The following is a 131,924-nucleotide window of genomic DNA, read 5'->3' as shown; positions in this document are numbered from 1 at the left end:
CTTCCAAATTAGATCTCGGCTGGGAATGTTGGGAGAAATATTATCTTCTCACATCTGCTGGTCTTCTAGAAATGGAGTTAGAGGGGTGCCCGCTCCTCAAGCTGAAGACCTGGGTGGGTTCGATTCGCCACATGGGTACGATGTCTGGTCACTCACTCACTCACTCACTCACTAACTCACTAAAGACATTGTAAACAGGGGCTACAGTCAGCTTTTATTGAATAAAGCGTTTTTCTCTCAAATAATCCCAATAAATACTGTTGAGATAATTATTATTGTTGACGTTGTTGTTGTTGTTGTTGCTGCTGTTGTTGCTGCTGCTGCAGCCATGTTCACTTGTATTTGTGTAGTGCGTGATGGGCACACAAAATGCCTGTTTCGATCCCGACAAGGATCTTATATGTTTATACTCATTGTCGACGTCCTTTGCCTAAATCTGCATCAGTTGTTTTTATGTTATATTTTTCTACATGCTATATATATTTGTCAACCTCAAGCACATTTGTTTTGCTATGTTGCAGCCTCACGATCCCCATTTTGTTTGACAGTTTATGTTGGTACTCCCAAAAATGCAAAATCTGCACTACATGCATCACAAAATTCAGGAAACAAATTATGCAAGAAACATTTTGTGTGTTTGGGATAGTCCGCTAGAATCAAACTTAGATATTACAATCGCTTGTTAAAGTGACCCCTTTCATGTTTACTGAAAGAACTCGTTTTGGTGACACTACCCAACCCATTTCGTATGACGTAATCATAAGGACATAACTTATTCTAATGTTTTCACTTATTCATGCATGATGCCAAGGGTTCAAACTAAATACTGAAAGGTCACGCAAGTGTCAGCTCTCAATATATTGTAAACAGTGCCAACTTGAATATCTGGACACAATGTTTTTGAAAGACTAAAAAATAGCCTCCGTCTAAATATAAATCAAGCAATCCACATCTGTGACTGTTGATTACGATGGGAAGTCATCCAATACTATACTGAACATATTTTATGTGATACTATCGCCATTATCTACCATTTTGTTTAGAAATATTACACCCCAATGTGTTGTGATGACTAATATCTCGTTAACCACATTACCCGCATATGTGAAATTTTGCATATGGCTTTGCTTATGATTCCTTCAAAATATTATATAATCTTTTCAAAGATTGGACATCGAGAAAATAGTTAGGCCGACAACGTTTGACCGACCCTCGTATCTGATCAAGGAGAACCATCGGTCAAGATAGCTCGCAGACCCCCACCACATATAATGGCCTGTCAAAAAACTGATACCACAATCTGAGAGTATTACAGGCCTTTTCATGAGCCCAAGACATCATACTAACTGAAAGTAGTGTCAAACAAAATCAGTACTGGGGAGGCTACGATTTAAAAAAATTCAGCTGCCTCCCCCTGGACTATAGGGTGAGATAAGATATTTGCTTTAAACATATATAAACTCTGTCAAAAAAGAAACGCAACCCCTGTATTTTAGAGATTTTGATCTGAAGTTTTAGGACGACACGGCATTTTTATTATTTAAGACAGAAGTCTGAAATTTGGCAGAATAATAACCCAGATGGGCATGTTTAAAATTGTCATTTCAAAAGTCATCTCACAGACACCAGTTTGTCACCAGGGGGGCGTCTTTCTCAGTATCTCGTATGAGCACCACGCGCTGCAATCACTGCACGGCATCTCCTTGGACAAGAACGGATAAGACGCCGGATTCTTTCCTGGGAATGGCTCTCCACTCCTCCTGCAGTGCAACGGCGAGCTGTTGCAGCGTCTGTGGCGGCGGCTGACGTTGACGTACGCGTCGATCCAGAGTATCCACAGGTGTTCAATAGGGTTGAGGTCTGGTGATTTAGAGGGTCATGGCAAGACATTGACGTTGGAATTCTGCAGAAAGTTCATTGTTGCACGTGCAGTATGAGGCCGGGCGTTGTCCCGTTGAAAAATCTGTGTCTGTTGGTCAATAATCGGGAGAAGGTGAAGCTCTAACACGTGGTTGATGTAACGTTGGGCTGTCAGGTTCCCTGGAACGATCACCAAGTCTGATTTCTGGTTGTATGAGATGGTTCCCCAAACCATGACGCTTTCTCCGCCAAATCTGTCCACCTGTCCGGACGCAGATGGGCGCAAAACGTTTATGACGTCTCCTATACAGACGCTGTCTTCCGTCGTGACGTTGCAAAGAAAACGTGATTCATCAGAAAACCAGATTCGCCTCAAGTTTTGTAAAGTCCGTATCCTTACGTTGTTGCACCACCTGAGTCGTCGGCGTCGATGTAGGGGGCGTAGTACAGGTCCAACAACTTGTCTACAGGCACGTAAACCCGCTTCTTTCAGACGGTTCCTAATCGTTTGAGCTGACACTCTCCTCAAACCTGGTATTTGTGTGGCAGTCACGGTTGGTAGGGCATGCCGATTACGCAGGTGATGGACCCGGATGTACCGATCTTGAAGGGGGGTCGTGATTCTTGGCCTTCCACTTCTCGGGCGATCGTTGGTCAAATTGAAGTTGTTGTAGCGGCTCCAAAGTCGGGATATCGTTGTTTTGTGAACATTTAGGTGCCGTGCAACAGTTCCAAAACTTTCTCCGGCTTGAACACGACCAATGGCGATATTTCGGTCGGCAGCACTCAATCGTGGCATTTTTAACACAGCTTTTCGGCGACAAATGAATGAATATAATACGGAAGCACATGGGCTTTTATACACCCTACATTAACTGCCATTTTCATGATTTGCATGTGTGTTTTTTGTGCGAAGTCACCATGAGGGTCATTTCATGCGTTGTGACGGAATAAGCAATAAAATACACTTATGCGTACAAATGCAGTTGTTTGGATGGTAATCTTCATTAATTACGTGTATCATTTCAATACATTCGAATAAAATTTAGTTTGGAAGCAATAACTTCATTCAAACGAATTTTTCATATCTGAGGACAGGGGTTGCGTTTCTTTTTTGACAGAGTTTATTTTCAAAAATGGAAGCGGATTGGTAAACAAGCAGTATGTTGCTTATCTGAATACCGCTCCGTACAGGATATTATATTGCACAGCATTCCATGAGGGAATAGTGGCAATATTCTATAAACTACACATATTAACACAGTAGGTACAAGTATATTGAAATATTCAACATATAAGTGATATACATTGTAACAATTTCACTTGGAAAAGCACAATATAAGTCAACAGTGATGAACTTAAGAGAGCGGATCACTGAAAATCAGATGACACCTGGTGTGTGTGACACCAGGGTAAACAGGTCATGCTTTACCTGTAGTACACCTTGCATAAACAGGTGTGTCACCGTATCCCTTATGACTACGTAGATCGATGCTGAATATTCTGATACGCCTCTCAAACATGAACTTAACACTTGACGGTTTTAATTTCTGAAAATGTCTTGCTTTTGATGGAAAGGAACCCAGAGCATTCCATTGTTTACAGATGTTGACAAAAAATGTTATTTCAGATACTTGGCCTTCTACAAATCATTTGGCTGTTTCCGCAAACAACAGCACTATGTGCGACTTTCAAAAGAATCATTCCCAGAATTCAGATAGCAATACGTATATTGTATGTGCTCATCGTGATAAAAAAAAGGAACAAAACTGCGGTCTTCAGCAATCCATACGACTATCGGGATCGGGTGGTCAAGTTCGCTGATTTGGTTGACACATGTCATCGTATCCTAATTGTATAGACCGATCATGATGTGGATCATTTGATTGTCTGGTTCAAATTCGATTATTTACAGACCTCCGCCATATAGCTGGAATATTGCTGAGTGTAGCGTTAAACAACAAAGAAACGAAGAAGAAACGTTTATGTTGTTTTTACTTTCAATAACCAGATATAGTTTCTACAGTGACGGAGCTGTCTTGTTACCAAAGGGGGAAAGAACTCGTTTTACACGAAGTGCACACATTGTAATAAATGCTGGCCCGAAATCTCAATTTTATAAACATACAACTGCTTAGCCTCCATATCAAATAAGTTTCATCTATTGGAAATGCTTGATTTCAAACCAAAAGAACGAACGCCTATCCCGACTGTCGTCCATCAACAGGAAACCCAGTCAAGGCTCCAGGCACATGAGGTCACACGGCGATGTGCGCCTAGATCTGATGGCTGAAAGTTCAATGGCGAATGAGTACCTTTCTTGCCGAGAAAGGGTTGAGTTGCAAAATGTAAATGAAACCTGTGGTATTGGCAACTCTCTATCGTCGCTTCTATATTCTGTCATGTTCTCATTATAGTATTACAGTCGAAATCTATTCACTAACACACGTAATATGAAATTGTCCTTAGATCGGGAACACCCCAGACCTCTGAGCGCATGGCAAGCCGTTTACACATTATTAAGAAATTACTGATATCTACAATTATATTAAAGGCTTCCGTATTGTATTTAAATTTATCAATAATGTAATGATATATTAAGATATCGGAAATAAGTGAAGATATATTTATTATTTAATTAATTTCTGATATCTAAAAAAGAATTACCAATTGCGTAAAATGTCTATGGCAAACCTTGTTCACATTTATTAAGAAATTACTGATATCTTACATTGTTTTAAAGATGTCCGTGTCATATCTAAAGATATCAATAATGTATTTAAGATATCAGAAAATAATTGAAGATAATAATTAATTTCTGATATCCAAAGTAGAATTACTGATATCCTAAAATGCTACTGAGATATCAAGACAATATTTCGTGATACCTCTAATTGTGTTTAAGATATCAGTAAAATATCATATATGTAGTACATAACTAAATTCATATAGTGCATTTGTAAGTATTCATATCCGTATCTTTATCGTATCCTTAATTCATTTCGCGACATTATGAAATGTATTGCAGAGATCTATAATTATTTCTATTCGAGATTCTTTAATTCATGTCAATATATCTTCAGTTCAATTCACGATATCTCTATGTCCATTCAAGATTTCTTAAAAATCAGCAGATATCGGAAAATAATTTATTGCAAGACATCTATAATTATTTCTATTCGAGATATCTTCAATTCATTTCAAGATGTCTCTATTTTCATTCAAGATATCTTTAAAACAGTCTAAGATATCAATATTTCTTAATAAATGTGAAAACGGCTTGCAGTGTGAACGCATATGTGAAATGCAGACCCAGACCCATGCCCAGTCTGGCCAGGATGATAAAGAGGGAGAGACGATTATAGCTTTCTGGCGTTCCAAAGGGACGCAACCCTGCACAGCAAAACGTGGCACCTTGGACGACCTTAACACCTAAAGTACTGTCGGAAATGCTAGAAAAATGCTTTTTGACTTATATTTAAAATTCAGAGGTATTACAGTTACTTAAATAACAAATATCACTTCAAGAAACATCTACCTAATGTAGACCGAGGGAATAAATTTTGAGACATGCTCTAAAATGTGTTTTTACTGATGAAAATACCAAAAACTTAGAAAAATAAGGGGTAGTTGGACGTTATTTGAAACAAACATTAACTGCCTGTGTTACGTCATCAGCATGCACGGTATCGACAGGTGAAATTGACACCTGAGCACACGCTCGGGGCGAGGGGTCATCTCAATAGATGTTTTCTTCGAAATGTTGAATATGTGTACGTATAGTATACGTATCAGTTATGTAAGGGATCATTTGTGTATGTGTGTTTGTTTTGAAATAAACATACGAATAACTGTACTTTGGAAAGAATCCTATCACTTGTGTTATCTTATCGACTGATTTAATAAATGTTTTGCATGTCAACAGTATATTTCATTGAAAAAATATGGATGTAATTCGGTCAGTTTAATCTAGTTGTGAACATTGGCCAAAGTCACTGATGTAGCTTCTTTAGAATATATATATTTTTCTTCTCATAAAGTTTGTAGACCGCCCGTCTAAGCACTCCCTTGTCAAAGTTGTCAAGGATGGTTTCACGTCCCAGTTTTGCATTTGAGACGGTCCCTGTCTTGTCTGATTCGTTTACAATATTGTAAATTTGTTGGTAAGACATGCCAACAGCTCTACAAGTTCTGTAATAAACCCTTTCTAAACTAATGAAAGTTTTATCTCTGTCTTTTTTAAGCAGAAAAAACTATAAACCTTTGCAACAATCGACTGCAAATCGTTGGCCAAAGTGGACGCTGTGATAAAGATGTGCATGCTTGACGGGAAACTTATTTATCAAGACTTAACATTTATATCAATATTTCTTCAATAAAGAAAACTATACTTTAGTAAAGTAACATAAACATTCAACATTTATTTGTTTAGGAAAAACGCTAATTCATATTTTTACACCACCTGTATCATTAGCATAAATGTAAAGACTATTTCAGATTTCTGTTGTTGAACTCTGAAAAAATCTTAAGTTGCTGTTTTGGTACCAAATTCTCTCCTGTAAACTGCCCTTTAAATGCATGGGAATGTTAAATCGATTGAAATAAACATTAGATAGACAATAGGCGAGTTGATATATTGACAACATAGTACATTTATCACCTTTATAACGATATTAAGGCTAAAAAGCATTTTTCTAGCATTTCCGACAGTACTATAGTGCCCCAGTATCATACAGTTGGTGGATAATCTATTTATACCACACGTAGTTATATATCGCAATGTGTCGTGTCTATGGACAAAAAGCTACTACTATAAAGATAAACAATTTACAGGGCCGTCAACTTGAAATGAAGACAAATCTCATGTGGGATTTTGCACCTACAGTACACTTTATAGAGCAATAACATAGCAAAAGATGCCAGCTAATAGTTGGAGTTTTCCAAATTCGACTGAGTCAAACGATACAATCATGAGATAGATTAGAAAATGTTTGAATTGATGTTTATTTGTCAGTCTCGTTCAGCTGAGAGTTTAGAAAGGTACAAATATACAACAACAAATATCACAGCTAACCTTTGATAGAGATGAGGACTTCTAAGACGTAAGTTCATAAAATGTAAGAAGGAAAAGAAACTACACTGAAGCTATATTGGGTTGACCGCGAGTTATCCGAAGTTCGACACAACCAAAAAATAGTCTACCGCACGAATTTGCGATTTAGTTTTCCAGATGATTCATTCCAGTATTAGTCTAAATGCAGCACAGCCCTTGCCCTTACTTCATGTACAAGTGCTTTATTTAACAGTTGAAGCATTGTTGAATATGTGTACGTATAGTATACGTATCAGTTATGTAAGGGATCATTTGTGTATGTGTGTTTGTTTTGAAATAAACATACGAATAACTGTACTTTGGAAAGAATCCTATCACTTGTGTTATCTTATCGACTGATTTAATAAATGTTTTGCATGTCAACAGTATATTTCATTGAAAAAATATGGATGTAATTCGGTCAGTTTAATCTAGTTGTGAACATTGGCCAAAGTCACTGATGTAGCTTCTTTAGAATATATATATTTTTCTTCTCATAAAGTTTGTAGACCGCCCGTCTAAGCACTCCCTTGTCAAAGTTGTCAAGGATGGTTTCACGTCCCAGTTTTGCATTTGAGACGGTCCCTGTCTTGTCTGATTCGTTTACAATATTGTAAATTTGTTGGTAAGACATGCCAACAGCTCTACAAGTTCTGTAATAAACCTTTCTAAACTAATGAAAGTTTTATCTCTGTCTTTTTAAGCAGAAAAAACTATAAACCTTTTTGCAACAATCGACTGCAAATCGTTGGCCAAAGTGGACGCTGTGATAAAGATGTGCATGCTTGACGGAAACTTATTTATCAAGACTTAACATTTATATCAATATTTCTTCAATAAAGAAAAACTATACTTTAGTAAAGTAACATAAACATTCAACATTTATTTGTTTAGGAAAACGCTAATTCATATTTTTTTACACCACCTGTATCATTAGCATAAATGTAAAGACTATTTCAGATTTCTGTTGTTGAACTCTGAAAAAATCTTAAGTTGCTGTTTTGGTACCAAATTCTCTCCTGTAAACTGCCCTTTAAATGCATGGGAATGTTAAATCGATTGAAATAAACATTAGATAGACAATAGGCGAGTTGATATATTGACAACATAGTACATTTATCACCTTTATAACGATATTAAGGCTAAAAAGCATTTTTCTAGCATTTCCGACAGTACTATAGTGCCCCAGTATCATACAGTTGGTGGATAATCTATTTATACCACACGTAGTTATATATCGCAATGTGTCGTGTCTATGGACAAAAAGCTACTACTATAAAGATAAACAATTTACAGGGCCGTCAACTTGAAATGAAGACAAATCTCATGTGGGATTTTGCACCTACAGTACACTTTATAGAGCAATAACATAGCAAAAGATGCCAGCTAATAGTTGGAGTTTTCCAAATTCGACTGAGTCAAACGATACAATCATGAGATAGATTAGAAAATGTTTGAATTGATGTTTATTTGTCAGTCTCGTTCAGCTGAGAGTTTAGAAAGGTACAACATACAACAACAAATATCACAGCTAACCTTTGATAGAGATGAGGACTTCTAAGACGTAAGTTCATAAAATGTAAGAAGGAAAAGAAACTACACTGAAGCTTATATTGGGTTGACCGCGAGTTATCGAAGTTCGACACAACCAAAAATAGTCTACCGCACGAATTTGCGATTTAGTTTTCCAGATGATTCATTCCAGTATTAGTCTAAATGCAGCACAGCCCTTGCCCTTACTTCATGTACAAGTGCTTTATTTAACAGTTGAAGCATTGTTGAATATGTGTATGCAGTATACGTATCAGTTATGTAAGGGATCATTTGTGTATGTGTGTTTGTTTTGAAATAAAACATACGAATAACTGTACTTTGGAAAGAATCCTATCACTTGTGTTATCTTATCGACTGATTTAATAAATGTTTTGCATGTCAACAGTATATTTCATTGAAAAAATATGGATGTAATTCGGTCAGTTTAATCTAGTTGTGAACATTGGCCAAAGTCACTGATGTAGCTTCTTTAGAATATATATATTTTTCTTCTCATAAAGTTTGTAGACCGCCCGTCTAAGCACTCCCTTGTCAAAGTTGTCAAGGATGGTTTCACGTCCCAGTTTTGCATTTGAGACGGTCCCTGTCTTGTCTGATTCGTTTACAATATTGTAAATTTGTTGGTAAGACATGCCAACAGCTCTACAAGTTCTGTAATAAACCCTTTCTAAACTAATGAAAGTTTTATCTCTGTCTTTTTTAAGCAGAAAAAACTATAAACCTTTGCAACAATCGACTGCAAATCGTTGGCCAAAGTGGACGCTGTGATAAAGATGTGCATGCTTGACGGGAAACTTATTTATCAAGACTTAACATTTATATCAATATTTCTTCAATAAAGAAAACTATACTTCAGTAAAGTAACATAAACATTCAACATTTATTTGTTTAGGAAAAACGCTAATTCATATTTTTACACCACCTGTATCATTAGCATAAATGTAAAGACTATTTCAGATTTCTGTTGTTGAACTCTGAAAAAATCTTAAGTTGCTGTTTTGGTACCAAATTCTCTCCTGTAAACTGCCCTTTAAATGCATGGGAATGTTAAATCGATTGAAATAAACATTAGATAGACAATAGGCGAGTTGATATATTGACAACATAGTACATTTATCACCTTTATAACGATATTAAGGCTAAAAAGCATTTTTCTAGCATTTCCGACAGTACTATAGTGCCCCAGTATCATACAGTTGGTGGATAATCTATTTATACCACACGTAGTTATATATCGCAATGTGTCGTGTCTATGGACAAAAAGCTACTACTATAAAGATAAACAATTTACAGGGCCGTCAACTTGAAATGAAGACAAATCTCATGTGGGATTTTGCACCTACAGTACACTTTATAGAGCAATAACATAGCAAAAAGATGCCAGCTAATAGTTGAGTTTTTTCCAAATTCGACTGAGTCAAACGATACAATCATGAGATAGATTAGAAAATGTTTGAATTGATGTTTATTTGTCAGTCTCGTTCAGCTGAGAGTTTAGAAAGGTACAAATATACAACAACAAATATCACAGCTAACCTTTGATAGAGATGAGGACTTCTAAGACGTAAGTTCATAAAATGTAAGAAGGAAAAGAAACTACACTGAAGCTATATTGGGTTGACCGCGAGTTATCCGAAGTTCGACACAACCAAAAAATAGTCTACCGCACGAATTTGCGATTTAGTTTTCCAGATGATTCATTCCAGTATTAGTCTAAATGCAGCACAGCCCTTGCCCTTACTTCATGTACAAGTGCTTTATTTAACAGTTGAAGCATTGTTGCTCAACATATATTTAGATTCTAGTAGAAGATTTAATCCAGTAGGTATTACAAAGAAACCGACACCAGGCCTGCGCTGCATCTCAGGTGTTTTACAGAGTACAGGATGTTCTTCTCCATGTGCTTGTACATCCCACATTCTAAATACCAGAGACAGTAGTGTTTTGATGATGACATCCGTAAACAACATCATTCTACTGACGGTAGCTGACGGTAGCTGGTCTACTAGCTTCCTGTACATCTGTATATATACTGTACTGTTCACCATTACCATCATCCACTCGAAGAAGGGGCACGAACTAGCCCAGAAACGTTGTGAAAAATAAATCAAGAAGTTGTTATCCATAAGATTTGTCTTGTATTACTACACCAACTTCTAAATGCCTTTGAAGAATTTCGTATATGGGAGGATTGGGTTGGGGGTAGGTGGGGTTGGGTGTTAATCTGGCCTTATCATACGTTAATCACAGAGTTCTCCTTCGTTTGATATTAAATAAAGCGCACGTAAAATACATTGATTAAACGGAAGTCGGGTCAAACCGAAACGAGGATTACAGGTATCCGACAGGTGAAAGTTGCTCTCGCCGTCTCTGTTTTCAAACCATCTGTACCAGCTCAGGTAAGTTGTACACTGTACGTACATCTGTACATAACGATGATTTTTCTAGTGTACAGTGTGTGGTGGTATAGACTAGACAGATATGTGGATGTTGATGACACGACCACACCATAATGATATATACAACTGTAAGAGGACTCACTCCGTGGGGAGACACAGTAGCGGGATAGCTGTGTACGTCAGGAAGTGTGTATCTACACCGTGCCAGTCAAAGATACATAAGTCACATAGTTGTCCTTCGTTTGATAGTAAATAAAGCGCACGTACAGTACACTGATTAAACGGAAGTCGGGTCAAACCAAAACTAGGATTACATTTATCCAACAGGTGAAAGTTGCTCTTTCCCTCTCTGTGTTCAAACCATCTGTACCAGCTCAGGTAAGTTGTACACTGTACTTACATCTGTGCAGAACAAAAAGAAAATATAGAGTACACTGTACACAGTTTCGTACCGTTTCAACAAAATCAATTAGCGAAGCCTATGGCACAGAGAGACGTTTTTATTTGTTAAAGACTGGTGTTGACATTCCTATGCGCTTTATTTTAGCGCTGAAATACCAGGAAGTGAAATTGTAAGTTATCGTGACATGATGGATCATGGATGATTTCCGAACGCTAATAAAAAAAGGTAACGATTCCATTTCGGAACAAAAACAGATAAATGTAAATGTGCAATATTCATTGCAATGTGACTGTTTTTCTCTTTGTACTCGTACAGTACTATGGATGTATCAGGTGATGGCACAACGGTATTAACCTTTCATAGATATTGATATACCGCTATCTTACATGTGCAACATTCAATGCATTATGAATGCTTTCTCACGCTGTATTGGAGAAGCACTATAAAAGGACCAGGTAAATGCACTGCTGTATCAAAAAGCATTCCAGCCATGCGATTATAATTTGTTGTCACATCCCCTATGGCCTAAAAAGCCTCGGTTTTTGTGTATAGTTCTGACGACACAAACATGAAGTCCTCTTTCCTAGTACTACTACTGGTAATATTATCAAATATAACAATGCAACTTTGTAAATGAAATTGTTCTTTATTAAAACAAACAGCTGCCAATGAATATAGCCACCTTGTATCAACTGTAACCCTGGTATACTGAAATAAAAGATGAAAAAAAAAATGTTTACATATCAATGCACGAGTGTCACTATGGCAGCACAAAATAGAGTGACAGCATAAACTTCAGGTGATATAATACAAGAGCAGTGATGATAGAAACATAATAGTAGCTGACAGTAGCCCATCCTGGAAGTAGGGGCTCGATAGCGTATCAAGGGTTAATGATCAGCAGTAGTAGTAGGTGTCCCCATACCCGGAAAACGTCCAAGCGTTATTCATCTACATTCGGCAAAATCGAAACAGCTTTGATCTCTCGGGAGCGCGACCGCCCACACCCACAAAGTAAATAATCCCATCCCGGTAAGTAAATAAATACCCCGCGCCCGATGTAGCGGCTCGCCGGTAATACTCGCGCGCGCGCGAGGAGCAAACATACCCCACCACCCCGTTGCATATCCATTGTCCGCAAGGTTCTCCCTCGACCACAATCGGTCAACATCGTTTTCTTGACCACGACATCGAGTCGAGTCTCTCTCTCTCTCTCTCTTGACCATGCATATTGTCTAATTCCTCTTTGATTTTCCAAAACCGCTCAGCTTCGCGCATCCTTATCCATTTAAAGGTGAAATGAACACTAAATGTCCGTCACGTACTCTCTGCCTCGAGAAAATCTCTTTAAGTGAATGTTGTCGTATTCTATTGTCTTCAAAGCTGGAAGGGACTTTTCACTTCTTAATTTTACGTTCTATAACGTTTACCTATCCCGAGAAAATACGAGTTAAATACCCGTGAACATCGACTTTTTCGCCACATTGTCTGTTTTGCAGCAGACGCATCATGAATTCACACGACCAAGTGCTTTGGTTTATCACTTTCATCCTAGAAAATTGTTGTTCGGGATGGCTGCAACACCCGTTAATACGCGACGCGTACTTCGGGAACGAGGAAGTGCGAGGGGCGCTTCTTCGGTTTTATCCTGAAGTGGTAGGGTGGAATATTTCACCTTACGAAGTTTTCACCGAGTGAGTGTAAAAGTAACATTTTATGTAATGCGTGACTTAAAACACAACATCCCACCGCGCAGCATGGAAGAGTTATTGTCAATGTTTATTAGGTCTTCAGACGAAAGTCTGGAAGACCTACTGTTATCATCCGAATATTCTTATTATTATTTGTACAGATTTTGTACCCGCTCCCCTGACCTAACCGCTTGGTCGATCTTCATGAAACTTTCAGGGATGATAACCTGTATACTGCAATTGATACAATGTTGAGAAAATCCCGACTTCCGGCTTCCGGTAAGGGGGCAGAGAACCCAAAATGTTGAAATCTTTACACCTCAATAGCTCCACAACTATAAGAGATAAATGGACCAAATTTTCACTCAATGTAGACAACATCATTCCCCATCGATTAAATACATAGCAAATATTGGCCGGCAGGTCAAATTTTCCGCAATTTTGAAAAAACTGAATTTTTTGCCGATTCCCGCGTTTTGACGGTGCCTGTCTTTAAAATCTTCTTCTCCAGAACGGCATATAGTTCAATCGATACACCGTTGGAAAACCTATACTCTGGACACCTTAATTTGTTCAAGGCATGTTGATATCTTGAAGAGTTTGGGAGTTATAGCCCTTGGAAGTCGGTGAATTTTCTAAGCCGCATTTTCATACGGTTAAGAAGAAGGACTCAACTCTGCGAAAAATCAATGGATTCCATTTTTCTAAGTACCAACCTGTAGGTAATTGAATGGGAAACATTTCTGCTTCACATCATGGTTATGTAAAATCAATAATAACGTCAACATTACGACACAAACACAGTCTTCGCGATTTCGCCTGTGTTCTGCTCCTGAACGGCAAATAGTACAATAGTGTTCTATATATCGTTTTAAAGCCCACACTCCGGACTACTTAGGTTGTTCAATGCATGTCGATATCTTGAATAATGTCGGAGTTATTACCCTTGGAAGTTAGTCAATTTTTGGCCAAACGCATTTTTATAGGGTTCACAGCTCTGCGAAAATGGATTTCATGTTTGAAGGTACCAAACTGTAGACAATGAAATGTGGAACAATTTTGCTTCACATTATTATTATGTAAAAGTCAATAGTTACGCCACAATTAGGCCACAAACAGGGAGGGACATTAGGATTTCGCATTTTTTCAGTTGTGACAGTTGTGAGATAGCTGGAGGAAGTGTCGTAAAATCTAGCAACACTGCCGACGTCCTGGTTTCCAGTGCCCACAGAAATGGTTCCTTCTTTACAGGCCGTAGTCCCGCTGTTCTTAGGTTTACATTCAAAAGAATTAGTGTTCTGGAATTGCCAGGATACGATCTCTCCAGCAGTGTGTTTACCAGCCTCACAGTGAGAAGAATATGCTTGACTTTTTGACCACAACAAAGTCTGCAACATTTACCAGTAATGTATCTTATAGTATATGCTTCCTATAAGGGTTGAGTTGAGTTGGGCTTTACGTCACATCGGCATTATTCCAGCAAAAACACTACCACTGCAAAGCGTGGTCCACATGCAAATATGGGAGACGATGTGAATTTCACCGACAGATGTAATTGACAGTGACAAGGAGCTGTCAAATCTTTGCTGAAACGTCATTCAATGCCCAAAGAAATAGTTGCCCTTGAATTGGCCTTTACATTACATCGGCATTATCCTACCCGTACAGCGCCGAGAACAAGTTTGCATTAATAAACACGGCAAATACAGAGTAAGAAATGAGTTTTATTTCAAATTTTTGAATGGGTGTTTAACAAATCCACTCTATATACACACATAAATCTATGTTGTTTCACAAGTGCAGTATATGCATACACGTTTATGCGTCAGATACCTAGGATGGTGGCGATTCCAGAACACTAATCGTTTAAACAGTATACCCAAGGAGAGCGGAGCTACGGTCAGTTAAAGAGAGAACTATATCTTCTGTGGGAACTACTTGAAAGCTACATGACCCGGCTGCATTTCACCGATCCGCTCTCGTGTCAAAAACATGTTTAGCCTGCGTTTTGGACGCTTTCTAGCACTTCAATACACTTCAACACCCGTAACTCCGAGGGTTAAAATGGACGGTCCAGCTGACGTCAAAAGAAACGGTACAAGTAAAGGTAGCCACGGGGAGTGTATGAGGAGGTCTGAAGACCGTCAGTATTGCCCTGGAGGCAATCCTAGTTATTATTATTATTATATTATACATAATAATTATTATTATATATTATTATTCCACCGTATTTGTACCATTCCTACAAAAGAGTCTTGAAGTTGTTTCTGCGTCTCAAACCTCGTTGGAAGAACTTGTGGAAGAGTTCTCATTGTGGAGCACTAATCTTCGTTAAAAAACTCAAATGAGGGACTCGCTGCGCGCTCTACGCATATTATTGACTCGACAGACGACATGACTGACACTAAATAATATCCGCGTTGTACATGTTCAACCTCGGAATGGTTCATAGCGACATCATATAGGAATAAATAACTATATTACACTTCATCAATTATATAATGGACAGCATGTATCTATATAATGTATATATATGATCTCTGTGTGTGTGTGTATTATTCTGTTGGAATATGTATAACACCTTCACGGCCTTCAACGAGTGTGACTGAACCAATTGAATATTACAAGTTACTGACTGTGAAGAATGCGAATGGAGTGAACAAAATGGGTTTATAGCAATATTCCAGCTTTATCGCGCACGGAAGTCCCTTTAAGGACCTTATCTCGTGAATACAAAACGCTTCAAATCTAGCCGGATAACTTGTGTGAGGAGTTCACAACACGGATGACCCCAAATTTCGGTTACACCTCAGGTGCTCCGACCATATATAATACGACATAATCACCAAAGAGTAGAGTTGGTCTTTACGTCGCAACAGAATTCCAGAGGGACCCGTGACAATAAACATCAGAGCGGACGCCGTGTTGAATAGTTTCATTGCAAATTAACAATGAGGCGGCCTGTTATGTATTCATTCTTTCTACACAATGACCACTACGGATATAACTGATTGATGTGTACAATAAAAGCTAAGGTTAAATAATTGTTGTAAGTATACAAACTCATTGATTGTCTTATAAATGGTTTATTATCTTGATTATTTGGATATACACATTATTAACGACATGAACATTAACATGAACTAATGATGGACAACTTTGTAAAAATGTAAGTCATTATTATACCGGACGGATACTGTAGGAATGATGATGATGATGATGGATGATAGACATGATGAAAAGTAAAGAACGAAACATGTTGGAGAAAAGGCATTCTGTTTTTTATTTATCTATGCAATATTTATGACTGAACACCTGTTCTACTTTGTAAAATTTTTGCATATATATAAAGAAATAGCGAAGTCTGCTAACCGCGCGCTGGGATTGGTGATGGGTAAGTTTAAGTCCGTGAGAGGCATGGCTTATAACGTCTTTAATACGTTGTACAACAACTTAGTGCAACCTATTCTCTCTTACGGTGCAGCACTCTGGGAAACTAAGGATTTAATTGTATAAGTGCAGTACAGAACCGTGCTTGTAGATGTTTCATTGGCGTAAATAACAAAACCCCTAATTTGGCAGTAAGGGGTGATATGGGATGGACTAGTACTTTGTCAAAACAAAGAACAGAGTATTACGTTTTTGGGTTAAGTTGCACCGCATGGGACCTGACAGATTGTCTTCTGTTATTAGCAGCTGGTCACGACGTTTAGCCAAATCATGGGATAACACAGTGTAATCTTTATTACAATCGCTGCAACTCCCAATGCATAACATGCTACACATGCCTAGTAGCGAATTGACTTTGTCATGTCAACATATACAGTTGTTAGATCATCAGGAGTGGCTACGGGAATTGTGGAATGACCAGGGTAATCCCAACGGTAATAAGTTACGCACATATAGACAGTTTAAGTACACTGTTACTCCAGAACCGTACATAACTGCTATACTGCCCGGATGACACCGTAGCGTTCTAGGTAAACTTCGCTGTGGCACACTTCCATTAGAAACAGAACGTGGTAGATTTTCTCGTCCTGCGACGCCACTTGCAGACAGGCTTTGTCGACACTGTAGTAGTCCATTTCTTAGTTAGCTGTCCTTATTATTCTGATCTTCGGTATGATCTGTTTAGAAAAACTAGTATCTTGTACCCAAATTTTGCTCAGTTATCAAACACTGAACAAGCTACACTCCTCTTACAAACAGAAATTATTGTCGCTTTAGTTAGCCGTATGTACCGGCGTAAGCTATCATCCCTATAAATTTCTTTCTTTTTCCTTAGGTCTTTCATATGAGTGATACTCCTTAATGTTGTAATCTTATATTTTATACATTTTCATAGCACAAGAATTTATGGTTATAAATACTCTCCGTGGGTGGCAAGTCATAATAATTCTGTTTACTCATTTGCGACTCTGGAGAGGATAGTCCTCACTTAGTTGGTAAATACACCCCCGGTTCGCTTTTGTACCCATTATGAACCAAACACTACACTCACTGAGTATTTCGCACGACTAGCAAACAGACGCACATACGAACGGAGCCAGCTCGTAACTTCAAAAGCATACCAATGGTTTCTTGTGACTATATATATACATACGATAATCATCATAGTCATCCCTACAGACATGGCCGAGGAACGGGGACCTAAAACACCTGTTGCTAAGAAAGCGCCATTCCCATCGACTTCTACTAATGATGAAGATGATGCGGCGATTGAAGCGAAATCGTGTAACAATCGCAAACGCGGGGTGGGAGAAGATGAGAAGAAGCGTTCCATCAAACAAAGAAAAAAGGTAAAATGGATCAATCTCTCGGACGACGAAGAAAGAGATGACGCGCAGATGCTCGTGAGATGTTCAAGTTCCGATGCCGAAGAGACATTGTCATTGCCCGACATCACCGTCGATACAGATAGCGATTTATCCAGCGATGATTCCGATGTCGAGGATGACGAACAGGACTACGGTGATTATCACAAATTGAAAAACACCATCTCGAATACGATTTTGGTGAAAATCAAACGATCCACCAATATGATACACATCAAGAAGGAAACTGCCGATGGAAAAATCAGGAAACTTCGGTTTCCTGTGATTCTTTTCGACAAGGTAAGATAAAACTGTAAATATTATGTAAGTTTATGAAGTATCTGGTGACGGAGTTCGAATATAGCACATCCCGTAAGTGTTTTATATCGCTCATGGTTACAATGCAGATTGGTTATTTGGTCGCGGAATGAGAGCACGCTTTCAATTATTGTTAATATATTGTAGGTGTATTTAGCATATGCAAAACTCAGTAATTACATATCAGTAATCCACAAATGTTATGACTTGCGTGTTATTAAAGTAATGTCGTGGGTTGTTTGTTCACGAAATGATTGAGAAGTTCGACTCAATATTTATGACGTCTTATTTATTTATATTACCTTAACACCCTATAAATACATATTATCTATCTTATTACAGTTTTTCGCAAGAGTCGTCGCGATGAAAATGCTGTTCAGTCGCTACAAGAAGAAGTATAAGACCAAGTTCGAGGTGCAAGATATTCAACCTTATCCTCTCTCCAAACGTCCGTGGTATAAGGCTACGTTCGTTAAGCTGTCCAACTTCTGGTTCGTCGATATACGATGCTTTACCGGAAATCAGGGAGATCGTTCCGAAAAGAAGAACGGAATCTATTTCCCCGTGGAAGACTACTTTGACACTCTCACATTTCTGCGTAAACGACTAAACAAGAAACATGGCGGACAGAAATAAGCGAAAGAAGAAAGGACAGAAAACATACCGATGTCGAATTTGTAATCAGTTGGTGAAGGGACATATTGCATTTAATCTCCATTTTGTAGAATGTAGTTGCGTTGAAAGACGTTACTTCCAGTGTGTGTTGTGTCAATGTAAGTTCAATAAGCGGAAACAATTTATTCATCATATTAATCAGTGTATAGCATGTCTCAAGGCTAAAAAACACCAGATGTCGAGTAGCACGCAACGTAGACAACAACAACAACAACAACGACTTCTTCCTCAGCGATGCGGAGTGGAGGGACCCTACTTATGCGATGTATGCGGATTAATATTTGGCGACAGGGACGGTGAAGCGTTTCAGCAACACAGAGCACTGTGTAGTGACAGAATCATTGCTAAAGAGGATGAAGACGCGGACCACGTGTCCTATAGTTGTCCATTGTGTTACAAACATTTCCTAACACGAACTAAGTTTAATAGACACATTAGACTATGTGAAAAGGACATTTCTAAAAAATATCTATGTGAGCGATGCGGTGACCTTGGAGATACTATGACCTTCGTACAACATCATCAAGGAGGGTGTCAAAAGCAGGGTAACGACGCCAACAAATATCTATGTGAATGGTGCGGTGACCTTGGAGATACTAAGACCGCACAACATCATCAAGGAGGATGTCAAAAACAGGGGAACAACGCCTCCGATGAAATGAACAAAGTGAAAAACCGTCGCGTTAAGTGCCGCACGTGTCAACAAACGTTTCATAATCGCAAACTACTATGGCGTCACCAACGTCGGAAGCATCACGGGAGGGGTGGAGATCGACTTCACCCAGAGCCTTGGGACATGCATGACGAGAGAAGACCTTGGACAGATGAAGATGGAGTGGTTGTGGATGAACCACTCCAGGACACGTACAACACTCACAGAGACATCATATTACGTGTACACGACAATTTGGAGTCCGGTGGGAACAACATTGTTCACACTTATAATTTCCCATTAACGGGTAACGAGGACCACGAATCATTAGACTTTCGGGAGCAATTGACTTATATTTTTCAAAATGAAAATAATTCGTTTAAAGTGAATCTCTCTTTCGGAATTATTTTGAGGCACATTGAGAGCGGTGAGTACAGGTATTTTATACCTTATCGAAACACGTTTATGTTTGATACTCCTCCGCTTATTTCTAATTTCAAATCACTGCTCCGCATTGCTAGGAGAATGCAAATGAAAAGTATCAATGATCATATTCTTCAAGCAAGACCGAACACTAAATGGAGACCCGTGTTTGTCACCAACGTGACCTATTGGGTGTATAGAACGAATTACGTCTTAGGGAGTCAGCCGAAAGTTGCATTACCGAGATGGTTAAAATTGAAACGATCTGTTCTGTTCACTAAGAACTATCAGGTTGATTGTTTATGTGCTTTTAGATGTTTGAGTCATCACCGAACATTTCATTCTACGGGTCAACGTTTTGCTCCCAAAAAGAGTTCGATTCTAAAGTTGTTTGAGGTATGGGTGCGGGCTAACGAAAAAGAAGGACGGAAAATATCTCTGCAGTCCTTTCGGGGTTTGAAAGTTCCCGATGATGTGCCCCTTTTTGAAAAAACATTTAATGTTCGAGTCAATATATTTCGCCTGTGCAACGAGGGGAATTCATGCGTGGCGTTATACCTCTCAAAACGGAAACCCGCAACTCGAGTTTCCACTCTTAACATGGACTGCTACGAGAATCACCTCTCTTACATCACTAATTTGCAAGCTTATACCAAGAGATATAAATGTCGTCAATGCGATATATGTTTTCCACGAGCCCGATGCTGTAGGCGACACGAGAGGACTCATTGTTCTCAGAGGAGCAAAATTAAATACCCGGTGGTTATTATTCTCCTTCGAGAAATATTTTTGACGAACTTCAGGAAGAATGCAATATTCTTGTGCCGGAGAAAGACAGACTTTACGAATATCATGCCATGTTTGACGGTGAGGCTTTGCTGCTGCGACAACAGAATGAAGAGGGTGGAAGCACATCGCAGTTCTCCTCTACAGAATGGATGGCGAAACATCACCCTATATCAATTTCAATTTGTTCCAATGTACCGGGTTATGAAGACGCTAAATGCGTTATTTCTTCCGACACGAATTCTCTTTTACGGGAATCTATCGACTACCTGTCTCTCGTTGCTGACAAAGCGGAACAATTAACTCGTATTAAACTTGCTCCTGCACTGAGCGAATTACGTAATCATGTAGAGGAATTACGTCATCGCAGAGGATTGATTAACGCGTCTGGAAGAGTGACGCGGGTAGGGAGGAGGAGGGAGAAGAAGAAGAAGAAGAAGAAGAAGACATTTCTCCTGCAATGCGCATTCGATTATCTAAACCAAATGTTTACCGAGACTTGATACAGCGTTTAGAACAAACATCCAAAATTAGTGTCAACTACAATGAATGGGGAGATATCTCTGAAAATGATGTTATGTGCTCGATAACAGAACAGTCAAACTCCTCATGGTCGGATATTGATGAAAAACATTACAGGAGGATGAACCTCTTAAGCAGAAAGATGGATCAATATTGTGCTCAACTCCCGGTTTTAGGATTTAACAGCGAAGTACGATCTGAATTTGTGGAAAAGCAAACTGGCGAGGGCATTGAATATTGTTGACCAGAACCGAGGTAATTTTGTCATAAAAAGAAATAACCAATACGTGTGTATTGCTAACGAGAAGTTTAGAATATTGGACCTTTGCCAATATCTACCACCTGGAACGAGTTATGACAAATTTCTAAAAATCTTCAAGATTGGTCAATCCAAAGGATTTTTCTGTTATGAATATTTCGACAGCGAATCGAGGTTGCAGGAAACTGCGCTCCCTCCCATCCACGCGTTTTGGTCATCGCTAAAAAATGTAAACACCCTTGAAGACTCGAATAGCCGAAGATATGAGGAATACGTTAAAAAACATCCTGAGATGGGAGAAAAGGAGGTTTTGAGGGAATTAAAACTGGAAAAGGTGCCCGCGACAATGGAAGATAACTATAGCTATCTTCAAACCATTTGGAAAGCTAATAATATGAAAACGCTCAAAGATTTTTCTGATTTGGTACAACAATTTAGACGTCCAACCGGGAATTGAGGCTATTAATATGTTGAAACAGTTTTATTGGACAGAAACCAGAATAGACATTTTCAAGGAAGCCGTCTCCGTGCCTGGAATTGCTAGAAAATTGATATTTCGTTCGGCATTAGACATGAGCATAAACTTTGCGCTGTTCGGTGAAGGCGATAGCGATCTCTGTGAAACAGTGAAACAAGGCATCTGCGGAGGACCGTCGATTATATTTACTCGTCATCACTGTCGAGGGAAAACGTATATACGTGGTAACCCGGATAAGATGTGTCAAAAATGTATAGGACTTGATTGTAATGCATTGTATTTATACTGTTTGTCTTTGGATATGCCTACAGGGTATTTTGTGCGATGGTTACCAGAACACCAATCATGTAATCAGTTTCGTCACAGAAAATCTGACCGATACACTCTAAGTTATGATTGGTTAGATTGGGAGGCGCAAAAAAAGAGGACGACCCTTAATCCATAAAATGAACTCGGGACATGAAAAACGAATCGGTCCCTTCCTCGTCGACGCATTCGATCCAGTTACTCGAACATGTTTCGAATTTTTAGGTTGTGTATGGCACGGACACACTTGTGTTAAGCAGTCAGCTAAATCGCGAGAACGATACAAGAGAACCGAAGAGAGAGCGAACTATATTATGAATCTCGGATATGAACTGATTTGCATGTGGGAGTGTGATTTTAACGAATTGTGTAGAACGGACCCGAGTGTTCGCGAGTTCATGAGACACAGGCGTCTACCATTCTTAGCAAAACACTCGAGTGGCGAGGTGAGTGCGGATAAATTACTCAAGGGTGTTAAGGACGGAACATTTTTCGGACTAATGGAAGTGGATATCCGCGTTCCGGATACCCTCTACGAACGCTTTGCGGAAATGTCTCCTCTATTCGCCACTTGTAAAGTTCCCTTCAGCAAGATCGGAAAACATATGCAAGAATATGCGCGCAAGACAAAAATGAAGCCGCACGTTAAAACTTTACTCATAGGCGGCATGAAAGCTGAGAAACTATTACTAGCCACTCCTTTGTTACAGTGGTATTTGCGGCAAGGATTGATTGTTACTAAAATCCACCAGGCAGTTGAATATGGTAAACACAGATGTTTCAAAGAATTCGCGGAAAAAGTGACCAATTGCAGACGATTGGGTGACGAAGACCCTGATTTCGCCATCATGGGGCGAGGTCTTTAAATTGATTGGGAACAGTGCATACGGCTCGATTCTGCTGGATAAATCTCGACACACGAAATGTAAATATATCCATGGCGAAGACAAGGCTCTCTGTGCCGTAAACGAATCGGGGTTTAGATCCATATACGAACTGGATGACCACGACTTTGAGGTTTTATCAAGTAAAAAGATTACTTCTATGGATATTCCAATTGTTTTAGGCTATTATGTGTTACAATACGCCAAATTACGTATGTTGGAATTCTATTACGATTTCCTAGATCGTTTCATCGACCGACAGGACTTTGAACTTTTACAAACAGATACAGATTCTTTGTATTTCGCAATAGCAGGAGAGTGTTTGCACGATGTGATACGACCTAACAAGGAGCAAGAGTTTAATCGCATGCTTCACGGTTTTGCAATGTAAAGTGATATTGAAGCGGACAATATAACACATTTCCTTCCGAGGGAGTGTTGTTCTCACCACGAGAAATACGACAAAAGAACCCTGGATTGTTCAAACTAGAAGCAGAGGGATGTGAAATGGTTTCTCTTAGTTCCAAAACGTATGTTCTTCTTAAAGACGATGAACATCATAGTGTGAAAGTAAGTTCTAAAGGATTGAGTAAGAATAGCATGAGTGATCCCATGCAGAAGTATCGAGCGGTATTAAGAGACCACCAAACTCGCTCAGTTGTCAATAGAGGTTTCAGAGCCAGGCATAACACCGTATACACCTATCACCAGAGGCGACGGGGGCTCTCTTACTTTTATGTCAAACGACGAGTTTTGTCCAACGGAGTGTCCACACGTCCCTTGCGCTTGGTTTTAAAACCCGTAAGTCGCCATTGACTTATTCCGATATTATTTTATCGGTTATCTGATATATATATATATATAATGTGTGTATGTATTGCTAATGTGTATTTTATATATATATATTATTGTAATCAGTGTTTACCGGTGTAGGGAAATAAACGATAAACAAACTATCGGGTTTTTCATTTATTACTCGTCAAAGAAGGATAGTACTGTCTACAAGTTAAGCAAATGTTGCGCACAAATGCAGCAATGTTGTACATCATATATATATATATATATATATATATATATATATATATATATATATATCACGCTTTGCACGGCAAATTAATACAACAAGGAGTTGTTGACTACGGATTATACACAGCATTAACATTCATACACAGAGTTAAATGTGCTACATTCATACAGCGAATATTTGCTGTTTACATAGTTAAATTACAACACTATTTAGTGATACCACATCACGAGGAATATATATATATATATATATATATATATATATACACACACACACCTGTGTGTGTGTGTGTGTGTGTGTGTGTGTGTGTGTGTGTGTGTGTGTGTGTGTGTGTGTGTGTGTGTGTGTGTGTGTGTGTGTGTGTGTGTGTGTGTGTGTGTGTGTGTGTGTGTGCCTAGAGTATATACTCCGTGAGGAGCTTCTCTGTCCCAGGTCGCTGTGACCCACCAAACATGAATGTGAACCAAGAGTCTCTCCTTTAAGTGTTGTGAAGCTAGTAGGTCTCTCTGTGTGTGTGTGTGTGTGTGTGTGTGTGTGTGTGTGTGTGTGTGTGTGCTATGATGTAATCGTGTGTTTACCAGTGTAGGGAAATAAACGACAAACAAACTATTGGGTTTTTCATTTATTACTCGGATAGTAATGTCTACAGGTTAAGCAAATGTTTTTGCGCACAAACGCAGTAATGTTGTACATCGTTTATCATATAAACACACTTTGCACGTCAAATTAACACAACAAGGAGTTGTTGACTACGGATTATACACAGCGTTAAAAATACACATCATTTATGCACTTGAATACACATTATTTGTGCACGATATTGGACTATACATATTTGACTACGGATTATACACAGCGTTAAAATGTGCTACATTCATGCAACGATTACAACACTATTGGTGATACCACAACACAAGGAATACATATTTGACGATACGGATTATACACGCTGTTAAAATGTGCTACATTCATACAACGAATTACAACACTATTTAGTGATACAACAACAACAACACGAGGAATATGAATGTTAGTATCGTAGCCAAGTGAGATTATTCACCGGGGCAATACCCCATGTTTTCCATATCGAGTTATGTTGCTGTTGTTTCCCTTCTTTCCTCCTCCTTTTTTTCTTCTTACTTTTAGAACATGGACGCTCGGAACTAATGTTGCGTGGATCAAAAGCGATGTTGTCAGTTGTTTTTTTCACGTCTGGGTTAGAGGATGTATCCGGCACACACCCCACTGGTTCGAGGACAGTTTCACCCTGCTTCACCTCGTCCTCTTCTTTAATTTTTGAACTAACCAATCTCTCGTATTTCATGCAGGGTACTAATACCAATTCCCGAGTCCGCGATGGTAAAGGAGGGTGTTGGTAATCGTTATTCATCGTTGCTATTGTCGCTCTCACTGTCTTCTTCTTCTTCTTCTTCTTCCTGATATTTCAATAACCCGATAATCAACGGAAGTAAATGTCTAATCTGTATCAGCAATCTTTTGGTATTCGCCCTGCTAACGTTTTTGTCCGTGATCCGACGTATCAATGTCTTTTTCGCTTCCAGTTGCAGTTTTTGACTAGGGGATATAGGAACGTTGCCTTTTATAATGTTCAAACATATCTCTGCCAACATATCTGTCTGCTGATTGGTCATGGCACGGAGAACGACTTTCCTTTGACTATCAGATAACGTATCCCGAATAAAGCCTAGGAATGCGGCTTCAGTGGAAAGAGATGATCTATAGTGCGCAGTGTCCATCATTCCAGCGAATACACAATCAGAACTTCCCCGGGAAATACGTTCGTCCTAAACTGATAAAGGGGGTGTCCTCTCGGGGATAAATCTACCATGAGATATCCGTAGGGAGCACGAGTGGCTTTTTTCGTAGGCGTCTAGGAACAATTTACCTTTTGTGGGCACAATTTGTCGTCCAAAGGTCGCTACTTGGGACAGGTCCCTTCTGTTCTTTAACAGAACAATATAATGAGAATTCAGAGAGACGGTTCTCGCGTACTTTCCATAAGAAGTAGAAGGGAATAATGTCTGGCTGAGCAGACACACAGATATATTTAAATGATGACTCGTCATTGTAAATAGTTTGCAGATGGCGGGATCTCGCGACACTTCCTCTATCAAATCATCAATCACAAGCAGTTTGTGTTGCTTCGAAATACCATCCCCACCCCATTCCATTATAAACTCTTCATCGGGTAGACCCTTGTGGAATTCGATTGTGCCATCTTTTTTCTCTTTATTCATTTTATCATAGAGATCCTGCCACAAAGAGTAACACACTGCAATCTTCACCGGTTTCCGATCGAACATAACATCAGCATGATTTATCAAACGTTCCGTAAACCACGTCTTACCCGATTGCGTTGAACCACTAATGAATATGGTAGCAGGCGATGATATTTTAAGAACGGGATCTTCTCCAGCTTCTTCCTCTTCTTCTTCATGCATCATGGTATCGCGATCGTGTAGTCCTCGTTGTTTCATGTCAATAACCCACTGAGGCACAGCGAGTATCTCTTGTGTATATATTTCCAAACGTAACAGTCATTCAACACGTGATGACTAATTGAAAATTTGTTCACAATATTGTCCATGGAAAAACCCTCAAACGAAATAATAGAAAATAAATAACATAATAACCACACGTGTCCGCACCAGTTCCCTGAAGTCGGAGTTGATTAGTTATAATTTTCCTCTCTCCCCGGCTAGGGCACTCATGAAGCGCTCCACTTCATTCAGTCTGCCGCTAGTGGACGCTCCATTCAAGCTGTCAAACAGTTCTACACTATTATTCGAAGAACAAATAGCAAACCAGTGTCGTCCGGGTGATGTTCGGTCATCCGTATTTACCACAATTGCGCACGGTAGTGGTCTGTAACACCTCATGTGCTCGGCTAATTGTTCGGATAATTCATTCTTTGCGTAAATTCCCAAGACTTGTTTTCGTAGGACGGGATCACAATGCACAATACATTCAATCTGCGACGTGTTCATTATCTCTCTGACAAAATAATATTTCTCGATTTATCAATCTGAAATCCGTCTCCAAATTCTGCATACACTACACATGTGACTGTTTCGCTCAGCGCTTTTCCGAACTGTGCTTCCAGTCGAATGGATCCTCGTTTTTTAAGAGTTAAGTACGATTGTTCGTTCGCACGACCAAAGCTGGGTTCTATGGGGAAAACGTATAGGCTATATCCTCCGCCGAACTGTCGTCTGTTAAGATATACGCTACTAAGACCCCCCAACATCGCCCTCGTTTGAGAACCAAGTTCCGTTGTATCGAAATAAGTTAGCGAATGCGGGAATAATTGTTTCACCTTCTGTCCTGTCATAACTGATCTTCATTGGACCCGTCTCACCGACGCATTCACCATCGCAGTATAATGCTATTCCGGACAAATCGTAGTTTGCGAAATTAAAGGGATTTTTCGATAGGTCTCCAGCAACGGCTTTTGACGATACAAATCCTACAACCACTTTATTTGGTCGTGCTCCTTGAAAGATATTGTCATATGTAAACGCCACTTGACCCGATGGTATGGACATCATTTTTACTTCTGTTCGCTTGAACGGGTATTTTGCCGTTGTGGTTGATAAGGCCGTGTTATGACCCCATATAACCCCCCGGATTCACTTGCACCTTCATTACTTTCAAAACGATGTCTTCTACGTGTATGGCGTAACTTTCGTCTGTCTTGGTGGCCATAAGCGCGAAGTTGGGGTTCGAACGATAAAGTTTTACTTGAACGTCGACTTGATTTAGAATATATCGATCAATGTGGAACATGTCATGTAGCAATGAACCCGCCATGTCAAACCGCTTGCTGGTTGACGTGATTTTATTCCTCTGGAAAAGTCCGTTGTTATCTCCATTAGGATCAGCATCATCCATCACATATTCTGTATCCGGTACGTACAGCTGAGTAGTTAATTTCGATTTGGCATTGGTTTCATTGGTGTTCAGCAGGGTCTGAATGATGGCTTTGTACGGATAGTGATTGTTGGTTGATGTGATTAATTTTCCCTGTAACCATACGTCTACTTGGCTGAAAATGGAATGCATAAAGAGATTGACCGGTGAACAGTTGTCGGTTGCGGTCAAATGTTTACCATCTCCTTCGTAATTCTACAATTCATATATAACATTGAGCGTCGCAAGTCGATATATTCCAATCCGTTTTGACTGCTAATGTGAAATTCAATAGGGGCATTGCCGGAAAGAGGCGAAATTGGACGACAGTCTTGCAAATAAGTTCGTTCAACTCCGGTCTGAGTCGGCGGTAGTGTGAATAAGTCCAATTCCCGAGGTTGAGTTTCACTAAAGAATTTGGGATCGGCGATGAAAGCGGCCATTGATAACTAATTCTAATCAAAAATATCACCGAACAGAGCTCTTGCCTTTCTCTTATACAACTTCTTCTTCGACCTTCTTCTACTTCTGTTGGCGATGTTCTTTACTTTTCCGTGTTTAATAACCTTCCTTTTCTTTTTCTTCTTAGATTTAGACGAGTCTCCTACCGTGCGAGAGGTCGACGTTGCACTGACTCCTTTCACCTTGCGTCGTTGCCTTTTAACACCCATTCCTTTCTCTATCGCGATGCGGGAAACGGTTTCCGGGTTCCGTATGATTTCGGCTTTAGCTTGATCTACCGCCTGTTCACTGGGTGTTACCAATTTTATATCCCTTAAAGTCTCAGACTGCGTGACGGGCTTCATGTCACGTGGGGTTAGATTTATCATGGCGGATATATTGTGCAGAGTGGATATACTCTGAGCTCCCTCTGAGAACTGATGATCGCTCGTTTTGCCTTGCGCTAGGTTTGCATAATATTTGCGCCACAACGTCGGGTTTGGAATGTAGAGTTTATCATCCCCGTGTTCCGAATAGGTTTCATTTGACATGATTAAACAATGAAGGGGTATTGTCGTAGTTGTAAAGTCACGGACGAGACGTTCGATAAGAATGTGGCGGGTTTTCCAGAGGCATCTGTAATATAGACATCGAATTGTTGTACGGTGTCATTAACGATCCTTAATGGGATGTCGTAAGGATCTGAAATTAACACGTTCCACATACGTTCGGTAGTGGATAATACGCGTCGGAGAAGGGGGTTGGCGTTGACCTGAGACTATTATGGGTTCGCATATCGAACAATATACATACAAAAGGTCATCGGTAGCTTTCTTCTTCCGCCGTTTGCCACGGGTTACGGGAGGAGGTGATAACGCAGGTGATGCAGTTGCGTAAAACTCTCTCAAAGAAACGGACCACTGTCCTTCAAGATGGAGTGGTTGTTTTAAATAAACAGAAAACTGATGAGGTTTGTTACCTGGAAAGTAGTCCATACTGTCATCGCTACTAATAACAATCCACTCCATCACGTTAAATCTTTCACTTGATCCGCGTTAATCCAAGAGTTGAATTTCTTGGGAAACCCTCTCCATTTCACGAACACTTGTTTTATCTTCTCATTGTTCTGCCCACGCTTGGTTCGCCTCTTTAAAATGTTTTCTATGCTCCAGTCGACTTCATCCGGGTTTCTGTGATATTTCTGGAGCTCTTCCTCGTAAAATGTTCCCTGTAACGGATCCGATTGTAAATCCTCGAGCCAATAGATAGCGAGTTTATCCCTTATCCGACGTTTGGTAATTCGGAAAATCTCTTCAGACCACTTCTGCTCGTATTCCTTTTCAAAGGTACGCTTGATCAACGAAATGCGTACAAAGTCTCCGACTTTGAATTTATATCTTGGTTTTCTTATATAATGCAATGACGTTTTCGTTCTTGCTGCGTTTGGTTTAGGTTGGGTCTTGGAATCCGAATATATCCTTTGAGGTTGATAGTTTTCTAACCAGACCTCGGCTTCGTTGTTGGGCGTTATGGCAGCGGGAGACCTCCCTCTCAATCCTTTGTGAGGTCGATGATTATAGTTGAAAATAAGATCCGGTAAAACATCTAGATACTTGTAGGTATTTTTGTAAGTGAAATATCTGAACATGAGAGTCCTAAGCGTGCGAATAAACCGTTCTGCGTAGTTGGCTTTTACGTCAGAATTATGCGTAATGAAGTGTTTAACGTGAAAGTTCTTAAATACCTTGTTTACCGACTTGTTTCGAAATTCCGTTCCCTTGTCTGTGCGTAGAAGGAACGGTGGTTTGTCCATGGAGCTCAACACCCTGTCCATGGCCTTTGCTATCGTTTTCGACGATTTGTCTTTCACTGTAGCATACCATACATATCTGGAGAAACAATCGATTAGGATAAGAATGTATTTTATTCCGTCATTGAATTTCGACAGATTTCCAACGTCGCATAGATCCGCGTCCGCTTGAACATTGATTCCGCTGACAATGACCTTGTTTCTCTTAAAGTTCTTTGATGGCTGCTGATGAAGAGAATAGGCTTCTTGTTTCTGTAACCATTTTAAAACATCTCGCGATTTCACGTTTGGGTGATCGTTCGCGAGGGCTTGGGCGAATTTCTGTGCTCCGGCAAATGCTCCCGGTTGTCTTGGATCAAAATAGTTGCGTCGGTAAAGTTCTGGTCTGTTCATACTTACATTGACCGAGTTTGGGTGCGTAAAATAATTTTGATTACTCGCTCTATCCAGCGGTCCGTTTTCAATATTGTGTCACGATAATCTCGGCACTCGTATTTAAGTAAGTATAGAGGCGATACATTCCATAGGATCGGGGTTTCAGAAATGAGAATTTTCCAGCGGCGGGTGACTTCAACTTCATCGATAGAAGATAATAATAGTTCTTTGACGAATTTAGATATTTCATCCCGAGTTATTTGTATAGGGATATCGCTCTGACGGGCTGTATCTATGTAGGCACGAGTTAAAAGTTCCTCCAGACATAGATTGATGTTGTGCGATTCCACTTCGTCCACTATTAAATCCATGAATTTGTTGAACTATAACAAATCCGTAACCAATTTTCTGGAATAGATGAAAAAGTGAACGGAACCCCAGGAATCCGGTAAATCCGTGTCCAGAAGATTTCCTCTTCTATATCTAAGGTGATTTAAACACTCCCTCTTTGTGGGAAACCATTCGTCGCACGTGGATATAATTACTTCTTCACCAAAATGTTGCCTTTGAGTTCGAGGTGGAAATGCGATAATCACCCATTTATATTGTTTCATGATAGATTGCGATGCGACAGTAGTCCACGGGATGATTGAAAGCGATTGAGCGTTGCGGGCGCTTTTGTACCTGACACGTAGGCGCCACGCCACTTCGTTTTTACCTCTCTCGCGGAGTGTTGTTTGAACACGGCTTAATTTAGTGTCTTATGAAACTTCGAAAGACGCGCGCGCCGTTACATCGGGCGCGGGGTATTTATTTACTTACCGGGATGGGATTATTTACTTTGTGGGTGTGGGCGGTCGCGCTCCCGAGAGATCAAAGCTGTTTCGATTTTGCCGAATGTAGATGAATAACGCTTGGACGTTTTCCGGGTATGGGGACACCTACTACTACTAGAGGCAAGAGTTAACCTTTATCATACTGATACTAGATTCCATTGTCAGAAACACTTTAAATTTACAGAAGAGTCTCATAATGGTGTGACTAAGAAAGATCCAACATTTCATAGTGATATCACGTACGGTTCCGGAGATAAGGAATGTTCCCATATGAAAACATTGGATCATCGCGAAAAATGAAACAAAACTATATTTTTGTGACGCACCTTTTATTTCTTTGAAATTTAGTGAACAAAACTTTCTTTAACACATAAATCGATGATGCAGGAATGTTCCGGGAAGAGCTAGGTAATGAAATGTTTGTTCAATATCACATAAATTACGATGATGAGGTGGTATATAACTTACTGTAAATTGGTATTGATTGCTACCTCCACTAACGCAGCTGGAATGGGTTTTCTTCGCAAAAGCGACCAAAATCATGTGGCAAGTGTTCCTGAACATTAGTTCAGCCCTTATAAGTGCCCTTGAACCAGGTCATCTGGTTCGAATGGGGGATTTCAATATTTATACGGATTCCGCGTCTGACTCCTTTGCTTCATCTTTCTGTGACATGCTAGCATCTTTCGATCTCCTACAGCACGTGTCTGGGCCAACTCATCTATCAGGCCATACAATAGACCTAGTCATAACGAAGGATAGTTATGATATTCTGTATGTCGTTGACCTTAGTGACAAACTGATATGTGATCATTCACTTATTCAGTGATCTATCAAACTAAGCAAAGTGAACCTAAGCAGGTGAGAAAAGAAATTAGCTACAGGAAGACTTGAAATATAGACATTAGACAGTGTTCTTATGACATTGAATGTTCTAAGCTGCTACAGTCACTCTCTGATTCTTGCGGAGTTGATGAGGATAATAAATATTTGCTTATCACGAATATTCGATAAGCATGCTCCTCTGAAGTCTAGTCACCGCCTCTGCCTCCGTGGTGTCGTGGTTAGAGCGTCCGCCCGAGCAGAAGGTCGCGGATTCGATCCGCGGCCGCGTCATACCAAAAGACGTTAAAATATGGTACTTGTTGGTCCCTCCATGGCGCTCGGCATTAATGGGTACAACAAGGACTGGTCGGCTCGGAGTCAGTATAATGTGTCTGAGTGGGGTATTCATGCTCCACTGCGGCATGGTATCTCTGTGGGCTAGCTTAAGTCTGGGCTAGTGCAAGCAGACTCACATACACATACACACGCATGCACACGCATGCACGTCGTCATATGAGCGAAATATTCTCAAGCACGACGTAAACCTCACCTCTGAAGTCTAGTTCTGTTGTCATTCGTCCTCACTGTGGCTGGTATAACGATAACATCCGCAAGCAGAAACAGATATGCCATGAAGCTGAAAAACAATGGCGTCGTTCAAAATTGGTAATTTCATCGCCAGCTGTTCAAAACTGCCAGGAATAATGTCAATAAAGCTTTAGCAGCCAAACGAGCATTTGTTTGCACCTCGATAGAAACGCAGCAATTTCATTTTTCTTGAAGCGGAATACAAACTGTACTCTAGCCGACAGATTTGCAGATTTTTTTCCACGCCAAGACATGGGATCTACATCAAGAACTTGGCATTTGACATACTCTGCAGTGTCAGGCTTTCAATGAGCAATGTTTCAGTGGTACATATTTGTTTGAAGTCTCCTTTACCTATCCGGAAGAAATAAGACTTTTTTAAGCCATACCAACATGGCTCTTGAAAGCAAGCTTCGATTCTCTCACCAGTCCATTATCCATGGTCAACATCTCATTGAGAGATGCCATGGTTCCCAAAGTTTTCAAACAGGCAGTCGTCACTCCTCTCATTAAAAAGGCAAATTTAAATCCGGAGGAGCTAAGAAAAACTACCGGCCAGTATCTAATCTGTCTTTCATTTCAAAATGTTTGGAGAAAAATAATTCACGAAGGCTTGAAGAACACCTATTCAATAACGACTCAATAATGACCTGCCTCAACCCTTCCAGAGTGCTTGCAAATAAAAACAGCACAGACGCTGCGCTTGCTCGTGTCCATAACAACGTCATGAGGGCAATGGACTAACAGAATGTCACTCTGCTGGTCCTTCTTGATTTGTCATCACCCAAGACCACACGATACTGCTTTCTCGCTTGGAGGAACGACAGCAAAGACTCTTTCTTGGATCAAATCCTATCTGTCCGCCAGAACTCAGGTTGTCAAGATTGGCAACGTGACCTCACTCCCGATAACAGTTAACGTTGGTGTTCCACAGGGTTCAGTTCTGGGGCCTTTGCTTTTCAGCAAATTTATCCTTCCAACAGGTGATATAATCAGGAAACATGGCTTGATATTTCGTCTCTATGCTGACAACAATCAAATCTACAGATCTATAAAGCCATCTGAACCCGCTGCTGGAAGCCTGTGTGAGCGAAGTCATATCCTGGATGACTGTGATATTTTATCAAATGAAATGACAGTAAAACGGAATTTCGACTACTTGGTTCTAAACAGCAGCTTTTGAAAGTGTCTGCGGGTCTGTCACTTAACATTGGCAACAGCAATGTCGGAACCACTCCATCTGCTAAAACTTATGGAATCATATTTCAATCCAACATGTCAAGAACTTGAGCAAGAGCTTGCTTCTTCCACATTTGCAACATCAGTAAAATCCGACATCTTCTTGACTGTGAAACCACAAAACTTCACGACTGGATTATTGTAACTCTCTTTTCTTCCTTATTCCTCCATCTCTGTTCACAAAGTTACAGCGATTCCAGAATGCAGCAAGGGTTGTAACGCGCGAACTGAGCATTTAACACCTATCCTGAAGGCCCTCCACTGGTTCTCCGTGAATTTCAGGATTCAGAACAAGATACTTCTTCTAGCCCAAGACCGTGTCGATGATGAATCATCGGGTGACTATCTCAGAAGCTTCTCCCATGAAACGCTGCCTAGTCGAACCCACCAAGAACTTTCCGGAGAATATGACTCCCCAACACTGCAGTCCTCTGCATTATCCATAGTGTCAGAAGGGTTGTGCTCCCGGTGGAGAACCCGGGCACTCTCCTGATCTGCGCCAGGAAATCAGGAGGTACCAAACCAAACTTGGGATACAAGCGAGACATTTCAAAGGCGAGGTCTGCATATTTAGCATGCTTTCCTGAACCTTGCCAATCACATTTCTGTCAAAAGGGACAGAAAATTCAATAACATTAATAGATCCATTGGTTTTATCAAAAAGGACAAGGTATATCATTCCAAATAAAGAATTGAACAGATTATTCGTTGTTTTTCTTATCTATTAGTAGTTTATGTGAATATATTGATTTAATCGATGATCCTGCCAATGTCCCGTATGGGCACATTTTACTTCAATTCAAAATTTTGACGTTAATTCCTGCTACCATGATAAAATTTCTTTTGTCATCTAATACCTACATCATTTGTTTATAAGGACATGTGAAAACAGTTTTAAAATAATGCAGTCGCATTTGTCGTTTGAAAAGACGTTTTTTGGCATTTTGGGGCCCTCGGCAATTCTTTAAAAAGTGTTCAAAGTACTATGTTGAAATGTTAAAACATTAGCAATTATCTTAAGATCAACATGGTCCAAAAACATTAATTTATCTTCACGCAAAAAAAGTTTCAAAACCTTCTAAAATATGTTCACATATGAGAGTATTGAGTATTTAAATAAACAACGCGGATCTCCGAGTTTTCAATATAACACACACGGATTCCTGAAAATTGAAAGAGAACAATGAAATGTGAATTTCTATTCTTAATTCGAATTATGTTTACACTACTTGGTGCACTTATATATATTTGATGTGATATATATATTCTCGTTTTCTCTGTTCAGAACTACACGATGTCCGTTAAAAGACAAGAATCTGGGTATGTGGACAACTGGCAGGCAAGGAAGACACTTACACAGTGTAATCTGCGAATGCTCGAAACCGAAGACTTCAGTGACGTCACCTTCCGGGTGGGGTCACGGAAACAGGTGGTCCGAGCTCACCGCTATGTTCTTGTCAGTCGGAGCTGTGTGTTCTATGCCATGTTCTGTGGCCCCCTGGCGGAAAAAGGGGAGGTAACCATCCCGGATATTGAGGCTGACATCTTCAAGGAATTCTTAAGGTGTGTTTAATCTACCAATTTTACAATTCATGTTTTATCAAATATAAAATACCTTCCATAGTCGCTAGGCAGATATCATTGTCACAATCTCTGTCAGAAACTGCCAACGAAGTTGTTCAATCCTAAAGATCAAGCTACGACATGGCATGGACGTTATGGACGCCGTTATAATGACGTTTAGTTTTCAGTCTTAACTCTCCCCAAAAAAGAAACGCAGAGGTGATATTAGTACATGAAATATACCTTCATATCATACACAGAGAAATCTAACTTCGTGCGCCTTCAGTTCGGTACAGAGACGAAATCTTAAGAATTCACATCGTCCCGATCATTGACCTCCAGAGGGAGTTGATCCACCAAGATAATGACAGGCCTCACACAGCATTTGCCGCTGTCCACGCGTACGCGAACGTCAGCGCCCCAGACGTTAGGTCAACTTTAGCCGGCATTGCAAGAGGAATGGGCCAGATTTCCACAAGGTCGAATTCAAAGACTTATTCAGTCCAAGCCGAGACGGATCAGAAAAGTTTTGGGGGCTCATGGTGGTTACAATCAATATTGAAAACAACGCCCAACTGAGAACGGACGCCTTCACTTCGTTGACTTTTTATAAGCAATACAATTTCACAGACATTTTATCGTTTATACCGTGAAATTAATCCACAATTAGATGTGTTATCTAATTTGATGAAGTTAGCAGATACAATTCGTGAAAATACACCTAGGCGTTTCTTATTTAGGGAGAGCATAGTTTATAACTTAGTAGATATATATGTTCGTGTACCACAATCATGGGACAAAGTATGTACCAATATTACCCATAGCTAAGCTGGAAGTATTGAAGAATGTGTTGCTGAAAATACAGAAACATTCCATTACCCCTCCATCTTTATCACTCACATCCTCCCCGATATGACATGCAATATTCATGAGAAGTAATGTTAATGCGAGAACAAGTTTGTCTCCAAATGAACCATTATTATTTATTGTAGGTATATGTACACAGACGAGGCCCGAATCAACGCTGAAATAGTCACGGGCCTAATGTACACATCCAGGAAATATTCTCTTGATGCATTGTACGACATCTGTGTAACTTTCCTGGAGGAGTCCCTGTCAGAAGACAATGTCTGCCAGATCCTGGAGCAGTGTCATGGTTACGGGGAACTGGACTTGGAACAGAAGGCCCTTGTGATCCTGACTAAAGGAGGTGAGAGAGTCACCAAGTCTCCAGGATTTGTGGGTCTTTGCTCTGATTGTCTGGGGAAGTTCCTGAAATCGGAGACTCTGAACCTGAAAGAGAAAGATATATTTGAAGCAGTGCTGTCCTGGACAAAGGAAAGATGCCGGAAGGAAGGTGTGAGTGACACGCCTGAGAACAGACGAAGACTCCTGGGTGACATGAGGTATGAGATCCGGTTTACCAGCCTGTCCCTGGAGTATCTAGTGAAGGTTGTGGGCCCATCTGGATTACTGACAGCGGAGGAGAGAGTTAGAATTATGGACAGATCTATTGACTCTACTGTTGACATTTCCCCATTTGTAGGTTTAAACCGAAAGCAATTACAGGAACCTGACATTTGTAATTACGTCCAAAGATTTGCATCTGTGTCATGTGTCAATATGGCTTTAGTAGCTATCTCGTTTTCTGTCGATCACAGGATTCAACTGAAAGGTTTTCAGCTGTATGGTGGATATGATGACATGGAGGTTCCGTTGAGTATTACACTTTATGCGAAACATCGTCCACTGACACCTGTACCGCTACCTGACACTAAGGTGAAACGTCCCGGGCGTGGACAACTGACTAACATTGTGTTCTCTGAGTGGGTTCCACTGCAAAAAGGCACCACATACACTGTGTATGTGGACATACGTAACAATGACGGGGGTTACAGTGCTCACGGGAATCAGTTGGGTGACGGGAATCAGTTGGCTTACGGGAATCAGTTGGGTCCAGGGAATCAGTTGGCTTACAGGAATCAGTTGGGTGACGGGAATCAGTTGGGTGACTGGAATCAGTTGGGTCACAGGAATCAGTTGGGTCCCGGGAATCAGTTGGGTCCCGGGAATCAGTTGGGTCCCGGGAATCAGTTGTGTCCCGGGTATCGGTTGGGTCCCGGGAATCGGTTGGGTCCTGGGAATCAGTTGGGTCCCGGGAATCAGTTGGATGACGGGAATCGGTTGGGTCCTGGGAATCGGTTGGGTCACGGGAATCAGTTGGGTCCCGGGAATCAGTTGGGTCCCGGGAATCAGTTGGGTCCCGGGAATCGGTTGGGTCCTGGGAATCAGTTGGGTCACGGGAATCAGTTGGGTCCCGGGAATCAGTTGGGTCACGGGGGACAGTGGTGTACTAGCGTCATAGTGGCACGGGATCCTTGCGAGGTTGTGAATGTAAAGCAGACTGTAACCACTGATGGGATTCAGATAACCTTTCCAGACTCCCATCAGGGTAATTCAGGGACACCAGCCCTGAGTGGAAACATACCTGGCCTCATATTCAGTATCCAAACATAAACACAGAATGTTAGTGGGTGATGGAACTGTGAATACATCAACCGGAATAGGTCACACTGACCTCATGTGGTAGATACTACATTCTATTATCAACTGAATGTACATCGATGACAGCTGTTGTCACGCGACAAACAACCTAAGACTTGAAAGCGTTAATCAGGAAAAGTAACTAAATACAAAGTACCTGTCCATGTGCATTTCACCCTAGAGATGTACATACCAATTCAATATCAACGACCATGCTTATAATCAACAACTGAAATGCATGGGAATGTATGTCGCTTATATGGTCTAAGGGAAGTAACTGTGTGTACATCATGTAACTTTATGTTCTATAGTCTCATGTTTCTACTGAATGAGTGAAACCTGCTGTATATCGCTATTTGCATATCCTAATTATAAAATGTAGCTTGATTCATAACACATATTCTAGATGCAATTGTGTGTTATTCTATTGTACTGCTTTGAATGTGTGAAATAGTTTCTCGACGCTCTATAGAGTGATTCCACCTGCCTACCTAATGCCTGGTGATCACAACGAATGAGATCATCAATACAATGTGGAACCAACAATGTTTGTATAATTAACAATTGTACTCTAATATTAACAATGTTTAGAAGAACACAGAGGAAATAGCATAACAGTACAAAATAGAGGGGCGGAACAAATTCACTATCACGACCATCACATATGATTGAGGTGTAACATATTCTTGACACAAATGCTGACCTGCTTGTAATGGGAAATGACGGGGGATGAGACTTTTTATATACTCTGGAAGGTTCTGGGAGTTTCTGTTCTGGGACCTTCGCTAACTCGCCGGGTCGGTGAACGCTGATATATCCTCCGTGCTCCAGAAACTCCCAGCCTTAACTCCATGTCAAATATAGTAACTAGTGCACCATGTAACATGAACTTGTTAAAGACATTGTAAACAGGGGCTACAGTCAGCTTTTATTGAATAAAGCGTTTTTCTCTCAAATAAGCTCAATAAATACTGTTGAGATCATTGTTATTTTGACTTGTTGCTGCTGCTGCTGCTGCTGCTGTTGTTGTTGTTGCTCCTTAGGCCCTGTTCACTTGTATTTGTGTTTGTTTGGGTCATGTTCACTTGTATTTGCGTAGTGTGTGATGGGCACATAAAATACTTGTTTCGATCCCGACAAAGATCTCATGCGCTCATAATCATTGTCGACGTCCATTGCCTAAATCGGCACCATCAGAAAGGTTCCCTTGGGAGAACTGCATTAATGTATGCGGAAGACTTACTGAGATTTACGAAACCATCAAGACGATCGAATCATCAACGTCAGAGAAGTCTCAGTTATCTGATTAAGCAGAACCATTGGTCAAGATAGGGTGAGATAAAATATTTATTGTATAGAATTCCATGAAGGAACAGTGACAACATTCTATTAACTACACATATTAACACAGTAGGTACAAATATATAGAAATACGCAGATACATTCCACATTTAAATGATATACATTCTAACATTTTCACTTGGAAAAACAGTATAAGTCAAGAGGCAAAATAGTGATGAAACTTATGAGAGCGGATCACTGAAAATCAGTGATGACACCAGGGTAAACAGGTCATACCCTACCTGTAGTACACCTTGCATAAACAGCTCATGCCCTACCTGTAGAACACCTTGCATAAACAGCTCATGCCCTACCTGTAGAACACCTTGCATAAACAGCTCATGCCCTACCTGTAGAACACCTTGCATAAACAGGTGTGTCACAGTATCCAGGGTAAACACGCCATGTCCTACCTGTATTACAAACCTTGCATAAACAGGTGTGTCACCGTATCCAGTGTAAACACGCCAAGCCCTACCTGTAGTACACCTTGCATGAACAGGTGTGTCACAGTATCGAGGGTAAACACACCAAGCCCTACCTGTAGTACACCTTGCACAAAGAGATGTGTCACCGTATCCAGGGTAAACACGCCATGCCCTGCCTGTAGTACACCTTGCATAAACAGGTGTGTCACCGTATCCAGGGTAAACACGCCAAGCCCGACCTGTAGTACACCTTGTATAAACAGGTGTGTCACCGTATCAAGGGTAAACACGCCATGCCCTGCCTGTAGTACACCTTGTATAAACAGGTGTGTCACCGTATCAAGGGTAAACACGCCATGCCCTACCTGTAGTACACCTTGCATAAACAGGTGTGTCACCGTATCCTTAACGTGTACGGAGATCTATGTTGAATATTCTGATATAGCTTTTGAACATGAACTTAAGCACTTTAGCAGTTTAATATCTGAAACTGTGTTGTTTTTAAGGAAAGGAGCCCATAGCATTATATGCAATGTTGACAAAAAATGTAATTTCAGATGCTTGTTCTTTTACTAATCATTATTTAATCATTTCCGCAAACAATAGTACTGAATGCGACTCTCAAAAGAATCATTAGCAATATGTATATTGTGTGTGCTCGTCGCGATGAAGAAGAAACAAACCATGAAGATCCGGGTTAGAACTGGTCTTCAGCAATCCATGTGACTAACGGGATCGGGTGGTCAGGCTCGCTGACTTGGTTTACACTTGTCATCGTATCCTAATTGCGTAGATTGATGATAACGATGTTGATCACTGGATTGTCTGGTCCAGACTAGATTATTTACAGACCACCGCCATATAGCTGGAATGTTGCTGAGTGCGGCGTAAAACATCAAACAAACGACGAAGAAACATTAATGTTCTATTTACTCGCAATAACCAGACATAGCTTCTACAGGTTACTTGTTAGCAAAGGGGGAAAGAACTTGTTTTACACGAAGTGCGCACATTGTAATAAACGCTGGCCCAAAATCTTAATTTTATAAATATACAACTGCTTATCCTCCATACCAAAAAGGTGGGTACCTGGGTACCCGTTATAACGCTTATTGCGACTTATTCCAACTACTTACAGGTACAATACAATTGAAGGTATAAACAAAAAGTGTATACCATTATACTTACAAGTAATTAAACAATGTAATGTACAAACCGTACAGCACTGAAGAACTTACTATCAGTTTCAGGAACAATCGAAGAATTAAAAGCCATTTGTGTATCAGTGATGATGATGTGGAAATTGTAAATGATTTATAAGTGCCTTGGCACCATACGCACTCACTCATTCGTAGCAAGCCAGTTTTTCGTGTAAGCCGGATAGGTTGCAAAGCTTTATAATTTACATAGAATTGAGAGCGTGCCCAAATATAATAGCAAAAATCATGTTATAATGATAGCCTGCTTATCATTCGTCTTTTAACTGATCAGTAAACATACTGTATGTATGCCGAGTGCACTTGTTTTATGTGTTACCTTCGTTCGAGGTAATAAAGTATTTTTAATAATTATGTTTAACAGATTAAGATTAATCAAGCAGCAGAGAGGGTTCGGGTGATCCTGGCACAGTCAGGCTGGTAAGGGTCATCATCAACTCAGGGCCCTTGCCTCTTCTACACGCAGCACAGACAGCGAATGGGACTTTTCCCAGGAAACGCTGCCTAGTCGAACCCACCAAGAACTTTCCGGAGAATATGAACGCTCCCCAACACTGCAGCTTTCTGCATTACCCAGAGTGTCAGAAGGGCTGTACTCCCAGTGGAGAACCAGGGCACCCTCCTGATCTGCGCCAAGAGATCAGGATTTACCAAACCAAGGGCAACGATAACAATGGGGAGGCAAGCTAGACATTTCAAAGGTTGGGTCCGCACATTTAGCATGCTTTTCTGAATCTTGCCAGTCACGTTGCTGCCAAAAGGGACAGAAAATCCCAATGATGTACATTAATATTGGCTTTATCGAAAAGGACAAGATCAGGTTTGTTGGCAAGATTTCTTTGAAGAGGCCTATTCCAAAGAAGTTTAAAAGCATGATTCTCCATGACGTCCTGGATATGTTCAGGGTCGTACTATGGATAGACCTCGCAGTCAAAGCCACAGGCATTGCGAAGACGGTAGTATATAGAAGCGGCGAGCAATTCCATCATGTCTTTTAAGATATGCTGTTTGTGCCAAGAAAGGACATCCACTGACAAGGTGTTGGACAGTCTCTGTAAATTCATTTCATAATCGACATTTCATGTTAATATTTCCTATTAAAATCACATTTTGGCGATTGCGAGTGGAAAGTGACTGGTCCTGGGTGCCGTTCCACTAACCGATCTTAGCCCTACGCCAATCGTAAACCCCTAAAATCCCAATCTTAGCGTGACGTTACGATCGGCATACCGTTCCACTAACCAATCTTACCCAAGTCAATCGTAAAGTTAAGATTCAAAGTCTAAGTTGCTCATGACCAACTTAGGATAGCTAAAATCAATCGTAGAGAAACCAAAATGGTGGCTTTCCTATTCTGTGTGCAAAATAAGAGCGATCATTTCACCGTGAGCGTCCCCTAAAGTCCCCCATGAAATGGATTTGTATATTTCTGTGATGTAAACAAACACTGCACTGAAGCCTTACAAATGTCAGGCCAGTCTGACCACTGTCGTCATGGGAACACAACCGAGCGTGTCGGTATAACACATTTGTACAACAATATTGCAACGTCATGGTTAAGAATAGGGACAACCGTGAAGTGAACAATGTTCTGAAGCAAAAATGTACAAATATGTTTGATTTCACTGCGCATATTTGGTGGGGGATTCTAAAGGCAGGCCGCGTGTTATTCAAGACCACTGACAGATTATACATACGTTATAGCCTCGTCACGCCTTGTTTATTCTGATTGACAAGTTAAGACACATATTAAAAGCTCTGACACAATTGACATTTTTAAAGTCCAGACTTAGAACCTGTTCTCTGTATATTACTTATAATCTCGGCTGTAAATATTCTCGAGTAAATTATCTGTACATAGCGCTTTGAGCATACCCAAGGATATGGAATAGGCGCCCATATAAATATACATTTATTATGCTCATGTTAGTGAACGCTATGCATCTTAGCTAGATTATTTACAGACCGCCTCCATATAGCTGGACTATATAGCTGAGTGCGGCGTAAATCTAACTCACTTCGCAAACTACTTTCTATCATTTGCTAGACTATGCGAGATAACTCGTGCCTCGCATTCCTGTATCTCTCGCACGAAAGAGTCTCGATCTAAGCTTGGATCGGATCGTAAGATCGGGACCGGCTACGATCGGCCTAAGATCGGTTAGTGGAACGGGTGTAACTTTTAGCTAAGACGATTGTAAAATTGGCGTTACTTGCTAAGATTGATCTTAGATAAAATCGGTTAGTGGAACGGCACCAGGCAGCAAGTAGTAGTAGTATATAGTAGTAGTAGTAGTAGTAGTAGTAGTAGTAGTAGTAGTAGTAGTAGTAGTAGTAGTAGTAGTAGTAGTAGTAGTAGTAGTAAGAATAGTAGTAGTAAGAGTAGTAATAGTAAGTCGCCCATTGCCGTTAATGTTTGAAGCGCGTTTGTGACATTCGACGTGTCATCAGGTCATAGATTGTTTCGCTTAACTCAAAGTTACATTCGAGGCAACAATATCCACGCAAAATGGTTTAGTTTCGTTTTAAATCCTGTCATGTTGATAATGAATGAGTCTTTTTATATGGCATGTAGAATGTTATAGCTGGATAATATTGAATAAAGTATGTGCACACCTATTACAGGAGGATGTCTGCGTTCCTGATCCTTTTTCATGTAAAATATTACCTACTTGGCGCACATGCAACCTATGTTACACGTGACATGCTTAGTTGTCGACAGTTGATATCTTGTGAGTTTTCAGAGCAAGTTTTGGCCACAATCTCAAACATAAGACGACAATCTCTTAAATAAAATAATAACAAACACATTCAATTAATTTTACATTATAAGTCACGTGATCAAAGCGGTTCCGGGTAATGTGATGGGTACACGGATTCAACTCTTTACCCACCCGTCCCGGATATCCGGGTTACCCGTCCCAGCCCTAATTCTCACTGGAGCTGCAGCTTCAGGCAGCCTGGTTAACGGGGTCTGCTGCGCTGCGCTACGCTTCAACACTGACCCCGGCATTGACTATCGAATGGCGGCCAATGGCGGCCTTCTGTACTTGGCGATACGCCATCAATCAATCCTTTCCGGAATACAATCTTTCATTGAGCGTCAATCACTCCTACTCATGGGCAAGCTCTGCAGGGTGAGTAGTAAATACTACTTTAAACGTGTCTTCATTGGTCGATTTGGTCAGTATAAATGTGACCTTAACAACGATAAACGATGCTTCTGCTCACCCGCTTTCAGCATGTTCAGACTTGTACAAAAATACAGTCTTGAAACGAAGGCAAGGGACTACTTCTATGCCTGTAATCCTCTCAGCAAGTCTCAGTGGAACCGGCTGGTCACAGATAGAGTTAGAAGCTTCGACATATCTACTCGAATGCACGGAATAGCCAACAGATTAGATCTGCCCAGATACATGACTGTACGACTAATAGACTCTGGCTACTGTGCAAGAGACTTCCCCTGAAATTTAATGCTATATCTAAAATTGTCCAGATTGCATGTAGACCACTATAGTTTGGCATGAAATGCCTGTGGACCCGTTTTTTTGTAAATATCTCTTCATCCAATAACCCAATCGATCTCAAACTGTGCAAGTGGATGTTTTGTCAGACAACCTAATCACATTGTAAATCACCGATTTTATGCATTTCTATTAAAGAATCTGTCTATGTAACTGTCAACAAAATAAACAGCAGAACGCAGACTACTTGCAGAGGGAGGGAACCAATGACATGTAACAACGGCAGTGTTGGGTCATAAAGGTCAACGTTCGTCAATGTAGGTCAGCTATGCACGTGACAGGTATGAAGAGGTGTCACAGGTCGTGAATAGGGTAAGGTGGGTGCCAACTGGTAACCATCATACGGAGTTTGTTGCTCTGAGTTGTTCAACATTAACCACAAAACCCATTAGTGAGAATTATTCTGTAGGTTAAAATCTTTAAATTTGTAATGTTAATGTCATATTTTGTTTATGCAGTACCTAAGTGGAAATGCATTTAAAGAACACAGAAAGTATATTACACTAAATCATTAATCGGACCACCTATGGTTAGAACTCAACAACTGTTAAAGCCCCGTTCCCTCGGACACAAGCACACACAATCATGCACACTCAGTGAAGAAAAGATAGAATGAAGACAAAAGTGTTATGTTTTGATGTCGTTCACATTCCAAATTGAGTGTTTCATGTTACACTATAAGTCGTTGGAATTAGTCAGTGCTGTCATTGTTAAAAGAAGTTATATTTCTTTGAGCATATCTGGCTGGATACTATTATTATATGTAACTATAATAACAGAATTAAACTTCATCAAGTTCACTATATTCTTCCACAGAGGAGTCATCAGTGTCAAGACGAATGACAACTGGATTAACTGTTTGCTCCTTCAAGCCATCTTTGAGCCAGTACTCTTTCTCAACCTTCTTTACATGTTCAACACATGCATGCCAGCTTGCAATGTCAATGTCACATATAGCAGTGTTGACAATGTGCTTGACATCATTCAACTTGAATGATTGATTTTTCCGGGCCACTGTACTTTTAAGGCCTCCCCAGATAAGTTCGATTGTGTTGAGATCACAGTGGTACGGTGGTTATCTCAAGACCTTATGGCCGTGTTGGCGTAGCATGTTGTCAATGTTATATGTGGGTGGAGGTTTGTTAGGTTTAATCAAAGAGTACAACTGTGGTTTAGTGGCCTTAATTGAAAATTGTATATTGTTATGTGTTAGCCATTGCTGCATATCTGACTTCTTTGCATTGGAAGTTGGGCACCTATTGTTTGGATCTCGAACACTGTGATAGGGAGCATTGTCCATGACAACAAGAATTTTGTAAGGCAGAGCTGGCAACAATTGTTCCTCAACATACTGTGTGAAAACAGTTGAGTTCATTTCTGTATGATAGTCCCTACCATCTGTGCTCTTTGAAATACCAGATCACACCCAGGTAGGAATCCACGGTGGGAACCAGGATGAAGAACGATTAAACGTTCACCTTTGCCTGTTAGTATTTTCCTACCATCACTGGGATCAGTGGGTAGCCACCGTCTGGCAGCAGTATGGTTTGCATTGACCCTGGTCTCATCCAGATATATAGGTTCGAACCCATCCTCTCTTGCCTGCTTAATTTCTCTCAGATAGTTACACCTAATTTTCACAATATCAGATCTCTCACACATTACAAGTTTCTGGTTTGCTACCTTCTTGTACTTGTATCCAAATTTGAGCAGTAGTTTGCTTAGCATAAACCTAGAAACATTATTGTCGTGATCCTCTGCAAGGATGTGTTTTAACTTTCTTGTGGGCAGGTGTTCATTTCTAGCAAATAGCCGGCGAATGACATCTCTGATGACCCTGATGTCAAAAGAATCTAACTTTGGATGCCTACCTTTTTGTACACGGTTTTGTTTATTGGTTGTTGGTTTATTTTTCACAATTTTTAGCACGATGTTCTCTTTCATGCCAAGAGCCAAACTTGTACGTTTCATGTAATCCGACACCTTATAAATCGGTTTGCTACGTTTGCTCTCTTTTTTTTAAAAATTCAACACATTTCTAATTAAACGTTTAGCATCATCTGAATAAGCATTCATGATGACAGCTAGAAGTAGTCAATGTGAATGATTCAAACGGTCTCTCACTGTGCAGTACACAGCTAACTATCATGAACTGCACGTGCATTTACCCTTATGACCCAACACTGCCGTTGTTACAGGTCATTGGTTCCCTCCCTCTGCAAGTAGTCTGCGTTCTGCTGTTTATTTTATTGAAAGTTACATAGACAGATTCTTTAATTCAAATGCATAAAATCGGTGATTTACAATGTGATTAGGTTGTCTGACAAAACATCCACTTGCACAGTTTGAGATCGATTGGGTCACTAGATGAAGAGTTATTTACAAAAAAACGGGTCCACAGGCATTTCATGCCAAATTATAGAATGTGCATGTGGTACAGTTGTTTATGACTTTGTGAACCATGTTTTCATATCATGTTCCAAGAACATGTCAGAGAGAGACGAACTGTTTGACAAAGTATTTGACCTGATGGATGTCAAATGCTTTGCTGACATATGGTCAAAAAGATGACGACTTCATCATCTCATTCTTCCTTGGTGGATTCCCAGACTGTACAGAAGAGATTCACTTTGATACCTGGTGCCAAATAATGTTAATTGTGGCTGATTTTGTCAGTAAATGCAATTTCCTGTTTCATTAACTTTCTGATGTATTCATATATTTACTTGTCTGTAAATATCATGTGATGTTTAAATGCTTGTAATCTTCATATCTGGAGGAAATAAAGCCAATCTATCTATCTCGTGACATGCTTAGTTGTCGACAGTTGATATCCTTTGAGTTTTAAGAGCAAGTTTTGGCCACAATCTCAAACATAAGACGACAATCTAAAATAATAACAAACACATTCAATTAATTTTCATTATTAGTCACGTGATCAAAGCGGTTCCGGGTAATGTGATGGGTACACGGGTTCAACTCTTTACCCACCCGTCCCGGATATCCGGGTTACCCGTCCCAGCCCTAATTCTCACTGGAACTGCAGCTTCAGGCAGCCTGGTTAACGGGGTCTGCTGCGCTGCGCTACGCTTCAACACTGACCCCGGCATTGACTACCGAATGGCGGCCAATGGCGGCCTTCTCTACTGGGCAATACGCCATCAATCTACCATAGAAACACATACTTAGCTGGTTCCATAGTACATTGGTTCCACTATATCAAATAGACAGCAGCAAAGTCTTAGACACACAGGCTTAGCCGGTTCCACTGTATTGGTTCCACTATATCAGATAGACAGGAACCTAGTCTTAGATGCACAGGCTTAGCTGATTCCGTGAAATTACTGATATCTTCAATTGTTTTAAAGATGTCCATATTATACCTAAAGATATCAGTAATGTATTTAAGATGTCGGAAAATAACTGAAGATGATAATTAATTTCTGATGTCCAAAATAGAACTACTGATATCGTAAAATCCTGCTGAGATATCAAGACAATATTTCCTGATATCTCTAAAGATATCCACAAAACATTTACTATCATATTGTACAAAAGTCTATTAGAAATATTTATCGTATCCTTAATTCATTATCATGAATTGTATTGCAGAGATCTATAATTATTTCTATTCCAGATTATTTAATTCATATTTAGATATCTTCAATTTAATTCACGATATCTCTGTCTACATCAAAGACGTCTTTAAAATCGGAAGATATCGGAAAATAATTGAAAATATCTTTGATTCAGATTCCAGATAGTCCAAAACAGAATTCAAGTCAAAACATTGATTACACAACTGTCTCGTTTCCTGCTGACTGGGATCCGCCCTATTGCGCTTAGTACAATAACCAGTCCAGAATTTTGACACCAACTCATTCAACTGGATATATAGAAATTAATCAGTATTATTTGATACATCTAAGCACTTGTATATTACAACACTACGCTCCTTCTTATCCTTGCAAACACGTCGTGCAGCGTGCTCTGTCATGCTGCGTGCTCTGACAAACGGAAATCTTGAAATCTCAAAACGAGGCTCGGCCACTCGAAACGTTTGGCGGTCTTTTACGCCCTTGATATTATATCAACCACATTGTACACTACAAAAATACAACACACTTAATAAGCGCAAAGCACGCATAGGAGGTGTAACCAGTGAGCCAGATGAATTGTGAATCATAAACTCTGTCAAAAAAGAAACGCAACCCCTGTCCTCAGATATGAAAAATTCGTTTGAATGAAGTTATTGCTTCCAAACTAAATTTTATTCGAATGTATTGAAATGATACACGTAATTAATGAAGATTACCATCCAAACAACTGCATTTGTACCCATAAGTGTATTTTATTGCTTATTCCGTCACAACGCATGAAATGACCCTCATGGTGACTTCGCACAAAAAAAACACATGCAAATCATGAAAATGGCAGTTAATGTAGGGGTGTATAAAAGCCCATGTGCTTCCGTATTATATTCATTCATTTGTCGCCGAAAAGCTGTGTTAAAAAATGCCACGATTGAGTGCTGCCGACCGAAATATCGCCATTGGTCGTGTTCAAGCCGGAGAAAGTTTTGGAACTGTTGCACGGCACCTAAATGTTCACAAAACAACGATATCCCGACTTTGGAGCCGCTACAACAACTTCAATTTGACCAACGATCGCCCGAGAAGTGGAAGGCCAAGAATCACGACCCCCCTTCAAGATCGGTACATCCGGGTCCATCACCTGCGTAATCGGCATGCCCTACCAACCGTGACTGCCACACAAATACCAGGTTTGAGGAGAGTGTCAGCTCAAACGATTAGGAACCGTCTGAAAGAAGCGGGTTTACGTGCCTGTAGACCAGTTGTTGGACCTGTACTACGCCCCCTACATCTCCGCCGACGACTCAGGTGGTGCAACAACGTAAGGATACGGACTTTACAAAACTGGAGGCGAATCTGGTTTTCTGATGAATCACGTTTTCTTTTTGCAACGTCACGACGGAAGACAGCGTCTGTATAGGAGACGTCATAAACGTTTTGCGCCCATCTGCGTCCGACAGGTGGACAGATTTGGCGGAGAAAGCGTCATGGTTTGGAGAACCATCTCATACAACCAGAAATCAGAACGTTACATCAACCACGTGTTAGAGCTTCACCTTCTCCCGATTATTGACCAACAGACACAGATTTTTCAACGGGACAACGCCCGGCCTCATACTGCACGTGCAACAATGAACTTTCTGCAGAATTCCAACGTCAATGTCTTGCCATGACCCTCTAAATCACCAGACCTCAACCCTATTGAACACCTGTGGGATACTCTGGATCGACGCGTACGTCAACGTCAGCCGCCGCCACAGACGCTGCAACAGCTCGCCGTTGCACTGCAGGAGGAGTGGAGAGCCATTCCCCAGGAAAGAATCCGGCGTCTTATCCGTTCTTGTCCAAGGAGATGCCGTGCAGTGATTGCAGCGCGTGGTGCTCATACGAGATACTGAGAAAGACGCCCCCCTGGTGACAAACTGGTGTCTGTGAGATGACTTTTGAAATGACAATTTTAAACATGCCCATCTGGGTTATTATTCTGCCAAATTTCAGACTTCTGTCTTAAATAATAAAAATGCCGTGTCGTCCTAAAACTTCAGATCAAAATCTCTAAAATACAGGGGTTGCGTTTCTTTTTTGACAGAGTTTATTACATTTCAATATCAAATGTTCTCGTCACGATATGGCTGAAATATTGCCGATGTGACGTTAAATAATAACTCACTCACTCACTCAAGCATCTCCTGCTTGACTGTGTTGAATTCTCCAGAAATGGGCCTTAACATATTGTACCATGTGGGGAATAGAACCCGGGTCTTCAGCGTGACGAGCGATGCATATACTTGTACATTTGGGATTACCCTTTCTTATTGAAGTACAAATTCTAGTACTTTTGGGGGTTGAGTCCCATGCGACGATTGCTGAAAGTTTCTTTTTATTCAGATTTGTATATATAAGAGACTTTTTTACAGAGGAACACATTTATCTAGATTTATCAAGATAGGCTTCTATTGAATACAACGTTGATAACATGTAGGTTTAAATACTGTTACTTGATGATGACAACGCTCTACTGACGTTAAACTGTATGAGGGAGGGGATGAGGGTGGTGTTATTCTGGTCTTATTATACGTTAGTAACTTATTAATCGTCGCCTGCATGAACGTTCCTTTCATACGTTAATCACAGAGTTATCCTTTGTTTGATATTAAATAAAGCGCACGTAAAATACACTGATTAAACGGAAGTCGAGTCAAACCGAAACTAGGATTACAGGTATCCAACAGGTGAAAGTTGCTCTTGTCCTCTCTGTGTTCAAACCATCTGTACCAGCTCAGGTAAGGTGTACACTGTACGTACATCTGTACGGAACGATGATTTGTCTACTGTACAGTGTGTGGTGGTATAGACTAGCCAGAGGTAGTTGTTTGTGGATGTTGATAACATGACCACACCCTAATGGTATAACTGTAATATACATATTGTAACAACCACTTGTACCCCTAGATTCCGTGACACGTATACAACTGTAATATACACATTGTAACAACCACTTGTACCCCTAGATTCCGCAACACGTATACAACTGTAATATACACATTGTAACAATCAGGTGTACCCATAGATTCCGTGACACGTATACAACTGTAATTTACACATTGTAACAACCACTTGTACCCATAGATTCCGTGACACGTATACAACTGTAATATACATATTGTAACAACCACTTGTACCCATAGATTCCGCAACACGTATACAACTGTAATATACACATTGTAAGAACCACTTGTACCCATAGATTCCGTGACACGTATACAACTGTAATATACATATTGTAACAACCACTTGTACCCCTAGATTCCGTGAGTCGTATACAACTGTAATATACATATTGTAACAACCACTTGTACCCATAGATTCCGTGACACGTATACAACTGTAATATACATATTGTAACAACCACTTGTACCCATAGATTCCGTGACACGTATACAACTGTAATATACACATTGTAACAACCACTTGTACCCATAGATTCCGAGACACGTATACAACTGTAATACACATTGTAACAACCACTTCTACCCATAGATTCCGTGACACGTATACAACTGTAATATACATATTGTAACAACCACTTGTACCCATAGATTCCGTGACACGTATACAACTGTAATATACACATTCTAACAACCACTTGTACCCATAGATTCCGTGACACGTATACAACTGTAATATACATATTGTAACAACCACTTGTACCCCTAGATTCCGTGACACGTATACAACTGTAATATACATATTGTAACAACCACTTGTACCCATAGATTCAGCGACACGTATACAACTGTAATATACATATTGTAACAACCACTTGTACCCATAGATTCCACGACACGTAAACAACTATAATATACATATTGTAACAACCGCTTGTACCCATAGATTCCGTGACACGTATACAACTGTATTATACTTATTGTAACAACCAATTGTACCCTTAGATTCCACGACACGTAAACAACTGTAATATACTTATTGTAACAACCACTTGTACCCATAGATTCAGCGACACATATACAACTGTAATATACACATTGTAACAACCACTTGTACCCATAGATTCCACGACACGTAAACAACTGTAATATACATATTGTAACAATCAGTTGTACCCATAGATTGCGTGACACGTAAACAACTGTAATATACACATTGTAACAACCACTTGTACCCCTAACTTCCGTGACACGTATACAACTGTAATATACATATTGTAACAATCACTTGTACCCATAGATTCCGGACACGTATACAACTGTAATATACAAATTGTAACAATCACTTGTACCCATAGATTCAGTGACACGTATACAACTGTAATATACAAATTGTAACAATCACTTGTACCCATAGATTCAGTGACACGTATACAACTGTAATATACAAATTGTAACAATCAGTTGTACCCATAGAAATTCCGTGACACGTAACACACCATGCGGCTATCACAGTATGACGTGTGTGTACGATAACGTTGATACCTTGAAGGTCACATGCAACCCAAAAAATCAAACATAATTGAAACACAATTATCACTTATTCATGACATATAATATACATTGCTGGTTAAAAACTAAATTATAAGCGTACAATCGCAAATCAAAAGTGCAATATTTTGAACTTGGGTTTACTTCCCAAGAAACGAAGCAGCCGGGATACCTAACCCAGTCAGAGCGGGTGGGTGTGCACTCAAGTGTAACGGCTGGTTCATCAGCAGATGCCTCCCACACGGCTCATTGTGTGTGTATATATAGAGATGTTGGTTTTGTGAATACATGCTCATTTTTTGTGTATAACATTTTGCAATCAACAGACATCATAACATGTCATGTGTACAAGTATCACACAAGTGCTATGAGCACAGACCAGCTCTTGAAACCTCTTCAATTCCCCCAAGCGCTGGAAAGTTAGTGAATCGTTTAAACGACGATTTCGCGCGGTTTTTTCCATCGCGTTATTTTGCAACTTTATAAGTTGAATTTGCATTTTTGATGATTTGTTTCGGTAAGTCCATACCGAAAGGTATCAGAATCTGCAAAGTTGTGTTTTACGTTGCATGTGACCTTTAACTGAACTATGTGCATAATTCACACGTCAGCCTTTTGGAAGAGCTTTTACAGAGTTGTGTCCCTTTAACAATCTTGCTCAAGTTACAACACTGTTTGTAGTGTCTCATAGTCCCTTTGTGTGCTTTTTCGAAGCTGAACAGGAAGTTAGGGACGCTGGAAAATTGTGATGACATGTAAATAATGACATATTTACGTTTCAATTTCTGACCAGCAAACAAACAACAAACTTATATGATGTGATAAACAACTGTAATATTGACTAAGTTCACAACTGTAATATTGACTAAGTTCACAACTGTAATATTGACTAAGTTCACAACTGTAATATGAACTAGGTTCACAACTGTAATATTAACTAAGTGCACAACTGTAATATGAACTAAGTTCACAACTGTAATATGAACTAAGTTCACAACTGTAATATTAACTAAGTTCACAACTGTAATATTGACTAAGTTCACAACTGTAATATTAAGCAAGTTCACAACTGTAATATTGACTAAGTTCACAACTGTAATATTAAGCAAGTTCACAACTGTAATATTGACTAAGTTCACAACTGTAATATTAAGCAAGTTCACAACTGTAATATTGACTAAGTTCACAACTGTAATATTAAGCAAGTTCACAACTGTAATATTGACTAAGTTCACAACTGTAATATTAAGCAAGTTCACAACTGTAATATTGACTAAGTTCACAACTGTAATATTAAGCAAGTTCACAACTGTAATATTGACTAAGTTCACAACTGTAATATTAAGCAAGTTCACAACTGTAATATTGACTAAGTTCACAACTGTAATATTAAGCAAGTTCACAACTGTAATATTGACTAAGTTCACAACTGTAATATTAAGCAAGTTCACAACTGTAATATTGACTAAGTTCACAACTGTAATATTAAGCAAGTTCACAACTGTAGTATTGACTAAGTTCACAACTGTAATATTAAGCAAGTTCACAACTGTAATATTGACTAAGTTCACAACTGTAATATTAAGCAAGTTCACAACTGTAATATCGACTAAGTTCACAACTGTAATATTAAGCAAGTTCACAACTGTAATATTGACTAAGTTCACAACTGTAATATTAAGCAAGTTCACAACTGTAATATTGACTAAGTTCACAACTGTAATATTAAGCAAGTTCACAACTGTAATATTGACTAAGTTCACAACTGTAATATTAAGCAAGTTCACAACTGTAATATTGACTAAGTTCACAACTGTAATATTAAGCAAGTTCACAACTGTAATATTGACTAAGTTCACAACTGTAATATTAAGCAAGTTCACAACTGTAATATTGACTAAGTTCACAACTGTAATATTCAGCAAGTTCACAACTGTAATATCGACTAAGTTCTCAACTGTAATATTAAGCAAGTTCACAACTGTAATATTGACTAAGTTCACAACTGTAATATTAAGCAAGTTCACAACTGTAATATTGACTAAGTTCACAACTGTAATATTCAGCAAGTTCACAACTGTAATATCGACTAAGTTCTCAACTGTAATACATGCAGGAAGATATGACAGGAGTAACCTCTGGGGGAAGAGAATGCAGCTGATGAAGAAGATCAAGAATATCAGTTATATCTGGAAATAACAGCTGAATTATAGATGTCTTGACTTGAATTATAGATGTCTTGAAATGAATTTTGGATGTCTTGAAATGAATTATAGATATCTTGAAATGAATTATAGATATCTAGATGTCTTAAAATGAATTATAGATGTCTTGAAATGAATTATAGATATCTTGAAATGAATTATAGAATTCTCAAATAGAGGTAATGAATTTAATTTTTATTCAAATGTATCTTGAATTGAATTTAAGATATCTTGAATAGAGATATTCTAAACGATTTCCATGTATCTTTAAACCAAATACTTCCGTCTCTCTCTCTCTCTCTCTCTCTCTCTCTCTCTCTCTCTCTCTCTCTCTCTCTCTCTCTCTCTCTCTCTCTCTCTCTCTCTCTCTCTCTCTCTCTCTCTCTCTCTCTCTCTCTCTCTCTCTCTCTCTCTCCAATCATCTAGGAAAGGCACCAACCAATGATTTCAATCAAAACACTGGATTGTCTGGTCCAGACTCGATTATACACAGACCGCCGTCATATAGCTGGAATATTGCTGGGTGTGGCTTTAAACAACATTCTAAGATGCCTAGCGGTTAGAACAATCGAAAAAAAATACATTATCAGACAATAAAGGTATAGTTTTTTGATGACGTAACAATTGAATGACGTTATCCCGTCATTGCGCCATTCTAGTGTGCCCCCTCGTAATCGAACCATTTAACATTACGTCACAATGTAAGCGACGTGACGATGCATGTCAGTTGTCATCGCCTCGTACGGCCTCCTACAGTAAACTGCACCGTTGCATCCAGTTTCTTGGTTTGCTGTTGCTTCACGCAGCAAACATCACTGGTGGAAACATTACGTTTATGTTTTACGACGGTTAAAATGTGTCATTTCGACTCACAGATTTTCAGCGACACGGTAACGTTCGTAATGTTTACATTCCCACAATGCAATTGTGGAATGTCGCTTGACTACTCAACTTCCTCTGGGGCGGTATTCATAAAGAAACTAAGATTTTTCCTAAGTCCAAACTTAAGTTTTTTAAAACTGACTTAGCTAAGTCTGAGACTTAAGATGCTATTCATAAAGCTACTTAGTCAGAAACTTAGCTAAGTTTCCAAAGAAAAAATCATTTTTTTTCGTAGTGCATACCCGCGTGATCACTAGGGTGAATCCGAGTTATTTTTAGACTTCCGGCGGAACCTTTTATAAAAAGGTGTGAAAATGGCTTTCGTTGGGATCTCCCTTTTGCTATTTACGGCAGACGACACGTTGAGATACCGTAATACATTGTGAAAAATATGTCGGAGTCTGAGATAAAAAAGAGAAAATCTAATTGGACTAAAGACGAGGTCCTGCGTTTGACAGAACTCGTGAAAACAAACGCCAGAGTGTTGGAAGGGAAGTTTGGTCCGGGCGCGTCCTCGTGCTTTAACTGTAATAGTTCAGGGCAAAAGTGTGTTTTATTACACTATACATGGTGGTAGAGCGAAGTGTATTTCTTAAACCAAACCAAACTCTCTCTTTCTCTCTCGCACGTAAAATACACTGATTAAGCGTAACGAAGTACGTAACCATTAGCGTTGGGAATTGGTTAAAATCTCATAATTGATGATTGGTTCATTACCACCGATCAATCATCGAAAATAATTGGTTAGCCGCATTTATGAAATTTGTTAATGCACAAAAAAATAAGAAAAACAACATGTAGTTATTTTCGGGGGTTTGGTAAAATTTCACATCTTTAAAGGATGACTAGTATGTTAGGAACATAAATTTCTTGGTGTCTTTAAGATAAATTCAATCATGACTTGGAATGAGCTTATAGTGCTTATGAAATGTAACAGACAAAACCAACCTCGTGAAAAATATTGTTGATGAAAACAAGTGTACCAGAATTCTTTGTGTTCGATTATGAGAAAACATGATCGATTGCTTGGTTGTTTAGTCACTGGGGACCAATCTTCGATTATTTCAGTTAATGGGATCACCACTAGTAACCATGTACTTCTGTCATCAATTCTGACAGATTTTTGATAATGTTTCTTTACAAACTCGCCCTTGAATCTCTATTCAAGATATCTTCATTTCAGTTCAATATAAATTCAAAATAATTGAAGATGTTAGTAATTTCTCAATACATCATCTGTTAAGGATTGCTGGAACAATGAAATGTGGTGAGGTGAATTTCTGTTCTTAGTTGTAATCGAATCATGTTTACACTACTTGGTTTACTTATATATATTCAGTGTTTCACCAACCACTCAGTGATATATATATATTCTCGTTTTATCTGTTCAGAACTACACGATGTCCGTTAAAAGACAAGAATCTGGGTATGTGGACAACTGGCAGGCAAGGAAGACTCTTAAACAGTGTAATCTGCGCATGCTCGAAACCGAAGACTTCAGTGACGTCACCTTCCGGATGGGGTCACAGCAACAGGTGGTCCGAGCTCACCGTTATGTTCTTGTCAGTCGCAGCTGTGTGTTCCATGCCATGTTCTGTGGCCCCCTGGCGGAAAAAGGGACGGTAACCATTCCGGATATTGAGGCAGACATCTTCAAGGAATTCTTAAGGTGTGTTTAATCTACCAATTTTACAATTCATTTATTACCAAATAAAAATACCTTCCATAGTCGCAAGGCAGATATCATTGTCAAAATCTATGTAAGAAACTGCCAACTAAGATGTTTAATCATAAATGTCAAACTACGACATGGCATTGTGGACACCGTTTTATAATGATGCTTAGTTTTAAGTCAGTCTTTACATATAAACATACACACACACAAAAAAAAAAAATGAAACGCAGAAGTGACAGTAGTACATGAAATTTCATATATTTTTCAAAATTAGTGTTTCATTGTTATAATGTCGCCATTTAAATGTTGGTTTGTATACATGGAACGAATGACGGTGCAAAGACCGCATCTTCGGAAAATGTAATGCACGTTTACTTTCGAAATTAAAGTGCCAACTTGCATGAAAATGTCATGGAGGAAACGTGGTTCGAAAATATGCAAGTGCAATTCTGAGGAATCGTGAGCAGGGACATTGCCTGTATAAGGAGGTTTTGCTTTTAGACGGTCATTCGCATTTTTTAAGCTCAATGAAAGAATATAGTTATGCCGCGAATCACTGCTGTCAATAGAGACTCGAGGCTGGAGAGTCTCAAAATGCCGTTGCATGTGACCTCTATGTTCACCAGAGTACCATCAGTCGTTTATGGGACCGATAACAACAAACCGATTCTACGAAAGATCAGTCTCGAAGTGGTAGACCTCGGATTACCAATGCAGCGAAGGGTAGGTACATCCCGGTACATCATTTGCGGAATCGGTTTAGGATAGCGTCGGCGCAAACCATTCGTAATCGTTTACGACAAGCTGGATTTCGAGTCAGAAGACCCTATTTTGACTCTGTAGTGCGACGACGACATCGACGGGTCCAGAGGTTCAATAGTGTTTGATGCTGAAATCTACAAACTGGCGACGTGTATGGTTACGAATCACGCTTTCTGCTTCAGTGCCGTGACGGAAGAGTACGTGCCTATCGACGTCGAAATGAACATTCTGAACAGAATTGTGTTTGCAAGGTTGTCCGATATGGTGGTGATAGCTTTATGATGTGAGGACCCATTTCCTGCACACAGAAATCTAACTTCGTGCGCCTACAATTCGGTACAGAGACCGGAATCTTAAGAAATCATATGGTCCCGATCATTGACCGACAGAAGGAGTTGAGCCAGCAAAATAATGACAGGCCTCGCACAGCACATGCCGCTGTTCACGTTAATCTTGAACGTCAGCGTTCCAGACGTTAGATTAACTTTTGCTGGCATTGCAAGGGGAATGGACCAGAATTCCACAAGGTCGGATTCAAAGATTTATTCAGTCCATGTCGAGACGGTGCAGAAACGTTTTTGGGACTCATGGTAGCTACAATCGATATTGAAGGCAACGCCCAAGTGGGAACGGACACCTTCACTTAGTGAAAATTTTACAAGCTATACATTAGCGCTGGGACGGGTAACCCGGATATCCTGGACGGATGGGTAATCAGTTGGACCCGGGTACCCGTCTCAATACCCGGACCTGTTATGATCATGTGCCTAATTCATTAAACAATAAAATATGTTATTCTTTCATGATTAATAGGTTGTGCTGTCTTTGAAGATTTAGACATAATTTACTGTTTCCTGTTTTGAATATAATGCATGATTTAGATATTGAAAAACTCGAAATTTAAACTTCCGAATTGCAGAATATATTGCCATTTCTTACAACTTCGATGTCAGGAATTAACATAGCGGGTATCCGGGTAGGGTAGGGTAATAAGAGGTGGGGTACCCGGGTAGAAAATATGGACCTGTCCCAGCCCTACTATACATGTGAACAGACATTGTAGCATTTATACTGTGAAAAGTGGCTGCAACGGATCCAGAATTACATGCGTTATCTCACTTATTACTTAGCAGGTTAAATTCGTGAGTATAGGTTATAGCGCACTGCAATAATAAGTGCAAACTTTTATGTTTGTTAGCAAAACTGTTGAATATCAAGTTGAAGTTCAGTTTAGCAAAACTCAAGGAACAAAGTATGTACCAATATCATCTATGGCTAAGCTGCAAGTATTGAAGAAGTGTTGCTGAAAATACAGAAACATTTCATTACCCCTCTATCTTCAACACCCACATTTCCCGATGTGACTTCTAATATTTATGGGAAGTAATGTTTAAAAGAGCGGTGATTCACAAGAACAATTGTGTCTCCAACTGAACCATTATGATTTATTGTAGGTATATGTACACAGACAAGGCCCGAATCAACGCTGAAACAGTCACGGGACTTATGTACACATCCAGGAAATATTCTCTCGATGCACTGTACGATCTATGTGTAACTTTCCTGGAGGAGTCCCTGTCACAGGACAATGTCTGCCAGATCCTGGAGGAGTGTCATGGTTACGGGGAGCTGGACTTGGAACAGAAGGCCCTGAAGATCCTGACAGAAGGAGGGGAGAGAGTCACCAAGTCTCCAGGATTTGTGGGTCTTTGTTCTGATTGTCTAGGAAACTTCTTAAGAATTGACACGCTGAACCTGAAAGAGGAAGATATATTTGAAGCAGTGCTGTCCTGGACAAAGGAAAGATGCCGGAAGGAAGGGGTTAGTGACACGCCTGAGAACAGACGAATACTCTTGGGTGAAATGAGGTATGAGATCCGGTTTACCAGCCTACCTCAGGAGTATCTGGTGAAGGTTGTGGGCCCATCTGGATTACTGACAGCGGAGGAGAGAGTTAAAATTATGGACAGATCTATTGACTCTACTGTTGACATTTCACCATTTGCAGGTTTAAACCGAAAGCAAATACAGGAACCTGATATTTGTAAATACGTCAAAAGATTTGCAACTGAACCAAATGTCAAATTTGTTGTGACAGGAAGTCATGCTCTCTCGTTTTCTGTCGATCACAGGATTAAACTGAAAGGTTGTCAGCTGTATGGTGGATATGATGACATGGAGGTTCCGTTGAGTATTTCACTGTATGACCAAGATGAATCAAAGATAATTGAACTGGACACCGAGCAGCGGCTTCTCGGGTGTGGGCAGATGACTGACATCCTGTTCTCCGAGTCGGTACCGCTGCAGCCATTCACCACATACACTCTCTCTGTGCAAATGGACAGGCTTGACTGGTGTTACAATGGGTACGATGGAAAGCACACTGTAACCACTGATGGAGTTCAGTTCACGTTTTCAGGCGCCCAGAATTACAATACGGAGACAACAGCTCTGAAAGGAAACATACCTGGCTTCATATTCAGTATCCCAACATAAACATAGAATGTTAGTGGGTGATTGGACTGTGAATACATCAACCCAAATAGGTCACACTGACCACATCATCCCTCTAATTTGCATTCTATTATCAACTGAATGTACATCCATTACAGCTGTCGTCACACGACAAAACAACCTAATACCTGACGGTGTTAATCAGGAAACGTAATGATATGCAAAGTACCTGTCCCTATAGATGTACATATCAATTCTGTAGGAACGACCATGCTTAAAATCAACAACTGAAATGCACGTGTATGTGTATGTCGCTTGTATGGTCTAAGGGAAGTAACTCTATGTACATCATGTAACTTCACGCTCTTTTGTCTCATGCATCTATTGAATGAGTCAAACCTGCGTTTAACACGTCCGAACATATCTGCTTGCATGTCCTATTTATAAAATGTAGCTTTATTCACATCACATCTTCTAGCAGCAATTGACTGTTATTTTATGGTACTGTTTTGAATGTGTGAAATAGTACTTCCTCCTGCCTACCTTATGCCTGGTGATCAGGACGAATGTGATCATCAATACAATGTGAAGCCATCAATGGTTGTATAATTAACAATTGTACTAAAAAAATTAACACACTTCGGAAATATTTAAAAAACACTACAAAGGAAATAAACTGACAAATTAGAGGGGACGTACAAATTCATTAGCAACACAAATATGCTCATACCAATAACGGTTTTCACCCCCTTCAATTTTTTTTATTGGAGAGGGTGTTGGTGGTTAGGGTGGGAAGAGGGGTGACAAGCATTATTGGCATGAGTATACAATTATACATATGATATGAAAAGGTGAAAGATATTCTTTGCACAACCGTTGGCCTGATTGTAATTTGAAATGACGGAGACGCGACTTTTTATATAAAATACTCTTCATAAAAAAGAAACTTGACATGTTGTTTTGGAGTTTACTTAATGAGTTCTTATAACTGATTCAAACTTGACATTATTGCTCAGTTACAGTATAATCATCACTTTACAAATTTCCAAAACATGATTATCCAGAAAATGTTTGGAAAAAGCACAGAGGGCTATTAAAGCCACTTGGTCAGAGTAAAATGTTTCTTATCTGGTGTGACCACCATCAGCATCAATAACGGCTTGGCAGCGGTGACCCATAGAAGAACGGAGATGCCGAATGCTGTCTTGAGGAATATTGTGATACACTTGCTGTGTGCGATTCTTGTAGTGTCTGAGGTGGCGCAATCATCGATTAAGAGTATCCCATAGATGTTCAATGGGGGACAAATCTGGTGATCGAGAAGGCCAAGGTAACAACTGAACATTGTTTTGCTGGAAGAAGACCTGTCAAACACGTGCAACATGACGTCGAGCATTGTCATCCTCCAAAGATCACGTTGAAGTAGGGAACGACGTGACGTTGAACTGGTCTTCTGGCAAAAAGTCTGGCTTTCCATAGCCTATTGCGCACTGTCTGGTCGGAGATTCGGAGCAGTCCAGGGATTTGGGTTGTTGTTGATGATGAGGCCGTGGTGCTTAAATGAAAATGTCTTAACCGGGTGTAGCGATCCTGGGCGGCTGTGTTAACTCCAGGTCGACCTGACCTGGGTCTATCATTAACACTCCCAGTATTTTTGTATCGGGTCCATAGGTTTGAGATGGTCTGTCTGGTCACGCTGAAGTGCCTTGCCACATCATGTTGCGAAGTCCGTCCTTGTAAACGGCCGATGGCGTTGTGTCGTTGAGCTTCTGTCAGTCTTTTCATTCTTTTGTCTATAGTGGCTTAAAGCAATGCATGTGGAGTACCATTGATGTTGCTTTTTAAAACCCAGAGTCACAGGCTACAGCTCAGGATGATACACAATTTCATGATGAGGGTACATTTCATGTAGGATGCGTTTTAGCAGTCATCTACAGACGAGTGTAACGTTACGTTTTTGTTAAACGTTTCTTTTCTCAAACGTTTTTTCGTCGGCAACCATTTCTCCACATGCTGGGATTCAGCATGAATTGGTGTTTAAGATACTGTCAACCGTGACTACAATCAGTCTTTATTGACAAATGCGTTTGTTCTCAAATACTCTCAATAAATACTGTTGAAATAATTATTACTGTTGACTTGTTGTTGCTGCTGTTCTTGCTGCTGTTGCTGCTGCTGTTGTTGTTGCTGCTGCTGCTGCTACTGCTGCTTAGGCCATATTCATTTATATAATTTGTGATTATTTGGGTCATGTTCACTTGTATTTGTGTAGTGTGTGATGAACATTCCCCTTGGGTGAACTGCATTAATGTATACGGAAGATTTAGTGACATTTAGTGAGAAACGATCAACACGATCAACATGATGATATCAATCATCATGGCTAGAGAAGTCTCAGTTATCTGATCAACTGAGTGAGTGATTGAGTTATTATTTAACGTCACATCGGCAATATTTCAGCCATATCGTGACGAAAACTATTAATACATTAAAAAGTTAAATGAGAACATTTGACATTGAAATGGAATATATGTACGTTATAAAAACCTGTCGACGAAGGACAGTAAATCAACTAGAATATCAAAATTACAACCAAACCTAGTGTGGAGAGTTAAAACTAATAGCACTATTTGGACAATACAATATAAAAACATGCTATAGATCGCCAACACCAGAAGGTAGATCACCATACCAGGGACCATGGGGACTTACAGTACCTTGGCTACCTGCATGGACCCTAGTTGGATTTACACCATCCCTTCAGCTGCTAGCGATTGTTAGAAATGTTAGCCAAAATTAAAAATCCTGACAAGCTTAAATTGACCTTGAACATTTTGGGACTTACGTACCTTCTCAGGAGGACAATAAATTTACACTACTTCAACCCCTTTTGAGGGTACAGCCACTAACAATCTCAGTTACCAATAATAAAATATGTATTATTTACATGCTTGACCGTGATTCTTTCATCACAAGGGATACAAAACGGAGGAGCCTTACCTCATGAAGTAGTAGATATAATGGGGGTTCTGGACCACTTTCAACAAAAGCCTCTGCAAAGCCTTATTTGTGAAATAAGGCTTTGGTCGGGCCCTTAGCTCTTGCTACCATTACCCCTACTATGAAAAAGTTTGGGACGAACTCGCCACCGGGGACATGGTTGAAGTAACGGATATTGCCGCTATGCCGTGTTGACTGGAGGTAACACTGTGCCGTACGGTACGATCAATAATTCCGCTCTTACAAACCCCCTACCTGGCCCATCCCTCAAGTAGTACAAGTTAGGCTCGTCTGCTTTGATGTCCACTTTATCTATGTTGTAAGTTTTGACTGACCATATAGGATCGGTGGCTCGCTTACGACTATCACCCTCGTGTTCCCCTGGCTGGTATAGATACCTCACTAGGCCCTATCTGGTATCTGTTTCTCTTTGCCACGCAATGGAGCAGCCGATTCTGCCACTATTGATTTTAGTTTGATAGCGTCTGCCGGTTTCTTGCCGGTGAGACGGGTGACTTCATGGTTGATTGCCGACACCACCTTAGGCAACCTCGCGACCCATTCCGTCGATCGTTTTCCCGGGGTGGCCATCTCCCTCGCATACTGATGCCCGAATAAGCGCTCAGCCAAAGTCCTATTAAATCTCTCAACTATGGCTTGGCTGCGATGGGCTCCGGCCGTGCCACGCCTGACCTTTGTCTCGTGTTTGGCTAGCAGTTGTGACACGGCACCCATGAACTCCCGCTCGGGGTCAACTTGCAGCTCTGTTGGCCACGTCAGCGGACTGCGTTTGTATTTGCGTTCGAATCCGCGGGCTACCTGGGCCGAATCTTTCGTGGTCAAGGGTTCAGCTTCCTTGTAACGACTAGCCACATCCACGACAGTTAAGGCATACTTGTACCTATTGTCGTGGGGGTAGGAACAGTAGGTCTGCCTGGTGAAAGCTATTAGGTATGTTAATACCGAACCTCCTTCTAGGCACGTAGCGTGGTGCCGGCAAATAGATCTGCCACAGGGCTTGTTTTTCAAGCCACGCTTTGGCCTCCTCCGGGGGTACTCGCGCCATTTTAGCTAGCTTATCTACAGCGCTAGCTCCTTTCCAGTACCCACGCGGGCTATAGTAAATAGCCTCAAACTTTTTCTGGTTCCGTGACATGTTCAATTTTCTCATGCCCATACGCTGCGACGCGTGTTTATCCCATCAATAGCTATCCAACGTTTAGTGTCCATAGGCGACAGGGACGTCTTGTTTATAGTCAGTCCGTATATCTTATGCCCATCACTTCTAAGCGTGTTCATTTTATGCCTAAAGGTACGGGTCTTGAACAGGGCTTCCTTGAATCTGGCGTGTTTGATGTGTTGTTTCACCACATACTTCTTAACACCCTTAGCCTTCCGGATCTCACCATTGTCGGCCTTCAGTATGGAATACATCTTAGGCCTCAAACCTATGTACTCGGCTATGGGCGTGCCAGCACACTTGTCCTTCATCTTGCCTAGGACCTTTTTATTTACCGTGCTGTGTATGGCATGGTCCTTAGGGTAGTCGCTGGTGTCGTACAAATCGAGGTGTTTTTTCATGTCCTCGTACACGTCCTCGGTTCGAATCTCCATTAGCAGGGAATCCGTGTCAGTGTACAGAACTTCACACCTGTCGTCGTACTGTTTCTTAAGCTCGTTGTAGTAAAAGTCGTACATCAGGTGTTTGGATAAATCGAGGATGCTCATCCCAACGTAAACAGGCCGGTTGAATTTTATGTGGCTTTTCTTCATGTGTAGGGCAACTAGGTCATCAGTGAATATCTTGCTACGGTTGAATGCCGGACTGGCTATCAGTCTCCTGAGCTTGTCTTCCTCATTCGAACGAACCAGCTTCACGGTCACGCGTTTCCTCAGGTTCTCCATAGTCTTACCAAACACCGAGTTGTTCATGAGCTTATAGAGATTTTTCTCAAAGTCACTGGTGGCAAGCTTTCGGAGGTCTGTGTTCATTCTGATGTAGGGCTCCATCCATGGGCTCTGGTTGAACACGAGCACCCTGTGTATTTTGGTCAGCCTCATACCCAACGACAGGTACAGCTGTAGGTTGCGATAGTGAACGATGTACTTGGTCTTATTCATTAAGTTGGGCACAAGTTTTTCAACGTCCATCACCCGCCCACCTAACAAGTTATGTTGGTACTCAGACATCCAGTCCGGGTTAACCCTCATACGTTCGGGGGCCAGGGGGTAGCTGTTGTGTGATGTGTGTAATGCATTGGGGTATTCCAAGTCAACCTCGAGGATATAACCTTTATTCGAATCTGGTGCGATGCGCATAACATCGACCTCCTGTGACGCCCATTCGAATGCCCCTGTGGGTAGATACTGGCTCATAGCCCAGCCGTACAGGTTGTTGGCGTCGAGGTAGAGAATGTGATTGGTTGGCTTGCTAGGGTCGTAGCCCTTCACGTATTGATTATTTGCTTTCGCGTATCGTTTGGTCGCCATGGAGATTCCACCTCGCAAGCCTTTCTCAATGAATAGGTGCATGTCATAATCTGTAAGCAATTCCAACTTAACACCAGTCTTTTTAAGCAAGGCATCCCACGACAGACCTGGGCTGGTGTAATACCATGCGGGGTCGAGTTTATACTGCTTGAAACATGTCCACCTAAACGTCTCAAACACGTCAGCTAACAGCAGTACATCTGTCCTCAAGTACAGGTCGTGATAGTCACCCAGATTCTCACAACCTAGTTTATTCCATACATTCATAGCGTGGGAGTAATCATCTTGGGATATTTCTGAGTCTGTCAGATTGCTGTAAAATTCTCTGATGGGGGGTAGTCTGGTCTCGGTGAACTTGGCCCAACTATCCATGTACTCATAGGGGTACACACCCTTCCTCATAAGCAGGGGTCTAGTCTCGGCGTCTGTGTATCGATCGGTAATAGGGAAGGTATCGTTGGCCTTGACCAGACTGTCTAATGTAGACAATAGAAATTGTACTGAATCTATGAACCTAAGGCTGTTTAAGCTGAAGGAGATGTATATCTCTATCCCTTCATGATCAAGTGAGAGTCGTACCCTCTCAAGTTGTGAAAGACAACGGGAATGTTTATTGTCTTAGGGTTGATTCTAAGCTTAAAGTTACACGCGCTGTGAGCCGCGCCTCTATACTTACCGGTTACGTGGCAGTGATCTCTCACCGAATCACCGTTCAGGGGTGAGTCACACACGTGACAATTAGTGCTACAGGCGTGAGCTAGCCGGTCGGCTTGGGCCATACGCATGGGAGCGACTCTATACAGTGCGTTCCTAATAATTTTTTCTTCCTCCTGCAAACACTTTAGAAACCTTTCAGCCGCGTCAGGACCCCTATACACTACGGGAGCTTTTGTTTCCCCGTCACAACGGACGACAATGAATCCAAACCCACAGGCTTCATGCTCTTGTGTTTTGAGTGTGGTTGGGGTACCCCCAACAACCCAACCTGTGGGAGTATCCCCAACAGCGGCAGCCTCAACAGGTTTGACCAAGGCTTCAAAGTCGGCGTATATGATATAAGGCACAGACATTTGGTTCTTGTGGTTACCGAATTTTAGGATATTGGCACCTTCCTTAGGCATGTCGACCCGTATAGCCGTCTGCCCCACACCTTGGCAATCCTCCCGATGGGATTCTAATAAATCAGCTCGTGTGAAGCCATGTAGGCACCGTTCGCAGAAGTGGGTCTTTTCTCTGTGTGCTGATTGGTCATACAACAGCCTGCTAAAGTGTTTTATCCATGTGTAGTGATACTTGTCACCTCGCTGAATCATGAATATATTGATAACGCGAAGGGGGTTCCCCCCCTTCCCCAACGATGGGCTGACCCTGTGCACTATTGTTGTGTTACCTTCGTGCCCAAAGACATTTATAGCTAGATTATTCTGTTTTTCTATTTTAGTTATCTGGGATATGGGGGTGGGTTCATCTATACCATCCCAGTTGAGCCCATCATCCTGGGGATAGCTAGAAAGCCTGTCTGAATGAGTGTCAGCTGGAAACAAGGCTGACCTGATAGCTACCCTCAGGCAATCGTCTCCTCTATTCTTGACATTGACTATGGCATGTTTTTTCCTATAGTAGGGAGGCAAGTCTAGGTATGACCCGCCTCTGAACGGCACGTAGTTAGCTATGTCTAGATAGACATTATCGATTTTATCTACAGTCCACCCAGACCCCAAGTGTGTGTAGCGTTCTAGGTATTCTCGTATCTGCTGAAAACTGGTATCGATTGATGCGCCAATGGTCTCTGTATGCGTGACAACCTCTTGTTTACCTCGGAAGTAAGGCTGAACGTACTCAGTGACACCTCCCCCTACCTGCTTATCGAGCGACATTTTCACTGTGATCTGAAATTTGATACTTCCTAGACTGTTTAGTTCCTGGTTGACCTTATCAGCTATCAGAGGCTTGATATCTGTGATATCTATGTTCCTATCAACATGCATGCGCCAGCCTCTCAAATAGTTGCCTACAGCGCGCTCAGTGCGCACGAACTGTAGGTCAATAGCTCTATTCTGCCGTAATAGTTCTACAAGCTGTGGTTTCCTCAAACGGGAATACCTACCTAACCCCAAATCACGTGCCTCGGCTTTTAATTGTTTTACAGTGGGAGGTTTTGCTGCGGGGGCATGTGATAACAATGTGTTTAACCCGGCTCTCCCCAGGTTTGAATAACCCGTGAACCCAAGCTGTTTTGCTTGAGCTTTTAATTGTTTTACCGTAGGAGGGGCTTCTAAACCTAGTAATCTCAACAAGGCTGGCTTCCGCATTCGAGAATACCCGATCACGCCTCTCTGTCTTGCGATTTGTTTGAGCTCGCGTATAGTGGTCATAGTTGCGTACACACCTAAGAGAACCAATGTCTAATTGGGTCACAGTAAAGGTAAAAAATCAAGATACACCTTATCAACCCATCCGGAATATGCGCGTGTTTTGTATAACTTGCAACAAGTATATCTATATCCCCATGCACATCTACTCGCCCCCCATCAAAGTAATTCCAAGTGTGCCCAGCCCATGGCACATCAAACCCTACTTGGGGTCTATCTTGAGAAATCGCCTACGTTCTTTTATGTAGGCCTTTTTATTCTCGTAGATGAGGTGATGTCTGACTACGTTCGCCCCGTGAGCTTTACATAGACAGTAGTGCCCTTTAACCCCGATACCACACACAGAACACGCGTAGTTAGGGCTTCCCATGTGGAAACAACAGTACCCCTGAGTCCTGCATTTCCTACCACAGGTCTCGGTCTTCCCCATAAGTATGTATTCGCATCGGTATGGAGCAGGTCTCATGTTTAGCATACTTATATGAGTACTTAGTCTAATTGTTTTGCAACCAATGCAGTCGCTGCTATACCCAGCGCTATGAAGACCAGTTCACGGTCCATTTGCCCCTTGGATGGTGTGTAGTACTGAGCGAGTGTGGGTTGATTGAGTGGTTGCAAATGTTTACCAGTTAATAAGTAGTATTCTTTCGCTGCATCGTCGACATCGTGGAATGTTTGAACGGCATGGTTTTCACGCCTGAGTTGTTCGTTAATGTAATCGATCCTCTGGAGGCGTTTTTTAGCGTACTCGGCCTGTGCTGTTTGTAATTTCTCAATAGCGAGATCGTGCCGCTTCCTTTCTTCCTGTATTTCAGCCGCGTGTGACTCTCGTAGTTTCGAGAAGAGGAAATTACTCCCGGAAAATGCTAGGGCATTTACTAACGCCCCACCGACCATCATAGCTATCGTGGCCATCCTATATTTATTTCATAATATTTTCAGGTATTATCCCTTGTTTTACTAGGATGTCTTTTGTGGCCATCGCCATACCAAGGTTCATTATAAGCATACCCATATCCTGCAGGTTGAAATCTAGCTTGATAGTTGGTTGTTTAAGCACCATTTTGGTCAACCGAGCGTACCCTACGGCTAGAATGGCGACCACGGTGGCGTGGTATGCGTCGTTGACGAACGTTTTCCCCTCAGACATTATGTATATGATATAAAAATATTAAATTATAACATGATATGCGGGTCGACCTCTAATTGTGGGTGACGGGTTCCCTCAGCGGAATCCCTGGGATTGTGAGGATTTCCCTCCCCGGAATCCCTGGGATTCCTGTGTCGTGTATATAACCATGAGATAACCACGGCAGCAGTTACACCTACAGCCAACAAGAGTCGCCCCGGGTGAGTCACCGTGATAATTTTATGTTGGTTACACCACCGTTTTTACCAGCAGCTACTCTCTTAGGATTCTTCTGCCGGGTGACTGTAGGGGGTTGGGGTTCCCCCAACTTTGGGGTCTCCACCGTCACCTCTGAAGGGGTCTCCTCCCTGGAGGTTTCCTCCAGTTGGGGTTTCCCCAACGTGGGGGTTTCCTCCAGTAGTTGCGGTACCCCCAACTTTGGTGTCTCCTGTGCAGTATCCATCTATACTATTATTATTATTTTTCCTCTCAAATTGACAATGCTTTGCCGTGATAATCGCCGCCGTCACCGGGGCTAACAACATACCATATTTGTGGTACAGCTCGCAGCTAATAGAGCTCAAGGCGTGTTCGATAAAAGGGTCTTTCTCGAGGTCTTCCCACATTCGGCGTTCCTGGGGAATGGGAAGGAAGTATGCCGCAATACTAGTGTATATCTGGGTCATAGCCGATCCTATTGTCTTTGTCATTTCTGCTCCGAGCCGGGACTCGTATCTAGCGTACAGCTTATCGATTTCTTCAGCTGACATTTTGTGAATTTTATCTGGAGTGTACTCCCCAAAGTAATGTTTGGCTTTGCCACCAACAGCCAACGCCACCAGTTTCTCTCGCTTATCATCATCCACCTGGGGTGATTGGGGGACCAACAGTTGCTCTAGCAATTCCTCACACTCCATCTTATAATGTAACAAGTAAGATTTAGTTTTAACTATATATAATACGATATAGGTGAAACAGAGAGAAATGAAGGTTAAGTTGCACACGACGAACACTTCAAATATCATAGCTATAACTAAATGCTAAGCATTATACTAAGCATTGCTAAGCTTTGCTTAGCTTTGCTAAGAATTGCTAAGCTAAAACACCCTATAGGCCACGGGTTGGTCGGTCTTGAGCACGAGCTTAGCGTGTTTAGTTTCAGCGAGCTGTTTCTTCACACGTTCCCTATCATGTTTGCTCATCACATCGTTCTCTCTCAAACACTCCTCGAACGAATCCCTGTCCTTGCAGTGAAATAAGGCCACCCATCGCGTCTGCTCCCTGAGGTCTTTCAACACCGAATTGAACTTCTGCGTTAGCACCCAGACGCTGTGATTTGCGTGTCGGCCAGAGAAGGCCAGGTACGATAGCATGTCTCTCTTTTTTGTTATCTCGCGATTAGCGCTGCAGTCATCCAGTATGAACAGTGTAGACTCCCCTTTAAATTTCTCGTGAAGAGCTTTCAACCAGTCCTGCAGGCGTGTTCCCGGGTCGACTTTGTGTACGTCCGGGTCCGTCATCACACAAGGTCTTTCCGTGTACGTTCTATTCATACTCAGAGTAGGGCACATGATAACGATGTTATCAAACACATCCTTGTAGTAACCCTCCAACATATCCAGCACGAAAACGGTCTTCCCACAGCCAGTCTGCCCGCACACTATAGCGCAGTGTGGGTCGCGGGGCAGCAATAGCTTGCTGGCAGGCAGTGGCTTGCCGCCAGACAAATCAGTAGATGGCTTGCACGAATCTCCCATTGTCTATATTAAGTTGCGCCTCCATAATAACGTATAGATATAATTTCAACTTACCAGCGGGTTGAGCCTTCTTGGTAATCTGGATAGTAATCCCCTCACTGCCATTGTCTATGCGACGACCGCTACCGTGTAGTTTATCGTCATCTATGGATCGCATGTCCAACCACAGCGCGTACTTGGTGGTCAGGTATTCACCGATCTTCACAGAGGATAGGTCCAGGTCCTTGGTTATGTAATGTTGTTTGCTCGGTAGCTTTTTTATCTCATCCCACTGCTGGTACGGTCTCATACCATGACTGAACAGCTGGTTGGGCACGCCCTCAATGGTCACTTCCACCTTTTCAATCTCGGGGTTGAAAAACTTCTCGCTGTCCCTCCGGAACGGCTCGTAATCCTCCACGGGGACGACCAGGATGCCTTTCATTGATCGTGCTGGCACGTTCAGGTTGATATTCCACAGAGTGTCGCTCTTATCTCGCACGATAGATCTATGCCTCAGCACGCGGTCGTACAGGATAGCCATCTTCCCCGAGTACTGGCTTCGAACCTGCCTGGCCAGCTCCGGGCTAGTGACCATGTCGAACTCCAGAGAGATGTTGTCTATGGCGTAACTGGCCTCATCACCATTCGGCGTACGCACTACTTTGCTATAGTCGTTAAACGTGAGCTCGTATTCAAGCCTATCACCCAGCGCGGCCTGGTAAAACGGCGCGTGTCCCATGAGCAACTCGAAGTCGAGGGGAACGCAGAACCGGTTCCCGTACGCTAGAGCGATGGCCTTTTCCCCGTCCATTATCTTATCTAACTGATCTTGCGTGAAGCCATACCCTATGCGCGACCGGGTCGATTTGCTGATACCCTGGTACACGTCATTGACGCGTTCTCCCTCGCTTTTCCAGAGGTCCCCCGTAGCAGTGAAACACGTCGCTGTCGTCGATGCTCAGCACCTCGTTACCACTGATCTTGATGGTGGTTTTCTTGATAATGGCCCGACCTACGTTCCTCACTAGCTCGCGTTTGTCGTTGGTGGAGGTCAGCGTGAGGTTGAACGCCAGTCGAACCGTGCCTGGTACAATGAGGTCATTCTCGCCAAGGTTTGGGAATCTAACCAGCAGAGTTTGATTCTGGTCTATCTTGCTGGGATTGTTGGTGATGGTCACCGACTGGCGCACGGCTCTGGCCCCTAGAGGCTCTCTTGATCTTCTGAAAGGATCTAGTTTTCTACCGTACATTGTTATATAAATGAAATATATTTTAATACTAAATAATGGCCGAGTACATACCTATGGATGATATGTGGGATGATAGTGCCCAGGCTTTCGACGAGCAGGAGACCTCATTAAGTACTGAACTTATACAGCCGGCTGTCGACGATTATTACAACGCAGTTGAAAATAGAGACAACATCAAGCCATTGGGGAGGGACTATTCCAAGTTTACTGTTGATAAGAAGGGCACGCTGCGATTGAAGGCTCACCCGGGGTCGATATCATAAAAAAAAGATGGGAAGCCATATGCTTTATCAACACTCACCAGTCGATCTGGTGGGAGTCAACTGATCCGCGATGAACTAGGCTTCGTAGATTATGGTGGCGCGCGATCTAAGCTTCTCCCGAAGGTCGTCCAAGATCTGCAAGCAGCCAGGGCCAATACTGGGGATGCTAAAGAAACATCGGACAGTATCGAAAAAATATTGGCTACGTACCATGACAAACCATTGCCAGGTCTCGAATTTCCTCTGAGGGAACTGCGAGGCCTAGACGAAGCCTTGAAACATGTACGCGGAGAACTCGTGAACAACATGGGGAAACTTAACGAAATCGATGAGCACATCGCTCGCGAGAAATTAAAACTCACCGAAGCGGATGGTGATATGAAACGTCGTATCGAGGAGAGAATAAAAAACTTGGAAGACGAGAGACGGACTCGGTTGGAATCCACTTCCTCTAACCGGGAAGCCCTCCGATCCCAGATCAGTCGTGTACGGGAAACCATCGATCGAGTCCTAAATGAAGACACCACGCTAGCTGACAGGATTCGGATACTGTTCCGGGAGCAAGGCATCACCATTGCCAGCATTCTGACTGCATTGGGCTTCATCATATCAACCCTGGTGGTGTCACTGAGTGGGGGTCCCCCCACGCCTGCCGGCGGCCCATCACCCACAGGTGGTGTCAGAGACTGGATAAAAAAACTCGGGGAGGCCCTAGCTAAACTGGCTGGTAAGGCTGCCGAAGCCCTACCCGGCATCCTGGGTAGCATAGTCTCGTGGTTGCTGAGCGCTCTGGCTAAAACTGCCACGTGGCTCAGTCAAAACCTGTGGGCAGCCATCGTCGCCATGGCAGGTTTGGTGTACGTTGCGGCTAAGGAATTTTTAACCAAATAAGGCCCAAAGCTACCCCACCAACCACCATGGCTGTTTTACTATCGATGTGCTGCTCCTGAACGTGTGGGGGCTGTGGCTGTGGGGGTGTTGGTTGAACCCTAGGCTCCGGGGGTGGTGCCACTATACCCGTTTCACCGGTCGTTGGTGGTGGGATGTGGGGGATGTTGACATCGGGGTTGACGCCCAACTTTTGGTCCGCCGTGGCTACAACTATTTTGTTGTTGTAGCCCACCACTTTTTTTACCCTCAGTTGCATATCACTCGGAGCCATGTACAGTCCCACGTCGAAGACGTAGTCGACTTTCGACCTGGCGTATTCCAACACGTCTTGGTAGCGTTTGATGGCACTCGGGAGATCAACTGGAGCATTGATAGCATCCTCAACGTTAACAATGAACTGTTTCTGAGCGTCGTAAGCAGTCCCCTTACCGATAATACTGGAACGCGTTTGCGTCTGCACACCCAAAACCGCCCACACGTACGTTCGAATCGAGTTGTTTAATCTGATTACCCCGGCACGAGTAAACCCTTTCGACGTGCCCAACATAAACTTTTCCAGTCATCCGCTGCCCCCTGCTCGAACCTCCAGACTCGGTAATCCTTGCTGTTGTCGAAAGCCATGTAACGGTCATCCCACTCGTTGGTTGTGAAGAGATGATACGACTTGTAACCCCAATCTTTCACCAGCTGTTTGCTGGCATCCACGAGGTGCATGTTGTGAATGATGGGGATACCCAACCCGTGGTTCGGCCCCGGCAAACGCCAATCCGTCTTCGGGTTTAGTTCGAATTCGTTGCAAATACGTTCGTAGGCCCGTCTATCGTACTGGTTGTTTACTGAGTCCCACGCCTTGTCCTGTGGGAGCGGGGCGCTGATCTCTTTGAGGATACGCCTGACCTGGTAGTACACGTGAAACGTGAACACAGACTGACTCAGCGGTCCACGCCGAGTATCGGTCAATGTCACACCACACCCCATTGTAGCGCACCACACGGCGAAGTTGAGTTGATTCTGCCAGAACTGCATCGGATTGTTGAACCAAGCGTGAACTACCTTAACGTTAGTCACCGAAAACTTATACAAACCGAACACATCTATGAACTGGGCGTCGAAATACAAACCATCAGCGACCACGATCTTCATGGGTGAGAAATCTACGTCCAGTTTAGGGTAAAACACTCCAGGGGAGTACATTTTAAAACTATTATATAATGAGCATATATACTCTAACATGTACATAACACTTCCAGGAATAACGAGCGGTGAGGCTGTTCAGTTGATGCACACGATCGATAACACGTCGGGTCAACTCGAAGTTGCACTCTGAGATATCACCTACCTACCGCAATGGACTAACATCAACGCCAGCAACAACAAGCTGTTCGTCAGTGGAGCTCGCAGCCAGATAACTGACGGCTACTACAGCGTGTGCTCTCTAAGCGATAAGGTCTTCAAACCTCTGGGAGCCGAACTCAAGATGAACGACTCAAACGGGACAGTGGTGTTAATCAATAACGGAAGAAACTCCTTGAGACTTGGCCGGCAATTGGCGAGGACACTCGGTATGTCACCTGACGAGATAAAACCAACAACTACCGTCACAGGCACGAAGTTACCGGACCTTGTACCGTACCGAGAGCTGTACAGTCATCTCAGTCAGGTGAGCACAACGTACAACATTCAAGGGGGTCACCCTTCCACTATACTGAGAGCAGTGCCGGTTGAAACGGAGAAATCCAACGATGGTAGAACCGAGTCGTTTTCACCGCGGCAGTATAAGAGGTTGACTCAGGGCAACATACCTGAGCTGATAATATCGGTGTTAGATATAAATCATAATCCCGTCAATATAGGATACCTCAGCTTAACGCTTCACATAAAATGACCAGCGCACAAGGGCCCGGGGTGAAAAAATGCATCAATGTGGGGATCTCCGACCTCGGGGACACACGCGGATTCGACGCTCCAGGAGTAGATGGTAAATTGTACGCCTTGCAACTGAAAAACAACATTTACAAACGCATCGAAGTCCCCTCCGGTGGAGCCCTAGGTGATATAATAGATACCTCAAGAGCGGTCGTCAACACTAAGTACACCCTAGTCAACACCGGTGATGATAAATGGGTAATATACCCATCGTTCGGGGGCAAACTGTTCGACTTAGCCGATGTTGAGAGCACTACCGTCGCCCGAAACAAACCATATACGCTCGTCTTCACCGATGAAGACAAGTGGGTGTTGTTACCCGATAAAGACGACTGGTTTCTCAATATTAGGCTCGGCTCCCCATACGTGTTCACGGATAACAAAGACAACCACCTAAACAAAGTCGTGAACACCGGAACCCTGCTCGTGGCTTACGTCCCGACTCAGAGACGTAGCGTAGCCATCAGCCCAGTCGCCAGTATGGCAGCCCATATGCTATCGAGTAAACCAGGCATGCAAAACGCGACATTGCAGTTGGTGTCTGAATTCGAAGGCGTGGTCAGGATACTGGAGAGTCTACCGGCGAACTCAACACTGATCATCAAAGTCTACCTAGGGGAACCATCGGGGAATGACGTCGAGATCGTGAAGGGGATCAAACTCGGGTGGGTGAACCGACACCAGTATCACGTTTGCACAGTTTACGTACGGGTGGGTGTCGACTCCAAAACCAGTCTTCAGGGAGTCACAGTGGTCGTGGAAAACACGATATCACTAACCAAGATATTCCTACCCGACAACATACACTTCATGGGGATGAAGTGCACCCCTGACCTATTATCAGAAAACCAGTTGGAAATTATCTCGTAATAGTATTATAGCAATGACTAGTCATCGTCCCAACACTACACTTAACGACCTAGGGGACATGGAGGGATTCGATCAGCCTGGCGAGGAAGACACCTTATACATCCTGCACTTCAAAGACAACGTGTACAGGCGGGTGTCGTTATCAGATTTTAAAGAGCCTGATTGGTTACTCAACTTAACCCTCACCGCACCTTATATCACATTGAGACAAGATGGTACTGTCTCCGAGATTAAGAACAATGGCATAATTATAGGAGCGTTCGTTCCGGGCCCCAAAGGCATAGGAGGGGTCGTTCCGCTCTCTACTGTATATATCGCACCAATACCAAACCACTCGGGCAACATGTTAACTTCCAGGGAGAAGGTGAAGACAGAGATCAAATTACTTGATCACCAAGAGGTCTTTAGAAATGTCGCGGAAAACTTCACATTCCTCATAGACGTCTATCTCGGAGATTCCCCGTTTCCTAGGCATCTTAACATTAGGATGATATGATAATACAGTGGGAAGACAGGTGTAATAACCAACGTTGCCGTATTATTAAGGTATCGGGAAACGACCCTGTACCAAGTCTTGAGGGGGTTCGTCTCTTTAATGGACGTAGAGCTAAGACCCCGCTTTTTTACACGTACGCTAATCTAAGTATTATCGGGTTTAAGTACATTAATCGAAGGTTAAATAAAACCCAATTAAAATACATTATGGGATTGAACTATATCCCTGAACTAGTACCAGAACACTAGTTGGAAACTAGATACCCAATTAAAAAAATATTTTATCAGATATATTATAGGCACACAGAATGGGGCTATACCCAGTCGTAGAGGAAGTAGTGAAGACCCTGGAAACCGTAGATGGGTTCCGCTTGAGGCAGTTATGTGATGTGAAACGCCAACTAGAACAAGACCGCGACACGCGGAAAGCACTGTGTAAAAAGTACCACAGAGCTTTCAATATCGTGGACAGGGCTGACACTGCCCTTATGGTAACCAGCATGGGAGTAGGGGCGGCAGGTGTTGGGTTGTTAGCTACCATCGTGGCTGCACCTATAGTACTAGGTATCGAAATAACAGCTGGGGTGGCAGGGGTGTTAGGGTTGGCGCTTAAGTTGGCATCACGCAGACTGCATCGTAAGGCATTGAAACACGACGAGATCAGGGTTCTGGCTGAAGCAAAGCTGAACACAGTAAGTGAGCGTATTTCCACTGCACTCACTGACAGTAAGATCTCAGAGGAGGAGTTTAGTTCAATCCTCTCTGAACTCACAAAATATAATAAAATGAAACAAGAGATTCGATCCAAGTCTCGTAAGTCTGCTATCAGTGAGGATGAGAAAAAAAAGTACATAGAACAGGGAGTACAAAAAGCCCGGCAAGCCTTTATTACAAACACCAAAGAGATCATAGGCGATTCACATTAAACTGTTTCATTGAGGTAAACATGGTATAGTGCCATAGCACCACATTAGATGCAGCCCAGTATCGGATGATACAATCACCCATGTCCCCGGTGGCGCGTTCGTCCCAAACTTTTTCATAGTAGGGGTAATGGTAGCAAGAGCTAAGGGCCCGACCAAAGCCTTATTTGTGAAATAAGGCTTTGCAGAGGCTTTTGTTGGAACTGGTCCAGAACCCCCATTATATCTACTACTCATGAGTATATTTTGTGTGGCCAATACGACATCGTCGTATGATGACCTCTTCAAATCTGGACTGACAACCCAAGTAGGTGTTACAGATAGTTGGTTTTATTGCATGTAATTTATTGATACCTACTTTGCTGTCCCACTTCTTTTGCATCAGATCACGGATATAAGATCTGATAGCAGCTTTGTATGGGATCAGAAGTGGTGTCACAGATTCGTTGAGTGCTGCCTTAGCAGCAAGATCGGCCATTGTATTCCCAGAAATGCCAAGGTGGCTGGGTAACCAACAAAAAACGATGTCGCATTGGCCAGTAGCAAGCTCATTATACCATTCAATAATTTCTAATAAAAGTGGATGTTTACAAGAAATATTTTTAATAGCCTGAAGAGATGAAAGGGAATTGGAAAATATTATGTATTGTTTATATTTACGGTGTTTACTAATATATTTAAGAGCTGTTAATATGGCGTTAGCTTCTTGTTTACATTGTAATTCATTAGTTACAGATTTCTGAAACTTTGTCAGAGTTAGGTCAACTTCAGGCCTCACCAGTTGCCAAGGAGGAGAAGAAAGAAGACGGGACGGGAAGCTCAATGCTGGCAGCAGAAATGAATTGTTTAATTCTCAAACCAAGAGGCGGAACAAGAGAAGGCTTTATGTTGTAGATATCCTCATAAAAAGGATTGAAGACACAGTTAAATGCAGGGTTAGACGCGTTAGAATATAGTTTGGTAAATAATTTGTAAAGATAATTTAATACGGCATTGGGAAAGAGAAGGCTCATCTGCCTCGATATAGAGACTATCAACTGGAGAAGTTCTAAATGATCCAAGACAAAGTCTGAGACCTTGGTTGTGAACAGAATCAAGTATTCAAGCCATATACGATCGAGCCATAATCAAGTTCAGATCGCACCAATGATCTGTATAAGTGAAGGAGGGTAGTTTGATCCCCTCCCCACTTTGAATTGGAGACAATCTTTAACAAATCGAGTGCCTTCAGGCATTTAGCTTTAAGGGATTTAATATGTGGCAGGAATGTTAAATTGGAATCGAAAATTAGGCCGAAGAATTTGGCCTCCTTTACAACTTTGATGGGAGTGCCATTTAAAGATAGTTCTGGGTCCATATGAGGCTTATATTTTCAACAAAAATGTATACAATCAGTTTTTGATTTAGAAAATTTAAAGCCGTTTTCAAGACACCATTTATATATTTTGTTTAAACATAACTGCAGTTGCCGTTCAATAGTATGCATATTTTTACCACGACAAGAAATATTAAAATCATCCACAAATAATGAGCCATCAATGGAATCAATTAAAACATTTAATAAACTATTGATCTTGATGCTAAACAGTGTGACAGATAAAATACTGCCTTGAGGGACACCCTGATCCTGATTGTAATGATCAGGGTTGAACCCACTCGGACTTGAAATTGCCTGTCTTTTGAAAAACTGTGATACAAAAAGAGGCAAACGGCCTCTCAAACCAAAATCATGTAAATCCTTCAACATGCCATGCTTCCAGGTCGTATCATAAGCTTTCTCAAGATCAAAGAAAATTGATACAGCATGTTGTTTATTTACTATAGCATTTTTAACAAAGGATTCTAAACGGACCAAATGATCAATGGTACTGCGATTTTTCCTGAAACCACATTGAATATTTTTTATAAGGTTATTGGTTTCTAGATACCAAGTTAATCTATTATTCACCATACGTCCCATGGTTTTACAGACACAGCTAGTTAGAGATATCGGTCTGTAATTCGACGGATCTGTAAGATCCCTGCCAGGTTTTGGTATTGGGACTACAATGGCATTACGCCACGAAGGAGGAAATTTTCCAGACGTCCGTATTTGATCAAATATATCTAAACGTGTCATCAAACATGGTTCAGGTAAGTGGTTCAATAGCTGGTAATGTATATTATCATCACCCGCTGCAGTGTCATGAGCTTACTCAAGAGCAGTATGTAGCTCATGTAATGAAAACACTTCATTATAATTTTCACCGTTATGTGATTCGAAATTAAGTTTTGTCTTTTCCTGTTGTTTCTGATATCTCTGAAACTCAGGGACATAATTTGCCGATGATGAATGTTTGGTAAGAGTTTCGCCAATTTTATTTAGACTTGTCAGTAATTAAATTATCACAATCTTTAAGATGGTGAACAGCAGATTTTGAACCTTTGCCTTTAATTCTTTGGACCATGTTCCATACCTTAGACATGGGCGTGCGTGAATTAATTTTGGAGACATAATTTCTCCAAGATTGTCGTTTGTTTTGTTTAAAGGTACGACGCGCCTTTGCATTGAGTATTTTAAATTTATTTAAGTTATGGACAGTTGGATGATGGCGGAAATAACGCTCTGCCTTTTCCCTCGCTTTTCTGGCTTGTCTACAATCTGTATTAAACCATGGTTTTCGTACATGTGGAGTTGTAGAGGACTTTGGTATACACTCATCAGCTATTTCATTTAGAACGTCAGCAAAGGTTTGAATGGGATCAGTTAAACCACTGAAACATTCAGGTCGCAATTTCGATTGACAAATAGTTTGATATAAAGACCAGTTAGACTTCAAAAACTTCCATCTTGTATACGATGGAAAATCAGATGGAGTTAGTTCTGAAAGCATAGTTGGGAAGTGGCCACTTCCACAAAGGTCATTATGAAAAGACCAATCAAATTCATTCAGGAGGTTAGAATCTGCAAGAGACAAATCCAGAGAACAATAAGTGCCAGTTGCAGGATGCAGATAGTGCTTGAATCATCATTAAATATGCACAGGTCACTATTGGAAATGAAATCTTCCAGTATTTTGCCTTTAGTATTAGTGTTAGTACTGCACCAGAGTGGGTTGTGACCGTTTAGGTCACCCATAATAACACATGGCTTTGGGAGTTGATCATAGAGTGATTGAAGATCAGTCAGCTGAAGGTTCGATGAAGGCGGAATATACAGAGAGCATAACGAAAATGCTACACCCAGAGTAAGTCGCACTGCAACAGCTTGGAGATTAGTAGTAAGTGCAACAGGGCTGTGAATAACATAGGTGGATTAATGGGGGATATACCCCGCACCGTTTTCAATGGCGACAAGCTATGTGCCCTAGAATGGACGATTTCGGACACGTCCATGTCCTCAAGTGATCCGTATTTGTTAAATAATTTGATTTTATTATCTGACCCTTTTGGGGCTCTGCCACTTTGTTTTTTCCAAGAATCTGGCTTCGGTTTGTTTTTGCTTTTGATGATTTGCTGAACGTTTCTGGTAGATTGAGTTATGCCTGAGAAGATGTAGCACGTTCAGATGATGGTTCTGATTGGGTTTGGGCCGTGCCAGGAAGACTTAGTGGTTCCACAGTTTGTGTAGACATTGCAGGTGAGAAGATCTCATGAGACTCCGTTTTGAGCCATGTCAAGTTCGTCTGACAGCTTGCAGAGGACTTGGTTACTTTAGGAGTTATTTCAGACGGTGATTTTGCTATGGAAGCATAAGTGTCCTTGATCTCAGATCTTAAGACAAACTTTTTTGCATCAGAGAAACTAATGTTTTGAGTAAATTTGATCTTACTGATTTCCATATGCTGTTTCCAGATTGGACCATCTTTGGAAAAGGATGAGTGTGAGTGCCTGCGCAGTTGCGCAGTCTCACAATCTTCTGTTGTATGTCTCTTCTCACCACAGTGAGCACACACAACAGACAATGTGCAAGTACGAACACCATGACCAAACTTCTGGCATTTAAAACACCTCAGAGGATGTGGTATGTAGGTGTCAACAGTAATGTTACAGTATCCTGCCTTTATTGATCTGGGAGCATTGGGAGAAGAAAATGAAAACAGGTAAGTGTTCGTCTGAATGGTTTCCTGTTTTTTTCATGTTGTAAAACGCTTAACGTAAGTGACCCTTTGATCTTTCATTTCTGAAACAATGTCAAGTTCGGACATGTCAGTGAACAATCGATCTCGGTCTCTAACGATTCCTTTGCTGGTGTTAAGGGATCTATGAGGAGAGACTGATACCGGAATGCCGACGAATGTTTCAGTAGACATCAGGATAGCTGCTTGTTGCCTTTTACTGCACTCGATGAGCAATGACCCTGAACGCAAAAGTTTAATGCTTTTCACATCACCGGCTATGCCTTGTATGCCTTTTGGGGATTTAACTTTAGTCTGGTGTTATCTTGAGTTTCCATCACTAAGAAACGTGGCCAGTAGTCAGTTGATTTGGGCTGTCTATGGTCATCATCTTCAGGATCAGTATCAAGAGGACGTCTTCGTGTTTTTATGGGAGTTTCGAAAGCCATGGTTAGTATTTTAAAGATTCATCATCTGAGCTCCCCACCCACCACGGAGTATCATGAAGACAATGCTGAAATCAAGTGGGTCTCCAACTTGCAGCACCAAGAATACTCGGATGATATACTAAAGCAGAAAAACTAAAATAATAATTTTTTCCACCAGATTGGCCGATGAGCCACCGCCTTCTGCGCATAAGACTTTAGGCAAATTACAAAATTGAAGTGACTCATTTCGAATTTAAATATATAAGCATGCAGCCAAGACATATGATACATTTTAAACAGTTTCCGAACTTTGTGCATCACAATATACATACACAGGGCTTGGCATGTCTAGCCGATTGGTTGAACCGGGCCCATTCAACCACCCGTCTAGGTGAAGTCAGGGCCGAAGTGGTGTGTTGGGCAAAGGAACACTGTTCCTGGAACCAGTGCCCTCAACCACCAGAATCCCTTCCTCCACCGACACAGGGGCGCAACCCACGGCAAACGGGTTGGTGGACCAAATATACCCCCGGGTCCACAAGAGCGCTTAGCATTACCCAGCACCCACCACGAGGAGGTGGCTCTTCACGGGTGCCTATCTGATCAACCAGAACCATTGGTCCGTATAGGGTGAGATAAGATATTTTTATATAGAATTCAATGAAGGAAGAGTCCAAACATTCTATAAATTTCATATATTAGCACAGTAGGTACAAATACGTGTATATAGAAATACACAGATACATTCCACATATAAATGATGTACATTGTAACAATTTCACTTGGAAAAACATTCGTATAAGTCAAGAGGCAAAATAGAGATCAAACTTATGAGAGCGGATAACTGAAAGTCGGTGATGACACCAGGTGTTTGTGACATCAGGGTAAACAGGTCATGTCCTACCTGTAGTACACCTTGCATTATATGCAGATGTTGACAAAAAATGTAAGTTCAGATACTTGTTCTTTTACTAATCATTACTTAATCATTTCCGCAAACAAAAGTACTGAATGCGGCTCTCAAAAAAATCATTCGCAATAGGTATGTTGTGTGTGCTCATCGCGATGAAGAAGAAACATACCATGAAGATCTGGGTTAGACTTTGTGGTCCAACGGGTGCACATGGTAAGGTTCGCTGACTTTGTTGACACCTGTCATCGTATCCTAATTGTGTAGGTCGATGGTCATGATGTTGATCATTGGATTGTCTGGTTCAGACTCGACTAGTTAAAGATCGACGCCATATAGGTAGAATGTTGCTGAGTGAGGCTCAAAACAACAAACAACCGAAGAAGAAACATTAATGTTGTTTTTACTTGCAACAGCCAGATATATACACATGGAATTTTATTAAGCACACACACACACACACACACACACACACACACACACACACACACGATATTTTCATATTACCATGAAACTGAGCAACTATTACCATTAGTATGTGTCGGAAAGCTTAAACTCCATTGGTTCCTGAAAGTTGACATTTTGGACTAAACAATAACAACAAAATCATGGAAATTTGCAGTGTATTTAAATATACAAAATAACATGAAAACGTCAACGCTGTTTTGTCAACAAAATGTATCCCTGTACAACTATGGGGCTGCAGAGTTCCAAAATGGGAGAGGCGAGTGTCTCTCAGTCTGAAAATGTTCTCTGTCATCTTCAGACAACAAATCACATGAAAAATGTTAATAGCGTGCATATCCACCTTGTGCACTGATTACTGCTTTGGCACTCTTGCTTGTCATGAGTCTCCGGATTTGTTCCAGAGGCAGCTGCTGCCACTCCCGGCGCAAAACTGCTTCCAAACATACCAGATCTTGTACAGGCGGATCCAAAGTTTGGATTCGGCGTCCAAAAATGCCCCCGACAGGCTCCAATGGGTTCAAATCCGGGGTCATAACGGCCATGGAAGTTTAGTTACAGCGTTGTTGGAGAAATATTGTCACCAGTCGGGGACGATGTGGTCGGGCGTTGTCATCCATAAATACAGGGCGAGTGGCTAATGGGTGGTTATCAAAATGTGGCACAAGAACAAGATACAGAATGTCCCGGATGTCGTGGGGATTGAGATTTCCACGAACTGTTACCAAGTCTAGTTTACAATCATGGGAGAGACAACCCCAGGCCATGACAGATCCACCACCAGGAACTGATGCTCTGATGTTCTTAGGCTCATAGGCACTGTTCTTGGTCCTCCAGACTCGCTAGCGCTCGTCTGTGACGTGCAATAAAAAGTGACTCTAATCACACCAATGCACCTTCCTCCATGACGTCGAATTCCAATGACGTCGGGACGAACACCACCCTTGTGAAGATTGGTTAAGGCTGGACGCTTGATCACCCTTCTTGTCCTCTTGCGGTTCCTCACAGTCCTATGGCACAGAGTCTACCTGGGAGGCATTGGTCCTTCAAGACGCCATTTGGAGTGAAAGGCTGACGCCTCACAAGGCTTGCTAAATCTCGATCCTCAACTTGAGACGTCTTTCGGGGTTGACCTGGCCTTAGTCAGTCCTTCACCTTGTTGGTTTGACGGTGTTTTTGAACAAGTAGACTTATGACTGTGTAGTGAATGTCAAGCTGTCGCCCAAAAGCCCTGCATGACATCCCGGTGTCGTGCATTCCAATGATTTGCCATCTTCTTGCTTCTTGTAGTTTCCTTCATGCCATTTTAACAGATACTGGAAAAATCATTTAAAGGTTTCATACAGTTCTGTACAGTCATACTGCATGGCGTTTCATACAGTTAGCCGCATTGAGTTAATTGTGCTTTTTTAGACAATCGTGGGTAGTGTGCTTTAAATGCATCTTGGGATGTGTTTTGACGATTGATTTAGCAAAACCCTTAAAGGTCACATGCAACCAAAAAATCAAACATAATTAAAACACAATTATCACTTATTCATGACATATAATATACATTGCTGGTAATGAAAAAAACAATATAAACAAAATTATAAGCGTACAATCGCAAATCAAAAGTGCAAAATTGTGTACTTGGGTTTACTTCCCGAGAAACGAAGCAGCCGGGATACCGAACCCAGTCAGAGCGGGTGGGTGTGCACTCAAGTGTAACGGCTGGTTCATTTGCAGATGCTGCCCTCACGGCTAATTCGTTGGTTTCACATTAATTTTCGACTCGCTGTACGCATGCGTAGAGCGTGTAAAAATATCCTCCGGCCATATCCGGTTTGGTCGTATTAGCGATATTGTAAACACGCTCTAAATAAATGCTGTATAAAAATTATTTACGCGTGACAACTGTTCATAGTTGAGTACATACATCAATTTGCCTATGCTTTTCAATATTTGATGTCCTATTTTGGTGGCATTGCATCAGAGATGTGTTTTTTTACTTGTAAAGAAGGGGTAGCCGGCGGCTCTCGGCTGGAGAAGGGGATGTGCAGGAAGGACGGTGGACGGGTGGTGGTGAGATGTGTTTATACAAGAGCTTGTTAAGCTATTTATTAAACTGATTCCGGTCCCTTCCATTCATAAATGAATTGAGATTAGTTAGATTCGACATAAAACCATATATTTGTTTTGATTTTCGCTTCCTTTAGAGTGCGTTTACACTATCGGTAAAGCTTACGACCAAACCGGATATGGCCTGAGGATATTTTTACACGCTCTGCGCATGCGCACAGCGAGTCTAAAATTAATGTGAAACCAACGAATGGTGTGTGTATATATAGAGATGTTGGGTTTTGTAAATACATGCTCATTTTTTGTGTATAACATTTTGCAATCAACAGACATCATAACATGTCATGTGTTCAAGTATCACACTTGCCTGTCTGTGTAATTACATAATGTGACAGAGACCGAACTCGGGCCATAAATCAATGCATTTTGTTTATGGTGTATAGCCTGATTGGTGTTAAGTTCAAATTGCATGTGGTCAGTGATAGCAGCTGTGTATTGAATATTGTCAGACAGGCAGGCAGACACACAGGTGTAAATAAAACAAGACATTGAGTTTTGTCTGTGACAACGCCATATCTATATCACAGTGAGAAATTCTGTACAACGCTGAATAATGACATTGCTTTTAAGTATCGAACTGAGAAAGTGACTGGGTAAGAAGAACGTGTGGTGAAATAGACAAATGAAATTATATAAACAGTTAATTTACTGTCATAACATATAAAAGGCTCGCGCCTGTGAGATATCAACAAAACATAAGAAAATTAGCTCACACCAAAGCCTTCACCGAGTATTCACCCGACAACCCGCTTCCAAGTTGCGCGAACCTATTTCACTGCGCACGTGCTATGAGCGCAGCCCAGCTGTTGAAACCCGTTTTCCCCAGAAAAGTCGGGGGGAAATTAGTGAAACGTTTGAACTCCGATTTGGCGCGTTTTATTTCATCGCGTTATTTTTTAACTTTATAAGTTGAATTTGCATTTTTGACGATTTGTTTCGGTAAGTCCATACCGAAAGGTATCAGAATCTGCAAAGTTGTGTTTGACGTTGCATGTGACCTTTAAACAATATTGAAAGGGAATACAGTTCAAATAAAAGTAATCGTTACAATTCACGATTTATCATTAGGTAAGTCAGTAACTTAAAATATGTTAGGAATTTCTTAATTAAGTTCCATGTTTCTGCAATAACGAAGCTTTATTGTCTGCAAAGGGGGAAAGGGCTCGTTTTACACGAAGTGCACACATTGTAATAAACGCTGGCCCCAAATCTCAATTTTATAAATGTACAACGGCTTAGCCGCCATATCAAATATGTAACAGCTGTCGGAAATGGTTAATGCATATCTACGAACGGCCGGTCCTGTCTGCCGTCCTTCAACAGGTGTGAGTGAGTTTAGTTTTACGCCGCAGTCAGCAATATTCCGGCTATATGGCGGCGGTCTGTAAATAATCCAATCTGGACCAGACAATCCAGTGATCTACAGCATGAGCATCGATCGGGGCGATTGGGAACCGATGACATGTATCAACCAAATCACCTTCAACAGGAAGGGTATTGCCGCTAATAAACAGTCGTAGAGAATAATGTAAACATTATATGAATCAGGACAACACGACATTCACACTAGGGCAGCAGCTTCAGCGACCTCTGTCCGGGCTCAGTGCCAGCACCCAGTGTTTGTGTTCACACTTCGTGTAATACCATCACTTGCCCCTACCCCCATGTGCAGCAACAGACACTTACTCTCAGTGTTATACCATCACTTGCCTCTACCCCCATGTGCAGCAACAGACACTTACTCTCAGTGTTATACCATCACTTGCCTCTACCCCCATGTGCAGCAACAGACACTTACTCTCAGTGTTATACCATCACTTGCCTCTACCCCCATGTGCAGCAACAGACACTTACTCTCAGTGTTATGCCACACTTGCCTGTCCCCCAACCCACCCCGATGTGCGACAACAGACCTGATCGTATCCGGGCCAAGACGCGCCGAACGCTGGTAATGTAGAAAACATGTTCAAGTTATTGCCGGGCACCCTACACTCCGACCCGTCTGGTTCTTTCAAATATTATCCGATAGCTGCCAAAATTGATATTTAGGTAGAAAACATTGCAGTCTATAGTTACAAACAAAATTTGTACACAAAATGAGGTATTCAAGTGGTTTCCACCCTGATCATATCCCGGGCCAAGACCTGCCGAACGCTGGTAATGTAGACAGCATGTTCAAGTTATTGAAAGAACCAGACGGCTCGAAGTGTAGGGTGCCCGACAATAATTTCAACATGCTTTCTACATTACCAGCGTTAGGCAGGTCTTGGCCCGGGATACGCTGCATCCAGAACGAGTAGTCGGAAACCCAGTCAAGGCTCCAGGCACACAAACACATGGCGTCACACGGGAATGTGTGATCTGATCTGTCGGCTGAAAGTTGAAGTTCAATGGCGCATGAGTAGCTTTCTTGCCGAGAAAGGTTTTGTCGCTAAAAGAAATATGAAACTTGTGGTATTGGCAACTCTCTATCGTCGCTTCTACATTGTGTCCTGTTCTCATTATAGTATTACGGTTGAAATCTATTCACTAACACCCGGTAATATGAAACCGCATTGTCCTAACAGTTGTCCGGGTACACCCCAGTCCACTGGGAGTAGGACAAGCCGTTTTCACTTTTATTAAGAAATTACTGATTTCTCCAATTGTATCAAAGGTATCCGTATTAAAATAATTAAAGTTATCAGAAATCAGTTATTAGAAATCTATATAATATCCTCATTATGAGTAAGGAATATAGTTTTGCCCTCTGCGTGCCCCCCAACTGCAATATTTTGTTTCCCACACAGAAGGAGTGGTTCAGTGAGTGTTTTCAGTAGTGAACGGTCTCTAGCAACAGTTGCTTTGTGGCTGCTTGACCGTTGTGTACAAATATCATCTTGAACGTGAGAAGCAACCTTTCTGTAGTTACTGCATTTTTCTCAGCAATTTTGGTGAGATTCAAGATTAGTGTGCCGTTGTACCAATATTTGACCAGTCATTTACACGTCCCTCTGTGACGAAAAGGACACATGGAAGACATATTACACCATCGTTGAGAGGAGAACAGCTGCCACGGATATACATCTAAAATTCTTGCGTTATACCTTCCATTTCTGCCATGATATATCTATAAGTATGACCTATATATATAAGATATAAGCTTATATATATATAGGTCATACTTATATATATATCAGAGTCGGGCGCCTATGGTGTGTTGATGTAGGGACGCGTCTGTTGAATACATGTACAAGGGGAGCAGGGTGTACGAGCACATCTTCTGGCAAACCCAACAGGGACCCTACGGGCACCAGCCAGAATGCCAGGGAATCGGACGATTTTTTCAGGTACAAATGTATATGTGACCTAGGCATAATGTTTCGTGTGATAGATTTTATGTCATGGCTGATGTATGTAGGTGTATTAACAGATTGCATTGTAAAAAATTGACACGTCTCACCTGTATACTGATCAAAACACAAATTAAAGCCCAGGCTAAATTGCCCAGTGATAAAACAATGTTATATAAAAAATATCCGTTACTGCCTCCACCATACCGAGAGTCCACAGTACCATTCCCAGCCTTTCGTGATGACCTGCATCACAAAGGTCAGTTTGCCGCGTGGTGTTCTGAGTTAAGGGGCGGTGGGGTAGCCTAGTAGTTAAAGCGTTCGCTCGTCACGTCGAAGACCCGGGTTCGATAATGTAAATATGTGGTAACTAATTGTGATCAGTGTAAATACTGAGACCACATGCCATGTGGGGAAATTACGGAAGAAGAAATTAGAAAATTTGTTAATAATTTGCAAAAAGGTAAATCCCCTTGGGGCAGATGGTATCTCGACGGAGGTAATCAAAGCTTCATTTCAGGTTTTGTCACCTTTCTATAAACGTCTTTTTAATGAAATTCTTATTACGGGGAAACTGCCAGAAGTTTGGCACATAGGCCTTATTCTCCCGCTGCACAAGACAGGGTATGGAAATGATCCCAATAATTATTGGGGAATGGCCCTTCTCGACATTATCAGTGAAATGTTTACATCAATACTTGACACACGTTTAAAATTCTGGATATCAACTCAAGAACTAATATATAAATTGCACACTATATGTTATAAATACTATTGTAAATTCAGACGTACTGCAACAATTAACGTGAAGACAGCAACTATTATTAGGCTGTAGGTGAATTCGTAGACCAGACTAGTTCGTAGACGTGGAAATCAGGTGGATTCGTAGACGGATTGAGCGGTGGATTCGTAGACGTTATTAAAATGGGAAAAGTTCAACCTCAATGATGAAGAAAATCGACGAAAAGTGTTTGCATTTTGTGAAATAAATAAAATATATCAGGTAAGTATGATCGGCGGTGAAAATGTGCTTAAAATAATAAAATATGCTTCACAGTGGTCCATGTCCGACAAATTCCGACAAATCATAGGCCGCTAATATATTAAATTCAGTTGTGTAAAATTATTTTAGTTCTATCGCTGACCCGGACCATGCCCGACGACCATCAGCCATAAGTCGAGTGGACTATTCTCCCGAATATAATATAATACAACACAAACCCTACATATACAAATACAAATACATGTAAAACAAGTCTAGACAAGATACGGGAAAATATTCGTTCACTCTTCAATCACACTGTATTGTCCTTAGGTGCCCTTAGTTTCGTATCACTGAAAACAAAGCATAACAACTTCGTTATACACATTCTAAGTAAAAATCAAACTTATTATATACTATTATTCAATTATTAATACACGTCTACGAAATCACCGTCTACGAACCAGTCTGGGTTACGAATCCACCGCGTCTACGAACTGGTTCAGTCTACGAAATCACCGTATCCCTATTATTACTAGACATGACATATAAATGTCTTGGTATATAACAAAGTATGAACTAAAATGTTATCTCATGCTTGATAAGTAACTTACATAATAGCATTCAAAAACTATCCATAAAATCAGACATAGCTGTGAAAATTACAAACAGCAACACGTGTTTTTATTTCTATAGAAGTCATAATATTATTTTCCGTAGTATGTATGCAAGCTAATAAGCGACAACGGAACGTCGGTTATTCTTCTCATTACGATTAACTACCAGTGCAATTTCGTTTTCCACTATGTGTTGATATATGTTTTGCAATGGTGGTTATCTCCATTATAAAATGTAGCTCTTTTACTCGTTTGTGACTGATACAAATCATTCAGAAACTATATACAAAATAGCTGTGAAAACTACAAACAACACCACGTGCTTTTCTATTTATAGATGTAATACTACTATGCAGACTTCCGTAGTATGCGCGGTTGTGAGTTTACAACCGCGAACGGAACATTATATCCTTTCTGTAGAGATTAACTATTTGATGAGTAACTTAGTTCTCCAATATATGCTGACATTATATTATGTAATAGTGGATATTTTCATCATGAAACGTAATTTGTTCGTGCAGAGTCAAAATGCACATTTCTAGTTTTAGACACTGCAAGGAGTTTGTATATTTTTGGCGCAGTGAGGAGTTTATAGCCGGATGTTTTCAGATTGATAGAAACGTGGTCCCAAATGGAAGAAGGTCAGAAACTATTTTATTTATATTCACTACGTGTTACTTTTTCTCTCCTTTTCAGATAAGATTCCTATAGAATTGTGATTTCTTAGCGATACTGACGCTACAATGTTTACAGTATTACATCTATGGTAAACGTACTCTTCTAGTTCTAGTAGCTAAGATACATAGGGGGCGGTGGGGTAGCCTAGTGGTTAAAGCGTTGGCTCGTCACGCCGAAGACCCGGGTTCGAATCCCCACATGGGTACTATGTGTGAAGCCCATTTCTGGTGTCCCCCGCCGTGATGTTGCTGGAATATTGCTAAAAGCGTAAAACCAAACTCAGTCAGTAAGATACATGGTGAACGCTATGAACCTCCATAGGCCGCCTTTTGTCGCACTTTCGCGCACTCGTTACGATTTTTGCGCCCAAAAACTTTTATGAATTACTTCTTTGTACTTATACCTACACGTGCGCCCTATTTTCGTTATCAAAATATCCAAAAATATATATTTACAAGCCATCAAACATCTCAGTCGATCGCTCACATATGAGCGGGGCCATTTTGAATCACGTGACCTGTGACGCGAAGGGGATATCCCTCCCAAAAATAGTAACACACGTGTACCATACCTCGTTGCTTGTTGACAACACATTTTCATACATTTTAGGCAATTAAAACGATTGTATGGAGATTTTCGTTTCCAATCTAGACTGACTGACCACCCCTGCTTTTTCAACAGCTGTTTTCAAAGGATTTGCTGGTGAGTTTTCAATGCTTCATATATAATATAAGATTATTGCTGTCACCTTCACAGTTCCATGGGTGTCTCTGTACTACTCATGAATATTTGCCTACAAAACAAAGTTTACCAATAAGACTTATTAGAATTTAGGAATTAAATAATTAACGAGTTCACGAATCAATTATCTATAAATTTCATTTGTACCATATAACCTTAAATATTTCTCATTTCACATTTCTCCTATCTTCATCATCATATTTATTTCCTCCTTGGATAGGAGATTAGATGTTGATTACATGAAGGGACAGTGTTTTTAATCATGAATTATTAACAAATACTAAAACAAGGGGATACATCTTGAAAGCAATTGTTAAAAGGGGAAGGATCATTCAAATTACAGCACAAAGCCAAATGCAAATTATTAAAAATCGTCCATCCGTGCACATTCGTCTTTTCGAGAGCAGAACTTCAAAACCGTTCACTATTTCTTCACCAAACTTGGCACATAGATAGATCTGGTGGTGTACTGGTGCCTTTTGGTAGTTTGGGATTTCTGTATAAAATATTTTTTGTGTGTTTCCATGGCAACAATTTTCGACTTTGACTGAAATTGGTGGTAGTGTTCTTTTCAGGAGCAGAACTGTAAAAGCGTTCAATATTTTTCACCACAAATTGGTATATATATATATCAATCAGAACCTTAAGTGGTGCCTTGGCTATTTGCAGATTTTGACATTTTATTTTTCTCGGTTCCATGGAAACAATTTGGACTTAGTCTCAAAAAGTAGGGGTGGGCTTCTTTTCCGGAGCAAAAATCGAAAACCTTTCATTATCTTTCAACAAATGTAGCAGATATATGAGACAGATCTTGAAGTGGTGCCTTTTGTTATTTCAAAGTTTTAGTATTTATATTTTTCATGATTTCCATGGAACAATTTGGACTAAGTAAAGAAAATCAAGTTGGACTATCAGTAACTGTCAGATGACTTGTTCTTTCAAATTTCTGGAGCCCGTGGGGATTTGTCATCTTTTGATGACTCTTGTTTTGATAAGTTATAGCAGTGAGTTTCACAAAAAATAGACATGTCGTCAAATACTAAGCTGCAACTATATCTCTTCCATCCCTTTGTTTTGTCTTGAACTTGCCCTTGCAATGGGCACAGACAGTGTCATCCATGGTTTCTTCTCTCAACTTTCAACCTTGAATACCAGTAAATAAAGTGCATATCAATGTTAATTATTAATTATCACTTTAATTTAACATGAGTTTAAACTTATACCTTCAAAAGAATAAACTTCATGCACAATTTCATATCCTTATCATTGTTAATGTTCTCAATAAACATCTAATTGCACCTTGAAAAGCAAACTTTCAAAACTAACACTTCATTGATAATTTGGAAAGCCTGCTATTTTTGCTGTCAAAAGATAAGAGGTACTGTAATGTTTGCAAATGAATTTTCTTCATTTGACCTAACAAATAAAAGCCTTCTGTCCAATGGTGTATGCACAAGAGTTTAAGTATGATATGTGGCATTGTGATGTAATTTGAATGATCCCCTCATTCAACAATTGATTTATTGATGTATCCCCTTATTTTAGTATTTGTTTATAATTCATGATGACAAATAACACTTTTTGGCCACTTGGTTGCTAATATGGAAATGAAAAGATGATTTTGGCAAGGTTTGTAGCTGGTGCTTGAGACCTAATACAACATGGAAATATTTAAAATATTATTCAAGGTAGGAGAGTTGTAAACTGAGAAATATTTAAGGTTTTGGGGTATACATGAAATTTATAGATAATTAATTCGTGAACTCATTAATTATTTAAGTCCTAAATTCAATTAGTAAACTGTGTTTTGTAGGCAAATATTCATGAGTAGTACAGAGACACCCATGGAACTGTGAAGGTGACAGCAATAATCTTATATTATATATGGAGCATTGAAAACTCACCAGCAAATTCCTTTGAAAACAGCTGTTGAAAAAGCAGGGGTGGTCAGTCAGTCTAGATTGGAAACGAAAATCTCCATACAATCGTTTTAATTGCCTAAAATGTATGAAAATGTGTTGTCAACAAGGTATGGTACACGTGTGTTACTATTTTTGGGAGGGATATCCCCTTCGCGTCACAGGTCACGTGATTCAAAATGGCCCCGCTCATATGTGAGCGATCGACTGAGATGTTTGATGGCTTGTAAATATATATTTTTGGATATTTTGATAACGAAAATAGGGCGCACGTGTAGGTATAAGTACAAAGAAGTAATTCATATAAGTTTTTTGTGTGCGCAAAAATCGTAACGAGTGCGCGAAAGTGCGACAAAGGATTTCCACCATTGCGGCCTATGGAGGTGCTGCATAGCGTTCATGTCAGTGAACGCTATGTATCTTAGCTAGTTGCATAGTGACTTGAATATTACATTGATGGTAACTTACTGTTTAATTGTCAGATTGTATAACAGTATCGATAATACAATATCTGAGTTAATAGAGCTACGCTAAACATAGCCTCGTAGTTGCACTATAATTAAGTCCCACATGTCAATCGTCTTAAAAAATAAAGAGTGTATCAAAGAAACCATAAATTCATCTTGGTTTTCAAATGCTGGAAGTACTTTTTACATCCATATTTTTGAAATGTTTGAAATTTTGTTTCCATATACAGAATAATGAAAACTCCACAAAGCGTGTTACTGATATATACACTTTCACAAATCCCATTCTATACTATTGTTATGACTACAAAGCATTTCTGAATTCAGTGATAATCCGCATCTTTGAAAATGGTTGAAAAGGAAAAAAAATAAGATTGTCTCTAACTTAGTCTAAGTCTAAACTGTAGGGGTGTAAATAATGTGTTTAAAAGAAATAGGGTGTTCCGCTTCTTACGGAAACAAAAAGCCCACATATACTGTTTACAAGATGTTCATTTTACTAAAGATCAAGAAGAGATCATTAAACAACAATGGAGCTACAATCAATGCTGTATGACATCGTTTAAAAGTAATGCTAGAGGAACAGCTGTTCTATTTATTAACTTTGAATTCAAAGTTGAAGATGTAGTTGCCGATAATGATTCAGGAAATTATGTAATATTAAACATAAAAATATGTGAAAAAGTTTACACAATAGCAAGCATATATGGCCCAAACCAAGATACACTAGAAATTTATGACACAATTAAAGATCATGTGGAATGTTTAGGAGGGGCACAAACTATTTTATACGGAGATTGGAATGAAAGATACTTTCAATTATAAAAATTTCAACAACCCAAAAGCTAGAGAAAAAATTATAGATTTGATACATGTTTTAGATATAAAAGATCCATGGAGTGAAACAAACCCCTTCGAAAAAGGATTTACCTGGCATCAACCTACTCCAATTAAACAAGCTCAACTAGATTATTTTTTGACCTCTCATAATTTACTACGAAATGTTATCAAGTGTGACATAAGTCCAAGTATAGATTCAGACCATTCACTTATTCACTATCTCTATCTGAAACACAAAGAGGAAAAGGTTTTTCGAAATTCAACAAGTCTTTATTACAAGATCCAAAGTATGTACAATTAGTTAAGGAAACTATTAAAAACACTTTGAACTAATATAACTCTAAAACAGAAGACCAAAATTCAAAATACCAAATTAATGATCAACGTTCTGTGGGAAATGATTCTTATGGAAATTAGAGGTTTAACAATCAATCCTCAACAAAGAAGACAAAAGATAAGAGCAGAATTAATGACCTAGAAACATTATTGCATGATTTATAGATAGAACTGGATAATAACGACAGTTTACAGATCAAAGAAGAAATTTTAAAAAGAATAAATGATATAAAAATTGAACTTAATGATTTTGAAACAAATTAAACAAAGGGATCCTTTATTAGATCCAAAGCAAAAGGGGCCCAACAGGGAGAAAAAACAAGTAGATACTTTTTAAATTTGGAATTTAGAAATTTTGTAAACATGTCTATATCACAAATTAAAAACCCCGATGGATTAACCATTAAGGATCAGAAAGAAATACTAAAGGAAACCCAAACCTTCTATAAAATTTTTTTATAAAAATTAAAACTGCACACAAATTAATCTTGATTCTTTGTTAAACAAATACGATATACCAAAACTAAATGAAGACAGTGCCACAACTTTAGAGGGAGAACTAACATATGAGGAAGCCCTAGAAGCATTGAAAAAAGTCCTGGACCAGATGGTTTTACAGCAGAAGTTCTAAAATTCTTTTGCATAGACTTAAACAAATTCTTGATAAATTCTATAATTTATGCCTATCAAAACCAAAATCTATCAGTTACCCAGAAACAAGGATTAATTACATGCCTACCAAAAGAAAACAAACCAAAACTATTTTTTTAAAAATGGCAGACAATTTCTCTCCTTAACACATCATATAAAATTGTATCAGCGGTTATAGCCAATAGAATGAAAATGATACTACCACTAAAGTACTGTCGGAAATGCTAGAAAAATGCTTTTTAGCCTTAATATCTTTATAAAGGTGATAAATATACTATGTTGTCAATATATCAACTCGCCTATTGTCTACCTAATTTCTATTTCAATCGATTTAACATTCTCATGCATTTAAAGGGCAGTTTACAGGAGAGAATTTGGTACCAAAACAGCAACTTAAGATTTTTTCAGAGTTCAACAACAGAAATCTGAAATATGTGGTGTAAAACTATGAATTAACGTTTTTCCTAAGCAAATAAATGTTGAATGTTTGTGTTTCTTTACTAAATTATCCTCTTTTTTTTATTGAAGAAATATTAATATAAATGTTTAGTCTTGATAAATATGTTTCCCGTCATGCATGCACGTCTTTAACACAGCGTCCACTATGGCCAACCATTTGCAGTCGATTGTTGCAAAGGTTCATAGTTTTTTTCTGCATAAAAAAAACATAGGTAAACCTTTCATTAGTTTAGAAAGGGTTAATTACAGAACTTGTAAAGCTGTTGGCATGTCTTACCAACAAGTTTACAATATTGTAAACAAATCAGACAAGACAGGGACCGTCTCAAATGCAAAACCGGGACGTAGAACCATACCTGACAACTTTGACAAGGGAGTGCTGAGACGGGCGGTCTACAAACTTTATGAGAAGAAAACTATATATTCTAAAGAAGCTACACCAGTGACTTCGTTAAATCTTTGGCCAATGTTCACAACTAGATTAAACTGACCAAATTACATCCATATTTTTTCATTAAAATATACTGTTGACATGCAAAACATTTATTAAAACGTTGCACATTTCTACAATCAATCAATAAGATAACACAAGTGATAGGATTCTTTCCAATGTACAGTAATTCGTATGTTTATCTCAAAACAAACACACATACACAAATGATCCCTTACATAACTGATACATATACTATACGTACACATATTCAACATTTTGCAGAAAACATCTATTGAGATGACCCCCGCCCGAGCGTGTGCTCAGGTGTCAATTTCACCTGTCGATAGCATGCATGCTGATGACGTAACCCAGCCAGTTAATGTTTGTTTCAAATAACGTCCAACTATCCCTTATTTTTCTAAGTTTTTGGTATTTTCATCAGTAAAAACATGTCTCAAAATATATTCCCTCGGTCTACATTAGGTAGATGTTTCTTGAAGTGATATTTGTTACTTAAGTAACTGTAATACCTCTGAATTTTAAATATAAGTCAAAAAGCATTTTTCTAGCATTTCCGACAGTACTTTAATTATAATTGATAATCAAAAAGGCTTTGTACCAGGAAGATATATTGGTGAGGTCACAAGGCTGATATACGATCTAATGGAGTATAGAGAATCTTATCAAATATCAGGACTATTAGTTCTAATTGATTTTGAAAAGGCCTTTGATTTAATTGACAGAAATTTTAGACTAGATGTGTTAAGATTCTTTAATTTCGGACATAGTTTTCAGAAGCGGATCAGAACTTTTTTTAAAGATATGAAATCAAGTGTACTTGTAAATGGATTTGCTAGCACCCTTTTTCCTACAGCCATAAGTTGTCGTCAAGGAGATTCGGTATCGCCATATATTTTATGTAAGGCTGCAACGATTCACGCACATATTCGGTACATATTGAACCGTAGCCCTTCATGAATTCAATTCGTTATTCATGGTCACCAGAACCGAATATTAACGAATATTTACAACTTTTTTAAGGGAGCATGTTTTACTTGAACCCTTATGTCCTTTCCAAAGTGAAATATGCAAGAATGGAACATGTACTAGCATTGCAGTAGTGCAAGTCATGTTAGTTTGCCAAGACTGCACATGGTACTGTCGATTATTACTATTACCGGGTACATTCCAAATTTGAGTGCCATGAGATGTCTGGTTATTGCTGTGACAAATCAAAACTGTCCACATGGGCGTTCCATATTGTACATCAATCACTTAACTACAACATTGTATTTGTGAATAATTATTCGTATTCGTTACCCAATATTCATGATACGTATCATATTCGCCACATAGTGTATTTGTTTGTTTTTATCTTATGCAGAAATTTTGGCTATACTTTTCAGAAATAATAAAAATATAAATGGCATTAAAAAAGGAAGTATTGAATATGTTCTTGCACAATTTGCTGACGATACCTACCTTTAGATGTCACTGAGAGTAGTCTATATGCCTTGCTGAACACTATTTCTTTCTTTGCAAGGTTTTCTGGCTTGAAAATTAATGCTGACAAGACAAGACTGATCTGGATAGGCTCTAAAAAAGATGTAGATATAAACTCTGTAAAGACTGGAACTTAGATTGGACTCAAAGTAACTTCAAGCTACTGGGTATATGGTTTGTTGTTGACCTTGACAAAATGGTGAAACTGAATTATGATAATAAATATATAAAGATAGAGAATGAAAAGAAGTTATGGAAAATAAGAACAGTTACTCCAATCAGTAGAAATGTTACTAGTATTTTGAAATCAGTATTACTTGCAAAATTTATACATTTATTTTCCTTAATTCCATCACCCCCAGATGAAATAATAAATACATTTCAACAAGCCTGTTTCAAATTTGTATGGAAAGACGGTGGGCAGACAATAGGCCCACAAGGACATAACACCCTTGGACAAAACACCCCTAGGCTAAATGCCCCCAGGACAAAAAGCCCTTGCAAATTTCAGCCCATAGGATAAAACACCCTCAGTGTATATTTTGAGTTGACAGGTGATAACATGATGTTTTCTAAGCGATTCCTCCCACTGCTGCTAGTTGTTACAGGCTCCTCAGTGACGATGTTGTTATTTTAACAATTGAATGTGGTCTCCTAAATGTTGTTTCAGAGAACTGGCTTAAATTGGTCACTTCCTCTTATGTTTGATTTTGTTGGGCAGGTACTCATTGTGGCATGTCAATGAACATGGTGTCTATTAAGATGGTCTATTAAGATGGTCTATCAAGATGGTCACTTCCTCTTATGTTTGATTTTGTTGGGCAGGTACTCATTGTGGCATGTCAGTGAACATGGTGTCTATTAAGATGGTCTATTAAGATGGTCTATCAAGATGGTCACTTCCTCTTATGTTTGATTGTGTTGGGCAGGTACTCATTGTGGCATGTCAATGGACATGGTGTATATTAAGATGGTCTATTAAGATGGTCTATTAAGATGGTCTATCAAGATGGTCACTTCCTCTTATGTTTGATTGTGTTGGGCAGGTACTCATTGTGGCATGTCAATGAACATGGTGTCTATTAAGATGATCTATTAAGATGGTCACTTCCTCTTATGTTTGATTTTGTTGGGCAGGTACTCATTGTGGCATGTCAGTGAACATGGTGTCTATTAAGATGGTCTATTAAGATGGTCTATCAAGATGGTCACTTCCTCTTATGTTTGATTTTGTTGGGCAGGTACTCATTGTGGCATGTCAATGAACATGGTGTCTATTAAGATGGTCTATCAAGATGGTCACTTCCTCTTATGTTTGATTTTGTTGGGCAGGTACTCATTGTGGCATGTCAATGAACATGGTGTTTATTAAGATGGTCTATTAAGATGGTCTATCAAGATGGTCACTTCCTCTTATGTTTGATTGTGTTGGGCAGGTACTCATTGTGGCATGTCAATGGACATGGTGTATATTAAGATGGTCTATTAAGATGGTCTATTAAGATGGTCTATCAAGATGGTCACTTCCTCTTATGTTTGATTGTGTTGGGCAGGTACTCATTGTGGCATGTCAATGAACATGGTGTTTATTAAGATGGTCTATTAAGATGGTCTATCAAGATGGTCACTTCCTCTTATGTTTGATTGTGTTGGGCAGGTACTCATTGTGGCATGTCAATGGACATGGTGTATATTAAGATGGTCTATTAAGATGGTCTATCAAGATGGTCACTTCCTCTTATGTTTGATTGTGTTGGGCAGGTACTCATTGTGGCATGTCAATGGACATGGTGTATATTAAGATGGTCTATTAAGATGGTCTATCAAGATGGTCACTTCCTCTTATGTTTGATTGTGTTGGGCAGGTACTCATTGTGGCATGTCAATGAACATGGTGTCTATTAAGATGATCTATTAAGATGGTCACTTCCTCTTATGTTTGATTTTGTTGGGCAGGTACTCATTGTGGCATGTCAATGAACATGGTGTCTATTAAGATGGTCTATTAAGATGATCTATTAAGATGGTCACTTCCTCTTATGTTTGATTTTGTTGGGCAGGTACTCATTGTGGCATGTCAATGAACATGGTGTCTATTAAGATGGTCTATTAAGATGGTCTATCAAGATGGTCACTTCCTCTTATGTTTGATTGTGTTGGGCAGGTACTCATTGTGGCATGTCAATGGACATGGTGTATATTAAGATGGTCTATTAAGATGGTCTATCAAGATGGTCACTTCCTCTTATGTTTGATTGTGTTGGGCAGGTACTCATTGTGGCATGTCAATGAACATGGTGTCTATTAAGATGATCTATTAAGATGGTCACTTCCTCTTATGTTTGATTTTGTTGGGCAGGTACTCATTGTGGCATGTCAATGAACATGGTGTCTATTAAGATGGTCTATTAAGATGATCTATTAAGATGGTCACTTCCTCTTATGTTTGATTTTGTTGGGCAGGTACTCATTGTGGCATGTCAATGAACATGGTGTCTATTAAGATGGTCTATTAAGATGGTCTATCAAGATGGTCACTTCCTCTTATGTTTGATTGTGTTGGGCAGGTACTCATTGTGGCATGTCAATGGACATGGTGTATATTAAGATGGTCTATTAAGATGGTCTATTAAGATGGTCTATCAAGATGGTCACTTCCTCTTATGTTTGATTGTGTTGGGCAGGTACTCATTGTGGCATGTCAATGAACATGGTGTCTATTAAGATGATCTATTAAGATGGTCACTTCCTCTTATGTTTGATTTTGTTGGGCAGGTACTCATTGTGGCATGTCAATGAACATGGTGTCTATTAAGATGGTCTATTAAGATGATCTATTAAGATGGTCACTTCCTCTTATGTTTGATTTTGTTGGGCAGGTACTCATTGTGGCATGTCAGTGAACATGGTGTTTATTAAGATGGTCTATTAAGATGGTCTATTAAGATGGTCACTTCCTCTTATGTTTGATTTTGTTGGGCAGGTACTCATTGTGGCATGTCAGTGAACATGGTGTTTATTAAGATGGTCTATTAAGATGGTCAGCGCTGTTGTTATTTAATTAAATTCCTGATTTCCTGCTTCCTTCTTTAAAGTGTGGAGTAGCTTATCAATTAATGATGCGTATGAGAAGAAAGAGGGATATGCACAAAGACAGATTGTGAAATCTGTGTTCAGACTTCAACAGTGGTGACAAGTCATTGCCAGAGTTTCTGACTGGTATTGGACACAATATTAGACTGGTATGAACTGTAGTACAACTCAAGTATCAGCTGCACAACTGCATTATGTGCTTGGTGATTTGTGAATTTTGTGCTATTACATATGCTATTTAATGTTATATTATATGATATTATATTATATTATTTTCATGTGAGAATAAATCCATGTGTTGCAAAAAGATTTGTTGGTATTCTATTACATCTTTTCATTGAGGACCTTTTGTCCTACCTATTAAGGGCTTTTTTGTCCTGGGGGCATTTAGCCTGGGGGTGTTTTGTCCGAGGGTGCAAGTGCTTGATAACGGTGTTAGTACCTACACCGAAACGTCGCACTCATTGCAATAAAGAAGTTGACTATCCATAGAAATCAGTTTTCCTTCAACCTTACATAAGAAATCCTTTTTGGAGAGATGTGCACGTCTTCACTACATAGGACAGTGGCCGCGGCCCCGTTGTGAACCCACAAAGACCAAAGCGCGTTTATGATGCCGACAACATATCTATATGTACTTGGAATGTGTGTGGTTTGTTGTCTAAAATACAATGGCCTGACTTTATAACATTTTGTTCAATGTACGATATTTTCTGTTTTCTTGAAACCATGTGTACTGAAAGTTCAACTGCACTAGAGGGCGCATTTAACGGGTTTTCATTTCACTATTGTAACGCAAAGCGACAGTACACTAGAGGTAGACCGTCTGGTGGTATATGTGTGATTATTCGACGAGGCATTGAAAATACTCTAGAAAGAGTATATGCACACTGGGATAATATCATTGTATTGAAGGTAGTTAACCACCAGGTTTCCCAGACTGTTGAAAACGTATTTCTTGTGTTCACATACATTCATCCTGAAAAGTCTCCTGAGTACGACAAATCTGAAGACAATGGTATTGAACGTCTACAAAACAAACTGTTACATATTAAGTATGACTATGGGGATTCCAGTAACTTTGTTTTATGCGGTGACCTTAATGCGAGAACTGGGTCAGATCCTGACTTTATTACTGACGATAATCCTGAATACCTTCCAGTTGGTGACACATATAACACGGACATTTTTGACCAACCTCGAAACTCAGAAGATGATGTTACAAATAAATATGGCAGATGGTTGCTCGAACTGTGTAAATCGTTTGGTATACACATTGTAAATGGTCGTTGTAACCCAACTGCATCTCGTTTGTATACATACATTTCCAATATGGGTACAAGTGTTGTGGACTATTGTATTGTGTCAAGTGAGATGTTCGCCTACTTGCAAGACTTCCAAATACCAGAGCGTACAGAATCGGACCATATGCCAATTGTTGTCGTTTTATGTAGTCTATTTTTAGGTCTAGGTTCTGATGTTTCTGCGTGTACAGATTCTCCTGGTTTACCCCGTGTGTCTAGATACAGAATCCCCGATGCCTTCGTCGCAGAATATAACAACTGTCTTACCCATACCATCGAGTCAAGCATATTTGAAGATTTCGTTACATTACTAGATATCGATGTTAACTTGGCTGCTAGGAAACTGGGCGATATTCTGATAAATTGTTCCCCAACAAGGTTACTGTTTAACCCAAGCTCAAATAGACGAAGGGAACAACCACCGTGGTTTGATCAAGATTGTCGTGTATCCTGAAAAGCTAAGCAAAAGCATTATGTACCTATCGTGAAATTTAAGTGTCAGTCAAATTTAAAGAAATACCTATCAGTAAAGTGTGATTTTAATAGGTGCTGCCAACTTAAAAAGATTATTACGATAAGAAAATTGCAGATGACATAAGCATTGCAGCAAGGTATGGGGATTGTAAATCCTTCTGGAAGACTTTGAATTCCTGATATGTGGTAAGAATGTACAAAGTGGTATTTCTCCAGATATCTGGTTGTCATATTTTACATCACTACTCAGCCCTGAACCAGGCAGTGAAAAGACTGTTTTGATGAAACCGTATCCATTCGTACATTCTCATTCCTGTGAACATTGTAACACTTTGCCTTTTAGTGATGAACTCTTATCAGGTCAAATCACAGAAAAAGAAATTATAGATAGTATTGGTATGCTGAAACGAAACAAGGCTCTGGCTAAGATGGCATTCCACCAGAATTTCTTAAGTTAGCTGACACTATAACTGTTGTTAAATACTTACAATTATTGTATAATAAGATATTAGATACAGGTCACTTTCCGAAGTGTGGAACATTGGAATGATTGTCCCTTTGTTTAAGTCTGGAAACAGATCAAATCCGAATAATTACAGAGGAATATCAAGTTGTTAAATGTTATTGGTAAAGTGTTTTACGCCTGTTTTAGAAAAACTAATAAGAATTTGGTTGGATGTTAATAATTTGATTTCGAGTCTCAAGCAGGTTTCGTCCGGATTATTCTACGGTAGACAATATTTTTATCCTACAGTCGTTAGCAGCAAATATCTATGTAAGAAGGGGTAGATTTTACATTGGCATTCGGCCGATTTTAAAGCTTTTGATTACATTAATAGGAAAAAAATGCTATATATGTTAGCTACAAAAAGGTTGTTATTGCAAAATGTATACAATATTGAAGAGTATGTATTCATCAGTTAAAGCTTGTAAAAATCTGAAGAGGGCATCACACAACACTTTGAAACTTCATGTGGGTGTTCGCCAAGGTTGTGTCTTAAGCCCTGTGCTATTCATATTCTTTATAAATGAACTTGTAACTGATATGTATAACAAATGTGATCATGGAATATTTATAAGCCAAACTATTGAAGACATAATGATGCTATTGTTTGCAGATGATGTTACAATGTTTTCATTTACAGTAGCAGGTTTGCAAAGACAACTGAATGTACTAGATGGTTTTTGTAGAAAATGGAGTCTTGAGGTGAATTCAGAAAAGACAAATATAATAGTTTTTAGAAACGGTGGTATACTGCGAAAAAATGAGAAATGGTACTTTGGTGATAAACAGCTAAAAAGTGTTACTTACTATAAGTACTTAGGGTTAATATTCTCCTCAAGGCTCTTATGGTCAAACGCTTGTAAGACCCTTGCTGCACAGGCAACTATAGCAATGTTCTCTGTATTCCATTTATTTAGGAAGAATAGCTTTATCTCATTTACTACAGCCTGCCAAATATTTGATACAAAATTGCTCCTGTTTTATTATACGCAAGTGAAATTTGGGGCAATAATAATCATCATGAAATAGAGCAAGTGCAAACTACATATTTTAAACGATATTTAAGGGTGGGAAAGTTTGCATCCAATAAGGCCATACTTGGTGAAACTGGTAGGTATGATATGTTTATATTAACTCAAATACGATGTATTAAGTATTGGATTAAGTTGTTGCAAATGAATGTAAATCGTTACCCATATCAATGTTATGTATTACTTAAAAATTTAGATGAAAATGGAAAATGTAATTGGGTGTCCAACATTCGAACAATCCTGTTTAGAACAGGTTTCTCATTTGTGTGGATATTACAAAATGTTGGTGATGCAAATGTGTTTATAGTGAAGTTTAGAGAAAGATTGATTGACATATACAAACAAACTTGGCATGATTCTATTTGTATCTCGCACTATTTAACGAACTACTGTAAGCTGAAAGCAGTTCTGGAGCCTGAATGTTATATTTTACAACTGAATGATAAGTCTCTTCTAAGAGCAGTTTGTAAATTTAGAATATCCCTACATAATTTTAGACTGACTGACTGACTGACTGAGTTTAGTTTTACGCCGCTTTTAGCAATATTCCAGCAATATCACGGCGGGGGACACCAGAAATGGGCTTAACACATTGTGCCCATGTGGGGAATCGAACCCGGGTCTTCGGCGTGACGAGCCAACGCTTTAACCATTAGGCTACCCCACCGCCCCCATAATTTTAGAATTGTTACTTACAGGAGAAATAAAGACAGTGGGAAAATTAGTTGTATCTGTAAAAATTGTAATCTTGGAGCGATTGAAGATGAATACCATGTTTTTATGCAATGTACAAAATATAATGAAATTCGGAAAAAGTACTTGCCACAGCTGAATGCCATGCCCCAATGTGAACAAAGCATGATAAATGTATTACACTCCAAAGATTCTAATATTATTAAATCAGTTGCTCTGTTTTTTAAACATCTGTTTAAACATTATATATGAAACTATCACATGGCATTGTAAAATATTGTAAGTTTCAACTGTATTATAGGCCGTTAGGCCCACATTACTGAATAAATCTGTCTGTCTGTCTGTCCTTTTTGGAGAGATGTAATCTCTGCATGGGGATCGTATTTACAAAAAAGCTTTATAAACACTAAATTCAAATGACATGTTAAACCATTGTATGTGGTTTAATTATATGTTTAACATATTAACCAATTTTTATGAATTGATCTAATGAACCCAACTACAGGAGAATTCTATACTTATGAAGAACTACAAAAAATATATCAAGTTAAAACAAATATCTTAAAATATCATAGCATCAAATCTTCACAATTGCGTGCTTAAAGAGAAGACAAATCACTCTTCCCAAAAGACTCCCATTTTCTCCAATACTACGATTCAATATATCCAAACTTAGTCTAAGGGTTAAAGGCTCCAAAACGTTTGATCTTTCTTTACTAGACCCCAATTACAATAAGTCATATGCACATAAAAAGTGGGAAAGAGTCTTTGAAACACAGTATGATAACAAATTGTTGCGAAACATATATATGATGACAAATCGATGTACAACATGTAGTAACTTGAAATGGTTACAGATGGAGATATTATATGATATTATACCCACAAACATTTCCTTTAATAGAATTGGTCTAAAGGAGACACCTTTATGTACATTCTGTTCAAAGGAATTAGAAACAATTGTCCATCTACTCTGTAATTGTTGTCATGTTAATCAGATTTGGGAGAGTTTGACCAGATGGCTAATGACTGTAACTAAAGGCAATGTTGACTTCACACTAGAAAACATTTTACTTGGATTTAAAGGGAAACATAATAATTCTTTAAATGCAACATGTCTTGTTGTGAAACAGGTAATATACACATAAAAAATAAAAAAACAAGTTCCAAATTTCAAGCATGTAGTAAGGGAGATATCAAAATACTATGAAATTACAAAATATAATGCTTATTCTACATGCAGTAACGCGAGTACTTTACCTTCTGGTCATCTTTCCACAATCTATTCACAGAAAATATGACGTCAGAAAACATATTGTAAGTGTATTTAATTACTATTACTATTATTGGAAACACAGAGATAAAATATGCAAAACATATTCAAAGATGTTTATTCATTGTATGATGCGGATTTGTGTAAGTGTATTGAGTATACTCATGTGCATGTATTCTACATGTACTATGGAAACTGTGGAAATAAAGATGGTAAAAAATGTTAAAAAAACACTCAAGAACTACTCTCTGAGTCACAAGCTGGCTTTTGAGAAAACTAGAGTACTATCGAGCAGATACTTATACTTAACGCAGACATATGGCTGGAATATTGCTGGGTGTGGTGTAAAACTAAACTTACTCACTCATTTATATTCTAAGCAGCAAAAGAAACGTCAGTTTGGAATTTTCCTTGGCAGAAACGGATAACTGTAAACTCATTTAATGTTTGATTGCATATTTTTGCAAAATCTCCAACTTTACCTGAGCAAAGTCATTCCTTCCCAAACTCAGAATGGAACCCTGGTAATGGTCTCAAAATCGCTACCTGATCTCGGAGATGGTACAGTGTTCTCAATGTTTTTCATGCAACTCATGCTGCACATGCTGTTCACAGGGACCAGCCCTATAAAATGCACCCCCAAGCCTGGTTGAAACATTCACATTACGTCATGGTTGATACCGGTACAGTATCACGCGATACGATTATCGCGATATGGTTCAGATTCTGCAATATATTGGGTCATCCAGAGTTTGCTCCATCTGAATTATCTGCCCTTGTTTTCCATAGCACACAAATGTGCTCTAAAAGTGCCAAATATGCTTTTATGCTTTTATTTCTGTTTCGTGTAACATTTTTACAAGTGGAAATGTCATTGTAAGTGGCTCCAAATACTTTGTTTTGTGGGTTTGAATGGTTTCATTTGGAGGAATTAAGTGGCCTCAAATGGACCAAATATTTTTTGGACTGATTAGCAGAGCCTCCGGCTCTGAGTGACCATGTCACAGCTCACAGTATTGTGTTACTTTTGTTTGTTTCATGATAATGGGGCATATGATATCAATTTATCATACAGGCCTGAGTCTTAGAAAAATCATAGGACTGTATAATGACATTCTAGTCAAGGATCATAGCTATCGGAGGTCACATGCAATTTTAATCTCAAGTAGTTCAACTAAATCTTGTTTTTGTTTTATTTAGCAATAGTTCACGTCAACACACGGAATCTGAATGAATCAAATACAGTAACAATAATTGCATACTGCACTGAAGCAAACAACACTGACTATGGAAATCATGTTATACTATTATTACCTTTATCATTATGCTCGCAAAACGTTGGTGCAATATATTCCACATTAAGGCTCTATGTTTGTTTTTTTCATCTGTAAACGATTGGCATACAGCCATACACAATGGGGACAGGGAGCCTGAAAGTAGTGTGTAACAGCAACTGAGAAGGGGCGGATACAGCTTTTGGAGAAAGGGGGTGCACACTATTCAGAAAAGGAGGTGTCCACACTTCATTTTCACCCGAGTTTCAATGGTCATTTAACAAACTTTCAGCACAAAACCCCCACACACGAACAAACACAACCCAAGTGGTTTGACAAAGAATGTGGAATTTGAAAATGCAGAAAGTATTCACTTCTTGATATCGAAAAGTAGTTGTGCTATTATCATGATTATATCAGCTGACAACTGCATGGTTTGAACATTTCAGTTCACTGCTCAACCCTCATAACAGCCATTGTTTGATGGTGATGTAAAGTACTTTATTGATAACCGTGGCGTAACTAGTTGTTATCAGTGTAAAGACTGAGACTACATGCTATGTGGGGAATTTACGGAAGAAGAAACTAGAAAATTTTGATAATTTGAAAAAGGCAAATCCCCCGACTAACGGGATCGGGTGGTCAGGCTTGCTGACTTGATTGACATGACATTGGTTAACAATTGCGTAGATCCATGCTCATGCTGTTGATCCCTGGATTGTCTGGTCCAGGCTCGATAATTTACACACCGCTGTCATATAGCTGGAATAGTGCTGAGTGCGGCGTAAAACTAAACTCAATCACTAACTCCTTATCTGTGATTTTAACAAGGGTACATGTGATTAGATATCACGTGACCGGAAACTAGTGACATGTGCATATCAATATTACATTTATGTGAACGATATAAAGCATCCTTAAATATCATATAGTTTTTTTTGTTTTGTTTTTTTTGGCAAGGTAAGAGTTTATTGTACGATTTGGACTAAATACAGTCTATATTATGATAATATGGTTATGGTTCGCTATTAGTGACACCCGGTGTCACGAAACAGGCGAAATCACCAGGCTCCACCAGTGACCCCCATTATCATACGTCTGGATTTCCTCACATTGAATGAAGATAACATGCACAGAGATAATTGATTTACATGTTTAACGTGCATTAGGGGCAATTTTGACACATCTGTAGCAAGTATTACACCAGCTGGGGAAATCGGCTCACAAGCAGAGGTACCAATTTGCATGGTCAACCCACAAAACACCACCCGAATAAATAACGAGATACAGTTATTTTAGGCTTAAAACATTTTGATATCCCCTTGCAAGTGAGTCCCAAGCACATGGCAAGTAGATTTCTTGATCACGGCTGTTGTCACCATATGCCCGTGGCTTCCTGAAGCTTCCTTTGACGCCAATTGTTGAACAGTATTTTGGTGGCTTCCCAGTTTGATGATGTGGTCCTTGTTCTTGAGGATATGTTTCGATATGTTAACGGAGGTGCAATATATATTCTCGTTTTCTCTGTTCAGAGCTACACGATGTCCATTAAAAGACAAGAATCTGGGTATGTGGACAACTGGCAGGGAAGGGAGACTCTTACAGAGTGTAATCTGCGCATGCTCGAAACCGAAGACTTCAGTGACGTCACCTTCAGGGTGGGGTCACAGCAACAGGTGGTCCGAGCTCACCGTTACGTTCTTGTCAGTCGCAGCTGTGTGTTCCATGCCATGTTCTGCGGCCCCTTGGCAGAAAAAGGGGAGGTGACCATCCCGGATATTGAGGCAGACATCTTCAAGGAATTCTTAAGGTGTGTTTAATCTACCAACTTTACAATTAATTTATTACAAAATGAAAATACCTTCCATATTCGCTGGGCAGAAATTATTAAATACAGAATCTGAATGAAGATTATTTCGATTTATCTAAAAGTGTACATCAACGTTCCGTCAACACTACTAATATGTATTCCATGGCCTCCTGGTGATGAAAGGGGAGGTAACCACCCCTGACAGCTTAGAAGTCATTTTCAAAGCATTCATGGCAATCTATGTCAGAAACTGCAAACTAAGTTCTGCAATCATAAATGTCAAGCTACAATATGACATGGACGTTATGGACGCCGTGTAATTAGTTTTGGCATATAAATGGTGTTTAATTGATTAAATTTCACCATTATAATCCTGCTTTGTGTCCATGGAACGAATGCACAGCACAAAAACGCATTGGAAACTGTAATGCATATTTACGTTCGAAAGTGTCAACCTACATGAAAATGTAATGGAGAAAAAGTGGTTCGGAAGATGCACGTGCAGTTTTGAAGAATCGTGAGCATGGGCATTGCCTATATAAGGCCGGTTTGCTTTTAGACGGTCATTGGCATTTTTTTGCTAAATGAAAGGATATTGTTATGCCGCGACTCACTGCTGTACATCGAAACATTGCCATTGGACCTCTGGAGGCTGGAGAGTCTCAATCTGCTGTTGCAAGTCACCTCAATGTTCGCCAGAGTACCATCTGTGGTTTATTGGACCGATATCATCAAACCAATTCTAAGCAAGAGAGGGCTTGAACTGGTAGACCTCAGATTACCTCAGATAAGCACATCCAGGTACTTTAATTGCGGAATCGGTGATGTTGTCATGATGTGGGATTTACATGGTCACTGACCACCAGAGGGAGTTGTGGCAAGATAATGCCAGGCCTTACTCAGCACATGCCACTTTTCAGTATCTCCCATGGCCTTCCAAATTGCACTCAGTGCCATCGCTCATTTGTGGGTTGGGGATGGCCTTGGCTGACGCGTACATGAACGTCAGCCAGCGCCCAAGACTTAAGATCAACTGACATTGCAAGAAGAACGAGCCAGAATTCTGCCAGGCCGCCAGACTTATTCGGTCCATGCCTAGATGGTTCAGAGCAGTTTTTGGGGGCTCCCAGTGGCCACAGGCGATATTGAAGACAATGTCTAAACTGGGAAGTTATACTTGACATGTTGTCATTTATATTGTGAAATGTGGCTGCAACTGATCCAGAATTACATGTATTTTTTACTTGATAAAGTTAGCTGATTACTTTCCTGAAAATACACTGGACATTTCTTATTTGGGTTGAGTATAGTTTATAACGTTCTACAATAGCAGATGCAAACCCTATATGTTTTTTGGCAAAACTGTTGAATATCAAGTTGAAGTTCAGAGTACCACAAATCAAGAAAAAAGTATGTACCAATATCACCCATAGCTAAGCTGGAAGTATTGAAGAATGTGTTGCTGAAAATACAGAAACATTCTATTACCTCTCCATTTTCATCACCCACATCCTCCCCGATATGACATGCTTAACGTTCTGAATATTTATGAGAAGTAATATTACAAAGAGCGGTGATTCACAAGAACAATTGTGTCTCCAAATGAACCATTATGATTTATTGTAGGTATATGTACACAGACGAGGCCCGAATCAATGCTGAAACAGTCACGGGCCTTATGTACACATCCAGGAAATACTCTCTTGATACATTGTACGATCTCTGTGTAACTTTCCTGGAGGAGTCCCTGTCAGAAGACAATGTTTGCCAGATACTGGAGGAGTGTCATGGTTACGGGGAACTGGACTTGGAACAGAAGGCCCTGAAGATCCTGACTGAAGGAGGGGAGAGAGTCACCAAGTCTCCAGGATTTGTGGGGCTTTGCTCTGAGTGTGTGGGGAAGCTCCTCAAATCGGACACGCTGAACCTGAAAGAGAAAGATATATTTGAAGCAGTGCTGTCCTGGACAAAGGAAAGATGCCGGAAGGAAGGTGTGAGTGACACGCCTGAGAACAGACGAAGACTCTTGGGTGACATGAGGTATGAGATCCGGTTCACCAGCCTGTCCCTGGAGTATCTAGTGAAGGTTGTGGGCCCATCTGGATTACTGACAGCGGAGGAGAGAGTTAGAATTATGGACAGAGCTTTTGATTCTACTGTTGACATTTCCCCATTTGTAGGTTTAAAGCGGAAGCACATACAGGAACCTGATATTTGTAAATACGTCCAAAGATTTGCAACTGTGTCACATGTCAAAGATGGTGTGGCAGGAAGCCATTCTCTCTCTTTTTCAGTCAATCACAGGATTCAACTGAAAGGTTGTCAGCTGTATGGTGGATATGATGACCTGGAGGTTCCAGTGAGTATTTCACTGTATGACCAAGATGAATCAGAGATAACTGAACTGGACACCGAGATGGAGCTTCTCGGGCGTGGGCAGATGACTGACATCTTGTTCTCTGAGTCGGTACTACTGCAGCCAGGCACAACATACATTGTGTGTGTGGAAATAGATGTCCTTGCCACGGAGGAGGGGCCTTACTGGGGTCAGTGGGAGCAGGGAGGTTACATTGGGTTAAATGGAAAGCAGACTGTAACCACTGATGGGGTTCAGTTCACGTTTTCAAACAGCCGATATTACAATACAGAGACAACAGCTCTGAGAGGAAACATACCTGGCTTCATATTCAGTATCTAAACATACACATAGAATGTTAGTGGGTGATGGAACTGTGAATACATCTACCCAAATATACTAGCCACATACAGAAACTGTGCATTGTCAAAATATTATCCCAGTTGATAAGTACGAGAACATTGTCAAAGGTACATATAAACTTTAATGGAGGGATCATGAGACCATAACAAGTCGGGAAAATTTCAATTGAAAAGTCAATCACAATGACGTCATGAGTCCACAAGCAGGACAGGGGTCAAACGACCATGTCACAAGCTCAATAACGGGTATGTCCACCATCGGCATTGAGAACTGCAGTGCATCGATGGCGCATAGAGCCTATGAAAACTGCAAGGATTGGCTTGTGGGATGTCACGCCAGATTCTCAGATTCACGCAAGTTCTGTTGCAAGGTCAAGGACATTATCTGGCGGATGAGGAAGACGGTGTAGACGTCGATCCATCTCGTCCCAAACATGCTCTATCGGGGAGAGATCGGGTGAATTTGCAAGCTAAGGCAGTAAGTCAACGTTGTGGTGTTGCAAGAAATCCATAGCAGCCCTTGCCGTATGAGGGCGGGCATTGTCCTGTTGGAATGTTAACCCAGGGCCATGGCGTTGCAGAAAAGGAATTGCCACAGGTCGATCCCTCGAATCTGATCCCTGTAGCCCACACCAGTTAAGTTGAGCTGAACAATCACCAAAGGAGTTCTTTGGCGTGCTGTTATTCCACGCCAAATCATCACGGAACCACCACCATAGCGATTCCTCAGGCCTGTGCATAACGTTTTCCCACGCGTCTATAGGCACGTTGACTTCCATCACTAAAGGAAATGTTAAACCTGGACTCATCTGTACAAACAACATTTCTCCCCCAAAACAAGGGTCTGCGGAAATCATTTCGGCACCACATTCGGCGAGCTTGTCGATGACGTTGTGTCAGGATAGGCCATATGGCGGGACGTCGTCGTCTGATCCCGTGATGACGTAAACGTTGTTGAACTGTGTTGGGGTGGATACGGCGAAGTCCTGGGATGGTTCGGGCAGTCATCACTGCAGTCTGAAACCTGTGGCGAAGATGGGTCACCCTTATCCATCTGTCCTGTCTTGGCGTTGTTACACGTGGACGTCCAGAACGTGGCCGATCGATGACGTCATTTGTGTTCTGGTAGCGTCTCACCAGTGCAGAAATGGTGTTCCGGTGGCAGTGGAAAAGTGCAGCCACTTGTCGTGGAGACATTCCCCCACGGACCATCCCAATGGCCTCATGACGTTGTGCAGACGTGAGCCTTGGCATGCTATGCATTTCAATAGCCGTTTAATTTTTTGAACGATCGCAAGGGCAGGGGTTGAGCTTTCCAAAGTGACAGTATTGTGTGGCATTCATTTGCTCTGTTTCTCTTTCCCGGAATGCACGTGCAACAACGTATTGCACGTCTCAAGGACGAACCTACTTACGTCACGGAACGTGGCACGTGCATGCATGTTGGATACATGTCACTAGTCTCTGAGTTTAAATCTTTATGTGTCTACACAGGTTTGATAAATTTAGATTTTTATTTTTTTATATGCACAGTTTCTTTATGTGCCTAGTATATGTCACACTGACCAACCACACCATCCCTCTAATTATCCCCCGCAACGCGTCCCTCCGTCCGTCCTTCCGTGCACATTTGTCTTTTCCGGAGCAGAACTCTAAAACCGTTCTATATTTCTTCACCAAACTTGGCACATAGATAGATCTGGTGGTGTACTGGTGGCCCCTTTTGGTAATTTTGGAATTCTGAATAAAACATTTTTGGCGTTTCCATGGCAACAAGTTCGACTTAGACTGAAATTGGTGATAGTGCTCCTTTCTGGAGCAGAACTTTAAAAACCTTTTAATACTCCCCTTCCACTTTTCTATATACACACCAAAATATTTGACATAATCATAACTCGTAGACATAATCATGAAGAGTATTTTGCCATTGCGGGGGATATTGATGACTTTGTCTTCTTGTTTGCATTTGTACCTCATGTGGTAGAATGTACATCAACGACCATGCTTATAATCAACAACTGAAATGCATGTGTATGTGTATGTCGCGTGTATGGTCTAAGGGAAGTAACTGTGTGTACATCATGTAACGTCACGTTCCGTGGTCTCATGTTTGTATTGAATGAGTCAATCCTGCGTCATATCGCAATTTACATGTCCTAATTATAAATTTAGCTTGATTCACATCACATCTTCTAGCAACAATACATTGTGGAACCAACAATGTGTAATTAACAATCGTACTCGAATATTAACAATGTTTAGAAATGAATATTAAAAACCCCGAAAAGGAAATACAATGACAGTACAAAATAGAGGGACGTACAAACGCAGCCGCTGTACAAATACAAGGGCAATAGAAGAAGTGGTTATAGGAACAAAGACGGTGATGATAATAATCACCTAACTGCTACAATGGTCGACATTCCAAATTAGATCTGGGCTGGGAATATCGTGTAGTGGGATATGACTAATGATCTACTGAAGAAGGTTCAAGAAGTTTCTGTCCTGGAACTTTTGCTTACTCACTGGGTCGGTCAACGCTGGAAACTTCCGGTTGGTCCACACACTTCCGGTCTTAACTCCATGTCAAATATAGTAACTAGTGCACCATGTAACATGAACTTGTTAAGGACATTGTAAACAGGGGTTACAATCAGCTTATATTGAATAAAGCGTTTTTCTCTCAAATATTAACAATAAATACTGTTGAGATAATTATTATTGTTGACGTTGTTGTTGTTGCTGCTGCTGTTGCTGTTGCTGCTGCTGCGGCCATGTTCACCTATATTTGTGTTTGTTTCTGTCATGTTCTCTTGTATTTGTGTAATGTGTGATGGGCACACAAAATGCCTGTTTCGATCCCGACACAGATCTTATACTCGTTGTCGACGTCCTTTGCCTAAATCGGCATCATGAGAAAGGTTCCCTTGGGAGAATTGCGTTAATGTATGCGGAAGACTTACTGAGATTGACGAAACAATCAACGCCAAAGAATACAAGTCTCTGTTACGAGGGTCGGTCAAAAAGTAGTTGGCCTCACCTAGAAAATGATACATATGCAGCTGTTTTTGTTTATTTTTCTACATATTAGCTGTCAACCTCAAGCAAATTGGTTTTGTTATGATCAAGCCTCACGATCCCGATTTTGTTTGACATTTTATCTTGGTACTCCCCAATATGCAAAATCTGCAATACATGCATCACAAACTTCAGGAAACAACTTACGCAAGAAACATTTTGTGTGTTTGGGATAGTCCACTAGAATCAAACTTAGATATTGCAATCGCTTGTTAAAATGACTCTGAATCGCTTGTTAAAATGATTACTGAAAGGGCTTGTTTTGGTGACACTACCCAACCCATTTCGCATGACGTAATCATAAGGACATAACTTATTATAATGTTTCTCTTATTCATGCATGAAGCCAATGGTTCAAACTAAATACTGAAAGGTCACACAAGTGTCAGCTCACAATATATTGTAAACAGTGCCAGCTTGAATATCTGGACACAGTGTTTTTGAAAGATAAAAATACGGGTGTCCTTAAAAAACAGCCTCCGCCTTAATTGTATATCAGGCAATCCACAACTGTGACTGTTGATTACGACGGGAAGTCATCCAATACTATACTGAACATATTGTATGTGATACTATCTCCATTATCTACCATTTTGTTTAGAAATATTACACCCCAATGTGTTGTGATAACTAATATCTCGTTAACCACATTACCCACATATGTGAAATTTTGGATATGGCTTTGCTAATGATTCCTTCAAAATATTATGGATTCTTTTCAAACATTGGACATCGAGAAAATAGTTAGGCTGGAATTACACTACGTCCGCATTTTTTGACGTATGCGTTACCGAGTGCGTTTTTTCCAATACGCTAGGTGCGATCATCTGCGATATAAGACGGATAAATATAAGGTGGAGGAAAAATCCTAGCATCTCTGGCAGTTTCTGTGCATGAGGAAGAGACCAAAACACGGAGATGGTGGACACATCCCTTAAACCAACAAAGATTACTTGAAGGAGCCTATAATCGTCTTTTAAGGGAATTATTAGGGAATTAAATAACATCAATCTTTTATGTGTTTTGTCTAAATGGAAAATATACTGCTTGCGTTTTTTTCGGATGCAACGCATGACGCAACGCAGAGAAAATCGGACGTAGTGTAAATCCAGCCTTAGGCCGACTACGTTTTGACCGACCCTCGTATCTGATCAAGGAGAACCATCGGTCAAGATAGGATGAGATAAGATATTTGCTTTAAACATTTATATTGTCAAAAGTGGAACCGGATTGGTAAACAAGCAGTATGTTGCTTATCTGAATACCGCTCCGTACAGGATAATATATTGCACAGCATTCCATGAGGGAATAGTGGCAATATTCTATAAACTACATATATTAACACAGTAGGTACAAGTATATTGAAATACTCAGGAATATTCCACATATTAATAATATACATTGTAACAATTTCACTTGGATAAACATAGAATAAGTCAACAGTGATGAAACTTAAGAGAGCGGATCACTGAATATCAGAGATGACACCAGGTGTTTGTGACACCAGGGTAAACAGGTCATGCGCTACCTGTAGTACGCCTTGCATAAACAGGTGTGTCACCGTATCCCTTATGACTACGTAGATCGATGCTGAATATTCTGATACACCTCTCAAACATGAACTTAAACACTTTACGGTTTTAATTTCTGAAAATGTCTTGCTTTTGATGGAAAGGAACCCAGAGCATTCTATTGTTTGCAGATGTTGACAAAAAATGTTATTTCAGATACTTGGCCTTCTACAAATCATCTGGCTGTTTCCGCAAACAACAGCATTATATGCGACTTTCAAAAGAATCATTCCCAGAGTTCAGATAGCAATACGTATATTGTGTGTGCTCATCATGATAAAAAAAGGAACAAACTGCGGTCTTCAGCAATCCATGGGACTAACGGGTTTGGGTGGTCAAGTTCGCTGATTTGATTGACACATGTCATCGTATCCTAATTGTATAGATCGATCATGATGTTGATCATTTGATTGTCTGGTTCAGATTCGAGTATTTACAGACCTCCGCCATATAGCTGGAATATTGCTGAGTGTAGCGTTGAACAACAAACAAACGAAGAAGAAACGTTTATGTTGTTTTTACTTGCAATAACCAGATATAGTTTCTTCAATGACGGAGCTGTATTGTTACCAAAGGGGAAAGAACTCGTTTTACGTTTTACACATTGTAATAAATGCTGGCCCCAAATCTCAATTTTATAAACATACAACTGCTTAGCCTCCATATCAAATAAGTTTCATCTATTGGAAATGGTTGATTTCAAACCAAAAGAACGAACGCCTGTCTCGACTGTCGTCCATCAACAGGAAACCCAGTCAAGGCTCCAGGCACATGTGGCCACACGGCAATGTGCGCCTAGATCTGATGGCTGAAAGTTCAATGGCGAATGGGTACCTTTCTTGCCGAGAAAGGGTTTAGTTGCAAAATGTAAATGAAACCTGTGGTATTGGCAACTCTCTATCGTCGCTTCCATATTCTGTCATGTTCTCATTATAGTATTACAGCCGAAATCTATTCACTAACACTCGTAATATGAAATTGTCCTTAGATCGGGAACACCCCAAACCTCTGAGCGCATGGCAAGCCGTTTACACATTATTAAGAAATTACTGATATCTACAATTATATTAAAGGTTTCCGTATTGTATTTAAATTCATCAGTAATGAATGATATATTAAGATATCGGAAATAATGTCCATTCAAGATTTCTTAAAATCGACAGATATCGGAAAATAATTTATTGCAGACATCTATAATTATCTCTATTCGAGATATCTTCAATTCAATTCAAGATGCCTCCATTTTCATTCAGGATATCTTTAAAACAGTCTCAGATATCAATATTTCTTAATAAATGTGAAACGGCTTGCAGTGTGAACGCATATGTGAAATGCCGACCCAGACCCATGACCCGTCTGGCCAGGATGATAGAGAGGGAGAGACGATTATAGCTTTCTGACGTACCAAAGGGACGCAACCCTGCACAGCAAAATGTGGCACCTTGGACGACCTTAACGCCTCAGTATCATACAGTTGGTGGATAATCTATTTATACCACACGTAGTTATATATCGCAACGTCTTGTGCCTATGGACAAAAAGCTACTCCTAAGATAAACAATTTACAGGGCCGTCAACTTTAAATGAAGACAAATCCCATGGGGGGATTTTGCACCTACAGTACACTTTATAGAGCAATAATATAGCAAAAGATGCCAGCTAATATTTGTCGTTTTCCGAATTCGACTGAGTCAAACGATACAATCATGAGATAGATTAGAAAATGTTTGAATTGATGTCTATTTGTCAGTCTCGTTCAGCTGAGAGTTTAGAAAGGTAAACATGTACAACTACAAATATCACAGCTAACCTTTGATAGAGATGAGGGCTTCTAAGACGTAAGTTCATATAGTGTAAGAAGGAAAAGAAACTACACTCAAGCAATATTGTGTGGTCCGCGAGTTATCTGAGGTTCGAAACAACCAAAAAATAGTCTGCCACACGAATTTACGATCTAGTTTTCCAGATGATTCATTCCAGTATTAGTCTAAATACAGCACACCCCTTGCCCTTACTTCATGTACAAGTGCTTTATTTAACAGTTGAAGCATTGTTGCTCAACATATATTTAGATTCTAGTAGAAGATTTAATCCAGTATTAGGTATTACAAAAAAAACGACATCTGGCCTGCGCTGCATCTCAGGTGTTCTACAGAATACAGGATGTACTTCTCCATGTGCTTGTACATCCCACATTCTAAATACCAGAGACAGTAGCGTTTTGATGATGACCTCCGTAAACAACAACATTCTACTGACGGTAGCTGACGGTAGCTGGTCTACTAGTTTCCTGTACCCAAAGAACTTACTTAAGCACCCCCTGACATGTCTCACGATTGAATAAGCCCCGATCGTAACCCTTTGGAGCATATGTAGGACATGATTGGTCGTCGAGTGCAAAAAAGGGATCCTCCTGTACAGAACCTAGCCCAATTGGAAGCTGCTTTACACGAGGAATGGTGTAGACTGGCCCTTCAGACGATCAGGAAGCTGACAGGGGGTATGTGGAGGAGAGTGCTGACTGTCATACGGTCACATGGAGATTACAGTCGGTATTGACCTTGAATCGTGTAAGACTTGCAAAATGATATTTACCAATAAATTCAACATTAAACATTCAAGGGCCAAACATGTACACAAATGGTTTTGTATGAAACTCAGTGTTTTATAAAATGAGCAATAATCATCATAAAAGCATTTTGTCGTTTTTTATGAGTCAAAGGATCATACGGGTCAGAAAAACTCATGTTTTTCCATCGTTGTCACCACGAGAAGTTATGAATGAGTTGAAAACCTGTCATTGGAAAATTACAGGGGGTGCTTAACTAAGTTCTTTGTGTATATATACTGTACTGTTCACCATCACCATCATCCACCTGAAGAAGGGGCAACAACTAGCCCAGAAACGTTGTGAAAAATAAATCAAGAAGTTGTTATCCATAAGATTTGTCTTGTATTACTACGCCAACTTCTAAATGCCTTTGAAGAATTGCGTATATGGGAGGGTTGGGGGTAGGTGAGGTTGGGTTTAATCTGACCTTATCATACGTTAATCACAGAGTTGTCCTGCGTTTGATATTAAATAAAGCGCACGTAAAATACACTGATTAAACGGAAGTCGAGTCAAACCGAAACTATTATAGGATTACAGGTATCCGACAGGTGAAAGTTGCTTTTGCCCTCTCTGTGTTCAAACCATCTGTACCAGCTCAGGTAAGTTGTACACTGTACGTACATCTGTACGGAACGATGATTTGTCTAGTGTACATTGTGTGGTGGTATAGACTAGACAGATATGTGGATGTTGATAACATGACCACACCCTAATACTATATATATATACAACTGTAATATAGATATTGTAACAGTCAGTTGTACCCATAGATTCTGTGATGCGTAATACGCGACATTATGACGCGACAACCTTGATACCCTACCAGTGTTTACAATACTTTAATTTGTAAGCTGGCTTTAAAATCTACAGGCCCATTTTGTTTATGTCAAACCAATAAAAACAAAATAGAGTACACTGTACACAGTTTCGCACCGTTTCTACAAAATCAATTAGCGAAGCCTATAGTACATTCTTAATGAGGCCTCATGCATATTTATATCTGTACCAAAACGAGGCTAAATTGGGCAAGGACACAATCGCATAATGGCGACAAATCTCAATGTATACTTCCTGGTTAAATTTCCCTTGAACGGTACATTACGAAACTGTCCAGTAGTTCAGGGAAATCGCAGAGAAATGGGAAAGGGCTACAAAAATGTTTCTGTAGCATATCCAAGGATTGAAGGGTGAATAATTACTGTACTTCATGACACATCACGATAAGTCATATGACCTAGATATCTAGGTTATGTTTACCATGTTGCGCAGCATTTATGAAGGGAAGCTACTCTAAAGTCACAATAGTGGAAATATTACCAAGGGAAGTCAATTGCGTTTACTTTATCAACATATGAACAAAGCAAAAGACTCAACGTATTTCCTGACCTGGATTCAAACCATCCACTTCCACATGGGAGTAGTGTTGTTAATTCTTGAGCTGGATAATCGAGATTATAAGTAATATGTAGATCAAGATAGCTTATTTGTTTGGTATTTTTTCTGTTTAAAATGTTTTGTCCTATCGACTCTGTTTTATAGATATAGGGTTTTTATTCACGCATGTATTTTCAGTTGTACAGGACTACTGGTGATGGCGATGTGCGCGTAGATGCATGTTACAATCTCAGAGGAAAAACGAATCTCCACATCATGTAGAAACTATTTATTTCAATCAACATGAGTGGGACACAATGTGCAAGACAAAACTGGATGATATTTTTAAAATTATTTCTTGACTGATTTGGAGGTGAATAAGTATTTTACCTAAATGGACTTATGGTGTACCTGCATGGGAATATTTGAACCAATTTTCAATACTGCGTTACTATACCATAAAATTGATTTATTGTAGATCAGGTGTATTTATTCTGTACCACTGTAACTGAAGCCATTTTTGAGGAGAACATATTATCAGGTTAATATAACAGGATTCACATTACAGGAAACAATTAACCTAAATAAATAATGAACACCTGGAGTGCATTTAATAAAAATATATTTTGAAATGGTGTCTTAAAAGTCAAATAACAATAGATACATTCACAATAGCTTCCAACTGTAACACTGATGAATAACAATAAAAAACTTCAGAGGATGCAAATTGAAAATATATTGGGCGCAATATTTATGTTGATAGAAGTATCCTTTTAGATAAGTCTGACATGAATGGCAACAATTACAGCTGGATCAATTCATAATTTATCATAGTTTTCTCCCCTTACACATTATCATAATCTCTTACCTGGTTTTCCTGGTTCCCAACTAACTCTTTTCAAACAGGATGAAATACATTCTTTTTCAATTATTAATTAAACAGCAGCAAATGAGTTACATCGACAACTATGCCATTATGAAAGACCTTTCTATTATTCAGTTAAATCCATCAATGTGTATGTATTACTGCTGTCTCTTTTTTCATCCATCATTTACACAACACAAAAGCATGAAACAATTTCATTTACATTCATGTCTGTCAATTCTTGTGCTGTTTGGGCAAGGTACTTCACAAAACCTGGGAAGATATTCAACAAATGAAAAAGGTCCAGCTAATCAGTGCCAATGTTTGAAATGACGGAATACTGTAAAATGTTCAATTTTCAAGTTCAAGTTTTCTGTTCAATTTTTCTATTTTGTCAACCTTTTGCTTGAGTTGCCTCTCCTGTTCATGTAATTTTTGATGGAGTTGTTCTATGTAGGACTGGGGGTCAGTTGCTGCTGTATCACTCTCTGCTTCACTGTAATATAATCATTGTAAAGCATCACTATTATCTCTTCGACCACACAAACAATAAATATATCTCTGGAATTACAAATATACATCAAGGAGTAGAGGCTAACATCATTTCATATTTTAGACAGTATGGGCAATCAATATTTTTATATGTAAATAACATAGCATAATAAAGTTCAGTTGTATTAAATTCTTTAAAACCATGTCATTTGGCAAAATTAACTTAATACGATCTGACATTCTTACTGTATCTGAGATGGTGACAGTGGTAGCTTCCTTATGGGAGGTTCCTGAGCTGGTGACATGCTCTCTGACTCTTAATTAGCAGCATCTGAAATGCTGAAAGTTGTTGTAATTAGATTGTCCAGTAACATGTCCTGTATCTCTGAAGTACTGGTCAGTATGCAGGAATTTTGAAAGTACATATTTAAGATTTTTTAACAGCATGTGTGTGTCCTGCATATTCATGTACTTGGAATGTTCCTTTGATTTGCAGCCAATCTAATTTCACTGATACAGAATATTTGCAAATAAAATTCCCTTGCCATCATGACAAGAGTGTCTCCATATGTCCATATGCTTTAAAAAAATATATATAATGGACCGTTCATAATTTACGACTAGGGGGTGATGATGATTTTAGGTGCGGTCTTTGTGGGGTTGGGGTGTCTCCCAGTTTGTTTTGGGAGGCAGGGGAAATAGACCGATCCAGTCTGTCAATCAAAACTGGCGCATGCGTCAATTTTGGCCAATCAGCAGGCCGGGCGCGCTGTGTGGATTTGTCAGACTTATTTCCGGGGTCAAACGATGCATCCGAAGCGATGTGCTTCGAATTATGCCATTTACACTCGCTATATTTATTACATATTGCTGCGATTTGATGTGTACCTTAACAAAACCATTACGGCCAAGACAACAAAAATGGAGGCGGATCAAGAAACGCGATAGGCCTAACGATCAGTTAAATGTCTGCACCATCGTTCAGGAAACCTACGTCTGCCTGCTGATGAGAATTTGCACGAATTTCCACACTTTTGCACATGTGCAAAATCATTACCAATTGATGACAACAAATAGCAGTTTAAGACTTTGCAAGTGTTATAAACACGGACAATTCTTGTAACTACAAAATTGTTTTTGCTTAACGTTTTTAGTCACTACTAGGCATTGAGTTGGTACGCCATAAAGCTCAAATGAGACAGGCGAGAAAGCCGTGACACGATGTAAACAAATCTTCATTTCGGTTAGGGTCAACCGAAATAGCAAAACTTGTTACATGAAAGAACAATGTGGCGGATATTGTCCCCTTCGCTCTTAGATAGTCTTCAATTTGTCACACATTGTAGGATGTTTTAAGTTTCATAAGCACAATCTGAAGGCCTACAGTATCTTGTTAACAGAGCAAAATATTCGAGGAGTAATATTTTTTATTCAAACGGAAATATTGTCAGTGTCAGCAGTTGCCTATCATGCAATATCCAAGTATCAAAATTAGTTCATATGAGTGCCTATAAAACCATGCTTTAAATATTTCAGATTTTTTATAAAGAGTTGCATGGGACTTTGAACTGAATTACCTTCCTCCATGTTGATCGAATACGAAAACTATGTGAGAAGAATAGTGACTTTCTGGAGTATTGGACGGAGTGAAATAAAGTGTATATCTTAATTACGAGAACATTATTTGAAGTTTTGTTACCACATAAATTATTCACATATAATGGTACATTTTAGGAGTAATATTACAACTGTAATTTTGATTAATTCACTGGAAATGATAGCAAGGTATGTTTTAAGAATCTTGCTGTTTTTAGTAAACGTGGAAGGGTAATAAAATTAATAATAATCTAATCAATAATAAATAATTATTCAATTGATTGACATATCAGATTTTTTAGATTTTAAGGCAGAACTAGGCAAACAAACACCATACATATCATGGCAGGACAATCACTTGGTATTAACTTAGTTTCTTGGCTCCTGCTTTTAGATGTTTTTTTAAATACTACATTTACTAATAAGATAATTCTGAAAGTGATTGCTAGTATCATAACTCATTAAAGTTATTTCAACATCCAGAAAATTTGAAAAAGCAAAGGCTACGTTTTGGTCAAACCCTGGTCAGGCATTATCCAGTCCTGGAACAGAATAACTTACAAAAATCTCAGGTGACTTTTCATGTAACGGAATAAAGATTGAAACATATATTTAACCCATATTTGATGTAATTCTTCTGATAAATCATAAGTTTTTTAGGAGGTTACTAATATTTGAAGACTGAGCCAAAGCTAGTGTTTATTAAGATGGTGGATTTGGACAAATTGTTCAAGGTTTGTTGATGGTTATTTGCAAAATGAGCTTCATATTAAATTGCACACTGGTTTGTAGGAGGTGAACGCTTCAGGGCATTTTCATGTCTGTTTTCCTAAACCTTTGTTATGACTTTTACCAAATTTTGAATCAACTTTATTATAATTGTTATGACACCAGTAAGTATCTCAGAAAAGGAAATAGATCAAAATCAGTGTTATGTCCTCTAGGGATATGGTCTCAGATCTAATAAAACAAAGATTATCATTGTTTAATTAAGAAGCAATAATGTCAATATGTAATTGTATTGACAGAAGGCTTTGAACATAGGATATATTCTTTGCACCTTATTTACACTAGTAGTTAGCAGTTAAACATCTCTGATGAAAAAACAATAGATCTACATTTGTATTTTGTGTAACATTCTATTTCAATGCTAGTTAATTGTTCGGATAACTGTGGATTCTCTGTTCCAAAATTTTGCATCACATGTTTCCTATTTCTGGAAGATGGGTCAGCTAGTGTACAGGTGCAGACAGTATCTTGGATCTTCTTTGTGTTCTGGTGCTGTGACATACCTGTACATAAACGCTGGCAGTTCATGAAGTCCAGTATTGTGGAAGTTTGTATGTAAATTAGGATTCCACAACAAAGTACATATAGAAAAATTAAATGGAAATGATGATTAAAAAAATGATTTCCTTATATTCAGTGTCATTTTATCATGGTGTACAGATTTTGAAGAGAGAAACTTTACTGAGAGTTGCTGCAGATCAGCTGTTGAATATTTGCTTCTGGGTATGTCCAGATACGTCCATGGAAACATATTGTTTACAAGCCCAATTACCTTTTCCAGATTTCCAAATAAGATCAAATAGATTATGCTGTGATTGATTTGTTTACATTAATTGTACAGACAAATAAGGTGCATGAAGTAGTAGACGGGAAATATTTTCTGCTTTTTATTTACCATTCTCTTAATTCATTAAAAGATAGAAACCCATGTTTTCAGATTATTGAACTAAATTTGAACAACGCCAACGGATAAGTAAAGGCGCCACGCGCAGTGTTGATAATCATTTTATAGATACCGAAACGATCTGCAACATGAACATGTGGTTGTGTTCACGAGTTTTAAAAATTATAAACCCAAACAACAAATTTTTTTACCAATAGTGCAGTGGCTTAGGTCCGATTTTGAGGTTGATCGTTACATGCCGGACTAAAGCATGAAACTTTGCATAGTGCTGGGGAATATCATGATAAAACATATTTTTTGGGGGTGCCCGATTTTTGGGGCCCACTTTCCGAAAAATTCAAGATGGCGTCCAAGATGGCCGCCAAAAATCAAGGATTTCCAATTTTAACACTATATAACTTTCCCCCGCTGGTTTTATAGCAGAAAACCTTGCACAGTGCTTGGGAACATAATGATAAAACATATTGTTTGGGTGTGCCCGAATTTTTGGGCCCATTTTCCGAAAAATCCAAGATGGCGTCCAAGATGGCCCCATAAAAGCAAGGATTTCCAATTCTAACACTATTGTGACTTTACCCCGCTGGATTAAAGCAGAAAACCTTGCACAGTGCTAGGGAACATCGTGATAAAGCATATTTTGGGGATGTGCCTGAATGTTTTGGCCAATTTACCAAAAAATCCAAGATGGCCGCCAAAAATCAAAGAGTGCTGAAGTCCACCCAGAATGGTCGCCGACTATAAAAAAATATTCATTTGTTGCAATATGTGAGATATATTCGCCGTTCAAAGGGCTATTTTTAATACTTTCAAGAAATATAACAAACAGGATTTATCTTTAGTAGTAAAAGATATAATTCATCATCCAATTAATGAAAAAGTTACTGTTTTGATCAGTCACGTGACATCAATTTGTCAAACATCGATCTCTGTGATTCTGAAGTCTCCTTTAACAGTTCCCATTGAAGTTACAGAGCGATGTGCATAGAAGTTGAGAAGATTTACAAATACACTTCTTTGAACATAGAGGTTGAGACTTGTAGCCAAATTTTCAACAACTTCGTGAAGCTTCTGGCAGTGTCATCCACACCGGTAGCCATGGGTTGTTGTCCTTTGTCCAACCAAATAAATCTGGCTCTGATGCTTTCTGTCTGAGAAGTAAACAAGTAAGCCATATGCTGGCCTGGTACAAGCTCCTGTTTGTGTGCTGTAGCAGAGCATCCTGAGTGGGAGGAAGGTTCTGCATCAAACTTGATCTTGCGGCTTTGGCAGAACATCTCTTGTCGCAGTTCGTTGGCTGTGTTCACTGATGTAGTTTTGTCAGACAAGATGCATGTGAATCGCTCAACTTATGAAAACACTTCTGAGTCTTTGTCCACAGGTTGGAATGGATGCTGTGCAGGAAAAGGAAATCTCTCAGTCACATCCTCATAGGATATCCAAGTCTTCAAAGCAATTGCCTTTTTGCCTTTTCCACTGAACTGTGATGTTGTGTCAGAACCAGTGAATGCGTGGAAAAAGGGAAGCACCACTCATCTTCGACAGCCAAGATTTTGGAATATTCTGTTTATGTGATAACATCTGACGTTTTCCCGTTTCCTAATGACACCCACAGCTGAACAGCAGACTTTAGTTCAACCAGTTTGGACAACAACATTTGTGTCGACAGTGCTAAACCATGATGTTTGTAGCACCTTTTTGCAAAGCATCTTTGACATGAAGGCAGATTCTGATATCCGCCTCTTCCTGATCAGTGCACTGCATATCCTCTTCACTTCCTACTGTAACCACTGACTCCACAGCTGTTATGAACACAACCTTTCATGGTTTGTAAGAGCTGCTAGCCACATCATCTGTTATGAATGCAAATAGTTCTTCTTTGTCCTTTGATTCTTTTAGAAAAGCAGCAAAGATCATTGGTAGACTAGTATGACGGAAACTTTTCTTCTACTGCCTTTCTTCGCTTTTCTCGTGTTGTCTCGAGCAGAGTCATACCCAGGTGATGCAAGACAATCTAAGAGCTCTGATTTGCAGTTTGGTAAATGAAGTTTTCCATGAATTGATATGGATGGTGGCCACGGGTGGTTTTCATGAGAAAAGAATTGGTTTAAATTAGGTTGACGTACCTGACAATCAATGAACATCTGACTGAAGAGACTGTAGCCATTTTTCAGGTCATTCGTTTGCTGTTTGATTTAGACTGAGGGTTTGTTTGTGGTGGCTTGAAAAAAGGTGATTTATCTTAATGGGGTTGTGAATTGACTCTGTCCTTTACAAACTTCTCATATTTGTCTTTTCCTGTCTTCTCCATTGATTTCATAGATGCTACGACAGCTTCACCAACACATTGATGATCATCAAGGGTCATCAGTTCAGGAGACTCTTCCAGGAAGGGATTTCCCATCAAAGCAACTGTGCCACATAAGTTGTTGACTTGAGTCTTAAATGTCTGCTGTGTAGCAAAATCTTGTTCATTGCTTCTAGTATCCACCTTGTCATCTTGCTTCTCAAACTCTTGCAGAATTCTTGCTTGTTCTGGTCCAAATATCATCCATCTAGTCAAAGCAACATTTTCTGTTAATGCAACTGCACCACCTGAGTGTTTTACAACTTTGCTGTTTTGCTCATGAGCTTGATCCAAAAGCATGGCAGCAAATGTGTTTGATGTTTTTGGGAAAACCAAACCTCTCTGAATGGACTCTCTTCTGTCAACAGGAAAGGCTTTCATATCTCTGATATGAACTGACAGCCTGCGTGCATAGTTGGTGTGATCTAGAGCAAAGAACCAAGGGACAAGTTGTTCCATTACCTGGATGTACAGAGACATGTTTCTTTCGCGATGGGACCTCACACAGATTGGTATCATTGTCTCGAGATGAAGAATCAAACCCCAGTATTTGAATGTTGGAGGGCGGTGGGGTAGCCTAGTGGTTTGGCTCGTCACGCCGAAGACCCGGGTTCGAATCCCCACATGGGTACAATGTGTGAAGCCCATTTCTGGTGTCCCCCGCCGTGATGTTGCTGGAATATTGCTAAAAGCGGCGTAAAACCAAACTCAGTCAGTCAGTGAATGTTGGAATGTCTTCTGACATCCAATTTTACCAGCCAGTCTTCAAATGATTGTTGAACATGCGATTCCAGTGAGAACATGTAAGCATCGCTTTGAAGACTTGCTATTTGATACGGCAGCTATTTGATGAGCATGAGACGCTGAAATGAAAGATTCAGTTCCACTTGGGCAATACCCGCTTCTGTTGGTGCTGAATCTTCCAAGAAGTCTCCAACCATTTTCCATAAGGCTATTTCAATGTGAAGAACTCCAAGCTTGATAGTGTACACATCTTCACCAAACACATAAGGCCATCTCCATTGAACATATGTGGTTGGGCTATATCCATTACTGGGAGTTGTCCTTGATTGCAATGTTCTGTGACTGTCTTGATAATAGACATACCATGCCTAACCATGGCAAGACTTGCGACTTTGTCCTGAAAGAAGAGGAAGAAGAGAACTTATTCCTGCTGAAACCTGGGTTGTCGAGAAGCATGAAATGCACCAGGCAACTCATCCTTTCCATATGTTCTTCAGCGAGAAGGCCAATGCAGTGCTTGATCCAAGATTCTTCTTAGCTTTGGTGATCTTGTCTTCGACTTGATTATGAGTTATAGGCACATTAACTCTCTCCACATTGCAGGCTACTGCAGGAATTATACAACGTCCTGGAAGTGTAGGTTTGGAAGAGCTTGAAATAGTGTCTATTGAAATAGGTTTTTCGCTGGTACCATTATCAACAACATTATCAAATGTGGCTGCAAGTCTCAACCTCTATGCTCAAAGAAGAGCATTTGTAAATCTTCTCCATTTCTGTGCACATCGCTCTGTAACTTCAACGGGAACTGTTAAAGGAGACTTCAGAATCACAGAGATCGATGTTTGACAAATTGATGTCACGTGACTGATCAAACCAGTAACTTTTCATTAATTGGATGATTAATTATATATTTTACTACTACACATGAATCGTGTTTGTTATATTTCTAGTATTAGAATAGCCATTTGAACGGCGAATATATCTCACATATTGCAACAAATGAATATTTTTTTATAGTCGGCAACCATTCTGGGTGGACTTCAGCACTCTTTGATTTTTGGCGGCCATCTTGGATTTGGGGAAAATAGGCCCAAACATTCGAGCACACCCCAAAAATATGCTTTATCACGATGTTCCCTAGCACTGTGCAAGGTTTTCTGCTTTAATCCAGCGGGTAAAGTCACAATAGTGTTAGAATTGGAAATCCTAACGTCAAAAACGAAGTGGGCGGGGCTTATCGGCCGGGACTGGATCGGTCTATTTACTGAAGGCCACAAGGGCCTGTAAATATTTGACATGTGCAATTATTATTGCAATGTGACTGTTTTTCTCTTTGTACTCGTACAGTACTATGGATGTATCAGGTGATGGCACAACGGTATTAACCTTTCATAGATATTGATATACCACTATCTGACATGTGCAATATTTATTGTATTATGAATGTTTTCTCACGCTGTATTGGAGAAGCACTATAAAAGGACCAGGTAAATGCACTGCTGTATTAATACAACATTCCAGCCATGCGATTATAATTTGTTGTCACATCCCCTATGACCTAAAAAGCCTCGGTTTTTGTGTATAGTACTGACGACACAAACATGAAGTACTCTTTCCTAGTACTACTACTGGTAATATTATCAAATATAACAATGCAACTTTGTAAATGAACTTGTTCTTTATTAAAACAAACAGCTCTCCATGACTATAGCCACCTTGTATCAACTGTAACCCCAGTATATTGAAATAACAAATGAAAAAAAGGATACATATCAATGCAAGAGTGTCACTATGGCAGTACAAAATAGAGTGACAGCAGAAACTTCAAAGGTGATATAATACAAGAGCAGTGATGATAGAAACTAATAGTAGTTGACAGTAGCCCATCCTGGAAGTAAGGGCTCGATAGAGTATCAAGGGTTAATGATCAGCATATAAACTCAGAGGCAAATGAAACGCCTATAGGTATTTGTCAACTCGCAAATAACAGAACCATACACAATATTACCTTGTAACGTTTTATATTAAAGAAGTAACATCCAGATATGACCAACAATTGCAATGAAGACACCCCTAAGCAACAGTAGCCCGACTTGGGCAGGGTTATAGGCAGGGTATACTGATCATCCCATACAATGCTGTAGGTCAGGTGACTTCAGATGTAATGTGAGGTGAGAG

The 131,924-nt window shown here is 40.1% G+C and overlaps 3 protein-coding genes and 1 long non-coding RNA gene across 5 annotated transcripts; all 4 read left to right on the top strand.

Moving 5' to 3' along the window:
* Nucleotides 1-10,827: 10,827 nt before the first annotated feature.
* Nucleotides 10,828-39,277, top strand: LOC124257335 (BTB/POZ domain-containing protein 6-like). The gene is made up of 4 exons (XM_046691371.1): nt 10,828-10,905; nt 11,233-11,283; nt 35,473-35,750; nt 36,743-39,277. The coding sequence occupies exons 3-4, from the start codon at nt 35,482-35,484 to the stop codon at nt 38,265-38,267; spliced, it is 1,794 nt and encodes a 597-aa protein (XP_046547327.1). The 5' UTR covers nt 10,828-10,905; nt 11,233-11,283; nt 35,473-35,481; the 3' UTR covers nt 38,268-39,277.
* Nucleotides 39,278-57,382: 18,105 nt separating this feature from the next.
* Nucleotides 57,383-60,915, top strand: LOC124257333 (BTB/POZ domain-containing protein 6-like). Its single transcript, XM_046691368.1, has 2 exons — nt 57,383-57,651; nt 59,874-60,915. The coding sequence occupies exons 1-2, from the start codon at nt 57,383-57,385 to the stop codon at nt 60,913-60,915; spliced, it is 1,311 nt and encodes a 436-aa protein (XP_046547324.1).
* LOC124257337 (BTB/POZ domain-containing protein 6-like) lies at nt 57,574-113,526 on the top strand. 2 transcript variants are annotated; one of them, XM_046691374.1, is made up of 4 exons: nt 57,574-57,651; nt 110,380-110,657; nt 112,284-112,697; nt 112,962-113,526. In XM_046691374.1, exons 2-4 carry the CDS (start codon nt 110,389-110,391, stop codon nt 113,353-113,355), a joined length of 1,077 nt encoding a protein of 358 aa, XP_046547330.1. In that variant the 5' UTR covers nt 57,574-57,651; nt 110,380-110,388; the 3' UTR covers nt 113,356-113,526. The 2 variants fall into 2 exon arrangements, with proteins under 2 accessions (XP_046547330.1, XP_046547329.1); XM_046691373.1 differs by having other exon boundaries at nt 57,586-57,651; nt 112,284-113,526.
* Nucleotides 99,479-117,281, top strand: LOC124257339. The gene is made up of 3 exons (XR_006893244.1): nt 99,479-99,489; nt 103,403-103,408; nt 117,198-117,281. It is a non-coding gene; the product is annotated as an uncharacterized LOC124257339 (long non-coding RNA).
* The last annotated feature ends 14,643 nt before the right edge of the window (nt 117,282-131,924 follow it).

The sequence above is a fragment of the Haliotis rubra genome, unplaced genomic scaffold (genome assembly GCF_003918875.1).
Source record: "Haliotis rubra isolate DU_JTF1 unplaced genomic scaffold, ASM391887v1 Scf659, whole genome shotgun sequence".
Taxonomy (NCBI): domain Eukaryota; kingdom Metazoa; phylum Mollusca; class Gastropoda; order Lepetellida; family Haliotidae; genus Haliotis; species Haliotis rubra.
The sequence above is the reverse complement of the archived record's forward strand: the minus strand, read 5'-3'. Positions and strand labels throughout refer to the sequence as shown.

Bases quoted from the DNA above. Each gene is read 5' to 3' on its own strand.
- LOC124257335 (XM_046691371.1), top strand. From the start codon at position 35,482: ATGTCCGTTAAAAGACAAGAATCTGGGTATGTGGACAACTGGCAGGCA. The intron at 35,751-36,742 runs GTGTGTTTAATC...TATTTATTGTAG, and splicing joins ATCTTCAAGGAATTCTTAAG to GTATATGTACACAGACGAGG.
- LOC124257333 (XM_046691368.1), top strand. From the start codon at position 57,383: ATGTCCGTTAAAAGACAAGAATCTGGGTATGTGGACAACTGGCAGGCA. The intron at 57,652-59,873 runs GTGTGTTTAATC...GATTTATTGTAG, and splicing joins ATCTTCAAGGAATTCTTAAG to GTATATGTACACAGACAAGG.
- LOC124257337 (XM_046691373.1), top strand. From the start codon at position 110,389: ATGTCCATTAAAAGACAAGAATCTGGGTATGTGGACAACTGGCAGGGA. The intron at 110,658-112,283 runs GTGTGTTTAATC...GATTTATTGTAG, and splicing joins ATCTTCAAGGAATTCTTAAG to GTATATGTACACAGACGAGG.